This window comes from Drosophila bipectinata, chromosome 2L (genome assembly GCF_030179905.1).
Source record: "Drosophila bipectinata strain 14024-0381.07 chromosome 2L, DbipHiC1v2, whole genome shotgun sequence".
Taxonomy (NCBI): Eukaryota; Metazoa; Arthropoda; class Insecta; order Diptera; family Drosophilidae; genus Drosophila; species Drosophila bipectinata.
Genome location: NC_091736.1, coordinates 16557530 through 16696545, shown reverse-complemented (window position 1 = coordinate 16696545; position 139016 = coordinate 16557530). Strand labels below are relative to the sequence as shown.

Sequence of the window (139016 nt, the reverse complement as noted above, 5' to 3'; positions counted from 1 at the left end):
GACAATTTATGGCAACCAGCAACATGCATCATACTCGTAACCGAGTTGCACACCTGAGCACGTTCACTGGACCACACAGACACCTTGCCACACCCCACCTGCTGCCCCTCCCACCCAGCATTCCGGCATATCCAAGCATACCGGATCTGACCCCTTTCGTGTCCAGCGGGCAAATTGAATGGCAAATTCGTCTGCACGCAGCAGCAGAAGCAGCAGAAGCAGCAGAAGCAGCAGAAACATAAACTTTTTAATTGAAAAACAATTTTTTCTCTGGCACTTTTTTTCCCTGATTTTCTTTTTGGGAATTTCTCTTTTTCGGCCAGGCAGCACACGAGGGATGGCAAGTGTCCAGGACGAGGCAGAGAAGTTCGCTCAAGTTTCATAAATGTTATTGAGTTTTTCAAGCAATTTGTGTAACTAGTTTTTTAGCTTCGGAGCGGGGTGGAAAATCGGGTGGGATTGTTGGATAGCAAGCCATGCCATTTATTGACTTGACTTCCGTGCGTATGTCGCAATTTCCGGTTTAGGGCAAACGAAATAAAAAAGTAATTTAATGTCACACGGAATTGTGATGGGCTTTGACCTCTGTACACTACCCATATACGCCCCACTACGCCCACACTTCCCCAATCGAACATTAATTGGAATCGTAAGATTTGCCACTTTATGCAGGATGTGGCAGGGGGGGCTGTCAGGCAATTAGGAAAAATGGAATGCCATCACACGGAGACAACTTTATTGAATTCAATTATAATTTTCACACCCAAGTGTGAGATTTGCGATTGAATTTCCAGTCCGAGACGTATAATTTCGTTACGAAGTGGATGGAGCGAGAGATCTGTGAGCAAATGCAAATGCATTTGGTCATATTGGTTGATTTTATGGAGCTCTTTGATAAAGCCAGGACTGGTCTCTGGTCGGCCAAAGATGAGTAGTTTAAGTTGCTTGAAGTTATAAGTAAACAAACTGGAAAGGTGAGTGAAAAGTTATAATAATTAATGACAAATCCAGCCTTAATTTAAATGTTTTTTTAAGCCATTAGACTGAGAAGAACAAATTTTTCTAAGAAAGTTTATTCCATATATTGTTATAAACTTTATAAGCTCCCCTCGCTATTTCCATTACACTTTAGTTATGCCTTTTTAGCCAGTCATATCACGAAAATCCACTCTCGAGATGCGACTTAAATCCGCACAATAACCATAACTCATCGATCGCACCGCGCTCAACTTATCGCACTCGTGTGTGCATTTAGTGGGCCATCTCACCTGTCCTGCGACCTGCTCCACTCGGCCCCCTCCGCAGGACACCCCACTGGGAAGGTGACTACCAACTATCAACTGGCGGCTGGCAACTGCAAAGTGCCAACTGTTCGAGCCAGTAAAGTCACCTTGTTTATGGCGCCCTGGAACTGCGGGTGCTCTTCTTAATCGAAGTCGAGTCGAGTGGAGAGGCCATAGCCTGCAGTTCGGATGCGGGCTGGATTAACATTAAGGCGGATCGGATCAATCGCCGCAGATTCCAGCGATTCCACTGACTCAGAGTTCAACAAACTAAACCAAACAATGCCAGTCAGCCCGGCCCAGTCCGTCCATCCGGACCAGCCACTGGGCGTCGATTTAATTGAATTACCATTGGGCGACCGCACTCGCGGATTCGATTCGAATCCAATCGACTTCCATGCCAAGGTCTATGGCGCCCAGGGGGGAACTCATGTGAAAAGTCATGGGTTCTCATGTGTGCGAGCTGACACATTAGTGCATAATTTTGGTACGCCCCCTCCGATGCTGACGCCTCTGTCTGGTGGCTTAATTAACCGCCTCGCTTAGAACAGAAATTAACTCGATTGCGCCTTAATTAGCCGCTCGGCGTTTAATGAACTCCAATGCAGCCGAAGAGCATTGCGTGGGAGTTGTGAAAGATTTTCCCCTGGAGGGGCCATAGCAATATCAAAGTCACATAGAAGCAGAGAGCCGCAAGGGTCAGGGTCAAAGTGGTGCATTACAAGAGGTCAGACAATCAAGCAAGAAAAGTCATTAAGTCATCTTACAAGTAAAGAAATGTATAGTTCCTAGACAGTGATTTTGAGTTTTATTTTTAGCTTGAAATTTACAAAGAACTACTTTATTGAAAACAGAAATTATAAAAGCATTAATCTTTTAATTAAGAAGCTCTTCATTGAACTTGACTTTCAGTGACTTTTCAGTTAGCTTCTCGACTTCTAATCAATAGCCAGTTAGCATCAATAACCGCATAATTGATGCACCTATAGATGGTCGAAACGACACGCGCTCTTCCAGAGCCCCAGTGCCCTGCCCATCCTTCCGGCCCACTTCACCGCACGGCCCATTGAGTGTGCAAATAAATGCGCTTAATTAATTGCATTTTTGCACTTTCAAGTGGCGGCCCGACCCTCGGAGTGGCCGCCTACAATCGAACCGAATGCGAAATCGAAATCGAATGGCTGGTAGTAAGGAGGCTGGCTGTAGCTGGGGGAGCTCGAGGAGAGGGCCAACTTCAAATATGCATCAATAAACTCAATTAAACGTAAACGAGAGAGTGTGCTTCAAGCCAAATGCGCAACCTGAGCAGATGGCAGTTGGGATGTTGCAGCCGGGAAACCGAAAATGCTCCCCTTCTCGTGGGTGTAATGATGGGCATGATATTTTACTTTATTTTCTATATTGTTGGCTTTATCTTCACATCTGCAGACTTGTAGGATGCTGGGGATTTGCCAAAGTGCGAAGAGGCTCAAGTTGCTCAGTTCTTCTGTATTTATTTCTTCTGGCTCCACGCTACTGCAGAAGTTTTCTGGGTAACCGTTCCGATGGATGATGGTGTTTGGCCTGAGCTGGCACTTCCTGTCATAGGGAGCACCTTGGCTCATGCCGACATCTTTCAGCGGCCACGAAACTCCATTTGTTATAGAAATAGACTAAAACAACATTTGGACACTGAATCAATCTCAATCATGGGGCCTGCTGATTGAAAGGCGCCCTCAAGAAGGAGCTTTTTCCCAAACTAGCCATAAAACAAACAATCAAAAACTTTGAATAAATAAATCTACATGAGGGAGAAGTGCATTAAACATTTCTACCAGAAAAGTATAGGCTTTTAGGGTGAAAATTGCAGTAGAAACTTTAAAATAATATATTTTGTTTCAAGTTCGCACGTTTCCGTCCTCAAGACCCCAAATAGTTCTCATTTTTCCAAGTATTTCATTTACTTGAATTTCACTTTGAAATGCTAACCAGACAAAAGCGTGGCACACAACGCATCCGCTAATTACGCACCACCAGACGCTCAACCACCCACCCACACCCACACCCACATCCAGCACCACACCCCCTTCTATTTTACACACCCATGGAAAGTGTAAACAAATTTTGGAAATATTTTCCCAAACAGAAACTTAGGCAGCAAGTTGGCAACCCTTTCCGAGGTGGAAAGTTTTCCCCCGTCGACGGATGCACCACCCAGTGGTGCAGGGGGATGGCAACGGCTGGCGAGAGTGGGTGGGGACTGGTGGAGGAGCTTTACAGATCAAAGTGATATTTTTTTGTGGCTGCAACAGAGCTCCGGTTCTGGCTGCTTTGACGGAACCAACAAACATGCCCGCCACTTTATTTACATTGGCTTCCGGTTGAGTTCGGTTTTCCTCGTTGTTTTTGACCCCCTTATGTTTTATTTTGGTTTTCCCAATTCAATCGGTATTTTCAGCATCTATTTGTTGTTCTAGCGAAATAAAAAGCAAAAAATATGCTTTAGCTTTCGTTTGTAAACAAAACTTGGGAACATTTAAATTTGGACAAAAACGAAAAAGTTCGTGGGTAAAGAAAACATCAAAGGGCGAAAAAAGGGGAAAAATGTAAATAATAGTTGACCCATCGCATTAAATAGATAATCGCTGATATGGCCTAAAAGCTTTTGGCCTTAAAGATTATCTCGAGATTTCAGGCAGTGGGTCAGGCAGAAAGAAATAACCTCATTGGCTTTGCCGGGCACGTCTCCAGCTGCTTATTAGCGGACTTGGAGACACAAAATATTATCTGCAGCGTTTATCGGAAAGCCATAAAGTTTTCATTATTACACGGCAGTCCCCAACCCCCCTCTCCATTTACCGTTGGCCCTTGTTTAATTACGTTTTATATTAAAACCGAAAAAGGGCCAGAGCCCAAATGAAAACAAAGCCAAAAGACAATCACGTGCCAAGCGCAACGTTCTAAATTTCAATTGAATTCAATTTAATTATCCGAACGCGCTAGAAAGAACTGTACTCTGTCGTGTCGCGAGGTTCGGTAATTGTTAATTTGTATGCCGGGAAAGTAGAGCCCTGTCATTGATGAGACTGCTGACATAATTTGCATTTAATAGTTCTTCTTTTTTCCGGCTAAAAATGTTTGTTCTTGGTCGTGATTCATAGGAAGTGACATGAATACATTTTGTGGGTGGCGACTGAGTTTGTTTTGAACTTCCAGACTTTTGAGTCTAGGGAGTATTATAACAAGAACATGCATTGAGCTTGTATTCTAGATACTCCTACGAATCAAATCGATTCACAGCCAACCCCATTTGTTTACTCTGAGCTGAGCCCCAAAAGAAACCGAAGAAGTCAGTTTTATAATCTGCAATAGTGCCAAACAAGACATTCGAAAAGTTTCAATTAAATTCCAACAAATTGGAAAATAATTCAAATTGTAGCTTAGGGGGGAAGCCTATCGATTACTTCATTACTGACCCAACTGAATAGAAATATATTCGAATGCCTATTTAATGTTCAACCATAATTTGCAATACTGGCCCACACCGATGCAAATGAGTTTTCGGTTCGGTCTTTTGCGGTCTTCTATGGAAATTCAATCAGTGACCAGGACCTGGTCGAGTGGGCAACTGCTAAACTGGGAAACTGAGGGCTTATCAATGGTATACGCATTTCAAAGCAAACATTTTAGGCAGATTTGTGCACACAGACCCACAAACCAGAAGGGGGCACTCGCATGTCCCAGCTCCATCAGATCAGACACAGGCCAGACGACGACGCCAAACACAAAACCCAAAACCGAGTGGGTAAGTTTATCTTTTGGCATGTTCAAGGACAACACTGGCGTCCTGGCTGACTGCATTCCATTTGCATTTCCCCCCTCCCAACACGCACATACATATTTATTAATTTGTTTATTTGTATTTACACGCTGCTAACATATTCATAGACAATTGGCAAATGTAATTAAATACGTTTACAAAAGCTCTGTTGCCTCGAATTTTGGTTTCTGGTTTTGGGTTTTCTGGCTCTGGTATTGGTTGTATTTTCATATTTCGGTTGGAGTTGCTTTATTTTGGTTTGGTATGACAATATGACAATCATTGTTAACTGGGAGACACATTTCCTCTGCGGCATGAATAATGGCTAACAAGTCACAAATCAGGCTAAGAGGTGCTCTCCCCTTCTGGAATTCAAAAGATACTATTCGTAATTAGCTAATTACGATTGCAGGATAGGCTTGTGTGTTTAGATTTGATTTCTGTTTACAATTTAAGCACATTAATATTTTTGCATTACTTTGCCACCCTCTGAGATACCCATCTGTGCCATCAACTGTCAAGAATATCTATCCGAGAGTCGGTCTAAACAATTGCCGAGTGTAAAAGTTTTGACTCGATTCGAAAGTAAAACTTTCCTCTTGTTGACAATTCTTTGTTGGCGCAGCTGAGCCTCCTGGCTCCTGGTCCTTTATCCGCCAACACACTAAGTCCAAATCAAATGGCGCAAAACTTTTCCGCTCCAACGGGGTTGACACAATCGGAATCGGGCTCTTCCCAGGACCCAGGATGCAAGGCGGGTCTTTGGCAGGATTAACAACGACAAAAAAACAAAGTACGTGCAAAGAAATGGGGATTCTAAATTTATAAATGGGCATCAAATGTTGGATTAACCGTTTTCCCCAGTCTGACTTACATTTGTCAAGATGCTAAGATGCTAGCCAGCTAGCTCGCAGCCTTCTTGGCAATTAGTTAGTGTCATTTGATAAGCAACAACTTAATCAGCAGACACCGGCCGGCGGCGAGGGGAAGGTCAAGTATTTGTAACTTCTGCTAATTTGTTGGTCCCTGGGAAAACGTGTGTGTCAAGTGTTGTGACTTTGTCACGTAGCGAAAACTTGTCTGTGCCGTAACCCCGATCCCAGAAACATTTTTCCCCCTATTTCCCTCGGCTTCGGCTGAGTCGGCTAATGAGACCAACAGCCTCGGGCCTCGGGGTTCCAGAGAGACTCGAGACTACAAGGTTTCGGAGTTCCCCCAGCCAGAAAATTGACGGCAGCTGCAAAGACACACAGATAGAGCTCCGGCAAGAGATACTGGCGAGTGCGATACTGCCGGGGGAGAGCGGGGCCTGGACCAAAAAGGGGAAAGACAGGGGGCGGATATGGCAATTTTTGTGCCTTGAAATCGATATGGCATCAAAGGCACAGCCACATTATGCCATTATCCAGGGACGCGGACCGAGGAAAGGCCGCCAGCCACAGAAAACAAAAACATTTTGCAGATATATTTTTATTATGCTAAAATAATCGCACATAGGCCAATGGCAGTGGCATGAGAGTACACAAGTTGGTAAAGAACATTGTAAATGGTTTAAACTTATCTATAAGGATTTTATTTAAAAGGATGCTTCGGAAAAACATAGTTACATTGAGCTTATTCTGTATTTAATTCTGTAAAATAATAGATGGTTTCAATGTTTTTTTATTTTTAATTCAGGTATCCTTAGGAGAGATTTATATTCCCATCACAAATCCCCATCCATCGATAGCAAGGCATCAATCTTACATTTTATTACATCCTACATTTTTTATTTAAAAATCTACAAAAAAAAAAATTACCCTTTTTAGTTAACCCATTACACTGTGCCACTGGGTGGGTGGTGGAGTATGCCACGGATATGGTTGTAGGGGAACGATTTCGAACGCGAAACCGAAGCCAAGTTACCTTTTTGGTTAGCAAAGCAACAAATTATCTGCAAGATGCATCTGAATATTGCAAACAAAAGATAAAAGCCGAAATGCAACGACAACCGACTCATAGTTGGCTGCCACGGCCGCAACATGCCACGGATGCTGTCCGCCCCCTTCTCCTAGCTTCCCATACACTGCCCTTTCCACCCACCGTGTCCCAGTCCCCAATCCCCATCGCCATCTCCATCTTCACGTCCATGTCCATGTCCGTAGCGGTTCGCCTTTCGCTTGCAGCCACGCAAAAGGTGATTTATTTGAACATGGTTATCAACTTAGTAGAATAACAGGAGCAGCCAAAGCGCCGCACCGCCAACAACAGCCGCAGTGGTTATAGCGGATCCCCCCAAAAAATGATACGATTGGGAATATTTTGGAGTGATGTTGCAACTAAGCGATATCTATTTTGTGATTTCTCAAGATTTGGATACTAAAATATATCCTTAAAACCATACTAGGGATATTTTCCTTCACTTTAATTAGAAAACATGTAACCCTCACCTGAAACATTATTCAAATTCAAAGCAAACAATACTCCCTTTCCCAGTTTTGGAACCCTGGGTAGCAAAACAACAATGAAGAGCAAACAATGCCAGATGGAGAGCAGCAACGTGCAACGTGCAACTTGAACTTGTGCTCTGACTTTGGGATCTGGCTCCGGGTATGGCTTTGGCTTTGGAGCTGGCTAGAAAGTGCACAGCCGTAAGATACGATTGCATTTACATGCATCCCATATCAGCGCCTGCATCGGGGCGTGTGTCTCTACCTCTCCGTCTCACCTGCCCCATACCCCATCCTTTACTATCTGGATCTGTCTGTCTCTATCGCTCCGTCTGTCTCAGTGCGCACCCAAGACACACACCCACAGCTGCAACGGAAGGCACGAAGCCGGGCACCCAAAACCCAGGCCCAAATGCACTTGAAGAAATTGGTTTAAAACACTACAAATTATATTTATTTTTTTTGTTATGCTTGGATTGAGTTTCTAAAAGGTAAAAAATTTTTAAACAATTTTTAATATAATTTTTTCAAGTGCCCCACACCCATGAACCGACCATCTATCCCGAAAAGAGCAACCGGCATACAATTTGGCCGGCAGCGAAATTTATTTGAAATCAATGCTTCTTGTTGCATTCTTCAGTTGCAGCAGCATCGACGGCAGCAGCCACAACTTTTTGACTCTGGTTACAGCCGCTGCCGTTGCCACTGCCGCCGGTAGTAGAAAAAGGTTCTACAGTTCCACTGACAGAGCATATGGGTTTCACTAAGATGGATCTGCCGCAACTGGGGCAGGGGCTGGGACTCTTCTACAATAGCATTATAAAATCACAATAGAGGGAGAATGCGTTACATGCTTTAAAATATCCTAATTTTCAATAGATAAGATTGATTACGATTGTTGAGACATCAAAAGAATAAAGCTAAATGAAATATAAGATACCTTTTGTTTATTAGATCCCAGTCATAGCTCATCATCTGAGTTGCCAAGACCGGAATGTTCCAAAAAAATGTTGCCAACTTTCGTTGCACTTGCCATTGAGCCCCCAACACTCCCCAGACAGACACTCGATGAGCAAACAGACAGAAAGACAATAATTGAATATATATAAAGGAATTGGAATTGTAAGAACCGATATGCAACCGTACAAATATATGTATATTGTATGATGATTTCAGGCAGCCCCAGCATCTGGCCAAAACTCTCCGCCTTTTCCACCGTTTGCTGGTCACGAGTTTGGGGCGATGTTAACACCGCCTATACCAAAGATTTCAGATTCAAGCCGAGACTGCCGATTGTCGATTGCCGAATCCTGAATGCCAACTGCCAACTACAATATTATTCGGCCATTAGGAGGCCGTTTTCCACTGCCAACTCCAAGAATGATAATGAAGTCTAGAACGGTAAACATGGCTCTCGGTCAGAATAATTCCAAGTGCAGTTTTAACGGAAAACCCCAACTGCATAATATCGTGAACTATTTTCATATATTAAAGGAAAAATATTATAAAGGAATAGTTGAAGATCGGGTATGAATATATGAATGACAAAGCTCAGGGATCCTACTTCCATTTAGATGATTTCCCACTTTAATAAAGATGTGCTTGAGTTTTAATTTTCAAAGAAAAGTTTACGCTTTCCCAGAAATCAAAATACACAAAAAAACGAAACGCTCCTTCCCCCCCAGAAACTAAAGAAAAAAACAACTGAATAAAGATTGTTTAAATCAATAGGCGCTGACTGGGCGGTCGACTGGCTGCCTTTCGGCTGTAAAAGTGTGAAATGCCAAATGCCTTTTTGCCTTTCTGTTTGCCAATGCATTTAGACGGTCTGTCCCTCTGTCCGTTTGTCCGTAACTCTGTTCGGCGGTCAGCAGCTCTGGGGCTTATTTCATTTTCTTATATTTGGTCATTACGAGATGGCGACTCTGTCTGTCGGCGAATGCGCTTTGATTAATGCCACAAACTGCACACACACAATATTCAATGCACCATTGATTGTGGAAAAAGGGGATTTTTGGTCGAAAGGGGAGAGGGGGCGTTGGTGCAGGGAAATCAGAGGCTTTTGGCCAAGAGATCTTTTGGTAGATCTGCACAGGTTTTCGGCCCGCGATTCACACACATTATTCATGTTCATTGTTCGGGGCAAAATAAACACAAAATCTAGACGCAAGAATCTGCAACCATTCTTTAGTCAGCCGGCCCGGCCTGGCCCGGCCGCCCCACTGCCACCACCACCCCTCCTCGTCGGTGGTGCAAATTCAATGGCTCTTTGCATACATTTGCGTTTAGGCAGCCATGCGTAGCCCGCTCATTCGCCGCCAACCGAATCACAATCAAAGCAAGAAAACGGTGGACATTATTAAGAGTATCCTGGTCGAATAGGATATTCCCTTCTTGAAATTCCTTAAGGAAAATTTAATATTCTCTCTTAATAAGGGAGTTTTAAATAGAAACATTACTCTTAAACTACTATATGGTACAAGATTTATTTATAGAACCTTGTCTCTAAATGTCCTTAGACCCCTGGATACCCTAGAATCTATCAGAAGCCAAAGCTAGTCTCCGGTAAAGTCTTTGTAAAGTCGCCAGCGGCGTCGGCGCATTACCAACAACAAAAACAACTAAAACAGAAACAGAATCGAGGACGGCAAGCTGCAACAATGGCCATTGAGCTGCTGCCGCTGCTGCAAGTCTGGCCAAAAAAATATATATAAAAAACAACAAAGGCCAAAATAACAACAATGCAAAAAAAGAGAACGAACCAAAAAAACGAAGAGAAATATGTATATCAGATTTAAAATAAATGTAACTGCGCGGCTCATTATGCCGCGCTTACACAGAGTCCAGGTGGACAGGGGGGACTGGGGCCCCTGGGGGGAGGGCAACCCCACAGCTGGAGCAAATGGAGCGAAGGCTGCGCATGCTCAGCAGTTTGGTTGCACTTAATGGCCTGGGCAATCAGGCTGGAAGTGGATGAGGCATTTTGGCCGGATGGCTGGCTGGCTGGTTGGCTGGCAGCGACTTTTTGAGGTTCGGTGGGTCCAACATGTTGGCTAGTTAGGCGGCAGGTAAACACACAGTGAGTCCTCCCGGATAGGGGAATATTTTTTTCAGATACTTACGATTCAGAGATTTATGAGCTTCATTTAAATAAGTAACTTCAGGCAGGATCTAATTTAAATGTCAAAACTATGTTAATAGCTTTGTAAACCTCACTTAATGGGGTATATAATTGTGATTCATTATATATCAAAAGGGAAACTATATTGTTTAATTCTTACCGACTTTGTAGATCACGGGGTCATCCAGAATTTAATATGATATTCTAGCTCTGAAAAGGAAAACCTCAAGTGGTTTTCTTTCAGATTTTTTCCGAATGGTTCTCTGTTGAAGATTATAGTTATACCTTGGACCTAGTCCCCCTATCGAGTACCCACTGTTTATCTAGTTGGGGATCCACAACGCATTTTGCGCATTTAAATAAACATTTCTCAGTTGAATACAGGCGCTGGTGGTGGTGGGGGGCCGAGGTTGGGGCCATTGTTTGCTGGAAAAGTTGCAAATAGAAGGAAGATCCACGGTCGCAGACAGCCAACTTGGACTTGGTTCGGGCGGGAAGAGCGGGAAACGGGACTGGGAAACTAAGGAGCTGGCGGTACTCGTACTTTCACTCCAAAAGAACAAAGCTAATGTGTTGTCTTTCAGCACGTGCATGCTAACCTGGCACAGGCCCTGCCCGTCTACTAGCTCCCCCAGCACCCCTCCTCTAATATTTGCATGATCATTTCATATTTCTGTCAGTCTTTCTCTTTCTGGAAAGAGAGGGCGAACAGAGCAAACAACTTAATCGATTTGCGTTCATTTGCAATTTGTAATCGAAATGCACTCGAGCTCCGCGCCGCGTCAGAGGCTTCTTTCCTCGTTCGTGCAACGTGTGCTGCACACATGCTGCAATTTGTTGCAGCGATTAGTGGAAAAAATTGCATTGGCATGGCTTATTAATTACCCACGATAGCAGCCACCGAGTGCAGCATATTTGCAATGAATTTGTTTTCCAATGCCAGCCACGGAAGAGCTTCTTTGAAGGAATTTCCTAGCAGGGGACACTCCTGAGATATTTCGTTATATGGAAATAATGAAAGGATATTTATTTAATGATTCTAAAGCTCTCAATCTCTAACTTCAATTTTTTAAAGATAAAACCATCTAAAAATATTAAAGGACATTGTCCCTTGAGCAATAACCGGGTGTTTAGCAGTTTTAACGCCTTTTTAACCCAATGCGGCGATAAGCGAGGCAGACACGCAATGGCAATGACCAAATCCCCGACACCGACACCAACACCGACACCGACACTGGAGTGTTGCATGTGGGGAATCCCCATGCCCCGCCTCCTGCTTGTCCTTTAAACTGTCACGCCACCGGACTGACGGGGGAGCCTAAAGGATGCTTTGGGTGTCAACAGTGCCAGGTCGTATCATTATCACGCACACACAGGCCGCAGGAGGGGAAAGCCAGCCCAGGGGCTGAGGTGGCACACACACACAGATCGTATGAAGAGCTGAAGCATCCGAGTATCTGCTGTGTGTCATTAGGCGCGTCTTGCTGTTTGTCACCTCGTTTCAAGTGTCCAGTAATGAAGTCAACTGAGCCACCCGCACCTGGACTTTTGCCGGCTCTCTCACGGTTCTTTCATCTCTCCAGCACACCTGACCACCCACCACCACCCCTCGTATTCACTTTAGCTCCCCCCACAAATGTATCTTAACTTGGACAACATTCTTGTGGATTTCGTTTCATTTTCCAATTGTTCCCGCCACGTGTAGTCTCAGCAACATGTTGCTGGTCGAGCTAGCAACATACTGCACTGCAGCAACAGGTTTTTTTGCAACATCGCCAGCTGACTGAATTTTTGGTTAATTATTATTATTATTATTATTTAATGATTTTACTATAAAAAAAAAATTCTATAAAAATATCTTTTTTAAAGCTGGTCCCCTTCATTATTCAAATTTTTGCAAAAAAAGCAATTTCAACTTGTCAGTTCTACTCCGCCAGCAAATCCATTCCCACTCCATACAAAATCTCATTATGTTCAACCCAATTCCGTTCTTAAGAAGGTCTTTGATTACTTTATTAAATGCGAACAAGATCTGATCCGAAAAGAATAATAATTATGGAAATTCCGCGGCAGAGCCTGTTGTTTTCAGTTCTTACCCAGACTTTCTGCCAAGTCACTGGGAATGCCACCCACGGCCTAAAAACACACAGTCCAATATGCGATCTCTTGCTTCGTACGGATATTGTTTGCTATATGATCGAAAGCCAAACAACTCACGATATTCTAATTAAAACACATACGGACTTGGCTCTGGATCATGATAATGAATATTATGGTGGTGTGGCTGTGTGTTCTGGTCGTCATTATCGTCTAAAAATGTGCTGCCCTTTCTCAGTGTTGATGAAATTACATGGAAGTGTGATTCAGCAAATTTTGGAGTAGCGCTCAAAGCTAATGTTGGATTGTTGATTTCTATGCCCCCAAAGTCTGATCCAGTCAATGGGTTTCGAACTTGATAGGTACATACATACATTCTATGTACATATGTGGGTAAGTAAGTCTTTGTGCTCCGCTGACATTTTCCATTAAGAAGGCAGACAGGCAGATGGATTCCAGGGGTACCTGATGTGACAGCCAATGTGGGTTCGGCACGACGCATTCACATTTGGATCGAAACAAGAGCAGCCGTTGCGCATGCTCCGTGGATCGAGAACCAGAACGGGAATGCGACACTCCCGACATGCCCCGCACATGTGGCACTAACTCAACCAAAATTGAATAACCTAAACTCGGGCGTAATAAATTGAAAAAGGCTATAAATATCTTAGATTAGAGATGGGAACGTGAAACGATGGTTAAAGGATAATGGAAATTTTTGAAGATCGCGTGATACTTACACTACTTTTATAAACTTACTTAAATTTTGTAGTATTTAATATAATTTATATCATATTTGTAATCATTACACAGGTATTCCCTTCACGAAACCATCTTTTATTCAAGATCCTTAGTGCGTGCCCCGCTGCATGTGTGGTTGCATATTGTACCCCCACTCCATATGTGGAAAGTACTTTTCTCTATAAACACATTTGAGACTAAGGTTGCATGCCACAGAAGAAAGAACGGAGAAATTAACACAACACAAGCCATAACTCAAGGGCAATGAGCTGCATAATTGCGCTGAGTAATTCTCACATTATTTCGAGGGAGATTCCTAATGGAGGAACATATTTTGGACATCCGTTCTAGATTAAATAAAATATATATAAGTGTATGTACTTTAAATAAAAATATATTCATAAATAGAGGAATTCATTTACTTTTTTTAATTGATAAAAGAGTTTTAAAAACCAGTTGATTGGGTCAGGAAGATGTCAATTCTCATACAATGATTTGTATTGTACAAAAAAAACTTGTATTTGAAAGAACGCGAAATGTATTTTATTTGCTGTTTTCCAAATACAAACAGAACAATAGTTTCCATTTAGTCTAGTAGAAGCTGTCATGTTGGACTATTGAATTAAATTTCCTCTAATATATTTTTTCGTTTCGGCTTCAATTTAATCAAATTAATTCAACACATATCCCTATCTAATATTTTAATCACATTCGCTGTCATTCAACTTCAATTCGCTCTGCACATTGCCAAAAAATAAAAGAAAAAGATAAATTCCGAATGAAAACCGTCGAAACTATTATACCTGTAAGGAGCAGATGAAATAAAAACGTACAAATAAATACAGGAAATTTCCGAACTCATTTCTGCTTTTATATATATCTCTATGTCGAATTTTTTGTGGGCTCCTTTCAGGTCCTTGTACGTTTATTATCGCATATCAAATAAATGCGGGATTATGTGAATATTTCGTTTAATGAGAACTTCTTGGACCACACAAAGTAAAAAAAAAAAGGAAGAAGGACGAAACAAGTAAGTCCTGACATTGACCGGAGACAGAGCTGGGGAAAATAAAGAGAAGCGAACCTGTAAAGTTGTTGCTTTGTCTTTGCCGGCGCTCTCCGAGGGCATTAAGAGATGCCTATCGGTGACACCTGAAGGAGAAGAAGGTGAAATGCGATCCGATACGATCCATGGCCGAAAAAAAAAAATTATTACTCTCAAAGGCAGTAGCTGAGGCCCAATTTCTTCATCTCCACGTTCAGCTGGTATTGAATTTCTGTCTCTGTTTCGGCTGCTGCCTGATACTTACCTGTGTTCTTGGCCCTTTCCTCTTCCTACTTAGTATATTTATTTTGTTTTTTTTTTTTATTTTATTTTATTTGTTGTCGCTTCGACATTTATCTTTTCTTTTATTGGGCTTAGGGTTTTGTTTCGTCCGTCTGCGGCTGTGGATGTGTCGTTGTCGTCGTCGGCATCCATATCTCTATATCTCTATCTGGCTTATTTTGTTAACTTCCTTTTTCCGTTGCTGTCTCGGTTTACGCTCTATATAGATGGCATTGCGGCGATATGCCAGTGTAATTTATGCTCGCTTCTATTCAAATAAATTGAAATAAAATATTCCCAAGCGATCCCAAGCGGTTTTTGTTGTGAAAGTTTTGACATTGAGACGGAGATGGAGACCTCACTAATTGCTCAGCCCCAGACAGCACTGTGTACTCTCCCATATCCATTGCAATTTCTTCATCTTCGTCATCGACACGTTGCAGCCAGACAAAAGTTGTCAAATTAGCGCAATCATATACGCCGGAGTTTGGCATACAACAAAGTATGCAACATCTCAACCACAGCCGAACGTGATGCGGTTTCTATTTTCTACACTTATTTTTCCGAACTTTCCGTTGAACGATTTTACGGAGTATGGGGGGTTTGGCACCTTAAAGGTGCTTTTTGAGGCGCAGCTGGTTACGAAATCCCATCAAGAAAAACATGTTTAACTTTTCATTTCATTTAGTATTCACTTTGTATGTTTAGCTGCTTAAATCCTCCATTTAATCACCGTGGGAGACTGAATTAGCGCCATAATCAATCTGTATTACAAGTATCGTAAAACCACGAATATATTTCATGAGCCTCAAATACTAAATACTTCCGCCTTGGGTTAACACAACTTGCCAACGATGATTGATGGCTTGGGCAAGGGGCCAGTTTCTGCACAGATTCTAACCAAGATCTCCGCGATGTAAACGAAAATAAATATATGTGTGTACATTGTGGGCTGAACATGTAATCCGCTGAGCCAGGCTCTAAGCCCGTAACTGTCAACCAACGTTCGCAATGATATGGCATTTATTGGAGAAGTACAGTGCGTGTCGCAACGAAAGATATTAGTTTGAGACTTTTACATCTCATTGTAATTTTATAAAAAACAATTAAAATATATTACAGGAAAGTTATACAAGTACTGGGTATAGGTTTTATTGGTACTGGTAATAAGCATACGCCATGTAGAACCGATGCTCTGTATTCATGTGGAATGTTAAAAATAGCTCCTGTAAAAATTAATAAAAAATTTCCTTCTCCTCTGCAAAATTATGAATATGAAACTTATTTTTTATGGTATGTTTTTTACAACAATTCCATAAAACAATTAACAGGAGAAACAGAAGGTTTTCCTTTCTCATAGGGAGCACCAGACTCATAGAGGCTATAAAATCTCGTTATTTGTTATTGCTGGTTGCCAAGGCTGCCCTGGATGCTACCCGGATCGGCCGATATTGACTTGGCCTCTGGAAGTACCACACTTACCTCCAAGGGCTTCGGCTGCCAATGCTTCAGTTGCGACTTTGGCATCGCAGATTTACTTTTGTTTCCCGGCCTAAGCCGCTTACACGGAAATCTTTGCGTGTTTCATTTTTGGTTTGTTTAACGTTGAGATTAACATGGAATCTGATTTGTCATAGGGGTTGCTGGCATTGGTTCAACATTTAATTACACTCCCAAGGGTGAGTGGGTGTACCGTGGGAGGGTTCACCCAACTTGGGGCTTCCAACTTTGATGTCTTCGGTTATTTGATGCCAATTAACTGATGAAAGCTTAGCATCGGTCAGTGAGAAGCGATTGCATCGGGAATTGTGTCATTTTAAGTAATAATTCCCTTGATTAAAAGTTTCATTTAGTCAAAATTAATCTGTTTTGGGAATTGATTTGTTGACTGGCTTTTGGGTTTATAGATGGGCATCATTTAATAAGGGAATAGTCATAGTTTTTGTAAACGGAATACAAACCAAATACTTAATTACCCAAATACCCGCCATTTACAATCCCCTTTCAACAGTTTGTTTAAAATTCATGTAATTTTCCGCTCGTGACAGTTTCCAAATAATTTCGGTTATTCGATGCCAATTAACTAATGAAAATCGAACTCCACTATTTCGAGTGTGCGGTGAGCAGACCAAGCCAGACCAAACGACCGGCCATCGATGCTCCTGGCTCCTGGGGTATTGTTATCATTTTACAGAGCGACAGTTGGTGTATAGGTTCGGATATGGAAAGCGGAGGAGGGCCGTATAGACAAAAGGCTGGCTCAAACAGACGGCCATCAATCAGAGTGAGAGGCAGTGGGGTGGGGGTTCGGTTCAGAGATGGTTCCAAACCGGAGGATTGGAGGAAAATGATTTACATGTGAGAGCGCGTGTCTTTTGTTTAATTGTTGCCTGCCCACACATCATTACAGCGCACACACTGGCACAGCCACACACATCCCTCTATTGGTTTCAAAGATATAATTGATTAATGTCCGTGGTTGGGCAAACGGTTTTCGGTTTTAATTATACCTTAGCAGCCATCGCCAATGGCCCATAAATCATAATCCATCAAAGATTTTGCAGCTCAAGCTCAGAAAATTCAAATCGCGATTGAAATAAGCCCCTGGTCCCCACCCCACCTCTTCCGAGGAACGGAAGTAAGTACTCTATAAGCCGGAGAAGCCAGAGAAAGAAAAAAAAACTTCAATTTATAATAAGAAATTTCGCTGATGCTGAAAAGGTTGGCTCGTAAACTTCCAAGTGCCGGCCTAAGAGACTCACCCCATTGACATGTGGGTATGAAAAATGCCAGAATGCACTCACATCCTGGCCCGGAAAAGAGGGCTGCGTGGGGCGTGGCCGGTGGACCGCCCGCTGTTGTGGGCTGACTTGAAAATCCTAGCCCTCGGTTCCTGTTTACCGTTGATTACAATCACTTCAGTAGCGACCAGCATTGGGGGTGTGGAATGGCGAATGTTAACCCTTAGAGGGGCATTCGGAGTTTTATAAAATAAGGTTTTTCAAAATCAAAGAAAAGGTTCAAAAAATCTCAAGAAAAAGATTCAAAGAATAAGATTCAAAGCCTTTCTATTCAAAGAAAGGCTCTTAGACAAAAAATCAAATATGTTGGAAAAATCTAAAAAATGTTTCAGGTTTCCAAACCTTAACCCCTGCTATACACCCAAGGGTTAATGTACATTTGTCTCAAAACATTGTTTTATGTGCACTTTTGTGAGCCTGTGTGGGTTAACATTTACGCACTCATCGAATTGAACTGTGTTTACAATTTTTGTATTGATGTTGCTGCCGTTGCCGTTGCTGATGTCGATGTTGCAGTTGCTGTTGTTACCGTTAGCAGTCAGTATTGAATGTTGCTGGCTTTACGACTACAGGAAAAAGGCCGGCCCGTTAATTCGATTCAATTTTGAAAATGTTTGGCTAAACAACAACAATGGAAACGGTGGCGAATGGGGGAACAAATGGGAACATGCAGCAGTTGGGAAATGCAAAGCTAGATTGAAGTCAGGAGCAGCTCATTTGTCAGACTCTTCGAAGGCATTTGTCTTATTTGCCGCCGAGTGATCCACGCAGCAATATCCGCATGAGCAACAGCAGCAACATCGTGTGTAGCAGCAGCAACATCGTCAGCAAATCGCATTAAGGACTCTTAATGAAAGTTGCCGCATCCTTGCAATAGCAGACACATCGTTTGTACGATGATTGATTTCACGCCAAAACGATTTCAATCAGCATTTCCGTTCCAACATTTTCTGTACTTTATTTTTTTTTTTGTCGCTTTCTTCCTCCCCTGAACTGAACTAAACAATTTATTGCATTATCGGGATGGGGGCATGCAGGGCGTAAAGGGATTGGATTGGATTCGATTTTGGAAGAGGTTCAATGAGTGTGTCTTGAATAAGTTCGAGCAATCGCATCAGAGTTTGATTTTTTTTGACAGTTTCCATCAAACTGGGTCAGGACTTCATAGGGGTTGTCTGGTGAAGATGCACACAATGATGGTACATCATGAAGGATGGGAAATTTGAAGGACTTCCAAACCAATATACAAGGTGAAAATACTGCCACATTGGGTGTCTAATTCTACGATCTTTTTATCATCAATCTTTATAGAAACCACCTCATTCAAAAATGTTTAATCAAAAAAACCATTTCCCGAATTACGTAATCTTTATGATCCAAAGAATTAATTGAAATTTAATTTTAGTGATCGCTTAATTGAAGGGTTCCGCTTTTCCGAAGAGCTCCCTTTTTCCCCTCTTGAGTTCTACACGATGCGGGTAAAAATTTCCGGAGTTCAAGCTCACTCTGTATTAACCCTTTGCATATTAACCCTCTCAATCTGGCTCACATGTCTAGACAGACCGAAGTCCCCAAGCTCCCCCCGTTTGATGAAAAGTGAAATCTGTCCTTAGCCGCCAGTCAACAACAAATTTATTACCTATTTAGCCTTTAATGGTCCTGGAAATATTTTCATCCTGGATAAATGTTGATATACGCACTCCCCCACCTCCACCCCACTCGGTGTGTGTAAGGACGACAGTTTAATTTGTGATTAATTGACGTTAAAAGGGTTCAACAATCACGGATCCACTCCATCCCACTTCACTTTCACTCTCTGGCAGTCGGAGCCGGTCGACTCCTTAACTCAATTTGTTTGGAACGTTTTATGGAGCGGAAATGATTTCATAACTTGGCGGATGTTTAATACGAAATTCAATTCATTTAAATCTAGTAAAAGTTCCCAAGGAAAAACAAAATTTAAATTGAGTTGGTAATGAAAACGTCTACATGGGGTTAGATTAACATTTAACACTTTTGGGGAAGAATTTATATCCGTCAGCTGCCGCAAACGTGACACCACAACTGCCAAAGCTTCCGTTTCATGTCTTCAGTTGTTTTCCTTTGTTTTTAGACATTTTTTTTTTGGTGGCACAACAATGGTTATTAACAGTCAAAGGACGTGCAACTTTCAGCCAGCAAAGTAAATGGAGAAATACAAAAAATCTCCCACGCCGCAGGCAACTAAAAGTCGAGTGTTCTCTATTCCGCACTGACCGCTTGATTAACATTTTCTTAACATGTTCCGCAGAGGAAAAGGACAGCCTCAGAGGTCTGGAGAGAGACGGGGAGATACGGAGGCGTAAGGTGGGATTCTTCTATTAATATGCCCGCCGTGGTCGTAAGCAATATGTCAAACATGAATTCCTAAGCGGAACACGTACGCGTCCAACACTCGAAATTCGTGAAATGTTTTTCTTTTATTTTCTCCTTCTGTTTTTTGTGGATCTATTTTCACCCAAAGGACACAAGTTTGGCGGCAGAGGAAGTAAAGTTTTAATGCCTTCAGCCTTTGCTTAAAAAGGTGAAGAGTTAATGCGATAGCCGGTTGCAAGTTGCCCGTATTCCCAGAGCACCTTGTTCCGCCCATGGAAATCACTTTCACAAAGTGCATGGAAACCCTTTGCACTCGGTGTTTATCCCCTGGGCCTCAGGGAAGGTTGGGGGCTCTCATAAGTTTATCTCCCAGCTGGGGGAACAAGACTAACAAATTTCAGACAAATTCCACACACAAAGGACTTGCCCCATTCTCAGGTTAGTCCTATATTCTAATTGAATAGAATGCAAAAATTTCAAACGACACAAGAAAGTGTATCCAAGCTGGTGGCTAGATGTGATTCTTTGCTCTGTGCACTGAAAGAAAATTAAAATTAATTAATTGCTAAATTATGCAACATATTTTCAGTTGTAGATAGTGCTTTTTCCTCTGTGCAGTCTGTTGTAAGCTCAGTATATAAACGATGTATAAGCGAGTACATTTCATCAGTTACCATTGCTGCCCCGCACTCCTGCCTGATTGCATCCTTTTGTGGAGTCAAATCTGATCCAGCCAGGACCAGTGTCCTTGCCTGGCCCTGGTCCTCGTGTCTGGCTTTGAGCCTGCTTGCCATTCGCATGTAGTCATGTGCACATATCAGTTGTCTGGCAGCTGTCTGCGGCCTTGAGTCTACTACCCAGAACCATAAACTGAAAGCCGCAACTTAATCGCTCCTCCCCGGGGGGATGAAGAGCATGAACTGAAACGAATATTAACAGAACCCGGAGAGAAACAAAAACATTTCATTTTATCACTTAATTTTCCATGTCCTAAAGGTAGGCACTAATGAAAACAAACAGACGCTTACAAATTGAATAAAGTCATAAAGTGAAGATTGCAAGGAGTTTATTATCCTTTGATTTCTAGAAAGTACTGGTACTCGTACTCCTACTCGAACTATAAGTTCATTTCGACTAACATTCATTCAGACATGTCTCCCTTAAAAAGTATGCGTTTTAATCTAAAACTTCTCCAATTAGGAACGTTTTACGAAGCAAATACACAACCCCTACGGAATATTCATAGATTTGTGGTCACCAAGTTAAAAGGGCCGACAACTGGCATGGCTAATGCTCTTTATTTATTTATAACTTTTTTTGATCGGGTGCAGGAGCGTAACATTTGAACTTACCCTTCAAGAGAACCCCCATTAAGTAAAGCGATTTTTTAGGACTCGATAGAGGACAGTGATGTCGCAAACCAAAATATAAGGGAGCTAATAAATGAACTAAATATGTATTTTTTATAAAAATTGACTGAAAAAACAGCTAAAACAACAACTCTATCGGGTTTAGCATGGCTTGGGCTGTATTCGAGGAGCCGCCACCGAGTCACTTGGCTGCCTTCTCGCTTTGTTCCTGTGGGGCACGCGCACGCTCTGGCACTTCCTTGCGCCTTTTTGGCCACAGAAGTGGAACAAATGGTCGCAGGACGAGAAAATGCCTCGCACAGCTGCCTGCTTTGCATAACTTTGCCACTTTAAATCGCCCTATTCCCACCGACATCGCCGTATCGCCATATCGCCTTAGTATCGTTGTCGTCGTCGGCGGCATTTTCAATTTCATGGTTAATTGTTTTGCACGCGGCATTTGGTCCGAGTTCAACATGGGCACCAACATCTCGTCTGCGTTGCCTGGATGCCACATTAAGTTTCATAATTAGCACGCCGAAATGATTGGAAACTTTTTGCGTGGCGAAAATAAAAATACAAAACCAAAAGCCTCGCATTGCAAACGTGTCTCTTCTGTTTGCACAAATAAGCAACATATGGATGAGATCGTATTGGCAATACACAACAATAAAATAAAAATAAAAAATTATAAAAAATTCAGCCAAGGAATGGAATTAATTATTTACAAGTTTAATAGATTCTTAACCTTTAAGTGATTTTTGGGAGTAAGTCATCTCAATGAACCTACATTTCCTCTTAGTGTAGGGAGGCTGGCAAGTGCATTCCACACCATACGATTCCATTCCATTCTGCAGACAAGAGTCGCCAGTTGTTTCACTTTCTCAACAATTTTTACATCGCCCAGGCAGCTGCAGACCGAGGAGCACTTTTATCTTTGACATTTACTAATGACAAATTTATTCACGCTGTCACTTGGTCGCCTGCTCCTCCAGCTCACTGTCACGAACTGTTCCTGTGTTTTTTTTTTGTTTCAGAGTTTTCCTTGAATTTTGAGGCCGCTCCTTTGGACGGGAAACTGGAGCAGGACATGTCACAAAAGCCGCAATCCAAGATTTTTTTCCAACACTCTAATTAGAAGCAGGCTCTCGTCCTCCACACCTCACTCCAAATGGGGCCCTTTGATCTCTTCAGGGCTGGGATTGATTGATTGATCGACTGATGGATGGGTTGGTCGCTCCGGAACAGTAGCCGAGTCTCCAAGTAATTAATCAAGATGGCTAGCATAAAAATAAATGACATTAATTACTGCAGAAGATGTGAAAATCTATTTTGGGTCAACAAATGCTCCACATTTGAAGAATCATAAACCAGAGACGACTTGTCTCAAAAAAATATGGCCCAACTACAGCCATTGGAGTCTTAATTTCGATTTCTAACCCTTAATTATTTTTCAGCGAATAAAAGGGAATTTGTTGAAAAGCACACTTCCGGCTCCCTTCCAAAATCCTAAATAGATCAACTCCCTGGAGGCTCTCGAAACGACGTTGATTGGTTTGGAATCCATAGAGTGGTCCAATTATTTTTTGCGTAGGCCACTCGGTGGTAGACAACAAAATCAGAATTCTTTCTGGTCCGCGAAGACAAAAGCCATAATATTGAAGGCGCCGCCAATGCCTTTTCCCAGAGCCTTCTGATGTGGCATTGTTATTGGAATAGCGACGTTCCCCAAACTCCTTCGGCGATAACAAGCCATCCTTCAAAATGAAATTGCGCGGAAGCATTTGCCGGCAGTTTATTGGCTTCATTGTGAACCCTTTTATCCATCTACATATATTTATATATCATTTTTTCCATGATTAGCATGGGGCGTGTTCGGAGAGCAGCCATTCAAGCGGCAATAATTCGCCTCGCTTTGCATTGTTTAAATTTTAAAAATTTATTGCCCATCCAGAAATCGAGAATAAGCACGCGGATGTATATGTTTTCATTCGCAAGCCAAATCGTTGCCTTTTCATGTTTCGTGTCTGGCGAACATTAAAGTGCAAAACGAAATGAATTGCAAATTGGTCGAGTTCCACTGCCTTTTTTTTCGTATTTTTAAGGGCAAACTGTAGAGCCAGACCATCCAAGCCATCAAGATCGTTTCGGTTTCGGTTCTGGTTTTGGTTTCGTTGGCCGCCAAACGACAACACAATTTTGCGAGTGCGAGAAGTTTAATGATCGCCCAGAGTTGATGATTTTCCAGAAAAGATAAATGACAACGACCACCGAAATTGCCAGGAGGCTTATGCATAAATGCATAATGAATACAAACACAAGATCATCATATAACATCATACCCAACAAAAGGGTTTCCAGAGAAGTCAATGACATGATGGGAAACGGATGAGCAATTTTTTTTAATAATTTGTACGATTTTTTAAAATATAGACAGTAAAATCTTAAATTTCCTAATAAAGAAAAATATAGAAAACTTCTTACTTCTAATGGGTCTTTAAAAAGATGTTTTTGACAGAAAAAGGTGTCTAAACCACCTTGGCTCATTGCAAAATAGGCCTTCTGTTTATGCATCCTAGAGTACCTACCCCTTAGCTTCCATTCAAGATTAAATTCCTTTCATATGGGAATTTCAATGGCAGACCTTCTATCCTCCTTATCTGCCACTTCCCCCAAAACCAATTAAATATGTATGAACCCAATTTGCAAAGTATCCGGGCTCTGTCCTTGGCCTAGGCCTCAACGTCTTTCAAGATATTTTTTAATCAAGCCCAAGACACTGGCGAACACCTTTCGCTTTCATTGCGCTTTTATATCGCCAACATAACGAGCAGATTGTGCCCGGCACGTTTCATCATTAGTCGGTGCAAATATTTGCATAATGTCCGGGCAATATTTGCCATTAGGAGCAGCCGCCCAAGTGCCGGCAAGAAAAGAAATATATATCCAGGAGCTTAGGAAACAGAGCCTGACAAACGGCCGACCATTCAGCGGGATAATCGCAGCTGCCAGGCTGACCATAAACAGCATTAGGACCGCTCCGAGGTGCAGGCTTTAGAGGGGAGTGGAAGTGTAAAACCCCCACCCCCGTAGCCCTATGCTAATCATAGTAATTCGAGTCGAGAAATGTGTGACAGTTGGTGGTTCTAATCCCCGCACAAATGTCACGAATTGGTCCCTGCCCGCGATCTCGTTTGTCTTCCTGCCCGGAACTCGAGGCAAAAAGGTGTCAGCAAGCCAAATGTAATAATTTTAATGATTTTTCATAAGTTGAAAAAACAGGGAAGGGGGACACACACGCCACAGTGGAACTACGGGCTCAGCAGGATAGCAGCCACAAGGGGTTAAGGGTCGACTAGGGGATACCTGGGATATCTTCTAAGGGAAGAGTCTCCAATAAAACTATACCAATAATTTAATAAAAGTTTGGTACAACCAATATACCCCGATTTTAAAAACCAAAAAGGGTATCAAGAAAAACACTTAAGGGTAGAACACCCCCACTACCTCTACCCCTGGATTCTTGCCACCTCCTTTGCCTGCTGTTGTGACATCGATGTTGCTGTTGGTGGCGATGTTGCTGCTGCTGCACCCCTTTTCGGCTTATTTAACATGAAGACTTACACACCACTGAATGCATTGTTGGGATGTTATAATTGCGCATATTTTAAAATACAAATTAGCAACGCTGTAGCTGAATTTCAATAGCATCGCTTGGCTCTTGAAAAGTGCCCGCCGGCGTCTTCGGTGCACACATTTTTTGGGAGTGTGCCTGACTTTAGGGTTCAGGTCTCATACCTCATATTTTAGTGTATGTGTGTGTTTGTCTCAGTCTCGGTCTCAATTCCAGTCCCTCGACAATGTTCCTGTCGCTGACATTGCCTTGAACCATGCATCAAGGCGTCAACAGTCAGTCCGTCCATCCCGGAGACTGCCGGTGCGGCATTCGTTTTAGCATTTCATGCATAAAACACCAAAACCAAACCAGACTCCACATAGCAGCCGAGTAGTTTGTCAAGCTATGCAGGGAGAAAAAAAGATTATAAACCTTCCAAAAAATATGTATTAAAATAAGAACAAAGTGAGATAAAAGAATATCAATATCCAAACATAAATGAAACTCAATAAACATTTTTATTTTAAAACCCACTTTGTATCTTGCAGTGCAGAATTGAAAGTTTTTCTTTATTGTTTTCTTGTTTTGGGCTACCTGTGCATAAATAGCCCGAACTCTTTTTGGGATTTTCCAGCTGCCACCTCGTTTACGGCTGGGGGGTTCAACATTTATCACTGCCAAATTCGTCATGACATTCCCACTCGCATTCCCTTCCCTGCCCCTTCTAACCAGAACAAAGCTCTCGAGTGTAAATGGAATTCCTTGGAAAATGAAATTGCCAAGCCAACAGCAAAGAAACTACAACAAAAATAAATAAAAACGATGAAACTGCAGTCCACATATGATGGCTGGATTTTTGTTTTTGAGATATTGGTTTTGAATTGATGATGTTGTGGGATGAGTTCAATGGAGCTCAAGCTGGCTGGTACCTCTTCAATCTAAGCTTAAATTGGAAATAGTGGAGTGTGGATCAGGGACTGTTTAGATTAAAACGTATAATTTTTTAAATCAGTCTTTTGACTTTTTACTGCACTTTCAGTTCTCTTATAAAGCCTTAGTCACATAGGACAGCAGACACATGTAAAAGGACTTTCAACAATGAAACAACTTGCCGCAGTTGTTACATGGTCAGAAAGTTGTGAATTGAAATTGAACAATCCTTGTGGCGACAGAGCTCTCTGCAAAAAGGATTCTAAAAAGTTTGAGGAGCAGAGTGGCAAAAGTACTTAAAGCTAGGCTGCCATTTGTCGCCAGGACAAAATAATATAATGCACTTGCAAAAATAATATGTTTCAGAATCTTGCCAGATAAATATTAAATTATTTTATATCCTTTTGTGTTTTATTTATTTTCCTTGGCGTATTGAGAACTTCCTGCCTTGAAGTTCCGTTGAATAAATGTAAATCGAGGGTTGGATGGAGTGGAGGCCCTTGTGTGCATTTTAGCTTTGAAATTCCGAACTCCCTCCGACTTCGCCGATAAGTTATCTGAAGGCAGCCGCGTTGTCTGTTACAAATGTTGCAATATTTATGCCCACACACATGGGAAAAGTGGAGTTTTTTGGGGGGAGGAGGAGGAGGAAACTCGTATTATGATTTGCACATTATGCAAATTGCTGTTATCGTGAATATTATGTTTCGTTTTTCTTGCCGAGAGAACAAAAGAGGCCGCCGTGTGCTCATGATAAATGTGATAAGCCATATTAGTTCGAGGGAAAAACAATGCACGGAAAGCACATAAATAAAGGTACGCTTGTTGAGATTTATGTGTTTAATAAACAACTTTATTTGGGCTTGTGGAACTCAGCTAATGGTCATACATTGGCCCTGACGTAAAAATAGAAATCCGGAATAACCATTAACATATCGCCTGTCAGTAATTGAAGCCCATCAAGTCAAAAGTAAAACCAAAGCTAATCAAATCTTTACCACCGGTGATGAGGATGATGACTTCATTTCGTTTTAACCACCAATCGAGACTGTCAAAGTTGGGACTGGGAATGAAATTGATTTATCTGCGATATGTATACCCGGCTCAAAATCGCTGTTAACATATGATGTATGCAAATTGCCGACTTGCCAGCAATTTGATTTGCCATTCCTTGGCAAGATAAGTATTTCGTCAAGTGCCAAGTGCCAATATGCAAATGGCAGTGGAACGGTGGATCTTAACTCTGAAATAAGAATGGGAATCTGTGAGGGTGCTCCAAACTGACAATGACACTCACAATGGGTCTCCGGCTCCGGACTCCGTCTCCAACACATCATGTGGCCATTCATTGAATGCAAATGAAGAAATCGGTAAACAGCCAGATATGCATATATTGTTTATACAAAAACGCTCTTTGTTCAGCTCAAAAGTATAGTACCAAAAATATGACTCACCATCTGGAGGGAGGGCTACAGGAGGGGCATCTTTCGCTAAAATGCACAAAGTATGAAATATTTATAAACGCATAAATGCATGACATAAGGTGAAATTTGAAGGATGCATTGGGAATGCCAGCAGCTGCAAGATCATCCAGAACTTCAAACGAAAACGAAACGTGTTGCCACTTTAACTGCCATTTAAATACACAATAAGCACAGAATCACATGAAAGCCAACATCCCTCCCAGTGCCAGCCACAGCCAACTTGGCCTGGCCCAGAGCTCATTGCATTGACATTTATTGGCCGCATTATTTCAGCGCCGGCAGCAACGCCGTCAGTCAACACTCGACACTCGAGGGATCTCAATCGAAAGGAGGAGCTCTCTGCTTATTTTTCACTTTTTTTTTCCATTCATTTTTTTTCTTCTTCTTTAGAAGAGTGTCTTTCCCAATGGGCAAACTTTTCATACTCAGGTAGGACATTGTTTACTGAAGAGAGTTCTATGGTTTTTAGACTCGATAATAAACTTTTTTATAAATTTAATATTAAATAAGGCCAATAGTTAGTTATCTTTAATTATGCAATACTTCCTTATGAAGACTCTCTAAGAGATCTTCTTGTAAAGATCTTCCATAGTGCATCTTCGTAGTCGACTTTATTACTTACCACCTTAACTCTACCTTTTTGGAAAATGATTTTTGCATAAAATCCGACAGCGTCAGGGCGCGGGTTAAAGCCAAGGCAATTTATCAACATGCTGCCTACTACTTGTCTGAAAGTTTTTGGTTCCTCGGTTTGCACCTTTGTTCCCGCTCAGTTGTAAAACTTTTGCCTTGGCACCGCAGGCGGTACGAGAACACTGGGTGGGTGGAACTGGAAAGGTGGACGGGTAAGGACGGAACACGATGCGGCGCTAACGAGGACAAGCGTTTATGTCAAAATCCAATACGTGATGCATTTAGCGCAGTCGAGGTTGACTCTGCCTCCTGGCACTCTCTAGTTGCGGATTTTATTGCACTGAAGGGCGCTGTTTGAAAATGCATTTGAAACGGGCCGGGGGGGCGAAAGGCGGGAGAGGGAAGTGGAGGCCACGGAGAACAGGATTTGGGGCCGATACGCCATTCTTGGCCTAATTGGATGGGCAAATGTTAAGCGTCCCGTTTGAATGGCAATCTTAAGTGCTTAAAGATCGAAGGACTAGTCAAGTTAGAAGATTGACGATGAAATAGTTTTCCCAGAATGGTAATACCTTTCAGATGAAATAGTATACTAAACTGTTCAATGTACTTTAATACATTTAAGATCTTAGTAAATATATTTATTTTAAAATTTTTAAACTTTCAAAAATACATTCTCCCTCTGAGAACCCTTTGTAATCCCATTATTATAATTGGTGCTCGGATTGTCCTTTCCGAAACAGGGCAAACAAATAAGGAAGGACAACCCGTGCTCACCTGAACCTCACACAACCGAACTTTGGGTCCTTTGCCCACTCTCCTTGGAGTCCTTCGTTTGGTCACATGTCCTAGCGCCATTTATCTTGATTTGTACAAACCTAACGACGTTTAAATGCCTGTTTCAAGCATTTTCCACCATTTGCAGCATTTGGCCAGGCATCACGTTTCCAGCCTTTCTTTTGGGGCCCTCCCTCTTTCCATTTTAACCCCCCATTTTCAGCCCTTAGGGCCACAACGCTTGCGTTCGTCATCGCATTGGTTTGGGCCATGTTTATGCTTGAATAATGTTGACAAAATCGGACAGCGGAAGTGGAAAGGAAGCGAGAAACGAAGAGAAATAGCTGCAAAAAGATACAAACCAGTTACACGCCATCATGGACATGCAACCGAAGCTAAACTCTCCCAGGCTTCGACTGCCCTGCCACGCCCACCCAACCTCACAGCCTCACAGGCCTTCCAACGTGCCACCTCGCGAATTCGCAGACAAATTGTCGCTGCCTTCGTCCAGTTGCCACACAGCCTTTCGCCTTTTGGCCAGGTCCATCGCTATCCTCTGTCTTGGGTGTGAAAATGTTAGCAAAGTGCCAACAACAATGCCCCAGCCTCTGTGTGTGACTCTACTGCTTCCAAAAGGGGTTGGGTGGGGCAATGGCAATAGAGATGGGAGGGAAATTCGAAATGGCTAGAAGGCTAAACACTCCATTTTCCTGGAATTTAATATTATTACATATTATAAAAAATATTTTAAAATCTAAAAGTATTACCTATTTTATTAAGTCCCCCCAAATAAATTCCATCTCTAGGAAAATGTTGCAACTAGTTTTCCTTCCGTGTTGTCTTTTTTTTCTGGGTTGCCGGTGGCATGGGTAAATGTTTTAGCAAAACGGTAACGGTAACGGTAACTCACCGCCATGTTATGACAAGTGGCTGCACTGTGTGGCAGCCATTCCGGGCCATAAAGCAAATTGATGATGAAAAAGCTGCCGCCGTGTCATGGCCTGTTAAATGTTGGCAATAAAAGTGAAAATTCTTGTCAGCTTGCGGCTTGCGGTCACCGTTAGTTGCCCAGAATATTGGCCTTAAAGTGTTTGCCATGGCTTAGATCTGTATTTATTTATGCTTATTTATGTTTATTCATTTCCATCTTATTGCCTTCATATTGCTTTGTATCAAACGCACCTGCGACTCGGTCATAACCATAAAAGGAGACTTCGATTTATTGGCCCGAAGTGTGTGGTTTTCAGGGACATAAAATCCGTATAAACAAATACATAAAATGCTTGGTTATTAAAACGGCTCATAAGATGTCATATTTGCCTTAAATGTTTACTGTGGCTCGCCAAACCAACCTAAAGTGAATTTTAAATGTTTGTTTATAATCGTTTTTGGATAAATATTAACAAAAATTGGGTGATGCCTGATTTAACAAATCAAGGAACAAATTTTGAACTCATAAAAAATAGAGATGGTGCAAAAACTGATTTTAAAGAAGATTGATTTAGATTTGAAATACAAAACTTTTAAAATATTCCGCTTTGGAATCGGATGAAAGCTGGCAGAGATATAAATAGATATGACTTGCGATATGATATGACTGTATGTAAAAAATTTTATATCAAAAAAATTTGAAAAAAAATTGATAAAAAAAACGTGTTGTCAGGTATTATTGCAGATTGAAAGAAAATTATAATAGAAAGCTTTTAAGGTTTTCCGCTTGAGAATCGGATGAAAAGTGACAAAGATATAGACATAGCCACAGACATAGCTTGGAGCCACATATGAATAACCTTGACTTTTCTAGGGGTACCATCAGAGAAATTTGAAAAATTTCGGTCGAAAATTTTCTCCTGATGTTTTGATGCCGATAAATTTAAAATTTAAATACAAAGCCCTGAAGGTATTTCGCTCAAAAATCGGATGAGTCTTCACTTAAATATTGACGTTTAATTTCCCAAATAATGGTTAGATATCATAAAAAATATTTATACTTATAAATCCCGTTGCCACTTCGTTTGCATATTCTTTCGCACAACTCCTATTATTTATTTATCAACCGACGCTTTCATTAATTTCGTTTTACAATTGCACTTTAGCCATCTAATGAATGATAAATTGCCACTACGTCGGCAACAAGAAAATAAAATCAAGTTTCCGTTTCCCCACTGCCAATAATCAAAATCAAGTGCTCCCAGGCCACGCGTCGCTTTCGCAAATTGCGCTGCTGATTGAAAAAAGTTGTAAATTCTGTAATGGCAAATAAAAAATAATAAAGGCAGCGGCAAGCCACAAAAGGTGGCTGCCAGGGAGGAAGGTGGTCCGTCAAAACAGAGGAAATAAAATCCGGAGCAGCTCGAGTGAGTTGGGCAATTGATAAATTTAATGGCGTTACGCGTGTCAGACCCAGCAAATCCTTAAAAGTGTCAAATTGCTTTGCCCAAATAAACAGCAAACAACAAGAAAAATGGAAAAATCCCGCCTGGCTAATGAACACAACAAAATCTTGAGGCTACTAATGGATACTCGCACCGTACCCCGGCACACTCACATAAAAGTATGCAAAGTCCCAGGTGACGTAAATAAATGGCTACAAAAAGTTGTAAAAAAATACCACTTTGATAGATGCGAAAATAGAAACAGGAATTGAATGAAAATGTACCCAAAAGTTGATCCCAACTCTTCCACAATAATCTTGGAGCACAACTTTTGGTGCGGATATCATTAATTTTTTGTTTACAAAAAATAAAATTAATTGATTTTGAAGTTTGAAATGGGATGGCAGGTGAAAATGTAAGGATTTGTCAAGGGATTTACAAACCATTTATTATATCAAGCAAAAATAGCCAATCGGCAGGAATAAATTATTGTCATAGAATCTGGAACTCCTTCGACTTCTGGTTTCAGCTAACACAACTAAGCTTGTGTAAACTTTATTAGAGAAATTATCTGAAAGCCCTGTTGCATTTCAAGCATAAAATTAATCTTTGTATTTACATACTGCAAACATGAAACTTGACTCGTTAAATAATCTTCGGTCTCCCATCGACTTGGTCCATAAACTTGGCCCAAAGTTGATAAGGCGCTTTGGCCAACATACTCCACTCTCTCAAGTGATAAGAATGCTTGACATTCACTTTCCTCTGGCCCCCAATACTGCCAAATGACGAACATATGCCTAGTTAAATATTTAGCATTTAAGACCCAATCTGCCTAGCGACTGTCTGGCTGTCGGAGGAACTTAAAGTTGGCAAGCCGTAAACAAAGTTTATAGCTAAACAATTTCCGGCCACATGAGTTTACATTATTAGCATATTGACGAGCCAGAAGGAGACTAAATCACTGAAGGCCAATGGGGGCGTGGGGATGGAGGGAACTCCCCAAAAAACTGTCTAGTCATAAAACTTTTTGGCCAGGCTTATGCTGGTGGCTAGGGGGAAGTTTGAAAGTTTGTGCCAAAGCACATTATCATCGCCCGAGAGTCCTTGACAGACATCATTTCAGATTTCAGACGTCAGCGGCATTAATCCCTTGGAGAGCAGGGTATGGAGGCTAAATGCAAAATGAAATTACGTCACAGCTGAGTAAACACACGTCCCAGGAATTGACTCTAAAAAACGAAAATAATTTAGGGGAGCTGCATCGAGTCCAGATTGATAAGCCTGAAAGACTTTCGCCAGGCAAACACAACTCATTTAAGTTTGCCCCGGGCAAACATCAAACGGCGGTCTAGTCCGGGCCTCATTTGCAGCATAAAATGCACAATTTACTCCGCATTTATTAGAAAAAACATTTCAAGAAGTCATACCGCCATCAACATTGTCGGTCCACTTGACAGAGTGCATCAATCCCAGGCGGAAGAACTAACTGCAACAGCGAACGCGAATGCAAATGCAAACATAATCAGATTCGGATTCGGATTCACATTCAGATTTAGAAGATGCCACAGCCCCAGAGGCAGACACTCGAGAGTTCAAAATGCAGTCGTTACGCCAGCAAATGCAAATATTTGGTTATCAACGCAATTAAGGCAATTATTAGCATTTTACAAAACATCTGCCGCACTCAACTTCAAAACGCAGGAATAATCCCACACAACCGGGGATATATCTCTTGGCAATTGAAAGATTATGCAGATATTAAGCGGAAATTTGAATTTAAAATCTTTTAACGCACCCAAGAGCTGGTTAATGCAGAATTTATTGCCAATGCGGATTTTTAGTCGTTGATGCGTTGAATTATTATTCCGTTTATGATTTAATGGATTTTTTACAAAACTTCTTCTTGGCTTAAGAGTCTGTGTACCTTTTACAGATTTCATTTTGGAATTAAACAGAAAGTAAATTAAAATTTTGATAAATCACTTCCCTTTCCGTGAATATTTGAACGCCATCCGTAATGAAAATAACAAGACTGCTTTGTGGCAACAGTTCCATCCTCTTAGGCATGCTCAAGTGAAGTTTAAGACAATGAGACGCTAATACGCCAATCGATGGGAAATTAATTAATATAATCGCATTGGTCGAGGGGCCATTATAATGCCATCGGACTGCCACAGCCCCACAGACTGTTGTTGGGTCTGGGACTGGGATTGCATACAATTTCATGCTCGCCGGACCAGAATGGCAACCGCTAATATTTTGCTTAAAATCCTTTGGCAATTAAATGCCAATAAATTAGTATTGTTGCGTCTATGCCGACTATCGCAAGGATTACAAGGATTAATTCATTGCGAATTGTGTTTGTTTACTGAGTTTTTCAAAAAGAAAACGACTAAGTCTTAAATAAGATAAAGTAAAATGTAATTTAAAGTCAGGTCTTTACTTTAAGTTTCAATTCTCATTTAAACAGATATTTGCAAAGGTTTTCATAAAACCAATTTTAAAGGAAATGCAGTCAGTGGTTCGAATCCGGAATAAAATCCGCTTTGGTCACCCAACATGAAATGCATTTGATAGGAAATTTCTCATAAAATATTTTTGGCCAAATCAAAAGCCAATGGCTTGGTGTATATTAATTGGGAAAAACTCTTTGCCAATCATCATTTACCTGACAGACACACAAATATCCATGCGAGCACTTTTGAATGGTTTTGGGGTTCGGTGTCAGAAACACAATTCCCGCCCACTCTCAATCACACACTCGGATTCAAAATCGGACTCTGGACGAGCTCTCGATGACGGTTAGGTAAATGGCTCAAATTGATTGAATTTTGCACTTTGGCATTCATGATGGCCAAAATGAAATTTGCATTGCTGGCCAAACGCTGGACCGGCAATTGTGTAAATGTCGAAATGGGAAATTAATGGGCCAAGGAAATGGTAGCAGTATTCAAACGCAGCTGAAATGGTAAATGGAAATAACTTGAGCCGCGAAACTTTTTTCATTTTGATTCATTAATGAAAAGTTCACAACTAAAGCTAAAGAGACTTTTTTTCTTGGAAAGAAAGAGAGTAAGAAATTCATTTAATGGATTTTAATTATGCATCAAGGCGTGGCAAGTCGAGAAGTTGGCCACCACCGCCTTGAATATTTGATTGCACTCATTGAGTGCCACTTGCCGGCGAAAGTTGTTGCATACTTGGGGGCGCGTTAAACGAAGCAAAAGGACACCGAAATAGACCACGAATTCAGCTGTCCGCCCTGAAGGCAGTTCTCAATTCAATTTATCCGCATTTCAATTTCCTTTCATTTTACGCTTGAATCTGTCCCGTCCAGGCCAATTGGATCATCAAAGCTCAACCACAAACAGCAACACATACTAGCCTTTTTATTTATGTATTTGCCTTGGAGAATATTCACATATTTTTGGCGATTCTATTTGCCATTTGGAGTTCATTGTACTTGGCTGGTCCTGACAAATGAGCTTCGCCTCCGGAGTTAGTTATGATAAATTATGGCCGGCTATTTGAGTGTGAGCCAAGTCCTTCGCCAAGACAAATATCGTTTCAGCTCTGCCATTTATTTTTGTAGATTTATTTGTGGAGATTATGTTTAATCTTAAGATAGTTCTGATTATAAAACATTTCAATACTATATTAAAAGTCTGAGAAAACTATTCTAATTAAGTGTAGGGCTTGAAATCGCCTACCTTTCATCATCATTTCATTAATCTACTTCAAAGTTTTCGCTCTCGGCTTTCCGCATGTATTCATCTACATTAACATTTCAGCTTGGCATTTTAGCATTCCGTTCTTTTTGGCCCTTTCTGCGCTGACTTGGCTATTTTTAAAATGAGATTTTGGCGAAACAAATTGCAGCTACTTGGCCTGGCGGGAAAAAATCCCAGTAATTAGACAAGTAATTAGTGAGGATTTTTCAAACGAGCTGCAAAGAACGGAGAACGTCCAAATGGGTAAGATAAATTCGCTTAGTGCAGTTACTTGCCGAAAAAAAAATTCTAAAAAAAATAAATGGGAATGATGGAAACATATGTTACCAGACAGTCACATGCATATATTGCCCAAAAAAAGTGGAAAATTCTTGCCATAATACTCGACACTTCTGCACCTTTCGTGGGGCGCATATAATGCTAAAATATTATACCGATATTATGCAAATTTTTATTGTTTTCCAGGGGAATCAGACGGGCGAGGGGGTAGCTGAAACGCCAACGAAGGACACAGAACGAAGGATGAAGGTTGAAGGCTCATGGCTAAAGGGATTTGGTGCGTGATGAAATTAGGATAATTTAATAGATTACGCCTGGCGTTGATTTTTCACGGCACTCTCTCGGTACTCCAGCCCTCGCTGCAGAGCCAGAAAGGGCACCTCATGCATTATACATAATATATAATGTATAATACATAATACCTGCTATGTGCCGTCTGAGCGTATTGATTGCATTTACCTTGTGCCGCCTGGGCATTGTTGTCTGGCTTTCTGGCCCCAAAATGACACCTTCCCCCCAGCCGGGATGGCCCTTAATGTGCCACCCCCTGTGTACTTTTTAGATTTTCGGATTTTCGTTTTTTTGGGGGTTTCATTTTTTCTAACCTTCACGTCTCAGTGATGGCTTTTGGCAGGCAACTCACGTAGTTTTGAGACGCATTTCGTCACCTGAACAAAAGCCTCAACGACTGCAGCTCAGATTTCCCGTTGCCAAGGACGAAGGGAGGTCCTTCAAGTAGCCATTTATGTGCTGGTCCGGTAATACTTGTTAAATTGTTATTCTATGCTAAGTACATCCAATTGTTCATACTTCGGTGTTGAAAGACGGGGTTTTGTTGGGGTTTCTTTTTTTATTGGTTTAATGCTAAGAGATGGATGAAGGGATTTATCGGATTTATTGGCTTTGGGAGCCAATATTTAAACAAGATTTAAGCAAAGGGTTATTCGTGATTTCAACATTGACTGGGATTTTCCAAATAAATCCATATTTATTATCATTATTTTTTCGGAGGCGAAATAAATAAACAAATCCCAAGCAATCATGGGCGAATGTAAACATACAATTTAAAATAAATACATATTTTATGGATTCATTTATCGTCTCCTCCAGCAGCAACTAGTCCTGTCTTTTTCCTATAGTAGTATTTTTAATCCGCTTTACCTGTTGACTTTTTGTTCATTTCGAGCTTTCGGCATCGTGTTTACCTTTTTTTTTGTTGCACATTTCATTTTGGCAGTAAATTGCTGCCATTTCATTTTCATACTCGTTGGCTGTTGTTTGTTAATATTGTGCCTAGTGCGGCCCGATATAAAGTCAATTTATGCAATATAATGAACTGTAAACCGGTAAACTGTCATCACTGTCTCTGCCGTCCTTACATATTGCCATTTAAACGTGGCCGGGTCTCGGCAGGACGCAAGGAGTGGATTCCCACATGCAGACATTTTTGTATTTATTGATTTAATATCGGGCTGCTGGTTGCCTGCGGCCAATTTAATCATCATTTGTAGGAAATAATTAAAATTTACAATGCAGACAGAGACCAGAGACCGGGGACAGAGGCGGAGTTTTCGATCTCTGGTGGGTTATATTTTAATAACCAGCAATAACAGAGGAGTCTATAGAGTAAGAATGATGGCCAGTAGGACAGAAACCGGCGACTTAATGAGAAGGATACTTACTGCGTATAAGAATATGTCTGTTATTTTTCCATTTATAATTTTTATGAAATTTTAATGCATTTCCCATAAACCTGTCACTAATCCAGCCCGATTTGCAATTGTTGCATTTTGGATTTGGCCACTTTAATTTGAATTAGTGCTTTACATTTTCACACTTGCCGTCGCTCATAAATAATGCAACTCCCCCTTTTCGGGTTGGATTGGATTGGGATATAAAGTGTATTTATGCGACGATTTTCTCCCCTTTGTTTGTTTTTGGCCTTTATGGTGCATTCAAATATCTAAATACGCATACACTCTCGGATGTTAGTGTTGTTTCTGTGGCTGTTTCTGGTAAGTGCCATTTCAAGCTCATTAGTGGCCATAATTAGCCAGCAGAGTTTATGGCCCACAGACACTGGGCGAAATGCAGACACATTGAAGGCACAGACCAAACTACTTACAGTCCCCACTAAAAATACTCGGCATGTGCATTGCTCAGGTCTCGGCCTGCCTGACTTTTGAGTCCACTATACAGATACAGTTTTTTTTTATTCTATATCCCTAATCCCTGAAATAGCACCTAAATCCAAAAACATTCGCGGCAAACACAATCGAGAAATCGATTTCCATTGTGACACTGACACAGTTCAATTTCACACGGCTTACCTATTGCCATTATCCTCGATGAAGGAGGGAGGCACTCAGGAGCCCTATGAGTACCACATGTTCCCCATTGTCAGATGTAATCCCCTCCTGGAAAAAAGAAGGAAAACAAAAGGGGCAGGAGCCGGGGGAAGCTGCAAAACTTTCGCACACACACTCGAAACATAAAATAAAAAGGGCATGTGTTCGCACACATATAAACAACAACAAAAAACACTCGCAAAAATAACAAACAGACAAACAAACCGAACTGTGAAGATACTTTTCGGCTACCCTCGCATTAAATCTTGCTTCTTTTGGCATTACCCTTAACACAAGAAATTGGGTTTTACCAAAAAATAATTTTTTAAATTTGAAAAATGAAAAATTCTATGAAATTACTGATAAGCAGTTCAAAAGAAACATATTTTGAATTTCTGAAATAAAATTGATAAGAATAATCAGTCATTACTCAGAATTTGAATTAAAAAAATGGAAATATTAAAACTTATATACGATTAAAAAGAGTATAAAAATGTTTTAATGGTTTTTTTTTTGCATTGCCAAAAGGTATCCAAGAGGGGAGAGTGTAGATGCTGGAAGGGACTCGCCAACTTTACAGCCCCGCGTATTACAAACTGAAACATGTGTTTATTGTCCGACAGTCTTGTGGGCTCCCTGAGTTTCTGCAAACAAAATACAAAATAATAAAAAAAAAAGTGCCAGCAAATTTTTATTTTCGTTGTCAGAGTGGCGACTGCAACACTTCAAGTGACACTGCAGACACTCGTTTTTCCTTTCCCCTTCCTTAAGTTTTTTTTTAGCAAGTGTGTAAAATGCTTTTAGTTTGTTATTTTTTTTACTTAGCCATGGCTGCTGTTTCTGTTAGTTTTTAGCTGGCTTTGTCATTAACAAATGGCAAATTAAATTGTGCTTAAATTTTCTTTCCAAAACGGAAAAGACAGAAAAGGTAAGGAGCCAGACAAAAGAAAGTTAATTTTTGAAATAAAATTTTATTAGTTAGCAAATAGACTTTTAGACTGAGCTACCAGACTTAAAATCAACATATCCTGTGTCACTTTTAAACAATAAAAGGCCTTCTTTAGTCCCATAAGTCCGCTAATAGGACTTAAGCTTTCTTAATCCCAGACACCAGTCAAAAGCAAAAGTTAAACGAAGAAAATATTCCATCCATCCCAGTCCAATCTCTATTTGCTTTAATCCTCAGAAATCTGAATCAAACATTTAACTTCGATTTCATTCATAACCGCCAGGTTTCTTGGGGAAATCTCTCTGGTGAAAAACCCTTGTCAAAAATATTTGTGACAGGCCAAAAACTTTGCGCTTAAAAATAAATCAAAACTTTTCATTCCACCATCAAGTTCCCTACTTTCCTTCGGGGTTGCCGTTTAGATAAAAAATTCTGATAATTTGTATATACGTTTTTAGCCATCACTTTTTCTTTATTTTTGCATATGTCAACTTTTGCCAATGGGCCCAAAGACTTTTGCTGGCCTCAACTTTATGTCGAGCCGAGGCATGGCATTACTCAGAACCTTCTCCTGATAAGAATTTTTTTTTCATTTCTTATGTTCGGTGTTAAGATTTAAATGTGTTGGGCGGTGGGTGGGCACATGTTTTTTTTATACATTCTAAATCTTAAAATAAAAAAGAAACAACAATCAAAAAAATTATGAAATACAAATTATTATCACAAAAGACTCACAAAATGTTATGTATTGTTCACCAACGCCATCGTGACATGTTGAGTATTGTGCGCATATAATTTGCTTACAATATTATTTTCAGGGCTAGAAAATATTTTAAATGTGTTCTCTTAAAACTCACTCCCAATATAAACATACTTACTTTTTCATACAATTCTGAGGGTACCACCAACCAATTTTAAATCGTTGCGCACATTTTATTTCTTCGTTAGTTGGACCTGCCAGCAAAGTAGAAAATTTTCGGCCCTTTAAATTTTTCATGAGATCGCCAGCCGTTCCCAGAATTCGTCCTAGTGATATTATTTGATAGCGACTTTCGAATCTACGGATCTTGAAGTTGTTATAAATTGAATATTTAATGCCACTTGTTGTTTTAAGTTCAATGTAAAGACTGTAGTTCCCATTAGTCGTTATCCTGTGAATATTGTCAAGGCCTATGAAAAAGGACGAATCCCTTTTTTGACAGTGGGGTATATAAGAGGAATTTTGGGAAAGCTGGTATGTGTCGCTGCCGAATCCCTTTTTGAAATCTTCCATATCTTTGTTGAAACTATTGTTACATTTCTGTAAGTCCCAGTTCAATACTAAAATTTGGTTTGAGTTTTGAATTGCTTCATACTCTAAGGCTGTAGCTACATTTTTGAGTTCACGGTTCAACTTGCGAACAACTAATTTATTGGTTAAGTTTTCAGTTGAAACTGTAATATTCTTCCTGAACCGGGATATATTTCTAGACCACTTTCTCATGAAGGCACTTTCATTCTGAACTTTCTCCCTAAGATAAATCTCCTTTTCCATAATATCTAAAGTAGCTCTAATAAAAGTATTATCGGCCCGAGTGATCTCAGCTTGGCATTTAAGTAGTGCATCCTCGTAAGTTTCGTTTTTCGAATTTGTATTTTTGTTTTCCTTCACATTTTGATGTTGAGATTGATTTTTTAATCTGTTATTTATCGAAGTAAGAAGGTTTTTAATATCCAGGTGCCATTTACTCAGAATTTCGGGTGGATTCCTGTTTCTTCCTTTCGATTTCCAGTTCATCATTTTTAGTTGGCAATCGTCTTTTTCTTCACGGATTTTTTCACACTCCTCTCTTTCTATATCCCATAAACTTGAATGTTCACTTTTATTTCCGAGGTCCCCTAAATTCTTTATATCAAGATCGAACTCTTGAAGCTCTTCGTCCTTTTTTTTTATATCCGAATCAATGCTTTCAAGTTGGTTTAGTAATTTCTCACGTGATATACTTGTTCGATTTTCTGATTGTTCCACTGTAAGCCGTTGTATTTCTTTTTCCTCTATTTTTTCTATAAGGGTTTCAATTTGGTCTTGTTTTATTTTAATATCAAGGTTTAAATTATAGATTTCGGACTCCAAATCGTTAATTTGCATTTCGAGGTTTTTCAACTTGCTCTTTTGTTGTTCCCAATCATTGGGAAGATTCGATATTTCTTTATCTAAATTTTCTAATTCTTCATCGCGTTTCGCAATTGATTGGTCATAACTTTTCAGTTGCCTAAGGAATTCCTCTCGGCTAAGTCTGGTTTCTTCCTCGAAGCACAAAACTTCAGTGAAAATAAGTCCAAGAAGGCAACAAATAAAAAAATTGTTAAACATTTTAAGCGAAGCTCGACAACATTATCGCACGATGTTAAAAAGTCAACTGAAACTTGTTCAACGATTGACGTTATAAATATTGAGAGAGTCTTCGTTCTTTCTGAAAAAAAATATTTTATAAAGTGGGACTCTGTCAAAAGATTTGAGCGCCAAACTTTATTACTCCCTTGCAGAGGGGATAAACAATGGATTCGGTTTCAGTTACTTTAATCTCCGCGCTTGACACTGCGTATTGTATCGCAAAAAACTTGTTTATCACGCAATTAGAGTTTTCGAGATTTGTAGATAAATGGAAGCAATGTAAACGACCTTACCCATTGGACTAGATCTTGTCTAGCGATTTCACTTAAGCTGAGCGAGAAAAATGTCAGGCAGACATGCTGACTTTTGAATCAAGGAGAACAAAAGCCAGAACATGAAATCGCGATTAACCCACACATACATACAATTAAAAAATTAATTGCCATAAATTTCAAGAGAAAAAACATTATTTTTCAACATTATTATATAAAAAAATACATATTTTAAAATAATTCCTAATGACGGAATCATAATAAAAAAAGTTTCCAATCGTTCGCTACTTTTGTACTTAAAAAATGGCAATTAGATTGTGCATAAATTGGCTTATTTAAAAGGAGAAAACAAGGTAAAAAAGTTAAAAATACTTAATAAAAAATACAATTTTATTATTAATTTTACACTTTTGGTTATAGGACTTTACCCCAGAATATCTTGTGTTGGATTAATAAAGATTTACTCTGCGTTTGCTTCTGGCACATGGTTTTTTTGTTGATAATATATAGCTACAAATAAAACTGAAAAAAATATAAAACAATTCATAGCTTATTATTCATACTCACAATTTTTTAAAAGTTTAATTTTGAACTGACGACATTCTAATAAGTTGATTATTATACGCATTCAATTTGAAGGGCTAGAAAATGACACAAGTGGGTTATTTCAAAAATCACTCCTTTTATAAAGTTACTTACTTTTTTACAGAACTTGGAGGGAAGTATAAATAAATATTTATAAAAATCGAAAAAAAACTTTAATTTAATCTTACTTTAATCCATCTTACGGATTATAAATCGAATGTGTAATTTTATGTTGCAAGATCAATAACAGATTGGAGTGGCAAAGGTGAGTGGAATTCGGAGATAGCTGGTATATGTCACATCCGATTTTTTTTTTTTGGTAAACGTAACTTTCTTGAAATTCTTTTTACATGTACTTAAATTCCAACTTAACAATAAAATTCGTTTTTAATTTGGAACTGCTTTAGTTATCAGTAGTTTTAAATGTATAGTTTATCTTTCCAATTTTACGTCCGCTTTTACTGATGTCTGTAATATTTTGCCTATACCGTATTATTTTTATGGACCAATTTCCTTTAGAAGTACTTTCATTCCGAACTGTACTAAGCTGTTTTTTAATCAACTGCAAAGCAGTTGTAATAATAGAATTATTGGAATGAATCTTAGCTTGGCATTTAAATACCGTTCCATTTACAAAATTTGTATTTTGATATATCGTCGCATTTTTCATCGTCGGAATGCCGTTACCTTTAAATTCAGTTTCTAGACTGTCTTTTATTGTAGTTAGAAGGTTTTTTATATCCAGCTGCCATTTACTTATATTTTGGAGGGGATTTCCGTATTTTTCTTTCAAATCGTTGTTCAACAATTTTAGTTTGCAATCTTCATTTTCAACTCGAATTTTTTCACACGTATCCCTTTCTACTTCCCATATATTTTGTTCCATCTTATTTCTGCGGGCCTCTAATTCATGGTCTATCTTTTTTAACTCTTCTTGCTTTTTTTTTTTAACCGACTCAATGTTTTCAAGTTGGCTTAGTAATTTCTCTTGAGAGGTTTCTTTTTCATTCGACGATTGTTCCACTTGTAATCGTTGAATTTCTTGTTCCTCTATTTTTTTTTTGAAGCTATCAACTTCTTCTTGTCTTATTTTTATATCACGTATTATATCATTTTTATCGGACTCCAAACTATTGATTATCGTTTGTAGGGCTTTCAACTTATTCTTGTCTTCTTCCCCATTTTTGAAAAGACCCGACATTTCTTCATCTAACTTTTGTAATATTTCGTCTTGTATCGCGATTTCTTTGTCATAATCATTCAATTGCTTTAAAAATTCCTCTCGGCTTAGTCTAGATTCCTCCTTGATGCATAAAACATCAGTGGAAATAAATCCAAGAAGGCCCCAAATCAAAAAATATTTAAACATTTTATGCAAAGCTCGAACGACAATCTGCGCGCGAGTTTCAAGAGGCAACTGAATCGACGATATCTCTAAATTCGTTTTTCAGTCTAAAAAATTGTTATAATTCTATTTATAATAAGTATCAAATGTTTATTTTTATTTACTTTGCTGCCTAATCATATGGCGCTGTTATCACTTAGAAGGAAACTAAGAGAACTGAACTATACATTTGAAGAATTTTATGACATAATAATTTATGTTTGTGTTTATTTATTTTCAAATTTGCCATAAAATACACACATTCTTACACAATCATTCATCAATCTCGACTGACTTTTGAAAGTCAACAAACTGCACGAAATTGATGAAGTCTGAAATGCTTTTAAGCTGCCAGGGGCAAACTTTTTTGACAACACATGCAAAAACTTTTAAACCCTTCAAATCGTTATGTATATGTTAACAAATCAATTGCATAAATATGTCAGAAGTATACAATTTTCGTCACCCAAAAAAATAACTTTTATTTTTGGGACAAGGAAAGAAATAATTTCAAACAATTTGATTCAATCAGGGTCGTAACGATATCGAAACGGAAAAGGCCTTTGTCACCTTTTAGAAGAATAGAAGTTTGCCAAAAAACGTTATTTTAACTTGTTCCTTTTTTTTCCTACCCACCGCCATTTTCTACTCCCGAGTTTTCTTCATTGTTTGCTCTTGAAGAAAAATGCGTTTTTCATGCTAATGTCAAACCTTAATAGATGGCTCCAGTCCCACGTTTATTCCACTTATTCAGCCCCCAAATCCATGCACCCCGCCAAACATGTGTTCCCGGATTTTCCTGTGGCATTTCCATTTTGGGGACAAGCTTAAGATTGGGGCCGGAATTGCCTGAGTTATTTCACTCTAGAGGGTTTTTCAGTCAGACCTATTTTATCGAGGAGGCGTGGTTTCTCAAATGGCCCAAGTCATTTAAGGCAATTGCGTTCAACTTCTAGCAATAAAGTGACCCAAACGAAGAGATCTTTAAATAAGTCAGAGTTAGTCATTACCTTGAAACGTATTTTTGTTTGGCCAACTTTTGTTACCAAAACCTAATTAGCTTCATCCAATAGAAGCCATTGCTTACCAATTGATTTGGGATTTCCATACCTTGCACTGTTTGTTTATCCCCAGTATTGACCAATGCTGAGGCCTCTCATAATGAAAACAATAAACATAACTCGGCTCTGAAAATGTGGCCAAGGCAGAATGCCACAAACAAGCAAATAAACTCAAGAAAATACCTTAGACAAGCCAAGAGAAATGCAACAGCTGCGAAACCTATATATAGTAGGATACTGCCAAACAAAGATCATTTTGAAATATATTTCCATATATTGTGATGACGTCTTTTTTACGGCATATTTACTTTTGTTTGTTGATGTGGCACAAAAAATATTTATTAACTAGCCAGCAACAGCAACAGAAACCGAAATGTTGACTTGTTCCGACCGCAGAGGGTAGAGGTCGGAGTGCCAGGACAGGCATTGGGATTTCAGCATACTTGCACTGGATTCGGGCTTCGGGAACAGTTTGGACAGGACAATTGATGGACAAACATATTAGATATGTATATCTATATGTATATGTATATAAACGGGAAAGTGTGTGTATTTGCGTGCGACCAAACACAGACATAGTTCAGTTAACTGAAACACACACACGACAGTTATTTGCTTTTATGGCAGACTGAGCCTGTCCGCCCCCAGTCTCCTGTCTGAAATCTGGACATGTTGTGTACGTCAGTTGGTTGAACAGTTTATCCTGCATATAAACTTCAACAGCAAACACAACATGCTCCCCGGTTTAGGCCATAGTCGGAGCTCCACACCCCATACCAGCCACCATTCCACTAGCCTACAACTATTTCCGCTTACTGCTAAACAAATCCCAGCCAGCAAAACAAAGGAAGTACAACACTACGTATACGCAATATTGGCAGTTTGCATATTATTGGAGATTCGTCATTGAATTGACGGGTTGAAGGGGACGTATTGAAGGATGGAGTGTGTTTGGGGCCAGGACCCACATAAGCTAATGTCTTTAGTCGAGTCTCATTTAATATGTTGACAAGTTGATAAATTGTTTGCTTGACTACAGAAATCGCCATTGGGTAAGCCTTTGATTGAACAGGGAATTAAATGGCTAGTGGATAATATAACTATAACTTTTGGCAAATAATTTTTTTCTGGCCAAAAATCATTTTTTCAAGAGGGTGCCAAGCGATAAAATTGATTGAAAAAATCCCATAAGAGGCATAAAAACGAAGATGTCACCAGCTGTCGTACGAAATCTTAATATTTGATGTCGAAACACGCAGTGTGGCAGCAGCTGTGACCCCAATAGGATGCCAAGGATACCACATTCTCACCCACTGAACCCACTCCATGACTTTTTTCCTACAAAATGGCAAACATTAGCAATTTAATGCATTGGCCAAAATAAAATGCATAAATTTGATATGCTAAATTAAACCTGCAAAAAGGTTTCGGGCTGAAGTGGACGAGGTCCTGCATACAAAATCAGTTGGGTTTTGTTGATTATAACGATGCTGATGATGGACTCGCCTTGATTTCCATGTGATTTAGTTGGGCCTGAGATGAGTGGTGGGCTGAAAAACCTTTGTTGGTGGGCTGTAAAGCGCCAAAAACAATTTAATGCTTCATTGAGAACCGCATATATATATGTACATGCCTATATAGTGGCTAAAGCGATCCCTGTGACTGACAGCACAGACATATCTTGGTTTTCCTTTCCTTTGGATTCACTTTTTTTTGTGGTCCCTAAAACATGTCAAACGGAATCGAAATGAAAGAAAGTACGATAAAATACAACGCCACTGTGCGATAAACATATGAAAAATGCACATGCGGTGAGCCAAGTTCAATTCCAGAGGCCAAAAGTTTACGCCACTTAATAGAACTTGACGCAAATTCAATTACAACATTTCGACCTCTCACCACACATCCTTTCACATACACTCACCCACCCACACAGCAACTCCCCGGAAAAACTTGCAAAGAAATTTGCGGAAAAACGCCGGCAGTCAACTTTTACTCCAGGCGGGGCTTGATATTTTTTCCTTATACCCTTACTTGGGGGTGGATGTTTTTAGTAAATAAGCGTTAGAAATTAATAAACGGAGTGTTTTGATATATAAAAAAGCTAGTAAGCTAGTTAAAACCAAAAACTTTAAAAAATTTAGTTTGTTTCTTAAAGAGTACTCCCAGTTCTTAATAAAAATACTACTTTCCGATTGTCTTCCACTGATTTTTGTAAACGTTGTCGCGCCAAAAGAGGGTGTTCCCCTTGAAATAGAAATCCAGGGAGTTTGGTTAACCGAAGAAACTCCATTTGGAATTGAAGTTTTTCTTGGCCTGCGGAGGTCCTGCGGATAGGCCGCTCACACTTTGGCTTTATTTCACTGCAATTAGCAAATAAAACTTGGCATATTTTCGGAGGCTAAATGAGGCGTGGTCGGTTTGGTCGGGCGGTTGACTTGAAAAACTTTTGCAATCACTTTCGTTTGCATTCATTATTGGCCAAAGGGAAAAAGGATTCCAATACCAGCTCGGGTCAACTTGAAAGTCAACAAAAAAGGATTCGGGAAATCTCTTCCTAAACACTTGGAAAACTTTTCGTTTTCTATTGATGAATTGTAAGTGTGAGTGTCAATGCCTAGGAGGAAATGCATAAAATTAATTAAAAGAAGTTATGCTTCAAAGTTTTCTGGAAATAGCGGAACACTTAAAAGTAAAATTAAAACAGAAATTAAATTTGTATTTGGGGTTAATTCCAGATAGACCGCCACCTGGTGGGAGTTCTACACACTATTCAGTATCTTACTTGATGATTTTGGTATTTTACATGATGTCTAGCTGCCGTCGTTAGCTGTGTAGATGGCGCTTGTTAATAATACTTTTATTTTCAACTATTTTTATTTAAGATTTTTTATTCTTTTTAAATTTATAGTATATATGAATTTTTTTAATTTTGACTTTATATTAATTAATAATGTGTTTTTTAATACTTCACTTATTTTAAATAAATTTCCTTCAGTTGGCTTTAGAGTATTTAAATAATGAAAGTAAAAAGTTACTTTTCTGTACTCTGTACTTTCTTTTCTAAATATTTCCACCTACTCTTGATGTTAAGTACACTATAAAAAAATGGCCCATTTCCGGCCACGTGACGATCTTATCCTGTTACCCATTCAAAGCCACCAAATTCCCCTCAAACTCGGCCGATAATTCTGGAATTTCTGGACCAGTTCAATTCTTCCACGAGTATAAATACGTGACCTCGCGAGACATTTAGAGCCAAAGTAACTGACGCCAACAATGCAGTCGGTTGGCAATTTCGGAGTGGCACTGACCTTTGTGCTGGTCTTGTGTCTACTAGCCAGCAATGTGGAATCGAAAAAGAAACCCCGTCGAGTGGTAATCCGCATCAACAGGGAAACGAATCACACGAAAATACTCAACAGCCTGCAGAACCAGCAACTAGTGATCGAAAGCAAATTGGAATTGACTTCCTCTTCGGAGGGCACTAGTTCCGCGGGCACAGAAAGTCTGATAAACTCTTATAATACGGAGTTCTACGGCGACATTCAGATAGGCTGTCAGTCCTTCAAAATACTCTTCGATACGGCATCTGCTAATCTCTGGGTTCCCTCATCGAAATGCGAAGAGGCAGTGTGCCAGCAGCACAATCAATACAATTCCAGCGAATGCAGTTCCTACATAGCCAATGGTACATCCTTTCAAATACAATATGCCACACGGGTCACCGAGGACGTTATCCTCAAGGGATTCCTTTCCACGGATACCTTAGAAATAGCAGGACTCACCGTCAAGAATCAGACCTTTGCCGAAATAGTTACGTTGCCGGAAAGTGTCTTCAATCGCTCCCATTTTGATGGAATTCTTGGACTGGGCCTGGAGCAGATTGCCATCGGAGGGGTGACTCCTCCGTTTTATAATATGATCGCCCAAGGACTCGTCGATCAGCCAATTGTATCGCTGAGTCTCACCCGAAATGCCTCGGATCCGAGCAACGGTGGAAAAGTGCTACTGGGAGGCTCGGATCCCACTCTCTACAGTGGATGCCTGACCTATGTGCCCCTGTCGGTTGTCGGGTACTGGCAGATCACGGTGGGCAGCTTCAGCTTGGGGTGCAGCAAGGAGATCTGCTCCAAATTCGAGGCCATTATCGATGCCGGAACTTCGCTGATTGTGGTGCCAGCATGTGCCCTCAAGAAGATCAACAAAATTCTGGGAATTAAGTCCTCTGACAAACGCGACGGAGTTTACACTATTAACTGCAACAAGATCACAAGTCTGCCAGATATTACCATCAATATTGGAAGGAAGGACTTTACTCTGAAGCCCTCCGACTATATTCTCAACTACAGCGGGACCTGCGTGTCTGGATTCACCAGCTTGGCCGGAGGAGCTCAAGACATTAATATTGGAAGCGAGGACAATTGCTGCAGTCCCTGGGTGCTGGGAGATATATTCCTAAGCACTTTTTACATACAACTCGATTATGAGTATAAACGCATTGCTATAGGATCTAGGGTGACTAACTATTCCACCTCCAGTTGCTCTTAAGTCTTAAAAGCTACCTTTCATAATTAATTGTATTTTCTTATTAGAGGGATTTGGTATATAGGCTTATTTACAAACTATTATTAAACTATTAAATTAAAATAAAATATCAAAATCATTTGTTTGGAAAAAACTTATCATTCTTATCAATTGATTACCACATTTTCATTCGAATTTTCAATGGTAACTTTTGCAGACTTTTAATCATAAAGCTCATTCTATTGTTTACAGTTTTTATATTTTGGCAAGATCGATAAGCTCAATCGATCAAAGTTGGTATCTAGTCTGGCATGCCTAATCGATTTTTTGATGATTCAAACTGGTCTTTACGCCAATCTTATAAAAGGCTGTCGCCAAATGGGGTTCTTTAGTCTAGTCCCAGACACAAAAGGGGACCAATCTTTTTTACCAAAAAAAACCAAAAGTTTTTAACCAAAATGTTCAAGTGGCTGGTTCTGCTGGTCGTCTTGGCCGTGGTCAGTGCCGAGATCCATCGCATCAAAATCCACAAGACACAGCCCAAAAAGAGCCATCATGTGGCCCGTCACATCGCCAAGAAGGTGGCCATCCACGTCCTGAAGCACGAACTGCGCCACTGGGTGGGTGAAGCCTTCAACTACGATGACAGCTATGACTACAGCAACGAAGAGCAGGACTCTGACTACACCAACGAGGAGCTGGGCAACTCGATGAACATGTACTACTATGGAGAGATTAGTATCGGCACGCCGCCCCAGTACTTCAATGTGGTGTTCGATACTGGCTCTGCCAACCTGTGGATTCCCTCGGTCCAGTGTCTGTCCACCAACGTGGCCTGCCAGGAGCATAATCAGTACAACTCCAGTGCCTCATCCACCTTTGTTGCCGTGGCCGAGAACTTCACTATCGAGTACGGAACTGGCAGTGTCAAGGGCTATCTGGCCACCGACACAGTCACCATCAACGGCCTGGCCATTACCGGTCAGACTTTCGGAGAAGCCATATCGGAGCCGGGCAACAGCTTCACTGGCGTGGAGTTCGATGGCATTCTGGGCATGGGCTTCCAGCAGATCGCCATCGACTATGTGGTGCCTCCGTTCTACAACCTCTACGAGCAGGGGCTGATCGACCAGCCAGTTTTCGGTTTCTACCTGGCCAGAAACGGCTCCTCCGACGAAGGAGGTCAGTTGACCCTGGGCGGTACCGATTACAACCTTGTCGACGGTGATCTCACCTACGTGCCCGTCACCAAGCAGGGCTACTGGCAGTTCGCCGTCAACCAGATCACCTGGAACGGCACTGTAGTGTCCGGACCAGTTCAGGCTATTGCCGACACTGGCACCTCCCTGATTGTTGTCCCCGCCGACGCGTACACCAAGATAAATGAGCTGATTGGCGCCATCTACATCCAGGGCGAGTGGTACGTGCCTTGCTCCACCGTGGACACTCTGCCGGTGATCACCTTCAACTTCGGCGGCACCAATTTCGACCTTCCATCTTCGGTCTACATCCAGACCTACAACGAGGGCGAATACGACAGCTGTGTCTCCACCTTCACCTACCTTGGCACCGACTTCTGGATCCTGGGCGACGTTTTCCTGGGTCAGTTCTACACCGAGTTTGACTTTGGTCAAAACCGCGTTGGTTTCGGCAATCTGGCTTAAACGAAAAGTAACCAAAATGCAATAAATATATATATAAAATAAGCAATTAAACGACAAACGATAAATAAATACTTTAAAATGTTTCATTTCAATAACTGAATGGGCGTGAGATTTATTCTTATAAAATAAAATTAAATTTCGGAGGAGGTAGTTTGGTAGTGGAAGGTATCCATTTTCAATTGGTTAATTTACTCAAATTGCTTTCAGTTCAAGATAAGATATAACATTTTTTTCAATATTGGCTTAAATGTTTGCAAAATATGGTGTTTGTTATCTTTTGATTTCTTTTTTTCTGCCTTTTGCATTAATAATAACAATAAACAAATGATTTAATGATTTGCCAACGTGCGTATGATAATTACGGCCATAATTAGGAATATTTTTGATAATTTATTTTATAAATTGCATGAACCAACCATATTAGATTATTTTTAAACCTATCAAGTTTATATTAAAAGTAGATAGATATTAAGAACCTTAAGTCCTTAAGTTCTTGATAAGATAAAAAGTTAGTAATTTCCCACACGAATGAGTGATAGCTTTGTTTACTACAAACTTTCACTTCATTAATAAAATTATAAATTTACTTTGACCCCTAAATGACATTAATAATTGCACATCTTATCTTAAACCTAAATCAATTAAAAGTATTTACATAAACCTTTTCCATAAAACTGGCTCCTTCGTGCGCCGTGTGGCAAACTGATAAGGAACATCGATCACATCTGATACCTCCGTCCGGCACTTTTAATGGATCACTTCGTGGTGATCACTTTTGGCACTGAACTCCAGCCGTATATAAGGGTGCGCCAAACTATTTTCTTCAGTCCAATTTCAGGCTAAGCAAAAAACATACCTCAATAAACATGAAGTGGTTGGTTCTTTTCACCATCTTGGGTTTGGTCCTGGCTGCCCAGGCCGGCAGGAAGATGCGCATTGCCCGCCATGTGGCCAAGAAGGTCGCCATCCATGTCATCAAGCACGAACTCAAGCACTGGGTGGGCGATGTCGTCAACTACAAGGATGCTTCTCCCGTCTACCAACTGCCCGCCTTTGGTGATGACTCTTCCGACGAAGACAGTGAGCTGAAGGAACTGAACGTGAACCAAATCTCCATCGATGGAACCGTTGTGTCTGGCTCCGTCAAGGCCATCTCCTCCGCCGATTCTGCCACCCTCCTGGTCGCTCCCGCCGCTGCCTATGCCCAGATCAACCAGCTCATTGGCGCCGTCTTCGTCGATGGCCAGTACTACGTCCAGTGCTCCTCCGTGAAGTCCCTGCCTGTGATCACCTTCAACATCGGAGGCACCAACTACGAGGTTCCCTCCTCCGTGTACATTGAGACCACCACCGAGGGCAAGGTCACCAGCTGCACCTCTACCTTCACCTACATTGGCACCGACTTCTGGATCTTGGGCGGTGATGTCTTCCAGGCTTAGATCTCTCCTGAATTGGATTCGACCTATCAGGTTTTGCTAGTTCGGAAAACGAACTTTCAAAACCATTAAAAAACGATTAAAAAAAATTTAAAAATAAAAAAAAAAAATAATGCTTGAAAATATTTAAGGAATTATCTTTTATTTTATTTAAATTTATTGGGTTTTAAATTCCTTAATTTAAAGGAATCGGGATGCTATTGCCCAGGAATACCTTATGGAGTGTATCATTCAGGTGTTCCCCGATGAGTTTCATCTCCAGACACTAGACCCCTTCCTCAAGTCTTGTGCCCAACTGGAAACTGGAGTGAATGTCAAAAACATTATTATATCACTGATTGAACGACTAGCGGCCTATAATCAGCGGAGCGGCAAGACCAGCGGTAATGCAATTGATGCCATCATACCCGCTGAGGTTGAGCTGTTCGAGGTCTTTAGCGTCCAGGTGGCCAATATTGTGCAGGCACGCACGGATATGCCCTTGGAAGACACTATTTCATTGCAGGTTGCTTTGCTAAGCTTGGCTCAGAAAGTGTATCCTGATCGTGTGGATTATGTGGACAAAGTGCTGGGCACTACCGCACAAATCCTGCAGCGCATGAACATGAACAACATTTCACATCTGTTGTCCGTGAATCAGGAGTTGTCCAGGCTGCTCCGGATCTGCATCGACTTTTACAACAACGCACTAACTATTATCCAACTGAACAACTTCTGCCCCCTTCTGGAAAAGTTCGACTACACCTCCCGAAAATCTCTGGCCTTGTATTTGGTGATGAACATCTTAGACAACGAGACTCTTGTAACCACGGCCGACCAGGCGGACAGCTTACTGACCATTATCACACCTCTTATCAAGGACGATGATACGAACAAGGACAACCCAGCGGCCGCAGGGGTCAACAGTGCAGACGCAGAGGAGTTTGCCGAGGAACAGGGCGTTGTGGCAAGGTTCATCCATCTTATGCGTTCTGATGAGCCCGATATGCAGTACAAAATGCTGCAGACTGCCCGCAAACATCTTGGCAACGGTGGCGGCCCACGTCTGAAGCATGTCTTACCGCCCCTGGTCTTTGCTGCCTACCAGCTGGCGTTCAAGTACAAGGCCATTTCTGAGCAGGACGAAAACTGGGACAAAAAGTGCCAAAAGATTGTGCAGTATTGCCACAGTACCATCAGTGCTTTGGCCAAGGCTGATCTGGCCGATCTGGCGTTGCGCTTGTATCTGCAGGGAGCTCTGGTCATCGGCGAGATTGGCTACACGAACCACGAGACAGTGGCCTATGAGTTTATGACGCAGGCGTTTTCGTTGTACGAGGACGAGATCTCCGACTCGAAGGCCCAACTGGCAGCCATAACGCTGATTATGTCCACCTTCGAGCAGATGTCATGCTTCGGAGAGGAGAATGCCGAGCCCCTGCGGACGAACTGCGCGCTGGCCGCCTCCAAGTTGCTGAAAAAACCGGACCAGTGTCGTGGTGTGGTGGCCTGTGCAGCTCTCTTCTGGAGTGGCAAGCAAAACGGTGAGGAGATGCGTGATGAGAAGAGAACCCTGGACTGCCTGAAGAAGGGTGCTCGCATTGCCTCGCAGTGCTTGGACACTGGAGTGCAGGTCCAGTTGTATGTGGAGTTGCTGAACCATTATTTGTTTTACTTTGAGCGCGGAAACTCGCTTATCACGGTGGCCATGCTTAACCAGCTTATTGCCAAGGTTAACGAAGAGCTGCCCAACCTGGAGCCAAGCGAGGAGACCAAGCAGATCGAGAGCCACTATAAAAACACACTGGCACACATACGCAGTCGCATGGATTCCAACGATTCAACGTTGGAGGTCTCCTTTGCGGGCATCACCCTCAACTAGACCCGCCCACCCACCTTGGACACATCCAGCACTAAACGGAAAGCTGAACGCCAGGAGGGCGTACTGTTAGTTATCCAAATGGCCGCAGGTCGTTATGGCATCAAAATTGCATGTGTGAAAAATGAAATTCCATGGTTAGGAAAGTTGTGGGCCTTCGACCAAACAGCAGAGTGCTTACTGACTTTTGTTTTGTCAATTTAATTTCGATCGCGTATTTGTAAGTGCAAAGTAAGAAAACATTCTTGATTATTTTTCCTGATTTAATTAGTACGATAGCTATGTATGCGTAAATAACCCCAAGCAGAAGATTTGAACTTCACTATCCCCAAATATATCCCCCCCCCTAATGTCCTACTCTCAGCAAGAATATTGTGAAGATATTGTTAAACAAAAATGATTATACAATATTACATACGATTATCGATTATTGCCCGACACGTTATAATTATGTATTAAAAAAAAAAAAAAAATAAATTAACTTGAAGTTATATCTTCTATCGAATATAAAATAACATTTAAAATTAAAAAACGCAGTGAAGGAGCTGAACGTATAAAATTTATATATTCTTGATCAGGGTCACCTTCTGAGTTGATATAAGCATGTCCGTCTATCAGTCTGTTTGTTGTCTCTAAGTTTTAAAGCTATATAAACTCTTGCACATACCTTTCTTTCCTTTGCACGCTGACTTTCCCTATAAGTCGGAACGACCAAGACCGGCGAACTATATCCTATAGCTGCCATATTATTAAATGATCGAAAATGACTTAACTTTTGTTATGCGTCTTTTTAGCTTTAGAGAAGTGGGATTTTCTATGAACTCTATCTTCGGCAAGTTAATAAGACTTTTAAAGCAAGACTTACCAAATTGTATAATCAGCCGGCTATATACTATAGCGCCCATATAACTGAACCATCGGAAGAAACCCACCGTTCGGGTTTTTTATGTTAGAAACTTGGGACTTTCTTTACCCCAAAAAATTCTATTCCAATAATGTTGTATGCTGTATTTCAAAGTGGTATTACAATGAAATTCTCATTAGAATCGTCCAGCTATATCCGATTTTTGCGATATGTTTTCGATCCGACCCAAGATTTCTTTTTCTTTCATGCTAAAAGTTAATTTAGTATTGAATCAAATAATTCTAACTTCTAAAGAATTTCAAATCTAATAACTTGAAAATCAACCTATTCCATACTGATGGGTAATAAATAAAGATGAAGTATGTTACAACCAGACAACCGAATAACATTTTAGTATTAATATTAATATTTGTAAGTCCTAATACTATCGTTATTAAAAGATCTTCAAATTATCTCAAAAAAAGATCAAGTATAAAAACCACTAAGATATAAGATATAGATACAATTGCTTAGTCATTGAAGACACATAATAATTAGATAAAGTAAACAAACAAATGTTACCGACAAAGGAATTCGGCGAGTTGGTGTCCAGTATATCTATCTAATCCTAAGAATTTATGAATTGCAACTTTCTAGCCCGCTTTTGAACCATATAAAAGACCCTTTCCCAGTGCAATTCTCAGTCCAGTTTCTGACTACTTTTTGAGAGCACCTCAAGCAAAGATGTCCAAGTTCGTGATCCTGTTAGCAGTCCTGTGCGTGGTTGTCCTCAGTGTTGAGGCCCGCCATCGCCACCACGAGGAGAAGCACAAGGCCCAGCTAACTCCTGCTGAGGAAGCTGCCAAGAAGGCCAGGCACGAGGCTCGCAAGAAGTTGATCCGCCACATTGTCAAGAAGGTTGCCCTGCACATCCTTCGTGCCATTTTCATGGAAGAGAGCAACATCGCCGATCTGGACCTGGACTTCAGCTCTGAGGAACTTGGTGACTGGACGAGCGATTCCGAAATCGATAACAATTTCTCTTTCGTGAACAAGGTTAATGAGATTTACGCCCACTAATTCGCTCGTGAAGTGGATCAAAGGCATGAACCCCAAACTCGGTTAAACAAAAACAAAAACACAAAAAAAAAATAAATGTTTCAAATTTTGCAAAAAAAAAATTTTTGTTTTCAAGTTTGTAATAAAAAAGAGAAACATTATTCTCTTCCCACTAGGTTATGCAACACAATCAAAAAAAATAAAAGTCATCATTATAAAAAGCCTGAAAATTTGAAAAATAGAAAACTGCGTAGTTATTTTCTCTTAATCTTTTAAGTTCACATTCACTTTTTGTTATCAATGAACTGGAAAATTTGCACCTCAATTTGTTAATGAAGTAGTGGAAATCGGAGCGAGAATTGAAATTGAGAATCGGCGCGTGTTCCCCCGGCTATCGATCAAATGTGATTATTTTATCCGGACATTTTTATAAATTGGCTTTTTAATCTATTTGGTGTTAATTTCCAACTAGCATTTCTATATAAATAGGCGTCGCTCCAGTGTTTCTTCAGTCCAATTTCAGACTAAGCTACAAACATAACTCAATAATCATGAAGTGGTTGGTTCTTTTCACCATCTTGGGTTTGGTCCTGGCTGCCCAGGCCGGCAGGAAGTGGCGCATTGCTCGCCATGTGGCCAAGAAGGTCGCCATCCACGTTATCAAGAACGAGGTCAGACACTGGGTGGGCGATGTCGTCAACTACAAGGATGCTTCTCCCGTCTACCAACTGCCCGCTTTTGATGATAACTCTTCTGACGAGGACAGTGACCTGAAGGAACTGAGCGTGAACCAAATCTCTATCGATGGAACCGTTGTGTCTGGCCCCGTCAAGGCCATCTCCTCCGCTGACTCTGACACCCTCCTGGTTGCTCCCGCCGCTGCCTATGCCCAGATCAACCAGCTGATTGGCGCCGTCTTCGTCGATGGCCAGAACTACGTACAGTGCTCCTCCGTGAAGTCCCTGCCCGTGATCACCTTCAACATTGGAGGCACCAACTACGAGGTTCCCTCCTCCGTGTACATTGAGACCACCACCGAGGGCAAGGTCACCAGCTGCACCTCCACCTTCGCCTACATTGGCACCGACTTCTGGATCTTGGGCGGTGATGTCTTCCAGGCTTAGATCTCTCCTGAATTTGATTCGACCTATTTGGTTTTGCTAGTTCGGAAAATGAACTTTCAATACCATTAAAGAAACATAAAAAAAAACTATAAACAATTAAAAATAAAAATAAAAAAAATGCTTGAAAATATTTAAAAACAAAAATCAGAAACTATTATTCGATTTCTTAATTTACAAATTAAAAATGCAAATTTTGTTTGTTTAATTTTAAAATAAGAAAACTTTAGGTATTGAACGAGTACAAGAGAGCCAAAACAAAAATTTGGTTCTATGTAATAATATGATACACTTCTACTTCTTCTACTTGATATGATTCTATTTCTAATTGATACACAGAGAAACCCTTCCTTTTTATTATACCCTTGCATAGGGTATTATAATTTTGTCCAAAAGTGTGCAACGCAGTTAAGGAGACATCTCCGACCCTATAAAGTATATATATATATATCCTGATCCTTGATCAGGATCACCTCCTGAGTTGATATGAGCATGTCCGTCTGTCCGTCTGTCTGTCTGTCTGTTTCTACGCGAACTAGTCTCTCAGTTTTAAAGCTATCGACTTGAAACTTTGCACACACTCTTCTTTCCTTTGCACGCAGTATATAAGTCGGAACGACCGGGATCGGTCGACTATATCCTATAGCTGCCATATAACTGATTGATCGGAAATGGTATAACTTCGGTGTTTTTAGAGTTAGAGAGTTCAAATATTACACGAGCGATATTTTTGGCAAAATAATACGACATGCCAAATTTCGTAAGGATCGGCCGACTATATCCTATAGCCTTCGTGTTTTTGAAGATAGAAAGCTGAAACTTAGTACATATTCTATTTTTGGTCGACTATGAACGATCGGAAATGGTTTTTGGTAGAAATACCAACTTTCGTATTTTTTAAGATAGAAGTTTTGGACTTTTTTTAGATTTTGTATTGTAATAAATTGGATTATATATTCCTATTCCCATAAGAATCGGCCAACTATATCCGATGTTTGCGATATATATCCGGTTTTAACTGCAAGGGTATATAAACTTCGGCTCCGCCCGAAGTTAGCTTTCCTTTCTTGTTTAATTACATATTCCAAAAAACTAATAAAATGTTGTTGCATTTTCTATGACGACCTCATTTTGGCCTCATTCTCTATAGAATATTTTAAATTTAATCACACTAAGGGTAATAAACTTCAAACCTCCGAACATGAAAATAAAATTTAATAGAAACTGATTCGTAATAATATGTATATCTTTCGCATTCAGGCAGGGCCGTAATTGTTATAATTTTTAAAATAAAAATTATAAAATAAAAATTATTTGTTGATTTTTATGACAAAAATTGAAATATAACTCTTATTTTCAATTTTTATAATAATAATTAAAAATAACTCTTATTTTCAATTTTTATAATAATAATTAAAAATAAGAATTATTTTCAATTTTTATAAAAAAAATAAAAATAAAAATTATGATTCAATTTTTATTAAAAAAATTGAAAATAAGTGTTACGGTTCAATTTTTATTATAAAAATTGAAAATAAAAATTGAATGCGAATAACTTCTGAACCGAGTGGACTATTAAAAAACCGCTTACATTTTTATGATCAGTGGCCTTTATGACCTTTATTTTTATGACCTTTCAAATGATGTATCGAATGTCCTTAAAGGACATAATCAAGGATTCCTTAATAATTCCATAAATAACAGTGTTCGTTACAAAAGGAAGACTCGATTATGTGAATTATGTGAAGAAAAATTTTTTAATAATGGCATCTGCAATGACAATATTACTCTTTATTAAAAAAACAGGTCCTAAAAATGTTTTAATCATGGAATCCTCAATTATTCAATTTATTTAGTTATATTTCTACTAGAAATTTTTAAGTGTGGGCCAACCATGTAAAAGTACACACCGAGTTTCTTAAAATTATGTCGATTATATTGAAATATTTGTTGTATTAAATTCGTTTCAAGCCAAAGCTTATAAAAATCGCCGAAATATAATTGTTCGCTTTGCCATTTTTGAGTGGCTATAAAAATAGGTTCTAGTGCCGCCAACAGCAAGTTAATTTCCTCCCAATTTGATTCCGTTAACTGCAATGTTTCACTTAGATTTTCTTTTCCTATATATACTCCCTATATACGCATACGTTTTTCAACATAGTGTACGTTGAGATCCACCTTGTTGGCACATCTAGTAGAGGTTGGGGATGTATCCATAATTTTAAAATAGTATTGTAATTTTTAAGTGTAATGTTATGCATTTAATTTGTTTACCTATAAGTCGGAGGTCGCAAAGTTTTTATTATGGATCGTGCGCTATCGACAAGGAATCTCCGACTCCTCTCTTTTAGCAGGTCATGAACAGCTAATTGCATGGAATAGGCGGCACATCTAATCGAATGTATAGAGTGAACGCGAATATCTTTCATAAGGTCGTCATCGTCAAACTCGTCACAAAATTCAGAATTCAATTCTTTGTTCATGAAGTCGATCGCTTTAATGACATTCTTACCATTGTCTGAAGTGACAGTATAGACTTGCTCCTTTTTTATTAAAAACTCGTTCAGCACTTTTTCAATTTTCATGCTTCATGGAGCGCAATCACGCCAAGCGTCTTTACTTCAATTCCGTAATCAAGTATTGGACATTGATTATAATCGTTATAACTTCACAAATTTTCATAATTTCCTAATAAAATTGGTCTTGTTTTATTCAGAATTAACGGGACAATATTGATATGTGTCAAAAATGATACCATTTCTTGGAAGTTTGAAGATTGAAGGAATGGTTCATTAGGTCGAGTATAGTATAAAATCGCGTTTGAAATTTTTCTAACACCCTCAAAATCTTGATTTATTTAGAAAAAACGGTTTTTCGGAACTGGCAGCTATAAGGTATAGTAGGCCGATCCTTATGAAATTTGGCATGTCGTATTATTTTGCCAAAAATAGCTCTCCTGTAAAGTTTGAACTGTCTAACTCTAAAAACACTAAAGTTGTACCATTTCCGATCAATCAGTTATATGGCAGCTATGGGATATAGTCGGCCGATCTCGGCCGTTTCGACTTATATACTGCGTTCAAAAGAAAGAAGGGTGTGTGCAAAGTTTTAAGACGATAGCTTTAAAACTGAGAGACTAGGTTTCGTAGAAACAGACAGACGGACAGACAGACGGACAGACGGACATGCTCATTTCAACTCAGGAGGTGATCCTGATCAAGAATATATATACTTTATAGGGTCGGGTATAAAAATGAGTTTAAAATCTACTACGGTATAAGATATATATATAGTTGCTAAGTCATAGAATTTACATAATACTTAGATTTAAGGTACAAAGAAATATTACCGACGAGGGACTTTGGCGAACCAGTGTCCAGTATATCTATATAATCCTAAGTATTTATTCACTTTGAATTTTCACCCGTTTTAGCCATATAAAAGACCTTTTTCCAGTGCAACCCGCAGTCCATTTCCTGACTACTTTTTGAGAGCACCTCAAGCAAAGATGTCCAAGTTCGTTATCCTGTTAGCAGTCCTGTGCGTGGTTGTCCTCAGTATTGAGGCCCGTCACCACCACCACGAGGAGAAGCACAAGGCCCAGCTGACTCCTGCTGAGGAAGCTGCCAAGAAGGCCAGGCACGAGGCTCGCAAGAAGTTGATCCGCCACATTGTCAAGAAGGTTGCCCTGCACATCCTTCGTGCCATTTTCATGGAAGAGAGCAACATCGCCGATCAGGACCTGGACTTCAGCCCCGATGAACTTAATGACTGGACGAGCGATTCCGAAATCGATAACAACTTCTCCTTCGTGAACAAGGTTAATGAGATTTACGCCCACTAATTCGCTCGTAGATTGGTTGAAAGGCATGCTTCCCATACTCGGTTAAACAAAATCAACAAAAAAATAAAAAAAAATTAATGTTTCAAATTCTCTAAAAATTAAAAACATCTTACTTTTCGCTGGGTGGTTGTGATAACGTCATAATTCTCTTCGGACTTGTATATTAAATTAAAACGAAAGTGCGTATGGAAAAAACGATATTAAAAGTCATTTATCAAAATTATTCCTAAAAGCCTGCAACATTTAAAAAATAAACAAAAAACTACCTTCTTATTTTCTTTTAATTTTTTAAGTCACTAAGATAGATTTACGGATTCATTATTTTGTAATCAATGAACTGGAAAATTTGCACTTCAACTTGTGAATGAAGTAGTGGAAAGTGATATCGAAAATCGGCGCGTGTTCTTCGGGCTATCGATCAAATGTGATTAATTCATCCGGAAATATTTTTATTAATTGCCTTTTTAATCTATTTGGGGTCAATTTCCAACTAGCATTTCTATATAAATAGGCGTCGCTCGTCGCTTTTCCTCAGTACATTTTCAGACTAAGCTAAAAACATAACTCAATAATCATGAAGTGGTTGGTTCTTTTCACCATCTTGGGTTTGGTCCTGGCTGCTCAGGCCGGCAGGAAGTGGCGCATTGCTCGCCATGTGGCCAAGAAGGTCGCCATCCACGTTATCAAGAACGAGCTTAGGCACTGGGCGGGCGATGTCGTCAACTACAAGAATGGTTCTCCCGTCTACCAACTGCCCGCTTTTGGTGATGACTCCTACGACTCCGACGAGGACAGTGAGCTGAAGGAACTGAACGTAAACCAAATCTCCATTGATGGAGCCATTGTGTCTGGCTCCGTCAAGGCCATCTCCTCCGCTGACTCTGACACCCTCCTGGTTGCTCCCGCTGCTGCCTATGCCCAGATCAACCAGCTCATTGGCGCCGTCTTCGTCGATGGCCAGTACTACGTCCAGTGCTCCTCCGTGAAGTCCCTGCCCGTGATCACCTTCAACATCGGAGGCACCAACTACGAGGTTCCCTCCTCCGTGTACATTGAGACCACCACCGAGGGCAAGGTCACCAGCTGCACTTCCATGTTCACCTACATTGGCACCGATTTCTGGATCTTGGGCGGTGATGTCTTCCAGGCTTAGATCTCAACCAAACTCAACAAAAAAAAGTAAAATCAATAAAATTGAAAAAATAAAAATAAAAAACATGCATATATGAAAATAAAAGTTTAATAATCGGTTAAGATATGGAACTTTTTATGCATTTATTTGGCTTACATTTTTGATAATATTGTTAAAGTTTTTATAAACTTAAAGATGGGGAATAAACCGGGTTGTTAGTGTTTTTTTGTGATATTTTTAATATTGATTATATTTTAAATCTTAAGCTGAAATTGAGACCTGCTATTTTTAAATAAAGTTCGTAATCACACTTTACTAAGCCCGTTAAATCTTTATTAACAAATAAAAATAACATGCATAACATGCACATCATCCTTTAAATACTTTTTTACGATAAGGTTCAAATATTTTGGTAAATAAATAAATAAAATTTGGTAATAATTAAAATAAATTAGAATTTCTCTTCTTTTGGGATTCATGCAAAAATCTGCTGCCAAGCCCCAATTTAAGTTCGCTCAGCCAAGGGCTCTGCATGTCCTGAAAAAAACGACTAAAAGTTTGACTGTGTATATGATTTATTATTTTTAATATTACTTAACATATAATCTTTTGTGGTTCATAGTTTATTTGGAATAAAAATATTTAATTATGACTAAAACAGGCATTTTAAATTTTAAAAAATATCACTTTAACATATTCTATATTCAAAATTATTCACCCTAAACTGTATTTAAACTTTAAAGCAACAATTTTGCGTTTTAATTTTCAAATTTGTGTACCGCCAAAGCTCGTAACAAAAATATAGTGTTGTGAAATTTAGACTGATCATTAACAGAGTGCTGTTGTGCGCATGGTAATATTATATATCCGAAAATATGGCATAAGGTTAATTTAAGATGTATGTATTAAAAATCAATTAACAATAATATAATAATCTTCCCATTATGATATAGGCATTAGGCGTTTATTGGGGTAAAAAAAGTACCAAGAAATATTGTGCAATGTCATTTATCTAACTTTAATATTAGGAATTAAATTTTAGATTATACATAATTTTGAGAAAATTACTTTAATATCGGTTATTAAAAATCAATTAACATTTTTTAGCTGAATGATTTTTCAATTTAATTAATTCTTCGAAAACTTTATAATAAAAGATAAGATACGAGAACATTTTTTAATAAGCGTGGGGATTATTTTGGACTTGGATGGTACATTGTAATAATTACCTTTTAGAATTCTGACCATTTTGTTGGTAAATGAGGGTTGTTCTCAATTTATTTAAATAGTAGCGAACAAAGTTTATTCATTAGTTCAGTCCTCGACTAAGTTTTGGCAAGTTCTACTGGAAATATGTCCAAGTTCGTGATCCTGTTGGCCGTTTTGTGCGCTGTGGTGCTCGCTGCTGAAGCCCACCATCACCATCATCACCACCATCACCACGAGGAACAGGCCACCACCACCACTACTCCAGCCCCCACCACAACCGTTTCCTCAGCAGCTGCCAAGAAGGCCGCTCGCAAGAAGGTGGTGCACCATGCTGCCAAGAAAGTCGCCTTGCACGTCCTGAAGAAGATATTCCACTTCATTTTCGAAGTTAAGGATTTCCCCGACCAGGACTTGGACTTCAGCTTCGAGGAGTTTGCTGACTCAATGAACCTCGCCGATTTCGATGATGACTCTTCCATGGACAGCGACTCCTTCGAGAACATTGACGAAATCTATGCCCATTAAGTTCTCCGTGTGTAGGAAAATTTTGTTTGAAAATGTATAAAAAATAAAATCTGCTTTTAAAGCTATAAAAACGTTTATGTTTACTGGCAAAACTATTTAAGCTTGGTTCGCAAAGCGTAAAGTTGTGGGTTTATGCGGGGGGTCTTAGACATCTTATATTTTGTACAAAAAAGCTTTGTTATATATTTTTTCTTAAATGGATTTAAATATGCGAAGCATATGCTTAAAATAGTATTTCGCCGAAGCTTTTAATGCGCAGAATGGTTTAAAGTCCAAACTGGTTTTCCCCAGTGTTCAATTAAAACTTCGTTGGCCATAAAATCCTTATATTTCAATGATATATTTTAAACATTTAATCGTGAAACTTTTAAAAAAGTCTGCTAAATAGATTAAGTCTAAATCGTGGATATTAAATGTAGATAAAAATGCTAAGAAGATACATGATAATTAGATAAAGTGTACAACGATATTTTATCGCTAAAGGAATGTTGCGAACCAGAGTCCAGTATATCTATTTAATCCTTTGTTTTTATGAGTTGCACTTTATTTTGTAGCCCGTTTTTTTACCATATAAAAGACCATTTCCCAGTGCAATTCTCAGTCCCATTCCTGACTACTTTTTGAGAACTCCTCAAGCAAAGATGTCCAAGTTCGTGATCCTTTTAGCCGTCCTGTGCGTGGTTGTCCTCAGTGTTGAGGCCCGTCACCGCCACCACGAGGAGAAGCACAAGGCCCAGCTAACTCCTGCTGAGGAAGCTGCCAAGAAGGCCAGGCACGAGGCTCGCAAGAAGTTGATCCGCCACATTGTCAAGAAGGTTGCCCTGCACATCCTTCGTGCCATTTTCATGGAAGAGAGCAACATCGCCGATCAGGACCTGGACTTCAGCCCCGAGGAACTTGGTGACTGGACGAGCGATTCCGAAATCGATGACAACTTCTCTTTCGTGAACAAGGTTAATGAGATTTACGCCCATTAATTTTCTCGTGAATTGTATCAAAGACATGCTTCCCATACTCGGTTAAACAAAAATAACAAAAGAAAAAAATGTTTCAAATATTTGTAAAGAATAAATAATGGTTTTCATAGCAATAAGCAATTTTAATAACATCATATTTCTGAAAAAAAAAGAAAGTGCGTTTAAAAACAACGATATTAAAAGTCGTTCGTCAAAATTTCTAAAAACCTGCAACAAAAATAAAAAAAACAACTGCGCAGTTGTTTTCATCAAATCTTTTAAGTCCATAGGATAGATAATTTCAGTTCGCATTCACTACTTTGTTATCAATGAACTGGAAAATTTGCACTTCAATTTGTTAATGAAGTAGTGGAAAATGTTATCGAGAATCGGCGCGTGCTCCTCCGGCTATCGATCAAATGTGATTAATTCATCCGGACGTTTTTATAAATTGCCTTTTTAATCTACTTGGGGTCAGTTTCAAACTGGCGGCATTTCTATATAAATAGGCGTCGCTCCAGTGTTTCTTCAGTCCAATTTCAGACTAAGCTACAAACATAACTCAATAATCATGAAGTGGTTGGTTCTTTTCACCATCTTGGGTTTGGTCCTGGCTGCCCAGGCCGGCAGGAAGTGGCGCATTGCTCGCCATGTGGCCAAGAAGGTCGCCATCCACGTTATCAAGAACGAGCTTAGGCACTGGGCGGGCGATGTCGTCAACTACAAGAATGGTTCTCCCGTCTACCAACTGCCCGCTTTTGGTGATGACTCCTACGACTCCGACGAGGACAGTGAGCTGAAGGAACTGAACGTAAACCAAATCTCCATTGATGGAGCCATTGTGTCTGGCTCCGTCAAGGCCATCTCCTCCGCTGACTCTGACACCCTCCTGGTTGCTCCCGCTGCTGCCTATGCCCAGATCAACCAGCTCATTGGCGCCGTCTTCGTCGATGGCCAGTACTACGTCCAGTGCTCCTCCGTGAAGTCTCTGCCCGTGATCACCTTCAACATCGGAGGCACCAACTACGAGGTTCCCTCCTCCGTGTACATTGAGACCACCACCGAGGGCAAGGTCACCAGCTGCACCTCTACCTTCACCTACATTGGCACCGACTTCTGGATCTTGGGCGGTGATGTCTTCCAGGCTTAGATCTCGAAAGGAAACCGAAATTAAACCAAAAACAATACAATAATAATATCTAAAATAAAAACATAAAAAAAATTATTCAAACAAAAATTTAACAATATGCCTATCAATATTAAGTTTTTATACTTTTGCAGAAGGTATTATAATTTTGGTGAAAAGTGTGTAAGGCAGTGAAGTAGAAATCCGACCCCATAAACCACATATACATATTATTATCAGCATCTTTTCCTGAGTCAATATAAGAATGTCTTGAACTTCTATTAACTTCAACCTTTGACGACACTTTATAAATCGGAACGGCCAGGATCGGTCCACTTTATCCTGTAGCTGTCATATAACTAATTGATCGTAAATGCAAAAATGTTGATATTTTTCATTTACGAGTATTTGAGTATTTGATGCAGAGTATTTGATGATTTTTAAGATAGAAAGTTGAAACTTTTTACAGATCTTCTTTTAGCACACGGATTTACTAAATTTCAAGCCAATTCACTGTGGTTCCGCCCATAGGCCAAAAGTCAAAAAATCTGATTTGAAAATATTTAAACTTCATTTACACAGTTTTATTCTAAAATGACCAATCTTCAAATTTGCAAACCGGTTTTCGCTGGAAACCTAATGGTACATTCTAGAAAAACCAATAAAAGCAAGAAAACGTGTTCATTTCTGCAGCGCATCGGAGCTCTTGAAAAATATTTCGATTCAAACGCTCACTTCAAATCGGTGTGGCAACTGTTCAAATGCGTATATTAAAATAATTAAAAATGAATTTTGAAGCTCAAAGTATTTATTTTAAATTATGATATTAATAAAAACAAACTAGATTTGTGTATTTTGTGAAATAAATGTTTTGTGAAACCTATTTCTTTGGACCTTTTTTGTGTGTCTTAAATTTGTTTACCTAAAGTTTTAATTATGTTCCCCCACGATTCCCCCATTGAATTATTGAGTTTTTTATCTTTGTCAGAGTTTTTAGAATCTTAAATTGTTAAAGTTAGGTGCGGAAAGTTGCGGATGTGTTTGTGATCGTTAATATACTAACACGACTTCTTATTTTTTTCAAGGCCAAATTATTGCAATTAATTGCAATTAGCCAACTATATCCTTTAGCTACCATGTAGGCAACTTCTTCGATTTTATATTGTTAGAAATTATTTTAATAATAAAATTCTCATAAAGATGAGTCCAACTATATCCGATTCTATATATATTTGATTTTTACTGGATGAGTATATCTCTTATTATAACAGTTAGTATATCAAATTTATTATTTAAGCTATTAATGAATAACAATATTAAGAAACGGAATAATCAAATTCCTTCTTTAAAAACACATTATTCGAAATACGACACTTTTTATTCAAAATTTGTTGTAATGTTTATGCAAATAAATCTAATGGAAAAGAAAAAAGCTCATTTTTTGCTTACACATAATTAATTTTTTAAATAGTAGCTTAAGCCTCAATTAAACCTTGCATACATAGTACAGATAGTTCTAAGATATCAAGCTACGATAACGATAACAATAATTTTTTCTTTAACCATAATATCCATAACCAAACAAAAGAAAAACCCCCACGTAGTCTCACCATATTCAGTAATTCTATTGATAAGATAGGTACTAATGCACTAAAGCATACTCGTATTTATATTAATTCCAATAATTAAATGTCTTTGTTGAAAGCAATGGCTTTGGAAAAAAAAAACATTGGACCACCTACATGAAAGAAATTCCTTGGGTTCAATTCGATTACTGAAAGAGAATATCATTACCCGATATCCTAATTAATGGGTTCGATAATACACTTACTGGCCGTATAAAACTTGACCATTTGTCAGTGGTATCCTCAGTCCAGTTTCAGACTAAGTTTTGAGAACTCCTCAAGCAAAGATGTCCAAGTTCGTGATCTTGTTAGCCGTCCTCTGCGTGGTTGTCCTCAGTGTTGAGGCCCGTCACCACCGCCACCACGAGGCGAAGCACAGGGCTCAGCCAACTCCTGCTGAGGAAGCTGCCAAGAAGGCCAGGCACGAGGCCCGCAAGAAGTTGATCCGCCACATTGCCAAGAAGGTTGCCCTGCACGTCCTGAAGGCAGGACTCCGTGCTATCTTCCTGGACGTGAACGATTTCCCCGACCAGGATCTGGACTTCAGCTCCGAGGAACTTGGTGACTGGATGAACAGCTCCGAAATTGATGATGACCTTACTTTCGAGCACGAGCCCATCGTGAACAAGGTGCCTACTAACGAAATCTATGTCTATTAAATCACAACAATGAACTTAAAAAAAAAATAAACATTTAAATGCAGCAACAGGTTACCGTATTTTTTTTAAATATTCTTTATTCTCACCATTAGCAGTTGGTTAACACAAACATCACAAGGGATAATATAATGACTTAACATTTTCAAATGACTATTCCACGCCATAAAGCTAACCTATCACAAGAAATCCTTGATAATTTTCTATGCGAACTTAAAATAAAAAACCAGCTGCCAATTTCTCGTAGGGCAATTATAATTATGGGATACAACTTATATATTAAAAATAAAATAATAATGCTATGCATTATATAAAGGTACACAGTTGTAGTTGGTCATTCAAGAGAGCTGGAATAAAATCGCATAAGTTGTTTAATATGACGCTTAAGGAGAACGTGAAGAACCTGCTGGGGATATTTATTGAAGCATCGATAGTTTTGAAGGACCCACAGAGGACTCCCTCGCACACCGTCGCCTACTTCGATCGAGCTCAAATGAAGTTTGTTTATCATTACTCTGGAGAATGCATCAAAGTGAAAGTTTAACTTTTAAAGGGCATTTGGATTCTACATGAACTCGGAGGAACGTTGCAAGCCTTTTCTGCTGGCCTGGAATTACTTCTTCATGTTTCAGATGATGATGAATATGGCCTCTTTTACTTATGGACTTTTTGAGTCGCTGAATGACATAGTGCTCTTTGGCCGGGACCTCGCTTTTATAATAGCAGTGCGATAAATTACAGAACTAAAAGAAATAATTTTTAAATTTTCCTTTAAATTTTAGATATTTTTTGAAATATTTAAAATGATCCACTTCTCCATTCACGTCGAGGAAATCGATAAGTTGATCAATGGCCTAGAAAGGTGCTTTAGTTGGGAAACAAAAGGACCTGTGCGGAATGAAGTTCTTTCCATTAAACGATGGCACTTGCTGCTACCCGCTGGGGTAATGGGATCCTGGTTGTTTTTGGTCATAACTTTCACCCTTATAATGCTTTCAACACCTTTTTGGGTAGAGTCCCAGAAACTGCCCTTTCACGTGGCCTATCCATTCGATTTGCACAATCCATCGAAGCACCCAATTGCTCATGCGCTTATTTTCGCATCCCAAGGATGCATTACATTTTATAGCCTTATCTGGATAGTTTTTGCTGACGTTCTAGCTGGTTCCATTTTTTTCGAGCTGACATCCGACTTAAAGATCCTGTGTCTCCAGCTGCGGTTCATGAATCGATACTGTGATTCTGATGATCTCATGCTGGACAAAGAAATAAATCGGCTAGCTTTGTTTCATCAGCAGATTATTCGGTGAGACCAAAACTTCGTATAAATAATTATAAAAGAATAAATGTTACAAGATTTTATTGTAGCCTTGTTGACAGATCCAATGAAATTTTTAATGGCGCTTTTACAATGCAACTGATGGTGATTTTCCTACTGATTTCCCTGTCGGGATTTGAAGCAATGGTTTCGAGGCACGATCACGAAGTGGTTGCCGAGTACTTGGTCTTGATGGTTATGGCCCTAAGCCACCTCTCTTGCTGGTCCAAGTTCGGGGATCTTCTGACCCAAGAGTCCTTGGAAGTGGCAGTAGCTGCCTACGACGCCTATGAGCCAACAAGGGGCAACAAGAGTGTCCACCAAAGGCTGGGACTGATAATTCTAAGGGCCCAGAAACCGCTGTCGATCAAGAGCAAAATCTTGCCACCTTTTACCTTGGTCAACAACTTGGCTGTAAATATTCGTTGATTTATATATTATTTACGCTTTATATCAATATTTTATTTGTAGGTCCTAAATCAGTGCTATAGAATATTTACCTTTTTGATGCAAACGATGGAATAAATAAACGCAGAGTTTTAGTCCACATCTTTGTAAAAAAGTTATTTTAAATTATTTAAAAAAAGACTACATAATATAAAAAGACTACATAATGTTAATAATACAATTATATCTTTTACATATTTAAAAAGACAAAACTTAAGAATATTAGTAATAATAAGAACCTGCTCATAGTCGTCTATGATTGCAAATGAAGCTATTACAAAATTATTACAAAGCCTATGAGAATTTTTAATGAGGAGCAGCTGCTAATTTCTCGTAGTCCAGTCGCAATAATGAGTTATAATGTTCTTTTTTTGTTAGGAAATAAATGCATTATAAAAATTCACGCAGTTACTTTTTGTATTTCATGAAAACTAGAATAAAGTCGGACAAGTTGCTGGCAATGATGTTTAAAGATAATTTAAAGTGCCTTACGAGCGTACTTATCGAAGCATGGATAGTTTTTAAAGACCCCCAGAGGAGTCCCTCGCACACCTTCGCCTATTTAGACCGCGACCAAATGAAGTTTGTTTCTCATGATTTCTTAAGTAAAGGTATTCAAGTAAGAATTTTACTTTTAAAGAGCATTCGGATTCTACATGAACTCTGAGGAACGAAGTAAACGTCTTCTACTGGCTTGGAATTATTGTTTCATTGGCCTTATGATGGTGACCATGGCATCTCTTTGGTACGGTCTACTAGAGTCCCTCGATGACATTGTGCTCCTCGGACGCGACCTCGCTTTTATCATAGCTGTAAGATATTAGGCAAAACCATTATATTTATCATATATGTAAGTAACCCTCATCAATTTCCGTATTTTTTTTTAATTTTTAAAATGATCCATTTTTCGAATAATGCCGATGAAATTGATAAAATTATTGCTGACCTGGAAGAGTTCTATAGATGGGAAACAAAAGGTCCAGTTCAGAAGGATATTCTCGCGATAAAACGATGGCACTTTTTAATTCCTGCAGCCCTAATGGGAACCTGGTTGTTCTTGGTCATCTTATTCACCCTTATAATGGTTTCAACGCCATTTTGGGTGGAGTCTCAGGAACTGCCCTACCACGTAGCCTTTCCTTTCGAATTGCACAATCCATCCAAGCACCCAATCGCTCATGCCCTTATATTTGTATCGCACGGTTATATCACTCTGTACAGCTTGATCTGGATAGTTTTTGCGGAATTTCTGGCCGGTTCAATTTATAATGAGCTAACATCTGCCCTTAATGTCCTGTGTCTTGAGCTGCGGTATATACTTACATATTGCGGACGTGATAACGTCCTGCTTGACAAAGAAGTCAATCGATTAGCTTTGTTCCATCAGCAGATAATTTGGTTAGACTAACTACTGATAATACCAGAAGAGAATAAAATGACATTAAGTGTATTTCAGTGCTGTGGACCGATCCAACGAAATTTTTAATGGCGCTCTGACTATGCAGCTAGTAGTGAATTTCCTACTAATTTCGTTGGCAGGATTTGAGGCTATGGTTTTCAGGCACGACCGTGAAGTGGTTGCCGAGTACATGGTCCTGATAGCCATGGCTCTGGGACACCTCTCGTGCTGGTCCAAATTCGGCGATTTTCTTTCCCAACAGTCCATGGAAGTGGCAGTGGCTGCCTACGAGGCCTATGACCCAACCAGGGGCAACAAAAGTGTCCACCAACGGTTGGGGCTTATAATCCTTAGGTCCCAAAAACCGTTGGCCATCACAAGCAGACTCTTGCCTCCATTTAACTTGGTCAATAATTTGGCTGTAACTTAATATGATTATATATATTAGTTCTTTAATGAAGTTTTCTATTTTACAGGTCCTAAATCAGTGCTACAGAATCTTTACCTTTTTGATGCAAACAATGGAGTAGGATAATTATTGTTGAAGAAAATTTGAAAAAATAAAAATAAAATTTTGGCAAGATTCACTAGATAAACGACACATACTCATAAAGATGTTTTTAAAGCTTCTCCCAACAATTTTCTTAAAACCTGAGAATATATTATTATTTTTATTATATTATTATTTAATAAGAATCTATTAAATATATTAATACTTATCCACGCGGTATTGAAAAATTCTGACCAGAAAGTAATTACTAATGATTAAAGTTACTAATGATAAAATTATTTGCACCTGCGAATTATTAATAAGGAGCAGCTGCCATTTTTCCGTAAAGGAACTACTCTAATAAGGAGAAAGAATATATAAAGGTTTATTCTATTAAATCGTAACAGTTATAGTTCGTATGTGCAACAGATTTTATTGGAAATGGAAGTGAAAGTCAATGAATACTGCAAAAATCTTTTGGGACCATTTTATGAAGTATGGAAAATTCTTGGGAACCCACTGGAAAAACCTTTGCACACTTTTGCATATTTTTGTCGGGAGCATATGAAGTATGTGGAAAATATGAAAACAATTTTTAAACCTACTTAAATATTTTTCTTCAAGAGCCATTGGATTCTACATGAACACTGATAAGGGTCGTCAGCCCTTACTGGTGGCCTGGCATTATTTTTTCATGCTCCAGATGGCAATTAGTTTAGCATCCTTGGGCTACGGAATATTGGAGTCGCTTGACGACATTGTGCTCTTGGGGCAGGATCTGGCCTATACCATAGGAGTGCGAAAAATCAAAGTTTATTAAAATGATTTAACTACTATATAAAAAACTTAACTTCGTTTCAGACTTTTTACATATTCTTTAAAATGGTGCACTTTTCCATTCATGCGGATGATATCGACGAGATAATCGATGGCCTAGAGGAGTGTTATCAATGTGATAGTCAGGGTCGTGGTCTGGAGGAGTCCCGATGCATGAAACGAAGGATCTTTTTTTGGCTTACTGGCCTTAATGCAGCGTGGTTATTTATGGTTATTTCTTTTGTTCTGATAATAATCTCGACACCTTTTTGGCTGGAGGCGCAGGAACTCCCATTCCACGTGGCCTATCCATTCCATTTACATGATCCATCCCAGCACCCACTATGTCATGCCACTATTTTTGTTTCCCAAAGTTGCATTTTGATGTACGCCATGATTTGGACATTATGTTGCGAACACATTTCAGTTACCATCTTTTCCGAATTGACTTCTGCGCTGAAGGTCCTTTGCACGGAGCTACGTGTTGTCCACGAACGTTGTGATGGAAATTCCAGTCTGTTCGCCCACGAAGTATATGATTTGGCCAAGTTTCACCAGCGGATTATCTGGTTGGCAGAATTATATGGCACACTAAAAATAATTTATTGTTCTTAACCATTTTTTACAGCCTCACTGACCGTTCAAATGAGATCTTCAATGGAGCCTTTACTATGCAACTGATTGTCAATTTCTTACTAATTTCGCTGTCGGTCTTTGAAGCCATGGTTTCCAGACACGACCCTAAAGTGGCAGCCGAGTACTTGGTACTGATGGTAATGGCCTTAGGCCACCTATCGTATTGGTCGAAATTCGGAGACATGTTGACCCAGGAGTCTCTGAATGTTGCCGTGGCTGCTTACGAAGCTTACGACCCTACTTATGGCTTCAGGAGCACCCACACGATCATCTGGCTGATTATTCAAAGAGCCCAAACACCTTTATCCGTTAAAAGCAGACTCTTTCCGCCTTTCAATTTGGAAAACAACTTGGCTGTAAATTAATATTCATATAGTATTCATATTAAATTTTAATTAACATTTTACTAGACAGGTTTTGAAACAGTGCTATGGCATCTTTAACTTTTTGCTAAAAACTATGAAGTAGTTCAATCGCATATAATTTTTGTGTAATAATCAAAGTATAACTATTCTCTTATCTATTTACGGGAATATTACGAGATTTAAATCCTTAAAAATATCAAATACCAAACTTATAATAAAGGTTTTAAATACAAAGCTTATAGCGTTCTTAAATATTTATCAGAAATGAAATCAAAGATATAAATTCATAACCTTCTAATTAAATCTCTGTTTCCTTTCATTTTCAAAAACATTTTTAAATACCCGATAAGATTATATAAATGTAAAAGATATGTTATCAATGGAAAAAAATTTTCCGAAATCTCCGTAGACTATCGATCAATTATATACCTTTATCCGAAACTTTTTATCAAAGTGCTTTGTAATCATGTTAGGGTCAGTTTTTAACCTGCCGGCTTTGTATAAAAGGGTGTGCCGGCTCACTTTTCTTCAGTCCAATTTTCGACTAAGCTAAACACATACCTCAAAAAACATGAAGTTTTTGGTTCTTTTCACCATCTTGAGTTTGGTCCTGGCTGCCCAGGCCGGCAGGAAGTGGCGCATTGCCCGCCATGTGGCCAAGAAGGTCGCCATCCACATTATCAAGAACGAAGTCAGACACTGGGTGGGCGATGTTGTGAACTACCAGAATGGAAGCGCTGTGTACCACTTCGCTGACTCAGATGACTCCTCCGTCGAGGATGGTGAACTCAAGGAACTGAGCGTTAGCCAAATCAGCCTGGACAACACCGTGGTGTCCGGCCCCGTGAAGGCTATCTCCTTCGCCGACTCCTCCTCCCTGCTGGTGGCTCCCGCCGAAGCCTATGCCCAGATCAACAAGCTGATTGGCGCCGTCTTTGTCGATGGAGAGTACTACGTCCAGTGCCCCTCCGTGAAGTCCCTGCCCGTGATCACCTTCAACATCGGAGGCACCAACTACGAGGTTCCCTCTTCCGTGTACATTGAGACTTCCACCGAGGGCAAGGTCACCAGCTGCACTTCCATGTTCACCTACATTGGCACCGACTTCTGGATCCTGGGTGGCGATGTCTTCCAGGCTTAGATCTCTTCGGAGTTGGATTCGACCTATCATTTCCATTGTTTTATTAATCTAACTGAAAGGTTGGGTTTTTAAAACAATCTTTTAAAACGCATTCAAAATTAAAAAAATAAAAAATAAATATTTTATACTGCTTACTGAAAATAAAGTTTGTGTCATTCATTTTTAAGTCAATATACAAGCAAATATTTTATAATTAGGTGAACCATCGCTCAATAACATTTTAAATGAGCCGATTTAGCAGGCTTTTTTATATTCGAATTTTTTGTTACCTAGTCTCCGAAGTGGGGATCTAAATAAAGATCCTCTTAGGTTCTGGATTTTTATACACGGTACTCGTAGAGAACAAGGGTAAATTGTAGATGTGTGAATTTCATCTAATTCAAATATACACATAGAGAATGTATGTATGTAACATAGAGAAGAAATCATCTTCGAACCCATTAGGTATATATACTTTATATTATGTATTGTATATATATTAAGTATCCGTCTGTCCTGTTCGTCCGTCCGTCCGTATGAACGGGTGGGTGGATCTCAGAGATTATTGGAGATAGCCCACGCAGTTCAAGTTTGTTTCAATTTTTGCCACGCTAACTCCCGCCACAAAAACTGAAATCTCGTTGTAGCGCCAGTTTGATATTTTTGTTTAATGTTTTGTCGATCTGTTATAATAGGTAATCTTCACCTACTTTAGTAGTGGGCGAGAATCGGGTATAATATAGTCGGAAAACTCGACTTTAGCCGTCTTTTCTGGAAGCTATGTTATATATTGAAACTGATATACGCAATACATTTTGAATATTATGGAAATGATAAAGCCCTAAAACTTTTTGTATAAGCCAGGCATTATCAAAAATCACCTTACTTAATCCTGAATTTATTTAAACAAAACTTATCGACATAACGACTTATTTTCATAATTTTATTGACCGGACCTTGCGGCTTTGCATTACTTAGAAAATTTATATCTACATATGTCCGGCCATTTTAATCCAGGCGTCTTATAATTAATACGAGATAACTGGAAAAGTCGTATAAATATCGTGGGGACGAAGGTATTCTTCAGTTGATTTCCAGGTCTAGCCCAGAAACATCTAAATCAAAATGTTCAAGTTCCTAGTTCTGTTGGCCATCTTCGCCGTCTTCAGTGTGGAGGCTCGTCGTGACGACCACCACGAAGTCCGCCATGCTGTGGAACGCCATGTGGCCCGCCGGGTTGCCATGGGTGTCCTCCGCCGCCTCCCCTTCATGTTCTTGGACTCCGAGAACGCTCCCGCCGAGGACTCTGAGCTGTCCCCTGTTGATGATTCCGATGTTGAGGACCTGAGCCTTCGCCGCAGAATCGCCTGGCACATCATCCGTCACTACGTCCTCGCTGAGGAGTCCTCCGCCGACGACTCTGAGCTGTCCCCCGCCGTTGAGAACCTGAGCCTTCGCAGGAGGATCGCCTGGCACATCATCCGCCACTACGTCCTCGCTGAGGACTCTTCCGCCGACGACTCCGAGCTGTCCCCCGACCACGACTCCTCCGTTGAGAACCTGAGCCTTCGCAGGAGGATTGCCTGGCACATCATCCGCCACTACGTCCTCGCTGAGGAATCCTCCGCCGACGACTCCGAGCTGTCCCCCGACCACGACTCCTCCGTTGAGAACCTGAGCCTTCGCAGGAGGATCGCCTGGCACATCATCCGTCACTACGTCCTTGCCGCTGAAGACGCCGAGCAGCTGCCCGCTGAGGACTCCGCTATTGAGAACCTGAGCCTGCGCCGTAGGATCATCTGGCACATCATCCGCCACCACGTCTTGTAAGATTCCAAGCTTTCCTCCTAAAGCGAGACCGAAGGCAACGAAGCCGCCTTCTGCAGCTGAATTGATATTCGTAACACCGCTTAGAAGGTGATGAGCAAACCTTACAAAATTTTAATGCAAAAATAAAGAGTTGTTTTTATATTCGGATTTGTTTTTAAAAAAGGGTGATAAACAGGGTTTCTTGGAGCAAATGCTTACAATATTTTGTCTAAACAAAATGGACAAAAACTCTAAGATGCAGAATGGTGGGAAATCTGCAGGATTGGGGAAGATATAGCCATCACTGTGCGCCATGTAGGGAAAAACCACCTTTTTCATGGGACCAAAAAATGGACAAAAAATCTACAAAATATTTAGTTTCTAGATTTTGATGCAGATTCGTGGAGAATCGATGTACAAATCGTTTAAGGTATTCCGCTTGAGAATCGGATGATTTTTGGGCAAGATATGCCTTTCGATGGGGGTCCGATTGGTTCCTCAAGTTTTTTTCAGGATTTTGAAGGGGGTCCATCAGAAAATTTGACAAAAAATCTAAAAAATATTTTGTTTCTAGATTTTGATGAAAATACATGGAGAATCGATGCACAAATCGTTTAAGGTATTCCGCTTGAGAATCGGATGAGTTTTGGGAAAGATATGCCTTTCGATGGGGGTCCAATTGGTTCCTAAAGTTTTTTTCAGAATTTTGAAGGGGGTCCATCAGAAAATTTGACAAAAAATCTAAAAAATATTTTGTTTCTAGATTTTGATGCAGATTCGTGGAGAATCAATGTGCAAATCGTTTAAGGTATTCCGCTTGAGAATCGGATGATTTTTGGGAAAGATATGCCTTTCGATGGGGGTCCGATTGGTTCCTCAAGTTTTTTTCAGGATTTTGAAGGGGGTCCATCAGAAAATTTGACAAAAAATCTAAAAAATATTTTGTTTCTAGATTTTGATGAAAATACATGGAGAATCGATGCACAAATCGTTTAAGGTATTCCGCTTGAGAATCGGATGATTTTTGGGAAAGATATGCCTTTCGATGGGGGTCCAATTGGTTCCTAAAGTTTGTTTCAGAATTTTGAAGGGGGTCCATCAGAAAATTTGACAAAAAATCTAAGAAATATTTTGTTTCTAGATTTTGATGCAGATTCGTGGAGAACCGATGTACAAATCGTTTAAGGTATTCCGCTTGAGAATCGGATGATTTTTGGGAAAGATATGCCTTTCGATGAGGGTCCGATTGGTTCCTCAAGTTTTTTTCAGGATTCTGAAATCAGAAAATTTGACAAAAAATTTAAAAAAATATTTTGTTTCTAGATTTTGATGCAGATTCGTGGAGAATCGATGTACAAATCGTTTAAGGTATTCCGCTTGAGAATCGGATGATTTTTGGGAAAGATATGCCTTTCGATGGGGGTCCGATTGGATCCTCAAGTTTTTTTCAGGATTCTGAAATCAGAAAATTTGACAAAAAATCTATAAAATATTTTGTTTCTAGATTTTGATGCAGATTCGTGGAGAATCGATGTGCAAATCGTTTAAGGTATTCCGCTTGAGAATCGGATGATTTTTGGGAAAGATATGCCTTTCGATGGGGGTCCGATTGGTTCCTCAAGTTTTTTTCAGGATTTTGAAGGGGGTCCATCAGAAAATTTGACAAAAAATCTAAAAAATATTTTGTTTTTGCTCGAAGTTTGCATTGCTTTCTTGTTTTTGTTTTTAATTTTAAGTGTCTACAAGTGTAAATTTATTGAAGTCAGGAATGAAGCCAAGTTAGGGGGTGCTATAAAAATTTCATAGACATGATAAGGCCCAATGAATATTTTACTATTAGACAGGCATTATCAAAAATTACCTTACTTAATCCTGAATTTATGTAAACAAAACTTATCGACATAACGATTTATTTTCATAATTCCATTGACCGGACCTCGCTTCTTTGAACTACTAACAAATATTATATCTATGTCCGGCACATTTAATCCAGTTGTATGATAATTAATATGACTAACCTGGAAAAGTCGTATAAATATCGCGGGGACGAAGGTATTCTTCAGTTGATTTCCAGGTCTAGCCCAGAAACATCTAAATCAAAATGTTCAAGTTCCTAGTTCTGTTGGCCATCTTCGCCGTCTTCAGTGTGGAGGCTCGTCGTGACGACCACCACGAAGTCCGCCATGCTGTGGAACGCCATGTGGCCCGCCGGGTTGCCATGGGTGTCCTCCGCCGCCTCCCCTTCATGTTCTTGGACTCCGAGAACGCTCCCGCCGAGGACTCTGAGCTGTCCCCTGTTGATGATTCCGATGTTGAGGACCTGAGCCTTCGCCGCAGAATCGCCTGGCACATCATCCGTCACTACGTCCTCGCTGAGGAGTCCTCCGCCGACGACTCTGAGCTGTCCCCCGCCGTTGAGAACCTGAGCCTTCGCAGGAGGATCGCCTGGCACATCATCCGCCACTACGTCCTCGCTGAGGACTCTTCCGCCGACGACTCCGAGCTGTCCCCCGACCACGACTCCTCCGTTGAGAACCTGAGCCTTCGCAGGAGGATTGCCTGGCACATCATCCGCCACTACGTCCTCGCTGAGGAATCCTCCGCCGACGACTCCGAGCTGTCCCCCGACCACGACTCCTCCGTTGAGAACCTGAGCCTTCGCAGGAGGATCGCCTGGCACATCATCCGTCACTACGTCCTTGCCGCTGAAGACGCCGAGCAGCTGCCCGCTGAGGACTCCGCTATTGAGAACCTGAGCCTGCGCCGTAGGATCATCTGGCACATCATCCGCCACCACGTCTTGTAAGATTCCAAGCTTTCCTCCTAAAGCGAGACCGAAGGCAACGAAGCCGCCTTCTGCAGCTGAATTGATATTCGTAACACCGCTTAGAAGGTGATGAGCAAACCTTACAAAATTTTAATGCAAAAATAAAGAGTTGTTTTTATATTCGGATTTGTTTTTAAAAAAGGGTGATAAACAGGGTTTCTTGGAGCAAATGCTTACAATATTTTGTCTAAACAAAATGGACAAAAACTCTAAGATGCAGAATGGTGGGAAATCTGCAGGATTGGGGAAGATATAGCCATCACTGTGCGCCATGTAGGGAAAAACCACCTTTTTCATGGGACCAAAAAATGGACACAAAATCTACAAAATATTTAGTTTCTAGATTTTGATGCAGTTTCGTGGAGAATCGATGTACAAATCGTTTAAGGTATTCCGCTTGAGAATCGGATGATTTTTGGGCAAGATATGCCTTTCGATGGGGGTCCGATTGGTTCCTCAAGTTTTTTTCAGGATTTTGAAGGGGGTCCATCAGAAAATTTGACAAAAAATCTAAAAAATATTTTGTTTCTAGATTTTGATGCAGATTCGTGGAGAATCGATGTGCAAATCGTTTAAGGTATTCCGCTTGAGAATCGGATGATTTTTGGGAAAGATATGCCTTTCGATGGGGGTCCAATTGGTTCCTAAAGTTTTTTTCAGAATTTTGAAGGGGGTCCATCAGAAAATTTGACAAAAAATCTAAAAAATATTTTGTTTCTATATTTTGATGCAGATTCGTGGAGAATCGATGTACAAATCGTTTAAGGTATTCGGCTTGAGAATCGGATGATTTTGGGAAAGATATGGCTTTCGATGGGGGTCCGATTGGTTCCTCCATTTTTTTTCAGGATTTTGAAGGGGGTCCAGAAAATTTGACAAAAAATCTAAAAAATATTTTGTTTCTAGATTTTGATGCAGATTCGTGGAGAATCGATGTGCAAATCGTTTAAGGTATTCCGCTTGAGAATCGGATGATTTTTGGGAAAGATATGCCTTTCGATGGGGGTCCGATTGGTTCCTCAAGTTTTTTTCAGGATTTTGAAGGGGGTCCATCAGAAAATTTGACAAAAAATCTAAAAAATATTTTGTTTCTAGATTTTGATGAAAATAAGAAATATTTTGTTTCTAGATTTTGATGCAGATTCGTGGAGAATCGATGTACAAATCGTTTAAGGTATTCCGCTTGAGAATCGGATGATTTTTGGGAAAGATATGCCTTTCGATGGGGGTCCGATTGGTTCCTCAAGTTTTTTTCAGGATTCTGAAATCAGAAAATTTGACAAAAAATCTATAAAATATTTTGTTTCTAGATTTTGATGCAGATTCGTGGAGAATCGATGTGCAAATCGATTAAGGTATTCCGCTTGAGAATCGGATGATTTTTGGGAAAGATATGCCTTTCGATGGGGGTCCGATTGGTTCCTCAAGTTTTTTTCAGGATTTTGAAGGGGGTCCATCAGAAAATTTGACAAAGAATCTAAAAAATATTTTGTTTTTGCTCGAAGTTTGCATTGCTTTCTTGTTTTTTTTTTTAATTTTAAGTGTCTACAAGTGTAAATTTATTGAAGTCAGGAATGAAGCCAAGTTAGGGGGTGCTATAAAAATTTCATAGACATGATAAGGCCCAATGAATATTTTACTATTAGACAGGCATTATCAAAAATTACCTTACTTAATCCTGAATTTATGTAAACAAAACTTATCGACATAACGATTTATTTTCATAATTCCATTGACCGGACCTCGCTTCTTTGAACTACTAACAAATATTATATCTATGTCCGGCACATTTAATCCAGTTGTATGATAATTAATATGACTAACCTGGAAAAGTCGTATAAATATCGCGGGGACGAAGGTATTCTTCAGTTGATTTCCAGGTCTAGCCCAGAAACATCTAAATCAAAATGTTCAAGTTCCTAGTTCTGTTGGCCATCTTCGCCGTCTTCAGTGTGGAGGCTCGTCGTGACGACCACCACGAAGTCCGCCATGCTGTGGAACGCCATGTGGCCCGCCGGGTTGCCATGGGTGTCCTCCGCCGCCTCCCCTTCATGTTCTTGGACTCCGAGAACGCTCCCGCCGAGGACTCTGAGCTGTCCCCTGTTGATGATTCCGATGTTGAGGACCTGAGCCTTCGCCGCAGAATCGCCTGGCACATCATCCGTCACTACGTCCTCGCTGAGGAGTCCTCCGCCGACGACTCTGAGCTGTCCCCCGCCGTTGAGAACCTGAGCCTTCGCAGGAGGATCGCCTGGCACATCATCCGCCACTACGTCCTCGCTGAGGACTCTTCCGCCGACGACTCCGAGCTGTCCCCCGACCACGACTCCTCCGTTGAGAACCTGAGCCTTCGCAGGAGGATTGCCTGGCACATCATCCGCCACTACGTCCTCGCTGAGGAATCCTCCGCCGACGACTCCGAGCTGTCCCCCGACCACGACTCCTCCGTTGAGAACCTGAGCCTTCGCAGGAGGATCGCCTGGCACATCATCCGTCACTACGTCCTTGCCGCTGAAGACGCCGAGCAGCTGCCCGCTGAGGACTCCGCTATTGAGAACCTGAGCCTGCGCCGTAGGATCATCTGGCACATCATCCGCCACCACGTCTTGTAAGATTCCAAGCTTTCCTCCTAAAGCGAGACCGAAGGCAACGAAGCCGCCTTCTGCAGCTGAATTGATATTCGTAACACCGCTTAGAAGGTGATGAGCAAACCTTACAAAATTTTAATGCAAAAATAAAGAGTTGTTTTTATATTCGGATTTGTTTTTAAAAAAGGGTGATAAACAGGGTTTCTTGGAGCAAATGCTTACAATATTTTGTCTAAACAAAATGGACAAAAACTCTAAGATGCAGAATGGTGGGAAATCTGCAGGATTGGGGAAGATATAGCCATCACTGTGCGCCATGTAGGGAAAAACCACCTTTTTCATGGGACCAAAAAATGGACACAAAATCTACAAAATATTTAGTTTCTAGATTTTGATGCAGTTTCGTGGAGAATCGATGTACAAATCGTTTAAGGTATTCCGCTTGAGAATCGGATGATTTTTGGGCAAGATATGCCTTTCGATGGGGGTCCGATTGGTTCCTCAAGTTTTTTTCAGGATTTTGAAGGGGGTCCATCAGAAAATTTGACAAAAAATCTAAAAAATATTTTGTTTCTAGATTTTGATGAAAATACATGGAGAATCGATGCACAAATCGTTTAAGGTATTCCGCTTGAGAATCGGATGAGTTTTGGGAAAGATATGCCTTTCGATGGGGGTCCAATTGGTTCCTAAAGTTTTTTTCAGAATTTTGAAGGGGGTCCATCAGAAAATTTGACAAAAAATCTAAAAAATATTTTGTTTCTAGATTTTGATGCAGATTCGTGGAGAATCGATGTGCAAATCGTTTAAGGTATTCCGCTTGAGAATCGGATGATTTTTGGGAAAGATATGCCTTTCGATGGGGGTCCAATTGGTTCCTAAAGTTTTTTTCAGAATTTTGAAGGGGGTCCATCAGAAAATTTGACAAAAAATCTAAAAAATATTTTGTTTCTATATTTTGATGCAGATTCGTGGAGAATCGATGTACAAATCGTTTAAGGTATTCGGCTTGAGAATCGGATGATTTTGGGAAAGATATGGCTTTCGATGGGGGTCCGATTGGTTCCTCCATTTTTTTTCAGGATTTTGAAGGGGGTCCAGAAAATTTGACAAAAAATCTAAAAAATATTTTGTTTCTAGATTTTGATGCAGATTCGTGGAGAATCGATGTGCAAATCGTTTAAGGTATTCCGCTTGAGAATCGGATGATTTTTGGGAAAGATATGCCTTTCGATGGGGGTCCGATTGGTTCCTCAAGTTTTTTTCAGGATTTTGAAGGGGGTCCATCAGAAAATTTGACAAAAAATCTAAAAAATATTTTGTTTCTAGATTTTGATGAAAATAAGAAATATTTTGTTTCTAGATTTTGATGCAGATTCGTGGAGAATCGATGTACAAATCGTTTAAGGTATTCCGCTTGAGAATCGGATGATTTTTGGGAAAGATATGCCTTTCGATGGGGGTCCGATTGGTTCCTCAAGTTTTTTTCAGGATTCTGAAATCAGAAAATTTGACAAAAAATCTATAAAATATTTTGTTTCTAGATTTTGATGCAGATTCGTGGAGAATCGATGTGCAAATCGATTAAGGTATTCCGCTTGAGAATCGGATGATTTTTGGGAAAGATATGCCTTTCGATGGGGGTCCAATTGGTTCCTAAAGTTTTTTTCAGAATTTTGAAGGGGGTCCATCAGAAAATTTGACAAAAAATCTAAAAAATATTTTGTTTCTAGATTTTGATGCAGATTCGTGGAGAATCGATGTACAAATCGTTTAAGGTATTCCGCTTGAGAATCGGATGATTTTTGGGAAAGTTATGTCTTTCGATGGGGGTCCGATTGGTTCCTCAAGTTTTTTTCAGGATTCTGAAATCAGAAAATTTGACAAAAAATCTAAAAAATATTTTTTTTCTAGATTTTGATGCAGATTCGTGGAGAATCGATGTACAAATCGTTTAAGGTATTCCGCTTGAGAATCGGATGATTTTTGGGAAAGATATGCCTTTCGATGGGGGTCCGATTGGTTCCTAAAGTTTTTTTCAGAATTTTGAAGGGGGTCCATCAGAAAATTTGACAAAAAATCTAAAAAATATTTTGTTTCTATATTTTGATGCAGATTCGTGGAGAATCGATGTACAAATCGTTTAAGGTATTCGGCTTGAGAATCGGATGATTTTGGGAAAGATATGGCTTTCGATGGGGGTCCGATTGGTTCCTCCATTTTTTTTCAGGATTTTGAAGGGGGTCCAGAAAATTTGACAAAAAATCTAAAAAATATTTTGTTTCTAGATTTTGATGCAGATTCGTGGAGAATCGATGTGCAAATCGTTTAAGGTATTCCGCTTGAGAATCGGATGATTTTTGGGAAAGATATGCCTTTCGATGGGGGTCCGATTGGTTCCTCAAGTTTTTTTCAGGATTTTGAAGGGGGTCCATCAGAAAATTTGACAAAAAATCTAAAAAATATTTTGTTTCTAGATTTTGATGAAAATAAGAAATATTTTGTTTCTAGATTTTGATGCAGATTCGTGGAGAATCGATGTACAAATCGTTTAAGGTATTCCGCTTGAGAATCGGATGATTTTTGGGAAAGATATGCCTTTCGATGGGGGTCCGATTGGTTCCTCAAGTTTTTTTCAGGATTCTGAAATCAGAAAATTTGACAAAAAATCTATAAAATATTTTGTTTCTAGATTTTGATGCAGATTCGTGGAGAATCGATGTGCAAATCGATTAAGGTATTCCGCTTGAGAATCGGATGATTTTTGGGAAAGATATGCCTTTCGATGGGGGTCCGATTGGTTCCTCAAGTTTTTTTCAGGATTTTGAAGGGGGTCCATCAGAAAATTTGACAAAGAATCTAAAAAATATTTTGTTTTTGCTCGAAGTTTGCATTGCTTTCTTGTTTTTTTTTTTAATTTTAAGTGTCTACAAGTGTAAATTTATTGAAGTCAGGAATGAAGCCAAGTTAGGGGGTGCTATAAAAATTTCATAGACATGATAAGGCCCAATGAATATTTTACTATTAGACAGGCATTATCAAAAATTACCTTACTTAATCCTGAATTTATGTAAACAAAACTTATCGACATAACGATTTATTTTCATAATTCCATTGACCGGACCTCGCTTCTTTGAACTACTAACAAATATTATATCTATGTCCGGCACATTTAATCCAGTTGTATGATAATTAATATGACTAACCTGGAAAAGTCGTATAAATATCGCGGGGACGAAGGTATTCTTCAGTTGATTTCCAGGTCTAGCCCAGAAACATCTAAATCAAAATGTTCAAGTTCCTAGTTCTGTTGGCCATCTTCGCCGTCTTCAGTGTGGAGGCTCGTCGTGACGACCACCACGAAGTCCGCCATGCTGTGGAACGCCATGTGGCCCGCCGGGTTGCCATGGGTGTCCTCCGCCGCCTCCCCTTCATGTTCTTGGACTCCGAGAACGCTCCCGCCGAGGACTCTGAGCTGTCCCCTGTTGATGATTCCGATGTTGAGGACCTGAGCCTTCGCCGCAGAATCGCCTGGCACATCATCCGTCACTACGTCCTCGCTGAGGAGTCCTCCGCCGACGACTCTGAGCTGTCCCCCGCCGTTGAGAACCTGAGCCTTCGCAGGAGGATCGCCTGGCACATCATCCGCCACTACGTCCTCGCTGAGGACTCTTCCGCCGACGACTCCGAGCTGTCCCCCGACCACGACTCCTCCGTTGAGAACCTGAGCCTTCGCAGGAGGATTGCCTGGCACATCATCCGCCACTACGTCCTCGCTGAGGAATCCTCCGCCGACGACTCCGAGCTGTCCCCCGACCACGACTCCTCCGTTGAGAACCTGAGCCTTCGCAGGAGGATCGCCTGGCACATCATCCGTCACTACGTCCTTGCCGCTGAAGACGCCGAGCAGCTGCCCGCTGAGGACTCCGCTATTGAGAACCTGAGCCTGCGCCGTAGGATCATCTGGCACATCATCCGCCACCACGTCTTGTAAGATTCCAAGCTTTCCTCCTAAAGCGAGACCGAAGGCAACGAAGCCGCCTTCTGCAGCTGAATTGATATTCGTAACACCGCTTAGAAGGTGATGAGCAAACCTTACAAAATTTTAATGCAAAAATAAAGAGTTGTTTTTATATTCGGATTTGTTTTTAAAAAAAGGGTGATAAACGGGGTTTCTTGGAGCAAATGCTAACAATATTTCGTAAACAGATAGATATTTTTAAATGCTCATCTCTGCCCTCTTACCACAGCCGATGCCTCCTTCTAGGTTCGTGCTCATTGGATGATCACCTTACAGAGTTAAATTCAAGGGTTTCACATATTAATTGAGGGCTTTTAATATCATAGGGCAATTACCTTTTAAGTTTATAATTAATTTTAATTTAATAATCCCGTCTTTATTGCTTTTGGGAACACCCCCCGAAACTAAGAATAGTTGGGTTTATCGCGTGTGAAATTCTTGGATGGTGTGAGACGATTGAGGCACTCAGCTGCAGAGCTCCATTTATCTGAATGAAGCAAGACGAGGTGTTGAGCTATAAATACGTGACCGAATAGGCCTTAGGTCATAAACGAAAAGTCCGACCATGAGGGTCAAGTCAAAGTGTTGTAAGCTGGTGTTAATGCTGTTTTGGATAGCATTGTTAGTTCTCCTGGTCTTTAAAGTGGAGGCCCGCAAGCGCCTCAAGGTTGGCATCCACAAAAACCCTGAATCTAGTCATCAAAATGTGGAACACGAACTCAAGTCCTTGTCGGTCAAACATAACTTGAAGAACACGAAAGTACTCTCCACGACACAAGCTCCTTTGAAATCGAAGACCCAGGATGCAGGATCGAGTGCTGCCAGCCTGAGCAATTATTATAATACGGCTTACTCTGTAGCTGTGGAGATTGGCAATCCTCCCCAGAAGTTTACCTTGCTGATAGATACGGGATCTGCGAATCTGTGGGTGCCTTCCATCAAGTGTCCAGCCACTGACAAGTCCTGTGCAAATCATAACAAATACAATTCCTCGGCCTCCAACACATTTGTAGCAAACAATACGGACTTTAACATTGACTATGGATCCAATTCGGGAGGTACAGTGGCTCTGTCCGGCTTCCTGTCCCAGGACACAGTGACCATAGCGGGCTTGCCCATAAAAAACCAAATATTTGCCGAGATCACTGATGAACCCGAGAACCCCTTCCTCAACGCACCCTACGATGGCCTTCTGGGCCTGGCCTACTCCCAGATATCCATTGGCGGAGTAACCCCGCCGCTTTATAACTTGATCGAACAAGGCCTCATCAAAAAGCCAGTCTTCTCCATTTACCTCAACAGAAACGGCACTAGTGCCATTACCGGGGGTGAGCTTGTGTTAGGAGGCACCGATTCGGCTCTTTATAGAGGATGTTTGACCTTCGTACCGGTCTCTATCCAGGGCTATTGGCAGTTCACAATGACCAGTGCTGACATAGATGGCACCAACTTTTGCAACAAATGTGAGGCCATACTCGATGTGGGCACCTCTCTGATGGTGGTCCCACAAAATGCTCTAATCAAAATCAACAAGATATTGGGGGTACTGAACCCTAACGAAGCCAATGGCGTATTCTTAGTGGACTGCGCCAAAATCTCCAACTTCCCGGACATAGTCTTTAACATTGGACGAAAGGATTTTCCCCTAAAGTCTAGTGATTATGTGCTGCGATATGGAAACAAATGTGTTTCGAGCTTTACCAGCTTAGAGGGCCTTGATTTCATTATTCTTGGCGAACCTTTTATGGGAGCTTACTACACAGTCTACGATTTGGGCTACAATATGCTTGGACTTGCTCCAGCTTTGCATTGATATATTAAATCTGAACTTTTGTAAATATACTAGTGTTTCTTGAAGATTCTAACAATAAGAATAATTATTAAACCAATTTAATGAATTTGTAAAATATGTAATCAAAAATTTAAACAACTTTGAAGTGTCTGTATAAACACCTTTTATATATGTGAACATTTAAACCTTTTGTATTAATAAATTCCTGAATGAGGGTTTGATTGAATTAATATTAGCCATATATCACATATTTCCAGTCGCATGTTTCAGGGGCCGACTTTACGTGTGAATGCCAATAAATAAGAGTGGAAATGATAAAGCCTCAGAACTATAAATACTGACACTTCCAACGGCAGCAAAACCAGTAACTGACCATGGATTTACGTGTGATTATCCTACTTGTCTGTCTAATTGCAGTAGTTTCCGCCAAAATACACAGGTTTAGTTTGAAAAAGCGTAGTCGTAAAACCCAAAAGTTTCCACATCTAAAACAACTCCGGATCGATCGCAATGAGTTGAGGAGTAAGTTCGGGTTTACCCCACTTCGTACAGTTAATGCTGTGGAGGAACCTAGTGACAATAGTGGTGGTTCTGTGGTGGCGGAGGCCCTTGTAAACTCCTACGACACAAACATCTACGGGGTTATCAACATCGATGGCCAGGAGTTCACGGTGCAGTTTGACACGGGCTCCTCGGACTGCTGGGTGCCCAGCCGACATTGTACATTTTGCAAAAAGACCTGCGGCAGCACCGTGTTCCAGGAATCAAAGTCCAAACATTTCCGTCGGATGAGCCGTCCATTTAGCATAACCTATGGCAGTGGATCGGTGGAGGGAATGGTTCACTCGGATGTGCTCACCATAGGGGACCTGAAGATCGAAAATCAGGGATTGGGATTCGTCAATAGCTCTACAACCTGCTCGGTTTTCGACGGGATATGTGGAATGGCATTTCCGGCACTGTCCCGCACCAAGTCGACGCCCATTGTCCAGAACATGATTGCCCAAAAGTTGCTCAAGCAACCGATATTCTCGTTCTACATGAAAAGTGGCTCGAGCGACGGTGGCTCACTGATACTTGGTGGCACCAACTCAAGCCTCTACTACGGACCACTGACCTACACAAATGTAACCGAGGCCAAGTACTGGACCTTCCACATGGACTTTATCGGAATCCATGACTCTGGCACGAAACGCTGCCCCTCAGGATGCAAGGCCATCCTGGACTCTGGCACTTCCCTGATCGCGGGTCCTGCCGCAGACATAGTCCATCTCAACGAGGCCATCGGGGCCCAATACGATTCGACCTACGACCTTTGGACGGTTAATTGCTCAGAAATTGGAAATCTCCCCAATGCTGAGATAGGCATCGAGGATAAAGTGTTCTACATAAAGCCCCAAACCTATGTGATTGTCTACGAGGACATTTGCCTGTCGGGCTTCATGGATATGCGGGGACTAACCTATTGGATTCTTGGCGATGTTTTCATGCGCGATAATTATTCAGTGTTCGATGTGGAAAATAAAAGAATTGGCATAGCGCCGGCTATTTAAAACATACATTTTAGTATAATATTCGATTTAATAAATTTTAAATTCCACTCAAATAAAATAAATTTTATAAATTGTAGAGTAGATTACATAATAAATTTTAAAATAATTACAAATAATTTGATTGTTAAATTTCGAGTCATTATTCTCTTTCTTAATTATAATTTAGAAGTTCCAAATTTGCGAATATAATTTTATATATAATTTTTAAAATTCATTCTTAAGACCAAAAATTTAAAAAAATGAAGAGACTTAAGTTATGGTTTGGATTTTCCTTCTTATTGGTTTGATTAATTCCTATTTTGATTATTTTTGGGAGACAGCCAGACCTTATTTGCCAACTGGAGGTTCCTTGCCGCCAGTGGGGGTAGCAGCTCCTCCGGATCCATGCCCGTTGTTGCCTCCGTAAATGGCCCGGGGCAAGCGAGCCTGTTGCTGATGCAGTTGCTGTTGCTGTTGCTGGTGCTGGTGTTGTTGCTGCATTTGCAACTGACGAAGTTGCATCTGCTGCTGAAGCTCCAGATTGGCGTAGATCATGGCAGCTGCCGCCGCATTCGAATTGGTCTGCTGCTGCTGATGGTGTTGGTGTTGGTGCCGGTGACCGGGACGTAGGTTGCGAGCCATCAGTTGTTGATACAACTGGGACAAGTTTATTTCATTGGATGGGGGATAGCCGCTAAGGGGGTCGCTGTGGTAGCCACTCGCCGTACCCCCACCCCTTTGTGGCTGATAGTGCTGCTGCGACGCCGAATGTGATGGGCCGAACGGCTGAAGAGTACGCGAGTGGGTTTGAGGTTTCGGATTCGAGCGAGAAGGTTGAGGAGAGCTGATAAATTGCGGACAGATCTGCGGAATTGGGAACTCATTGATGCCTCCAGACTGACCGGAGTTTCTGGTTTGGGTGTTATGGTTATTTCTATTGTAGTCGGTGGCTGACTGTCGTTGTTGTTGTTGGCTTGACTGCTGGGGATGTTGTGGATGATGATGCTGCAAAGGGTATTGGGTTTCAACTAAAACACATTAATATTTTACCAGCCACGCGATTAGACAATATTTTTAAAGAAAAATATAGCAACTAATACAAAAATATCACAAATGTCCAATAAATGCTCATTTGCTAGATTAAATTTTCGTCTTACCCCTGAAAGAGTTGCTGGAGTAGGACCCTGGGATGGTGCCTGTTTCCGTTCGTACAAGGCCGATAATCGAGCGGATCGTTCGAATCCAGGCGGCGCATTGGAGACCGATCCACCAGTCGATCCTAGACCCGCGAAACAGGTGGATGTGTCTTTTGGAAAGTCGAGAAAATTGTCGCCATAAATCGCATAATTCTCGGCAGCCTTGAAGTAGTTCTTGCTGCCATTCTTCGGATATCCAGTACTGTTGCCGTACAGAGCCCGTTCCACCTCACTTATAAAGGCGTTTGCCGAGTCATTCGCGGAATTCTTGCTCGATGCTCCCCCTGATCCCCATTCGACACCTCCGATGCACGGGTAAGCTGAGTTTGCGAGTGCTGGAATATTCTGGGCCAGATCATTGGGAGTCACTCGCCAGATTTTGTGGGCCAGTTCCTTGGATACGCTTCCTGCGTTTTCTCAAGAATTATTTCCACAAACAACAACAAAATTTTCAGTAATGCATACCTTGACTGGAAGTTGAATTTCTCTCATTGGAGTCGGAGTCCTCCGGAGGCGAAGGGGTCGTGCTACTGTCAGACATCTTTTTCCTAAATTTCTTTCAAGGCAAGTCTAAAATCTAGTTAGAATTAGAATTTTTATTCGGATAGACCTGCTACTGGCTGCAATCACGGCTCACTACTGGCCGGTGACGAATCGAAAACATCCCAGCATGTGGGAATGGGAAGTAACCAGATACCAACCCAAACAATGGTCACTCCTCACTGCTCGATTTGTTTACAAAAGATATTTAAGACTTTGAATTACGCGTGAACCATAAACACTTGATTTTCTTTTTAAAATTTTTTTGCTGGAAGCTTTCTGCCGAAAACCAGAGTCAAAATGTGCACGTGTTTGAAATTTTCTGACACTTCAATTACTGGCCAACAAAACTGGCCACACTGGCCGATTTTAGTTTCGGGAAAATAACCATTTGTTTACTTTATTTTTATACCCTTTTGCATAGTTTTTCCGGCATAGTTCTTCTTCTTTTAACAAAAAAACAATAATCACTTTATTTAAATAATGTTTACAAAGGTTATTACAATTATTTTAACAATGGCGGACAAAGTAAAAGCGCAAGCGTAGCGAAAAAAAAATGATGGCGGAAGTCAGTTAACAGAATCCGCCTCTGTTATGGCGTAACAGAATCCAGCTCCAGCTCCGGCCAACTTCGCGGCGCCAGGCAGCTCAACAAGTGTTGGGTTGCATCTAAAAAAATAATCGAATATTTATCGAATATAAATATAAGATATTTAAAATTTGTAAATTCGGGTCTATTATGGGTGCTTACACATTTTCGGTGCTGTTATTTCCGCAATTTCCATGCTCGTTCCATCCCCAAGTGTAAACCTCTCCGGTGGTGGTCCTCAGCAATCCGTGCTCTGCTCCCATATGAATTCTGACTGGAGAAGAATCCTCAGGAAATGTAAGGCGAATTGGGGAGGGTATGGCCTGTTGGTCACTAAAGCCACCTATTCCCAACTGACCATAGCAATTGCGACCCCATAGTAGAATCTCATTGTTTCTCAGAACTGCGGCATTGTGGGTCCATCCGACGGCTAATTGACGGACATCCTCCTCAAATTGAAACGCGTTGGATTGACCAAATTTGTTGTCCCCAAGGGTTAGGATTCTCTTTGTGCTGCCCTTTCCGGATTCACTGAGATCTACACACTTTAGAAGCATGTGGTTCTGGCCACTGGAAAGGGAGACGATCTTAAGCTCGTTCGGGTTGTGGGCCTGGATCTTCATGGTGTTGCAGCGGTGCAGGCAGGTGGCCGTGATATCAAGTTCGATGGGCGGTGGATCCATAATCCTAAGCCTCCCAAAGACATATATCTTATTGTCTTGTGTAAGAACAGCACAGTGTCTCAGTCCAAAGCTAATCCGATGGACTAGCTCTTCCCTGGGTAGCTTTACTGGCATGGGTCTCCGGACGGCCATGAAACCCCGCTGACAAATGCCCAGTTGCTGAAAGGCATTCGAACCCCAAACGTAAAGCCTTTTGGTCAAAGTAATGGCCCCCGATATGTCCCAGCCACAGCTGATGATATCCACAGGTACTTCCTGATAGTGGAAAAAAATGGATCATCTTAAAAAATTGACTTGCCTTATGCTAACTATGATTTACTTACTCCAAAGTACTCTGTAGGTATCATCTTGAACTCGCTATGACACTCCTCAGTGGAGTCCAGACCCAATTGGCCGCGATTGTTCCAGCCGCAGGCATGTACTCTTCCATTGGAGTCGAGGATGAGGACGTGACCACCGCCGCCGCGAATGCACCGAACCAGGGGGGCGGAGAAGGAGCACCTGGCCACCCGCTGTGGTGTCATGCACAATTCGGACTCAAAGCCAAGGCCAAGCTGGCCGTGAGAATTGGCACCCTGGGACAGGACGAAAAACGAAAGGCAACCAAAGGAAATCACTCATTAATTTGCAATTCAAATGTCTAGCGGCGATGTCTCTGTTTTTACACACTTTCGGAGGGTAAACGATTTACAAAATAGCTCTAAACCTTTACTAAACTAGGATACAACTATCAACTATAATGGGAATAATGGGAAAACTATAACATTTTTAAATATAAACATTTTTATAATTTCTCTCGTAAGTAATCACCTATTAACTTTACAAATAATACTTTCTTTTTGACTTTTTTTTCAATTAATTATCACAAAGGGTATCTTGCACTTCGGTTTTCGAAATCTTCCTAAAGATGGACAAGCTGTTTTTTGTGGGGGCACACTGGCTTCCTACCCAGGCATAAACCTCCATTGCTGTGGCCACCAGTTGCTCCTTTCGCGCTGCACTTCCGGTTGTTGTTCGTCGCTGCGATTTCGCCGCTGACTCCGGTGATTTAATGCGCTGCAGTCACGCCAAGAATGTGTCTGCAAACTCCCGATTTCTGCTACAAATTTTCGATGGCCTCCACTTGCACTTCTTGGGCCTCCGGACGCGTGGCTGTGCCCCGGGCAGCTCATGTAAAACTGTGGCTGGGTCTGCTGGTTGAATTACTTTTATATTAACTTTTTGTTTGCATGCGGCGGCCGCAAAAATTGTAAACAAGACTAGGGTTGTCAGGCCGTCTACAGAGGTTTGTTTACATCTTGTGCGTAGAGATGGTATTTATTTGAGGGATGACATATTTAACATGACTGTTAAGTAACAGTAATCTGTTATGAGATCTGTTCCCGCCAACTTAATTACTTGAATAGAAATATTTCTATATTTATTTTGTAAAAAAGAAACCAGCCTAAAGTAGGGCGGCTATACTGTCAATTGAGCTCCAACCTGTAATTATCACATCCCGAAGATGTCCTCCAAAACCAACTAATAACACTTTGCCAGCTTTTAATGTCTCATTCGGTTATGACCAAAACGATTATACAATCCCGACGAATGGGCGTGAAAGTCATGCCAAGCGCATATAAATATATTGTAATTAAAAGCAATGAAAGTTCATGGGGAAGGTTAAAGTGCATGCAATTTTAATTAAGTTTTAATTGTCAAGCAGGGCAAAGAAAGCCAACTCTAAGCTAGTCACAATGTTTTCCATATGAAAACAAAAAAGTTCTCTTCCTCCACCAGAGTAATGAATTAAGCGGCAGGTAGACGGGCTCTTAATTACCAAGAAATTATGGAGCTTGAAATGGTGAACTGCACAAAAGCGCAAGGAGCGCTAACAGCAGGACATTTAAAAAGCTCCAATGCTCGACTGGCATGCAATGGCCAAGCCCCAGTCCAAGCAAAAATCCCCAGAACCACCTCGGACACCCGTGCACATGTGAGGAATGAACTGGGGGAGTCGCCAATTTGCAATTCAAAAATTTAACGCACACACATTCGAATAAGGCTGACCACCAGCCCTAAACGCTAGAAATGAAATCTGATTTTCACTTGATACCCACAGCGCAGAAAATTCATGCAAGAAAAGACGACTGTTCCACATGCAATCGGAGTCAGTCAAAGGCAGTGGAAATTCAAATTGCAATTTCGATCAATTAAATGCAAAGGGAATTAAAATGTCTGCACAGATATCTGAATAGGGGAGAATAATTGCAAACTAAATACTTTTTCTACTCCTCATAGAATTCTATTTTACAGGGCAAGCTATAGTCGCTTCCTTGGAATTTGATTTAAACCCTTTTTTGTGTAATTCCAGCATGATTAAGTATCCTTAGTTTTTGGCGCGAATATGACGGTTTCATATGAGGAGTTTCCGCTTCGCCAGCAACTAAAGGAGCAAGAAATCTAAATGATTAATGAACTTGGAGACATGTACCTGAATGTTTTTTAAACCCAATAAGTAAACTTTGGCTTTTTTTTAAGATTTACTTGAGTTTAAAAGTCTCAAGTTTTATCAACATTTTCATTAAATGGTAAAAGTTGTCTGTTATGGACATGTAAACTAACAGGTCTGTATTTAAAATATTAACAGTGCTGAAAAAGGCGCCAAGAATTCAAAAATATTTCTTTTATTTCGGGTTGAATTTAAAAAAAAAAAAAAGGCGAATTACTGCAGAGATTGAATGATTATAAAAAAGATATATTTGTTTTAGGGCAATTTATATAGTTCATCTTTAGTCCACTGGCCATATTGAAAGCCATCAAAGTTGGCCGGAGGACCGTAGGCTTCGACTTCATTTGTTTGCAGATTTCTTCGAAAGAAACTGATTTGTGGACACTGCTGGCTCAAATCCCACACATTAAGGTCCCACAGAGTAGTGAGGTGGACGAGTGTTAAAGATGGCATCCTGTCCAATATCTGAGGCTCCAATAAAGATTCCAAGTCCAAGTGAAACAGGGCGAGGGCCTGCAACTTATCTGCCGATTCCAAGAGTTCCGTTATCTGGTCATCGTTCACCTGACCTTGACGCAAGTCCAGAAAGGACAGAGATGGAATCACCTTTCTCACAGCTGCCACTATGTTGTGCGACCAATGGACATGGTCCAGCTTCAAAGCCCTCAGGCGGCGGGTCTCGGATGCTCCTTGGCAGAGGGGATTCAGATATTTAAGCACCTTCTTTTCCTGCGTGGAGTACCCCACATTGATGTGTAGGCTCCTTAACTGGCGGCCCAGTAATATCATAAGATTTTCATTGAACACTGGGGGCTCTCGCATGCTGAACATCAGGTCTCGGAATCGGTGTAGCTGCCTCTCAATGGCTTCATCAAATCGAATGTCTATCTCGGTATAGAGTGGCAGCAGATCTTCCATCTTAAGATTGGCAAAAATGAGATCCAGACAATCATCGTTCAGCTGCAGTAAATGCATTTTGTGGCCTAAAATTATACAAAATTTAAGAAATATTTAATAAAAACTAAAAGTTGGTAAGGTGCCTCACGAATGTTTCCAAAATACTAGCACTATTTTGCATGATTTTAACTTAACTTAAGATCCACAGTCTTAACTGCCTACCATGAATATTATTAGATAAGATTTTTATACAGATTTTAAGAAATCAAAACACAGTTTAATAGATCTCTTGTTTTTTTCAATTTAATTTCAGTTTATTCAAGTATTATAATAAGTATTTTATATATATGAGTAACAAGAATCAACATTTGGGAAAATCGGATTTGAGATTAGGGTATATTTTTTATTTATTTAATAAAGATATTACTTTATACTAGAGAAGAAAAATTAAGTACCAACACCCTTACAAATAAAGTGAAATAACCATACAAAGTAGAGGATTTTTTGGCAAGTGTATAGAGAACTAAAAATCTCAAATTATTCTTATAATTTTAAACTAATTCCTAAACTGACAAATCGATCACTTACAAAGATTTTATAAACTTTAAGAATTTAGAAAACCTTAAAAAAGTATTTTTTTATTAATTCTTTAGCATATTTTATTTATATTTTAAGTAAATGAACGCTTTGTTTCCAGAGCTTAATCCCTGAACTTCATTTTGGCAAGATGACTCCAATATTTTGAGGCACTACGATTTTTGATTCTGAGACAAATCCTATTCATCTACAAAGGCGTTAGCTCCGCCAAAGTCTCGGCTATGGAGCTGTCCCGGAATCTGCCGATTCGCAGGGCGTAGGATATAGCATGCGCCACGTAGCTCTGCTCGTGAACTCCGTGGAACAGGTAGGACATGGCTCCCTCGGCATGGATGGTGACATCCGAGCCGCCGTGGAGATTCTCGTCCGTATTGATGGCTGCCTGCTGGGTGTATTCCCAATCGGTGATGTCCTCCTCCGTTGGATTCTTTCGCTTCTGGGTTTCCGGGTCCACCTGAAAGCCCTGATAGCTGGTGCCGTAGGTGAGGGTGGTGTATGGGGTGTTCTCCGTCTTGGATTTACCAGCGAGACCCAGAATGCTGGCTCCTCTTTCAGGGTGTCCATTTATGGTTAGACTGTGCGAATGATCGGCCGTCACTATAACCAATGTCTCATCCAATCGGTCCGTGGACTTCAGAAAGTTCAGGGTGGACTCCACTGCCACATTGAGTTCCAGGACTTCGTGCAGCGCTTTCCGGGCTTTTCCTCTGTGGTGGGCCTGGTCAATCAATCCAGCCTCAACCACAAGCAGAAATCCCTTGTCACTATTGCCCAGGACCTCCATGGCTTTCAGGGTCATGTTGGATAAAGATGGCATTCCGGATTCACTGCGATCCCGCTCATGGTCGTACATGAGGTGTCCGTTCGCGAAAATCCCCAGTACGTAGTCGGTGTTTTCGCCATTGAGATTCCACAACTCCCGATTATTCTGCACCACGGCATGGGACACCCCTTCTGCCTCCTTGAGCTGCCGCCAATCCCGGATGAGATCGCGTCCGTCTGCGGATTTGCTAGCCCAGGTGTCCAGTGGATCGGCGGCGGAATCGGTGACGTTTGACACCAACATTTGCCGACCTCCCCCCATGATGACATTAATCCCCTGCCCCGTGGGCTTCTCTATCAGCTGACGAGCTATATCCATGCACCCCTGAGCCCGATCCTCCGGTTTCATTCCCGTCTCGCACTCCCATCGGCGATCGGGAACATGGGCGTAGAGTGCCGCCGGAGTGGCATGGGTGACCCGTGTGGTGGTTACAAATCCCGTTCGCATTCCGTCCACCTGGGCCCACTTTAGGATGGTCTGGACATGATGATCTTCGTCCTGGGAGGCTGTGCAGTTTCCCAGCGGAACATTGGCGTCGACTCCGCCCGTCTCGTAGTTGACTTTGACGCCGCCGAAGAGAGCCGTGGCCGTGGAGAAGGAATCCGGAACTTGCTTGTCGGCACAGTAGGTCTTCAGCAGTCCCATGTGCGGGAAGTTCTCCCAGGATAGGAGTCCTTCTTCCTTGAAGCCGTAGATTCGGGCAGCGGTCACTGTATTCGGACCCATGCCGTCACCCACAAAAAGAATCACATTCTTGGCACGACGTCGATTGAATTCCCGAGACACGGCCTTCTTTAGCTCGTTAATCCCCCGATCGTACCACTCCTGCTGTTCCTGGGGCAGCTTGACGGGCCAATAGCTAACGGTGTCCATGTCCCCCACATCGCCACTCTTGGCATAATGGACCACGAATCCGATGCACATGGCGGTGATCAGGAGGCACGAGAATATCACGGAGAAGATGAAAAATTTCGATGTGAACCATCTCTGAGGCTGCTCCGGAGCACCATGAAATCTGGAGTTCTCCGTGCTGTGGGCACTTCCAATTTCAATCTCATCCTTAGCACTGGAGTCCAGATTATTGAGCTGCACTTCGGCTATATCCGTGTCGCTTAGTTTTCTAAATTTGGAGCTGTTACCGGCCACATCACTTCTTTTCTCCATCTTGGAACGACTAGACTTGGACGGCCTTAGCCTTAACCAGACTGAAAATGCGAGATATATAGCAGATTGTTAACTAATCATTGTTTACTGCAGATAAAAGGCAATTTATGGACAGATAACGTAACTGGTTTATAATTTCAGACGTTTCAGATATTTTTTAAAAGAGGAGCCAGTTTTCTATAGTTTTCTATAATGTATGATCCATACATTTCTAAAAACAACAGTCTTCATTATAGATTTTAAAATATAATAAAGATTTAAATATAAACTAAAATTGCAAAGAAACAGAAAGCCCTTTTTGAAATTTTTGAAAAGCCCGCCAAATTTGAAATCTTAAAATGCAAGTTTCTTTTCTTGGGGATTAAAAATTAGTATTAATATTCAAATTTATATAAAAATACTTTCAAACCAGCTGCCACTATTTAAACTGATAATTCTATAATAATTTTAATTTAAAATAAAATAATTTTAAAAGGCTCATTTAATGTTGTTACTGCATTTGCGAACTAGTTCATCTACCGATAGCCCCATTTGACTAATATTTATCGATAACGAAACAGCTGTTTTAGGCTTCGTGTTTTGAAAGCTCTCCATATATATAAGCTTTTTTAGCGAATATTTAACACCAACCTTTTTTTTCTCTGTATTTGTTTATGGCCACCGCTCAGCTCCAAAATTAAAGTGATTCATATAAAACTCGTCTCCGGCTCTCGCCACACAAAAGCGAACGTCCCCAACAACTCGGCGATTCGTGGCCCCAACTCCGCGACAGAAAACTGTTTGCGTGGATTATGAAGATTTCGTTTTCAATTCGACGCCAATTGAACTAATCTACGCGTGTGCCCAGTGCCGAATAAAGAGAAAACTAAACTATCGGCCAGCGATTCGGTTGCGACTTGCTCTTCTTGGCAAAAGTTCTCATCACACATCCGCGTTCACATCCGCAGGCCAGCCGAAAAAAAACAAATACAACACCCGGAGCCGGAGCATGGACGACCTAGGTGAGTGGCCAGCTTTTCCGAACCGGAAAAACTTCCTCAAAACATTCCAGTACACACACTGGGTGGTGTGACGTAGGCAAACTTATGCTCCCCCTTCAAGGTCAGCCGCTAATTGGAGTTAATTAGTGTCTGGCAATGTCCGCTAGGTGGCGTTACTCAGTCAAGTCAGTCAGTTATTTGGCCACAGTGAACACTGGCATAACGACCTGTTTAGGACATTAATCATGGATCAGCGTAATGCCTCATGAATCCCAAGTACGCATCTTATCGCTACTTGAGAGTGTATTGTTATTTATTAATTGGGGAGGTGGCCTCACACTCCATTAAGTGCGATTTGCATTCCTTGCGTTTTTATGATTTATTTTCGAAATTCCGGGAAATCGAAGTCCATACTTCCTCTGTGAGATCATTCAGCAGTAGTGAGGGTGTGGCTACCGAGCTTCAAGCTCCAAGCTCCGCGCTCCCGAACCCTTGGATCTTTATTTTAGTCATCAGTCAGCGAAATAAAAGTGTATCTTGGTTTATTTTCTTTATGACACAATTCTTTGCTGTTTACAGTCTCTTTGCGTGTTCTTCTGAAATATCGTCTGATAAAGCCACCAATACTAATACGACACACGAGTATCTATGTGGCAGTCTTGTTTTCCTTTTTCTTTTTTTTCTGGTCAGACATTCTTCAGAAGTGACTAAAAAGGCCAGGTCACTCACACTCTCGAACCACTCCAGCTGACTTTTGCTCCACCTACGCACAGTGGGCAAAAGTGCACAAAATATGGCTAAACTGCAAGGTCACTTGCACTCATAAAATGTATCTCACAGATGCATCTATCTTTCGAGTTTATGAATGAAAGACCCAAACAGGAAGTGGGTACTCCAGTGGGGAGCTCTCTTAAATTGCTTCAATTTTATCCCCATTAGTGAGTGCGCCCACTGGACACGCAATGCCGATTGTGGTTCGTGTTGCGTGTGCGCACTGTAACAGCCGTTGACTGGCGATCTGTTGGGGATGAGCTTATGTTGAGATCGGCCATGTCGGGAGATAACGATTTTGTCGCGGAAAGAGTCTTAACAGTGGAACAAAGTTCATTTTTAAGAAGTTTAAAGATTACCTTTAGACTGCAACTTTTTAGAAGACTCCCACACACTGTATACACTTTCAAAACACAACACGAAACGCACGACAATCTGTATCTGCGCCTGGGCTTCCTTTTCCTTGTGCCTCCCACTTGCGGTTGAGATACTTTAGCCGCAGGCCGCAAACTCAAAATGAAAAGACACTCCAAAGACAGCCGAAAAGAAATCTGCTTTTACTTTGAATCTTTCTCTCGAGGCACTGAAACAAAAAAGGGGAAAGAATTAAAAATTAAAATAAATATTTATAAGAAAATAATAAAAAAGCTTTTGTTAAATATAAATCTAGAAACTTTATAATTTAATTTATATGATTAAAAATATACTCTTTTTTTTGAGTGTACTTTGTTTACTTGCTCTCCCTAAACTTAGAGCCTTGCTCTCTCTTATTCTCAGAGAGCACCTTCCAAAGAGACAGAGAGAGAGCTGGGCAGCAAACGCTCTTCTAGTGGAGCCCATGCTTTGGGTTCCCCTTTGGATTTCAGTCGTTGGCGACGCTTTTGATGAGACGCGGGCGCAGCTCGCGTGTAGTATCTCTTCGGTTCGGTGCTCCACTCTCCTGCGCCTCAGCGCCTGTGGAACAATAACAAAAATATGTGACAACAAGCTGCCAAAGTGCATGGAAAAGTGTCTAAAAAAAAAAATAGAAAATAGAAACAAAAAAAAAACGCAAAAGCTCTAAACTAACTTGGTGGAAAAATCGGTAGAACGGTGTTGGAGCGTGGGAAATTGTTTACTTCGTCTCTAGGAAAACTCAAAGAAAAAACTGGACAGACTGCAGATAGCACCAACGTTGGCAGATAACTGGAGATAAGCGGCAGAATGGAATGCGTTAAGATTAATGGATCCCAGGATTCCACTAATTCTTGGCAAATCTTTTCAGCAGCTTGTCTTAGAAAGACATTTTAATTTCCACTAATTATGGAACTAATTATCGGCCGACAAGACATCCCAGATAGATGAGGTATTTGCCCCGATCTGGCGGAGCTACGAAATTTTGGTTAGCCCCATTAATTTTTTCGTTTTTGGATTAAAGTCGTGGGCGGCACGATGAAAATTTGTTTTCTGTTTTTTTTCTGTTTTTATTTTGGAGGGGAAATGCTCGAAATATAACATACAACAATAACAACAAAGAAAAACAATTAAATTGTGCCCACTTAATCTATTAAAATTATGACATTTTTCACATATTTCAAGCACTCGAAACCGAATGCATTTCCATGAGTGCCAGGAGGGGGAGGGGGAAAGTATCTCGAGTTACGACAGCAAATGGGGGAAAAGCTGGAAAATGATGTAAACGGGTCTGTTGTTGTTTGTTGTTGGTTCTGACTTTGTCCAATTTACGAGAATGCACTTATGAGAATCGCTTTCGTTTTCCAATAAGTATCTCTCGGATACCAGCCGCGCATCTAACAGATACCACTCAGTGGCTTTCATTTGTTTACGACCCAACAGCTGTTGTCTTTTTCTATTATTTCCGTTTTGGGATGAGATCTCAAACCTCATGTTAGTCTCAGATACTTAGCACCTCGCTGGTTTTGCAGTGCAATGAGTTCATCGCTGAGTTTGAGCTTGAAATTCGACTGTTTAGCAGGTTTCTCTTCCTATGGGTAGCTTGTAGTGTTCTACAAACAGATTCTTATCTCCTCAGAAGTCATAAAATTTCAATTAGTGTGTTGTTCGATCTCAAGAGAGGGAGGTATGAGGCAATATTTCAAAACGAAGCTCGAACTTTTATTTTCTTTAAACTTCAAACATATATCAGTATAATTGAATCTAGTATTATTTTAACTACTTACCAATAGAGGCCCTCTATCTTATCTTGCCTACCCCTACTAGACAGTTTCTTAAAGGCATAAACTGGCCAAGTTTATGGCTGGCCTGGCTAAAGGCCACTCTATGAATCTTCTTAGCCACGCACTGCGTTTTCACCTTAGCAAGGTCAACAACACTCACTAATTCACACACATTTTATCTACTTTATAATAAAATATTTATATTGAGATCGTGGCGATCGGCCGACGCTCCGATAGCTTGGAATTTCCTTCGTGCCTCGGCGATGAAAATGCTTTTCAACCAAAATCGTGCCTTTGACTTTTAAATATACTATTAGGATGGGGTCTGTGGGGCCCCGACGTCATCCTATATGTGGACTGAGTAATGCCTCAGGTGTAGAGCTAAAATAATTTGCTTAAAATGAGAAGAGGGTCTGGAACGAAAGTGAGTTTTCTTTTCTTGTTTTGGCAACGATCTGCGGAAATCTTTCTTTTCCCCTATTTTCCGTATTTTCAATTAATTTCCCTCCATTTTCCTTAGACTGGGTCTCTCTCCCTTCATTAGACGACCGAAACGTCGCCTTTGATTTGTTAGAAAAGTTTTTCTTTTTTGTTTTTTTCTCATTTGGAGGTGTATTTTTAGTTGGCGATCATGGGTGTTGACGTAATTTGGCAACCTTGATTCCCCTTTCCTCCCCTCAGTATTCAGTATCAGTGTATGGTTCGTTTGGTTTTCGAGTTTTTAGTTTTTTTCAAAATTTATGTTTATTATTTTTTACCTTTTTTTTTGGACCAATGTGTCGTTATTTGTTTGAAACGTATGTTCATTTTGGTATTTTTATGAATCCATAAATCTGTCTTTATAGATCGTTTGGATCAACTTGATCTGGGCTAGTATATCTAAAGGCAATCGTAAATTTTGTTAGTTCCATAGATCATCCATTGGGTGAAGCCCACACGATCTGGACTCTGAGGGGAAGTCGAAGTAAATAATGTGGATGCTATGGATCTTTGGATCTAATTTATTAATCAGGTGTCTTAGCTTTTGATCTTCAGAGATCACTCCTAAAACTAGTCCATTTGATTAGTGATTTAATTAAAATGTATATACCTCATATTTAAATATATATACCTCCTTTAATCTCATAATACCCTATTTTGTCAGAGCCATTTAATATCGAATTCGAAATGCACTAAGCACTCCCCAGACAACATCAAGTCACTTGGACTTCCACTGGGGGGCAGGGAACATGTTTTTTTTTTGTTTTTTCTATGACGGAGGACTGGGGCAAACCCCTGATAGACAACCACAACATCGACAAACGAAAACATCTACTCTGACAGGCAAACAAAAAAACGACAAATCCGTCGTCGAGCCCCGAAAGGCCAAAAATAAAAATGCGCTTATAAATAATTCGAAATTCAAATGAAACTGTGTTCACCAGTAGCAGTGCAGCCATAACAACCAAATCAGAGGATTATTTATAAAAAATAAAATATTAATAGTTCAGTAACATTTTAATTAAATCGAAAAGTGGAAAAGTGAATCTCAGACTGAAAAAATGGATAGAACAATGTATGGAAAGATAGATCCAGGTGCCCGTCAGCCCTATCGCACGGTACGGAGTAAGGGTATCCAGCCAGGTTGTAAGTATTTTTGGATAATTATATTTTATTAAATCAGATATTAAGATATCTATAGATTTATTTCCAAACCACTATGGAAATGGTCTCCATTTTGGGGGCCTCGCAAATGTACTTGAAGAGGCTTTGGTTGTGGTTCGAACAAGGACGATCATTGAGCTCGTACTTCTGGGAATCAGGATATATAAAGCCCATGTGGATGCAGTGCTCTCGTTGGCCAGCATTGTCTGGCTGGTTGCGGGCCCATCGCAGGCTGTTCATATGCTTGCCACTCGAGAACCACCTGTGGCTTCCCGTTTGGGCCAAGTCGTTGCCCGAGGTCCAAAAGTTATCGTGGGCGGCATTGGACATCAGATAGCTGGACACGGCATCGAACTCGCCATCGGTTTCGAAAGTGACCAGCTCGGAGTCGAATTGTCGGCACTTTTCGTAGGCTTCGTACCAGTTGAGGGACTCTCTTCCAAAGTAGTAATAGCCACTGTTTATTTTTATAAAAGGTTCCGATTTAAGCTCCGCAGCAACAGCGTTGCCTGAGAATGGAGATTTTATTAATTTATATTGTTTATTTTGTATTATTTTTTATTTTTAAAATACCTTCATTGATTTGAATGGTGAACTTTTCATGGGCCCATCCTATCTTAGCACTTGCTAGTAAGAAAGTGAATAGAACCGTAGCTTTCAGCATTTTATTGAAGACTGATCGTGAAAACCAAGCTTCTGGGCAATATAAGTAATGGAATACTATACTCGGAGCTTATTATAAATGCTAATTTCTTTGCAAAAACAAGGCAGGTACTACTTTATTTAATTTAAATTACAATCGAGCTTAAAGGGCTGGCAAAACAATTAATTTAGACCTTAAATTTTAATATAAAAATAATGAAATAATAAATTTATAAAGAAAGGAAATAATAAAGACAGTTTTTTAAGGTTTTAAGTAGAATATTATGCATTAAATGTATTAAATTTATTTAATACAAATTTTACAAAAAATTGTAGCATACCTTTCAGCGTTAACTGAAAACCACTCATTGTTGCTTGGAATACAGCTCTCTTTTTGGCTTCTCTCTTAAATACATTACAAATATTTCAAATTCTTGCATAAAAATCGAGAAACTACATATCTAAGACTATAAAACTACATAAGAAACAGTCATTAAAGTTAACAGCAGCAACTGCAAAAGTAAACAATTGGGATCCGAGGAACTGAAAATGACGCAATCACCCACACTCGGATACAGTATCTGTGTGTTGATGTGCAAGGCATGTAAAGATACAAGATGTTTGGCTTTCTTTGCCAACTTTTACGTCTTCAAGAGGCTCGCCTGAAAGAAATTCTATAGATGTTTTAATACTTAGAGGTTTTATTAATTTTAAGAAATATTTTCTTATAAAATAAAAAAAGATTTGTAACTCTTTTTTTTTTAATTAAATTATTATATTTTAAATTACTATATTATAGCTTTTTACATAATTTTTTAAGTGTATTGGCTTTTGTTTACATCTGTCTTGGGGAGTACTGTTAATTGCACACACACCCAAAGAAACACCTTCGATTGCACCAGCCCCTGCAGCAGTGGAATCTCCAGTCAGTTTACGATTTGAATAATTTCGATTTCGATTCAGTTTACATTGCGCCGTTGAGCGGTCGTCATCGCATCTAACAAGTTATTTGAAATTAAACATGAAAATCGGTAAGCTTGAATCTGAGGAGCTCTGTGGGATTATCTGTCAGACGAATAGTCGCTGACCTTACTACGCGGTTCATTCATACGCGGATCATTAGATCATACGTAGTGGCCCATTGAGAGACGACTATCGCTTGTGGGCGTCAGTGGTTTTCATTCGATTCGAATCGTGTTCTATTTATTGCCAGACACGACACTTTGGCAACCAATACAGGCTAAGATCCGGCCATAATCCGTGTGGATAAAGTGCGTTTCGAAATGATAAAATAAACTATCCAAAAGATACTAAATCTAAAGATACTAGAGATAGAGAATAGACTAGAAAAAGATAGGGTTTTAAATACATCAGATTAAATCATATTCCTCATAGATTATGTTTTTTCATCTTATACTTATGGTAAGCAGTGTTCAGAGTTCAGATATACACCTGTCTAGATCTAGGCATTATGCAAGATATTCTAATTGCCGAGGTGAGCTCGGATCCCCTCAGGGAATCTCATATCCGATAGATTGATTACATTGGCGGTTGATCTCATAAGTGGGCTTGAAGAAACCCCAAGGAAGTGGAGGCTAGTGGGGGTCTGAAAGTGGAGGCTAGTGAGGGCCTGGAAGTGGAGTCTCGTGGGGCTAACCTTCCAATAAAAATCATACTTTATCTGCAAAGCATAACCCGTTTCCATGGCACTTGGCGTTGACACAGGTCGTGGCCATCTGGCCGATAGAACTGCTCACCTTTGAGTCTGAATAATTACTCGAACAAGAACGAATAAAACAATACACTTAATTCAACAAAAGCCATAACAATCTGTATCCATTTGTTGTTTTTATTGTACTGCCACTAATTTTAGTTTTTCTTTTCAAAGTCAAGTGATTCATTCATCTACCAAAAACAACAAAAAAAAGAAAACAACAAATAATTCATGAATAACATTCACACTCAAAATAGAGTGAAAAAGCCTATTGCCAGGTGGCGCCGCTATCTATGGGACGTGTTGGACGTATCTATGGACGTATCTATCTATCTATCTATGTTGTAAGTGTTTTGTAATTGAGCGGAAAGTGAGTGAGAGCATGAGTGGATATGATGTGAGTGTAAAAACAATGGTAGGCTTAGGTAATTTTTAAAAGTTAAAAACCTAGTTCTTATTAAAAGTTAAATATAATGTTTAAAAATGTTAGGTAAAGGTTTATAAAAAATATTTAATAATATATCAAAATAAATACTTTAAATATTTTAATATATTAGATAAATTATATACAAAAATGTAGAGTTTAAAAATATAAGTAAAAAAATATATACATAACTAGTACAGATTTTGTTTGATAAATGACCCACACCAACCACTGTGACAATGTTTGAGTGAAACGAAGGCGCCCAGCTTCAGCGACGTTTGTTGTCGGGCGTCTTGTTCAGTTGATTTTAAGATTTTGCCGAGCCAAAATAATATCTGCGGCCGCTGCTGTTCGTCTCTGAACATATTTGTTGATTCGCGGGTGTCGGTGTCTCTCTCAGTGTGTGTGTGTAGTGTGTTTGTAGTGTGCTTGTGAAGAATTTAATTAAGGCAGCCCCCAATCGATCAGCAATATCAACAACCAACAACAACAACCAACAACCAACAAACAAGACGCTGAAATGAAAATCGAAAGTGCTCCCAAAATGAGCTAAAAACCAAAAAATATGTAACAATGTCAACAACAACAACAAAGAAGAAGAAAAAGAGAGAAGGAGGGAGATCTGGCGAATTGCCTTTACCAGCTCTCACCCACGCTCTCCACCCACCCCTCCTCCAGTGGTTACCTTTCCCTCGCAGGCATTGCAGTTGTTGTCATTGCCATTGCAACAGCCTCTCTGGCCTCTCAGACCCACTGACTCTTTGTGGAACTCAGTTCAGGCCTCGAGTTCGACCCAGAGACACTCTTGATTAAGTGCAACTCCATCTGAATGGCCTGACAAACTGACAACTTTTATGGTGGCTCTTAATTGATTTTAATTGCATTTTAATCAAGCCAGATGCTTCTGCCATTGCATTCTATGAAACTAATGTCTTTTAAATGAATATTCCACAAGTATTCATCAAGCTAGGGGTATCTCAATAGAGAAAATATATATATTTCTATACAAGACAGGAATAGAAACCTCCTAAATACCTCAGAAATATTGTTAAAGCCAGAAAATATATATATTCCTATTCAAAACAGGAATAGAAACTTCCTAAACACCTCAGAAATATTGTTAAAGCCCTTAACTAACTCCCTTGATCCAAACCCCTATAAAAATAGATCCCAAATGATTTATAATATGTTTCCTTTTAATAATCCCTTGCCCCTTTTGGAAGATCATAAATATATCTCACTCCTCTATGAATTTCTTCTTCTTCTCCCGATGTTGACCCACTGAAGCGTGACGTTCTGATAACCCTGCCCTGTCCTATATATAGACTTCCCCAGACTTTCATGGAAATGGGAGTACAGACAGTACTACCCACATATGGTGGCAGTCTGAATGATGATTTTGCTCGTCAACCACATGTTCGATCTTTCAGTTTAGGACTATTTTTAAAAATATTGCGAAATAATTTGCCTGATTTTCATTCCCAATAATGCAGAATGTTCTCAAAACCTCTATATGTTATGAATTGGCTTGCCAAGTTGAATAAATCGCGTCACACCTTATTTTCCTTTATATAACTTAAAATTTTTGATTTTTCACTCAACGTGATGATGAGTGCTTTTCCCGGTTTTCCTCTCATTCTCTCTTTTTTGGCATTGGCCCAGTTACAGGTGTGCCTTTTCCTCGATTTTCCTCCCCAAAAAAAACACTACTTTATGATTTATTTCGAGCCTGATGGCTTAATCGCCTGCTGTCATGTCTTTTCCGTGTTTTAGTGATTGTTGTTGTTGTTTCAGTGGGTGGGTGGGTCACAGTGATGGCCTCAAGTGCTAGGGGGTGACAGGCCAAGATACACCACGGCATTAAAGATACTTTCGGCACACCTCAAAGTAACCTGGAAGGGTACTCCTCCTCCTCATATTTGATCATTTATATCCACTATTATTGTATTTTTTAACTTGTTTTGCTTTCAAAACGCCAAGAATGCAAACAAGAAATAATCTTAAAGCAAAAATGTACACTGAAAACAATTTTTAATAGATTAGATATTGATATAATAATTTATTTTTAAAGAAAAACCATCTCAGAAGCTTATAGTTATATTAAAGCTTAGACTATAATTATTTAATTAAAAATTAAAGTTAATTTCTCTCAGTGTATTGACTGGCAAATATTATGCCATCGCTCAGATGCTATATTTCATGACTTGGTGCGACTTTTAGCCCGTTCGACAAGTTCGTCCCACCTAAAACTGAATCAAAAATTGTCTATAGATGTTAGTGCCCCCCTGCCCACTATATCTCCCTCTGTGTTTGGCTAGTTTTGGACTGCAGTGTGGGTGTCGTTTTGGCCACGAATTGATTGAGTTTTCAGTGCTTTAATTTGGTCAGTTGGCAACTAAACTTTCGTATCGGAACTCTTTCTACTTGGATATCTCATAGTTGTTGTTGGTGGATGGTGTATTGCTGGTGGTTTTGGTCCAAAAAATATTTAACTAAACTGCCGTTTATAGAGGTCCAAACGAAACATTTCGATACCTTCGATTCTGGCCAAATAAGTGCGTGAAATGTCTTCGAAACTGATATCATCGTCGTTCCACAGTTCACCCCTCAACGACTGCTTTAAGGTGGGCGAGTTTGAGAGACGTTTGGGTAAGTTTTGAATGAAACAAGTGGCTGGCTATAGTGGGTGTTTATAGGGTTATTTTGTGTAGGAATAGTGTCAAGTTCAAGTGTAAATTGGCTGCAACATTAGCAGTTAGCAGTTAAGATTTGGATAGCCCCCCACAAGCTTTTAATATCAACCACTAGCCCCCCACTAGCCGAGACTTCAACCACAACCAAGATCATTGGGCCAAGAAGAGAGAAAACAAACAAAACGTTATCAGAACTTTTGTGCCACCAAGATATGTGTGTCACTGGCTACGGAATGGGTTCTCTGTTCAGTTATCAAAAGGCTATGCGTCAGAGGTGCAGTGACAAGTGCCTGAAGTTAGGAATTTGAAAAGAAAATACCTAAGGAAGTCCGGAAGAAGAATGGCCAACTATGGGGACTACGACAATTTGGGTAGAGAAGGCCTACTAGTGGAATCACCTAAAACTATCTTAATAATATTATTAATATATGAATTATTCTTCCCTTACAGATGCTCTCCTAGCTGATCTGCAGAACAGTGTGCCAGGCCATCCACAGCCACCTCAGCCACAATATGGCACCGTCCAGCCCAAGTCACAACCCTTGCAGCAGCAATATGTGGACAACACCCCCGGATATGGAAGCTTGAGGGGCAAGGCACAGCCTCAGTTGGTAAGTGAACCCCAAACCCTTAACCTTAATCATTATATTAACTAAACTGTATTATTCTTAGTATCAGGAGCACTACAACGTGGAGACTCGATCACCTACGGCGGGAGATTACAATGGCTCCTCGGCTATTCCCAGTTACGCCAATCAGGGATCCCTGCCACGCCAGACTGCCGGTAACTCGGGACTCTCGGAGTTGGACTCTCTGTTGCAGGACTTGCAAAATGCTCGTTACAATGGATCAGACAAAAAGGGTAAGCCAGAGGAGGTTTATCTTAAAGATTACAGAATAAATATTCAATTCTTTATAGAAGTCGATGTGCCCGTCAACTACAGCACTCCAGTCTCTAAGTACAACACCTACAACAGCTATGCCACCGTGGAGGAGCGTCCCACCGTGGACAGCCTGCTGAATGAGCTAGACAATGCCCACATCTATGCCGTGCCCAATGGGTAAGCTAATAAATAAATCCTCCGACTTGTCCGAAGATTAATCTGGAATCTGTGTATTCAACAGATCGGCACACAAATCACCGACGCCGGGACGCCATGTCACCATCACGGTGCGTGAAACCAAGACGGAGAAGCTAACAGGTCCCGATGGTCCAGGTACATATTTACTGATCAGACATCCAATCCTCCCGAGGAATGTTTACTCACTTGTGTTTGTTTTGTGGTTTTCCAGTTGGCACGGTGGAGGAGCAGATAGTGCAGCAGAAGGACTCGTACACTCCGAATCATGCTGTTCCGGGTCAACAGGTTCACCAGGCATACACGTCCCAGGCCACCAAGGAGTTGGATGACCTGATGGCATCCCTATCCGATTTTAAGGTGAGTTTTTGGAGAGAAGAGGGTAGTAGGTCCTAATAAAAAGAGGGGCATTTAAAAGATAATTTTGATGAATATATGTACTTGAACATAAGACTCTGATATGCCTCTCAGACTCTGTTCTCTTAGAAACCCTAAGATATGGAATTCCGATCTAAAAATTGTATAAAGGTCTTCACAACTGTGATAAGAGATGTAGTCACTGGAAGAATTTCTTAAGATAAACTAAATAAATAGTTTAAGAATGCCCTTGGCTTCAAGTTTGATTAGCTTGTGAGATAATAATACAGACATAATCTTTAGTTTCCCTACTTCCCTACTAAAACAATGGGAGCATTCTTCTTAATTAATTAGTATTAGGTGCCAGAATCAGACTCAGATGGGGTCCATGTTTAATCAACCTCTGTTCTTTTATTTTCTTGATAAATATTTAAACATCCCATAGATTTTTATTCCCTTGAATGAATGACTTAGTTTTCTTTCCTGAGATTATTTCCCATTTAAACTATCAGAGTTGTTGGTTTAAGTTTAATCTATTATTATACCTCATTTGTTAATAATTTGGTTGCAAATGCTAGAAATGTTTTCACTTTTTCACCTGTCGGAGCGTCACGCTCACTTTGAACAGCATCCGATCGACTTGGATGAGGTCGTAGGCTTTGTACCTTTACACCTGCCACAGCCCCTGGTCGGCACTTTCCGGCACTTTTCTATTATCCGCCTGGGTATTTTTAGCAGCCGACACCTCAACGCTCGGCAGTTGGTAATAAAAACCATAAAATGAACAGATTTATCATCGCAAATCGTGTGACGCATGTCAACCGAGCGAATCTAATGACAGTCTCGATCTCCCCTCGGTCCATGCCCAGGTCCATGTCCCTGTCCCTTCGATGGTCCGGATGAGGTCTTGACTTTGACATCCGCCAGCGTGCTGCGAAGGTGAACCGTGCTGGGTATATTTTTATGGGCCACATAAATCGGTCGGGCTAATGAAGTCCGATTATGGGAGCATTTCGGCGATTTATTGCACACGGCGCCAAAGCTTCCCACTTACATATCCAAGGTCTACAAAGCCTACAAAATCTATAATCCGGCTATAACTTTCTCATTAAGTCATCAATCAAATTGGATGGCAATCGAGTAAACAAAATACTCATTTTATTGTCCGTACATACAAAATAATATTGTTTCCGCTCATCTGGATTAGCCTGGTTTCCTCTCACATGGCTGACATTTGTTTTTAGAACTTTCTGACATCTTGAACGGTACGCCTATGGGGATGATGTATTTCAGCAGATGTCTTTTGCATCTTATTCGGTCTATATTGTATCTTATTTTGCTTTTTATGAGCTGCAGTCCAACTGCTCCTTTCCCTCATTTCGATGGATCTGGGTCAAGGCTGGAGGGAAGTTTCCTGTCTCGCTGGTGGCCCGGGTTAATGGAAAACATCAATCATGTGAAGTGAAATAAAGGGATTTTGTTTAAAAAATATATTCCTTAAAATTAAAATAAAAATAAATCTTAATCTAGACAGTTGGCTAAGCAAAAGCATTTAAATGATATTTTACTGCCTTAGAGGCGGTGATTTACTGGCCATATACATATATCATTATAGTGACACTTAGTATCTTTGTATCTGAGAGAGAAACTATTCTGTAGCCCTGCAGAATCTCCTCGACTTGTCATCAAAGAATGCAGCCAATTGGCAGTTTGTCACTTTGCTATTCCACTCGCATTAATTAATTAATAATTATCAAGTGGAAAATATTTGTATTATTTTCTTTTTCTTGGCAATCGATGCGATGGTCGTGCAATCTGGCAGACACTCGAGTGCCGGATTTTTGAGTAAATTGCAATTCAATGTCATTGACGAATGGCAGGCATGCACATAAGAAACTCATGTATATGAGAGGTCGGGCCTGTTAATTATTTAATATCATTTTCAATTTTCTGCCACTCGTAGAGCGGACAGGGGGGGACCGTGTCCGTGACTTTTGTTGATATGATAAATATGAAAATTAAATAGGAAAGCCTCTCAGGCCATCTCCTTCTAAATGCTTCGGTGTGTGTCTGCGCAAAAAAAAAAAATAATATTATATTCGGATATAAACAATATTGCACACGGCACGTAGGATTTTCCCAGCGCTTTTCCAACCCACATACAGTCGGCCGCCCCCCACTTCCGCCCTCTGGCCTCTATCCTTAACCCCCACCCCCTTCAACCCCCCCCCACCCTGTCGTGTCTTGCTATAGTTTTTCATTGCAAATCATTTGCATGGCTATTTTTGAAAGCGTTTTTTATTTTTTATTTTATTTTCTTTCATTTCTACAACCATATAGTAGCCCCAACGATCTCTATATGGGATGGTGTATGGGGTATATTCTTGTTTGGCCTTTCATTGCCATCATCTGCTGTTCAAAACCGCATTCAAATTTAAATCTTCCCGCCACTGATCGAGATTTCCTCCATGGAGGCAGCTTCCTGTTCCCCCCCAAGCTCCACATCCTTGTTTATTGGCCACAACTGGAAGCGTGTGCCAAACACGCTCATGCACTTTTTATGGGGAAATCCTGTCCGCCGGCCGCTCGACGTCGATTTTTATACTCCACGCCAGGCGACCATCTTCACGGTTCCATTCTGTGCTCTGGGTTTGGGTCTTAAAATAGCCAAAAAGATAATATTGAATAGGAGGAACACGCTGAACGCTAACGCTGAAGCCAATGGCAATCGGCGTGGCGTTAGGAGGCAGGAGCGGAGTTCCTGGTGACGGCAGTTGGGCGGCCCAGGAGGGGGAACCGAAAAAAATACCCCTGACTCATTTTATAAGAAAACCTCTAGCAAACATGAAAATTTGTATTAAAAATTTAAGAATTCTTTGCCAATTAAAAGGTCTTTAAATCAACATAATCACGAGATAGGGTATAATTCCTATATATGCAATTATTAAGTACTTAAAAAAATATATGATACCATTAACTGAAGTATATAAAAAATTAATTAATTTTATTTTTTATTAAAAATGGATAAATTTGTCACTCTGAGTATAAACATAGATTTTATGATCAGAGATCTATAAAGAATTTGGCAAAAATGTAAATATTATATAAAATACATAAATTATATATATAATTTATAGAAATATTTTGGAATATCAAAAAAAATTATTTGACAAGGACTTATTATTAATTTATCATGCTTTTGAATGAAGCTTACAAATTTAAGAAAGATTTAAAAGAAAAACTTTTTAAAAATTAGAATACAAAATTTCCAGGATCAGAAAATTATATAAAATAAATCAAATAAAGATCAGATAGATTATGTGGATAAACTAAAACATGTATAAGAGTAAGGCACTTTTTAACATGCAATATCAAAAAAATTGAACAATCTTAGAAATATTCACTTGAATTAGGGGGCTCCTAATTTCCCACCCTAATGTGGGCTGAACCTGCCCCTGCCAAAATGTTAGGACGCTCAATTAGGCTTCTACTTAGTAGAGCCGAAGCAGGCAGAACAGAACGCAATGGGCCCAATGAAAAAGCAAAGTTTATGAAAGAAAATTGAATATTGAAATGGAGACTCGACAGACAAGATCGACGCACACACAGACAGACAGAGCCGTGAATCTGCCGACCGAGGCGGTGGCCGGAGGAGAATCCCCAACCCCTGGCCACCGCCCACCGCCCACTCGCCTCCCTGCGCCCCCTCGCTGGCCAGTATTTTTGGCAATGAACGAAAACTACGTCAACGTTAAAGAAAATTCTGTGGCTATGAGGAGAGCGTCGTGCGCAACGAGGCCCACACAGAGACAGAGACAGAGACGGGGCACACATAGATACAAACGCACACAGTGGCGTATGTATGGGGCAGGAGAATCTGTGCAAAGAGGAAGAAAAACATTATTTTTGATATTTTGGTATTTTTTTTTTTTTTTGTGGCGGCGGCTAAAAGCAAAAGTTTTTGTACTGGCGCTGGCACAACTTTTGATTCAGTCGCGGCAGGCACATCGACGTAAGATCACAGAACGCAGAACTGTACAGAGATTTCAGGATCGAAGGAACTAATTGGAGAATTACTCTTAACCATTCGCAGGTCAGCAACGGAAGCAACGGTATCGGCAACGGAAACGGAACCGGACCAGGAACAGGAACAGGCAACCACCACTCCCAGCAACACTCATCGACGCTGCAACACCAAACGGTGACCGACTACGCCAGACCGAACAAGGGCAGCCAACAGGCACATCTCACCCAGACGATCGAGGAGACGACCATCGTCGAGGACAGTCGCGAGGATCAGTTGGATTCTATGCTAGGAAACCTACAGGCCAATATGAGTCGCCAAGGAGTCAACACTGTACAGAAGGGCTGCTGCAATGCCTGCGAGAAGCCGATCGTCGGCCAGGTGATCACCGCCCTGGGCAAGACCTGGCATCCGGAGCACTTTACGTGCAACCACTGCAGCCAGGAGCTGGGCACCCGCAACTTCTTTGAACGCGACGGCTTCCCCTACTGCGAGCCCGACTACCACAATCTGTTTAGCCCACGGTGTGCCTACTGCAACGGCGCCATCCTGGACAAGTGCGTCACGGCGCTGGACAAGACCTGGCACACGGAGCACTTCTTCTGCGCCCAGTGCGGCCAGCAGTTCGGCGAGGAGGGCTTCCATGAGCGCGACGGCAAGCCCTACTGCCGCAACGACTACTTTGAGATGTTTGCCCCGAAGTGCAATGGCTGCAACCGGGCCATCATGGAGAACTACATCTCGGCGCTGAACTCGCAGTGGCATCCCGACTGCTTTGTCTGCAGGGTAGGTTTATGATCTTACTAGGTTTATGATCTCTCTAGAATACTTTATTCATTTTATATATATTTGGTTTCTTTGACCTCAACCTTAACCTTTCTGGTGTGACCTTTTTGTTACTTTAGGACTGCAAGAAGGCCGTGCGCGGCAAATCCTTCTATGCCATGGAGGGCAAGCCCGTCTGTCCACAGTGCGTGGGCGTCGATGAGGAGGAATAAGGCGAGAGACAGCATCCTCACTGGCATCAGCAGCAGCATCACCAAAAACTTGTTGCTGAAGTTCAGCAGCCAAACGAAAATAGACCCGGGTGGTGGTGGCAGCTTTAGATACATTTTTGTATCTAGCTGCGTGCCACTTTTTATTTTTTTATAATCAGCATCATGAGAGGAGACTAGCGGGCAAAAAAACCAAAAAAAATTAACTAAACAGCTGCCCGCCGTCCGTCTTGGTCTATTTTCGTTGCGGGTCTAGGAGCAACAGGCACAACAGCAACAGCAACACACAGCAGCAACAGCAACACCAACAGCAGCCACCCCCAGTCCCAGTTAGAACCCCCCAGCTGGCCCACCCCCTTTTTCTTTGGAAAGGGGGGCAGGCGCCGCTGGAGAAATGATTTTGAAACCCTCTATGATGGTCTTTGCCCCTATAAAGCCCCTGACCCGGCCCCCAAAAAACTGACTTGTTGAACTTTTCTATGCAATTTTGTAGGCTTAAGTTAATAGGTACTTTTTAAATTTTAATTCATTTATAAAAATGAGCAACAATATTGTAATTTGTTTTTGTAAATAAAATTTTAATAATTACATATTAAAAAAAAAAACACAAAAAAAAATAAACAAAAAAAAACAAGAAAGAAAAAAGGGGAAAGAAAAGTTGTAAGAGCTTATAACTTTTCAAGGTGACGGTGACCCTCAGACACCGCCCACCACCCGCCACCCACGATGCTGGCAGGCAGACCTCGTGTCAAGGTCAGTGTCAGTGCGCTGGCCTTGACATACGATTCAGCTCCTGTCACACCCCCGCTATTTCTTTCTTGTTGTCATTGTTGTTGCTAAACAAATTACAATATTGTGGAATAGATTTCGATTAGCGCGAGCAATTAATTTACTAGTTGAGACTATTTTCGTTGCTGACGTTCTAGTCGGCATTATAGACTACATATAGTATGCTCTGCTCGACCATATATCTGTCTATATTAGACGTAGGATTCGCACTGTTTATTGCCTAGACTTAATGGGAATCCCAGGGTGTTAATTGGATTGATTAGCTAAACTAGATTCTTCAGAAGATTAATGACTGCAAGTATTTCCAAAATATATTATCCAAAAATAGAGCACAAATTGCACTAAATATATATACTTCTATATAGAATAGAATTCCTCCGATTGATTGAAGAAAGTTCGTGCCACATACTCGAGTTGTATTTTTAGTTCGCACCGATATTGATTATTTGATTTTTCGTTATTGTTGCCATGCTCCACTTATGGGGGCAAGAGCACTCTCACAATAATCAAAGAGGAAAATTTTGTTAAAATTTTTAAGGGAAATACATGCACCTGTTGTTTATGGAATGATTGATTTGTTATGAGGAGGTGAAAACCGAAAATAGTTCTTTCCCCCGTATGCACATATCAAGTTCTCAATGGTCCTTCTCTCCATGGCCCGATTTTTGTTTGCCGCCTCGATGATATCCTCCTCCGTCACCACCCCTTTCTTTATCACTGCCCCCGCCCCTGGGCATGCCCTGGCCATTCCCAATTGGAACTTGGCCAAAAGCGTGCGCAAAATGTTATTGTCTTAAGACAATTGTTGCTGTTGCTGTTGAAATGTTTTTCCAAAAAACCAGAAAATAAAATGGGATTAAAACAAATGTCTTTGGCCGGATCTCTCCTCCGTATATTTATCATATTTAAATTTCTGCGTTTCTAGTGTTTTTCAAATGTTAAAATTTTTTCGTTGTCAATTAGCCCGAAAAACAGAGCCCAAGCACAGTGGGCCCAGGGTACCGGCCAGGTCCATCCGACACTTTTGAGTTTGTCAAAATTCTAATTAGGTTTTTCAGGTCAGGCGTAAAATTTCTCACAACAAATATGATGTTGACGACTCTTGATCGGTTTGCTGGCCGGTCATGCTATATGGCAACTAATTTATGGTCGTAATTAGCCTCAGACGGCGACTGCAGAAACCATTTGGCCCACAATACATCATCCTCATACCTCTAATATGTTTTCATATCCCATAAACACATATTTGCACGAATGTCAAGTGCCAAGATATTGTTTGTAGTTTTCATCTAATGGCGCAGTAACCGATTTATTCTGTCATACTCTGTATTTAAATAGTATTTTATTGGAAATTTCACAAAAAGTGAAAGCTTAGGGGTCAGAATGAGAATTGGGGAAGATATAGCCATCACTGTGGGCCATATAGGGAAAAACCCCATTTTCTAGGGATCCCATCACGAAAAATGGACAAAAAATCTAAAAAATATTTTAGGATTAGGATTTTGATGCAGAACGGTGGGGAATCCATCTAGAAATCGTTTAAGGTACTCCGCTTAAGAATCGGATGAGAATTGGGGAAGATATAGCCATCACAGTGGGCCATATAGGGGAAAGAACCAATATCCTTTAGCTGCCATATAACTGAACTATTGGAAATAACATACTGTCGTTTTTTTGAAGATAAAAAGTTGGAAGTTGCTACAGATTCTTCCTTTCTAGTTTTTTAAATGTTATATTAAATTAAATTATATTAAAATATGAAATCTGAAATATAATAGAAGGTTAATATAATTTTATTTCCTTTTATTTACAGGACTGTCGGCAGCCATTCCAGGGTGGCTCTTTCTTTGACCACGAGGGACTGCCCTATTGCGAGACCCACTACCACGCGAAGCGCGGCTCCTTGTGCGCCGGATGCTCCAAACCGATCACCGGACGCTGCATTACGGCCATGTTCAAGAAATTCCATCCGGAACACTTCGTCTGCGCCTTCTGCTTGAAGCAACTGAACAAGGGAACGTTCAAGGAGCAAAAGGACAAGCCATACTGCCACACCTGTTTCGACAAGATATTCGGTTGAATTCGCAGCTGCCAAAACTCTAGTTACGGATATAATACTGTTTTTTATACGATCTACGACTCCCCTTTGTACCAACACGCCGCCAATGCCCCCATACACACATACTTACCGTGCATCTGTGCTTTTTATAACCAAGTCAAATTAGTAATTTAATTAACGTCGATCGAACAGGCTACGATGAAAATAATAAAATGGCAATCGTAACCAATTAGCGGACACTAATCCTAATCAAATTACATTACATATGTTGGTCACTTTGATATTGCTTCTCGTTTGAAAAGAAAAAGACCGCAAAATGATAAATAAATCAAATATGAGAAAGCCTCGTGTTGTTTTATATTTTTGAGGGTGGGGCTCTTTTTGATTTATTATTTCAGCACAAGGTCGTTATTGTTGACAGTTTAAATATCAAAAAATATGAGGTCTACAATTTTTTGAAGAATATTTCAAAATAAATGGCCTAGAGGAAAAAAATATTCTGGAAATTGTCCTTTTTTGGGCCAAAAGATGCGAGGTGAAAATTTCATAGCATACGCACAGGCGCAAGCAGGATGCGTTCTCTTTAGCTTGAATATCTAAATTAGAAAAGAATTAAAAATTATGGAAAAATATTAATTAATAAATTTAAATATTAATTTGATATTTAAAATTTATTAAGTTTTTATTTTCAATATTTTAAACCCTAACAAAAGCCTAATAAACATTGAAATCAAGTAAAACATTGTCTTGACTCCCCTGTTAAGTTAACAGAGCTCTGTTAGCCGCAGCTCTCTTAGCCATACCTCCAGTATCTTGTATCTGTATCTTGTTTGCACAAAAACATCCCACAGCCCGCTCATGGCCGGTCTCTCTCACTCTTTTTTTCGTATCTTTCGGATGCGGTGAGTCTGGCAGCAATGAGAACCGATGCCGGCCGGTTGGCACAGCCACTTGACATTGAACATCATGGGGGCCAGAGGAAGAGCTAACCAGCGTGCTGGCCAGCATGCTCTCATCGACCTGTTCCGCCCCCCACCCACAGACACCCGCTACATCCCTCCATCCCTCTGAGCGAGAGTGCGAGGTTAGCCCCTATGAAACACGGTAGGGTTCCATTTTACACTGAAGAAAATAATTAGAATTCTCAGGAGAAGAATTAGGGACTTAAGGGAAGGTATGGATTTACGAAAAATTATAAACAGGAATTACAAATACGAATATTAAAATATTAAATATATTAAATATTTGTTCAATACCGGACATATTGCCTATATTAAGTAATAAAATCATTAAAATAAATATAGAAGCTTATTCATTTTTTTTATTACCCTTATCCCTATCTCTTGTATCTTTTTCTCTGTGTAATTTGAATTATTCGACGTTTTTCTCGCTCAGTTCGCATTCATTCGCTTCCCATCCGTTGGCCGTGTCGGTTCGTGTCTCCGATTCTCCGGTTCGGTTCGTGTGCCGGTTGTTGTTTTTGTTCTGCTGCTTTTGAATTCCGCGTGTGGGTGTGTATCTAGATACATATATACTTTTAATTGTTTTCTTTTATGAGCTCAGTCGGTCGGGCTAACAGTTTTCAATTTTTGAAACTAACCAGAACAGAAGACATTCCAGCGGGAGAACGATTAGGGCGGGTCGGAGAAGAGGCTCTACAGGTTGTACACACACACACACACACACACACAAAACAAGTCTCACGTGGCCCAGAGACCCTGACTCCGATTCTGACTTTCTTCTCTCTCCCGCCTTTTGGGCCAAAACCCAGTGCGTTAGCGGGCTTACCTACTTGTTGGTGATGTAATATGAGACCAGGCACTGGCCCGAGTCCTGCCATACAGGGTGTGCCCTTCGGTACAGTGGAGAGTCCCCGGAGGGTCTGTGTCAGGGTGTTATTAAGTGTTCGAGAGAGTTCGAGAACTCCATAAAAATTAGTTATAGTGCTACTTTATTGCACCTTGTATTGATTAAAGTGATTACTAATTTTCTCAAAAATTAAAGTCATTTTTGGTGATTTATTTCCAACACGCTAGATGATAATCAAGTTTTGTAATCAACAGATTATGGTGATTGGAGTCCTAAATTGATAGATTCGATTAAATAGAACTCTGGTTCTATTAAAAACTCTTTAAATAAAGCTTAGGAAGGATGTAATTCCTTTAATATTTATGACTAATTTCATAACTTAAAATATGTAATTTTATTCAGTGAATAATAGTACTATTATTAATATTTAATCCCACATACGCGACCCTTTACTGTACCATGATATCAGTTTCAATTGGGCGTATTGTGGTCATAATTCAGGGGCCCTCTGTGCTGGAGTGTTGATTGTTCTCTAATTTGTCAAAGCCCGACTGCAGGCTGAATGAATAAAAGTGAAATTAGTTGCGCCAAATTGCATTATAAATCATTTTAAAAAAAAAAGACTCGCCAGTTTCCAGCACCATTTTATCGAAAGGGAAGAGTGTATTAATAAATGCCCCGGCTATTTTCATGTTCAAGGTTGACACAAAAACAGATCCCACACTCCACCGGGTGGCTGGCCAACAAATTGTGACAACAACTTCCACGGCACGCAACGTTAATAGCTTTTGGCCATTACAAGCACACCTGGCCAACTCACGTAAGCCTGCCCCCTTTGGGGAGCCCAGTGCTCCTAAAACTTTCCGGCAAAGGCTTATCAGTTTCTGGGGTTTTTCTGCATTTTTTTGTATGTTTGGATTTCAGTTTGTTTGGATTTCTGCCGTTTTATAAACATATTTGCTCTTTCCGGCTGCGGCTGACACACTCAGCAACAAAAAAACATACGCCCCTCGAAGTGAAGCTTTGAAATTCTAATTTTTATTTCAAATCTTCTACATTGTTCCCCTATTTTTTTCGCTTGAAAACAAAAAAGACTGTCACTGTCGAGGGTAAGCAAACAAAGTGGAGTGGAGCGTGTTTCTTGGTGATTACGCAAAAAAAATTCAGATTGTCCCGGGGACTCTTGGGTGCAAGTACGTAATACTTGTATATTGTACATATCTCAGATTGTGAATCGAGTCGTGCTAATTAAGTGAGGCAGTAAACTTTCTGAGAAGTCCATAAAACCAGTTTTATGGTCGGTTCCTCGACGTTTCGGAATACCCGAACCTAGACAATATAAACTTATCGCTGTGATTGTGGGCTCACTGTTATAATTATTGCTAATTGTCATAATTAGTCGATAATTGTCACCGATCCGGCAAATTTGTTGTAATTTGTATCTGAGTAATCAAATGAGAGTATTACTGCTATAGGTGTCACGACAATATATTTAAAAATGGTCACGTTTAATGGGAGATATTTAAGATACATAAAATAAATAAAAATAGAAAATGATTCCCCTATCGATTTCTTACAAGTCTCGGAAACTTCAAATGACAGTTTCTCATGTAATTCTAGAAAGTCTATATCCACTTCTTACAAAAACTCTATGAATCATTCTTTATTCTTTAAGAGTTCTTTAATGAATCCATGATCCATTGTTATTTAATTACCAGCATGATGGCCTCATGCTCTGAACTTCTGGACACTTTGAAGAGCCAGGGGGTCTGGCAGTTCACATGGGGTTTATTTTTATTCTCGAGATTGACTTGGAATGCGAGTGCGTGATCGAATAGCTTAGATATTGGAGTCCAATAAATTCATGCGGTACTTTGACTCATGCATATTGTCGCCCGATTTGATAATCTTCGATATATGCAGCATTTGGAATTTATGAGACCACTTCAGTAGTGAAACCCCCAAAACCAGACACGTGCCAGACATTTGCTGGGGACGTGCCACAATCCAACTATCAAGTGATAATGATAATAAAAATACTTTAAGCCATTAGATCATTAGATTATCTAATATGCTATGAAAAAATCGATTGTAAAAAGTAATTACTTGCCAAACAAATTTAATGAGCAATAACAAATATAATTTTTACAATTGAGAATATAACTCGAATCAGAGGGATTAAATGTCACCCTCCTCTAGCTTATAGGTTTTCAGTTCGATATCGTCTATATCACGGACCTGGAAAAAGGGAAAAAGATCAAGAGTTTGGTCTAAAACTATAAAGTCTATCCTTACAATATCCTCCTTTTCCTCGTCGAGCAGACAGTAGATACTATCCCGCTCCTGTTTGATGATCTCATCGCCAAGATGATGCCAGAAGGGACGGCAGCGGTTCTTCCACTGGCGGAGATTGAAGAAGGCACAGTACCTCGAAGTGGAGGCCTTCAACATGGCCATGTACAGAGGAGTGATCTCGTCGGCCATCAGCTTGGCCTTCAGGTAGTTGGCCATTTTGCGACTGTGCTGGTCATTGAAGTCCACGTAAATGCGCTTGGCATGTTCGTAGCACTTTTTGGCAATACTCGTCATTTGGGTATCCTTGGCGAAGATTTTTCCCAAATACAGAAGGATCTGCGCCTCCAGGTCCTTGTGCGAGTAGATGCGCGAAAGGCGCAGGGCTCTCTTGTAGCTCGAAATGGCTTTGTCCACGACCTCAAAGCTAACCAAAGATATTTGTAAATATTTTGAAGCCTTAACTATAAAAGCCAACTTACACCTCATAGCACTGTCCTTGGAACAGATAATACTTAATGTTCAACTTGATAAACCGATATTCGGTGCAGGCCAGGATCTGGGTGCGGATCTGGTCCAGACACTGCTGGGCCGAGTTGTAGTTGCCAATCTCCATCAGAAAGTTGGCCCTCTCCAAGAAGGTGTCGATGAATATCTCCAAGTTCTTCTCCCTGCCAACTATTTTAAGGATTTGTAGTCAGGACTCATTATCCTTCAAAGGACACTTACTCTCGGCTATGAGGACGGTTGCCCGTCGGGCCATGGCCACGGCATCCTCCGGCTGCTGGCGCACAACGGCCTTGCCTTGGATGAGCAGCAGGCGGGCGAGGTCCTGGGCAACCAGTTCGTGGAGAGTGAGGCTGCCCGCGGGCATTCCCAGCTCGGCGGTCCAGACATGACCCCGGACCAGATTCATGGCGATCTGGAGATAGTCAATGGCATTCACCCGCTGACCCGTGTTTGCCAGATATGTGGCATAAGCGTAGTAGATCCTTGAGATGGGCTCGTTTGCATCTCGCTCCTGCCCCTGAATGTTGTGGCACAGCGAGATGATGTGCTCGTTCAGGGCATTCAGGGCGTATCCGTACTTCTGGCGGTATGGCTCCAGAATCTGCATGGTGTCATAGAATCCGGAGAAGCACGCTTTCAGTCCTCGATGCTTATTCACAATCACGGACAACTCAGCGTCGGCCAGGATGTTGACGATCTTGTAGAGCAGCGGCAGGTCATCGGATAGGCGCTCTCGAATATTCAGACTCTCGAAGAGGGCCTGCTCCTTGGAGGCCAGGCAGTGAAGGAATTCCGGCAGCATGGTGCATCCTCCCCGGCGCAACTCGTCCTCCAGGGCCTCGAATACAGGGCCCCGGAGTCGGCAGGCTTCGTCATAAGACAGGGGCAAGATATCCTTCCGGATAGCCTCCCGGTCGAAACTGATTTCACGGAAGTTGCGATGCGGGAAGTTCTTCTTCACCTGCCGGGCGATGCGATAGGCATCGTTTTGAGCCTTTGAGGTCATTTTCGCAGTTTTTCTATTGGGGTTTTAAAAGCCAGCCCCTCACAGTCTATTTGGATTAGGGAATTAGGGATAGAAGTTGGTAAACTGAAGGGTTTTTCCTAAAAATGACAGTTTAAAAGTTAGTTGCTTTTGTGGGAGAAGTTTGGGGAATAAAATATTAAACTTTTAGAAATGATTGTCTATGGAATTTAGTTTCTAAACTTCTACCGACTTTGTTGCCAACCCATTTAAAATATTATAATTTTTAAAGTACCCTCGAAGCCATATCATTTTTACTATCACTTACTATCATTTTTCTGTCTGAGGACATGTAACACTCAATACGTAACTAATCCAAATTTCATTGATAAATCTAACATTGTATAGTGCTAATGATAAGATAGTTTTGTATTTAAAATTAGTTAATTATTAATTTTTTATGTATTTTAAATGGAAAGAACCTTTAAGGAAAGAAGTGTTCTCCCTTTGGTTTTTGAACCAACTAAACCGTTCCTAGTCTCTTATCAGTGTCACAAACCATCCCCTAGCTTTGAAACTGTACATCAGATTTATATTGCTCTAAAACCCATTACCTTAGCGACTTTAGTTTTATATGGCTTCAGACTTTCAGATAATGATGTTCGAGTGCTCCACTTGTGGGTTTTATATCTGGCCATTTAAAGGCACTTGCAGGCCAACTAGGGAGCTCATTCGTTCTGGGGCCTGCAAACTGTTAACAGCTCCACTGACTGGTTACTTTCGTTTTTTTTTTTACCAAAATAGTTAACCAATCGCACAATGGCCAATGAGGACACCAGTTTTATTCCCGATCTTCCCAGTGGTGGACCATTGGCGGCGTACCGGAAGAGAGCCAATTTCGACTGGAAAAGACTTCGATTAATTTTCGAAAAGGAACAGGGATTGCGCATCAAGGTGAGATGGAATTCTAAACCAAAAACAAAAAGATTTTTATTAAAAGTAACGAATTAATAAGAGTATTCTTATATTTTAAAAAATAAAATTAAAGCTTACCCCTATTTCTTTCAGTACAAAGTGTGGCGCCGCTTGGAGAATGACCCCCTTTTCGCCCATCCCTCCCGCACCCTACCCATGGACGAGCAGAAGCGACTCTGTGCCATGCAGGTCAACCGGATGAAGCACCTGGATCTGGTGCCCAAGGAGATCGAGAAGCTGAGCTTCTCGGCCAAGACCAAGTACCTCATGTACATCAACGAGGCCCTGGCCTGCTACTCGCCCAGTCTCTCGGTGAAGATCGCCTTGGGCGTGGGACTCTTCAACAACGCCATCCGGGCGATGGGCACCGAGAAGCACACTAAGTACATTGAGGCGGCCTGGAACCGGGAGGTGATCACCTGTCTGGCCATCACGGAGCTATCCCATGGCAGCAATACCAAGAGCATCCGGACAACGGCCACGTATGACCCGGCTACGCAGGAGTTTGTGATCAACACCCCGGACTTCGAGGCGGCCAAGTGCTGGGTCGGAAATCTGGGCAAAACGGCCACCGTGGCCATGACCTTCGCCAACCTGTACACGGCCGATGGGGAGAACCATGGACTGCACGGCTTCCTGATTCCCATTCGCGATCCCAAGACCCTGCTCTCCTATCCGGGTGTCCTGGTGGGGGACATCGGCGAGAAGTGTGGCCTGAATGGCATCGACAATGGATTCGTGGTCTTCACCAATTATCGCATTCCGCGGGACAATCTCCTCAATCGCACCAGTGACGTGACACCCGAGGGAGCCTACGAGAGTGTCTTCACCGAGCCGGGCAAGGTGCTTGGAGCGGCCCTGGAGAGTTTCTCCGCCGGCAGGATTGGCATCATGCAGGAGTCGGCCAACACGCTCTGCAGTGCCGCCGTGATCGCCGTTCGATATGCGGCGGTACGGAAGCAGTTTGGTCCGGAGCGCCAAGGCGACGAGATGGCCATCCTGGAGTACCAGCTGCATGTGAGTATATAATGGTTCCTATTATGTGTCCTTTTTTAATGCAAAGTAATGTCCTTAGCAATACCGCATCTTCCCTTACTTGGCGGCAGCCTGCGTGCAAAAAATAGCCGTGGAGGAACTGACATTCACGTATCTGGAGATCATAGCCCGTTCCCAGGCGGATTCCAATGGCTTTGATATTCTGGTGAGTTTTTTTAAATACCTTTCTATATAATTAATTATAAATTAATCTTCTTATAGACCCAAAATGCCGCTGAGATACATGCTTTGATCTCGGCCTCCAAGCCACGGATAACTTGGGCAGCTCGGGATGCCATCCAGGAGGCCCGGGAAGCCTGTGGTGGACACGGTTACCTCGCTGCCGCCAAACTTGGTCAGATGCGTACCGACCACGATCCCCTCTGCACCTACGAGGGCGACAACAATGTCCTGGGCCAACAGGCCTCCAACTGGCTGCTCCGCCAGTGGAGCTCCAAGGAGCTGGAGACACCCATTGGCAGTGTAAAGTTTCTGGAGCGACGTGGCGAACTCCTGGCCCTTAAATACGCCTCCTTGGCCCAGAAGACGCCCATCTCCAGTTGGGAGTGTAGGTTTTTGTGGAGTAGATGTATATTTGAGAACTAATATCCTTTTCTTTCTTTCAGTCTCCCTCAGGTGCTACGAGTGGCTCCTCTGCCACCTGATGGCCCACACCACGGCCCACATCGAGGCCCAATTGGCTGCCGGAGCCAGTAAGTTTGACGCCCGGAACAACTCGCAGGTGGCCGGAGCCCGGGAACTGTCCCTGGCCTATGCCGAGTACTACGCCCTAAGCCGCTACGTCGACCATGTCCGGAAACTGCAAGTGGAGGACAGTTACGCCTCGGTGCTCCGCCTCCTCTTCGATGTCTATGCCATGTGGCTGTTGGAGAAGCACATGACCACCTTCTATGTGGGAGGATTCGCCACGGGCCAGGACTTTGCGGCGGCAGTGCGACAGCTCCTGCTGGACAGTTGCCTGAAGCTGAAGGACGTGGCCGTGAGCATTGCGGATGCCATCGCCCCACCCGACTTTGCCCTCAACTCGGTGATCGCCCGAGCTGATGGACTACTCTACGAGAATCTGCAGAATGAATTTATGACCAACGAGGGAGCCTTCCAGCGACCCACTTGGTGGCGAGACGTTATCCTACCGCAGGCTCAGTCGAAACTCTGAAGGAGCTACATCACCCGGCCCACCGATATTCCTATATATTATATGTAGCTAGAAAAGTGCCTTGGGCTTTGGAGTAGAGTCCAGTATATAGATGTCCTATAAAGAAAGCAAGTTGTAATCGTTGTTGTTGCCTCATTTGTAACCAGGTATTATGGCCAACTGCATTCGCATCGATCCTAGTAAACGTTTGATATCATAAACTATACATTCGAGTATTTTAAGATCAAATCTGTTATTAGTTTACGGTTTAAAAAGTTTAATAAACATTTAATGATTAAAAACTAATTATTGGTTCTTTTAAAAGCTTGTATTAAGGAGTGAATCATTTATTTTGAACTTTGGAGTTAGTACCTTTGGTACCAACAAGGAACTAAAGTAGTTAAATTATACCGAATAATTGGCATTCGTTGCGTTTCCAATTTCTATGAAAACAGTTGACATAATAACAACAATTATTCATTTAAAAAATATTTTCTACTTGATAAGTTTGTTTCTCTTGGTTATAGATCATTTAAATATTATTTGGAGCGAATCAGATTAAGTATTTTTAAATTATTGTTTTGTGGAGACTTTTTCTAAATGCAACTTATTTTTGAAGGCAATAGACCCTTCTAGAAATTACCATCCTCTAAAATCCTTTAAAACTGAAAACTTTGGATTACTTTTTAGGGTATATCTTGGCTATTTTGCTACTGACTTTCAAACGGAATATTGTTTTATATACATATGTCAAATCAGGGTCTCCATCCTCCTTTAATCTCTGTCAAAATATGAGGATACGAAATTATGACCAACACTCCTTATTTGAACAAAAGAAAACATTGATGGAAATATGCCACATTGATAATTTTTTAGGTATTTTTGAGGACATATCTCAGTCATTTTTGATCCGATTAAGAAAAAGAGTACAACATATTTTTGAATCAAGGCTTTAATCCTCTATAACCTATATTATAATTTTAGAAATAAAAAGTTTGTAAATTCTTGAAAGAAATCCTGTACCCCTTAAGGAAAAGCGTACACTTTGGTGAACCAGGTTTTTATTAAGAATGATTCCACTTTAAAATCTAGATTGGGATTGGGAAGGTATGCCATTATTGAATTTGATCATTATTGACAGAGCCATGAACAATAATAATTATTATTCGCGGATTTTAAATCTGTGCCAACCAGAAGCAAGTACCTTTTAATTCTTTTTATACAAATTTCTTAAAGTCATGGGAAGTCTGAAATATTCCATTAATTAACAAGGAAACCACATTTTGGGGTATTGTAGTACCAAGAGAAGTGAAAAAATTCGGAAACTCCAAAAGTCAAAGAGCAAAATAAACCCATTTAGAGACGTGGAGAGCTTTCATCAAAATGTTACCTACGAAAAGACAAGAATATACTGTATTTTATTAAAATTAGTCAGCCATCGAGCCTCTCTCCCTCTTACATGGGAGCATCCGACCCCAAGCGAGCGTGTCGAGTGCCGTCATCGCTCCCGGCCAAAAAGCAAAACAAAGGTGCTGCGGCGTTTATAAGAGGATCTGCACTCACCTGATCGAACTCAGAAGTTGTCCAGTCGCCGTCCAACGAAGAAGATCGATCGGAGTGCGCGAGAATAGATCTGAAATCTGAAGATCTGAATCCAAGTTGGAGCTCAAATATTAAATATTAGAAGAACTGGTTAAAAACGCGAAATATAAACAGATCAAGTGAGTCCGTGCTATATCTCAGATCGTCTCAGTTCGCTGGTTCTCAGTCTCTGTCAATATATATACAGAGAATTCTCGATTCCAGAATCAAGAGTCGGCTCTCAATATTTATACGTATATATTTGATAGTTTTGCCAATTTGTGGCGCAGTTTTGGTTCCGTATTTGGCCGTGTATGTGGTGTGGCAGAGTCGGGCCTTATCATAAAATGTGATTATTTTAGTTTTCGGAATGAGAGAGACAATTGGCACTGAAACAATACCATGGCATTGTAAAAAAATAAGCAAAAACAAACCCAACCAGTTAAACGGGAGTGCTCTTCAGTGGAGTTGCTTTGTTTAAAAAATTATTGTTAATTATTAATGTTTCATCTTGAGCCGACCGGTTGTCCAAATCAAAAGTCATCCTCAATTAGAACATCCAGAGTGCCCCTGAGAGTAAAATACAAAAAAATCCCCGTCTTAATAAACTTTTGTAAAAAAATGAGAAACAAAAGCGTAAACAAATTGGAATATAAATGGCGCATCCAAAAATATATGCAGTCAGTCAGTCGTGTGTTGAAGCCAAAAAGGGAAAAAATCAAAATAAAATAATCGACCAAAACATTCAATATCAATTTCTAAACGCTGAACAAATTAGTAGGAACCGGTTTTTTGGAGCCTCCTCCACCCTGGCACAAGCCTAGAAAACAATAATATACAGAGTCATATGGAGATCCATTAATTTACATTTTGGGGATTTCCGATTGGGCCGCACCGCCTGCTCTCTCCAGTTAATTTTTTTTGTCCAGTTCTGGCTGTGATTTCTTTATGCCAATTCATTATTGAAAAGTCGTGTAGTAGCAATTAGTTGGCCCGGGGTTGCACAATTTATGAAAAGGCTTGTAATTGCAAGTTATGAATAAACATCGTGCCGGGCCCAGAGGGCCAACGGGGGAGTGCATGGATGCCAATGACCCGGGAATCGATTAAATATGTACATCCCCCAGTACATCCCCCTGCCTAGATTAAGGGCTTATACAAGCGGATTTGTGGATTCTGCCTCAGGGTCTATACTAAATAGTGACTAATGGATGTTGGTGAGAAAGTCACCACCGGAGAACAATGAGACAACAGAAGCTTGGACTCTAAAGTCTGATCTTGCATAAGCCGGGCCCCTTTAGATATATATTTGGATGAGGCTATCCATTTCCGCTTATTTGATTTGTTGTTTACATTTTTAAAATCTATGATATCTTGATTATGCATCAGTGCCTTGAAACCAGTTATATTTACACCAATTTTTAACCAGTTCTTAATGATTGTTTTATGTTTTCTTTTTATCAGCTCTTAACTCCCAGCGAGTTGAATAAAATGTGGAAGCTTCTTTTGATCTGTGTGGTGATGAGTGCTCTGAATGGCGAATCATCTGGGGGTAAGAGAACCCATCAAACTTTTGGTTTCCTGTTTTTGAATCAATTAACACATTTTTAATAAATTCCTATAGCGAACCGTCCGTCCCGTAGACGTCGTGCTTACGCCGGAGGATATGCAGGTGGCTTTGCTAGCAGCGGCGGTGGAACCGGAGGATACACTGGAACTTACAACAGCGGTGGTGGTGGCGGTGTCCACACCAGCTTCGTGGGAAACGGCGGCGGCGGCGGTGGATACTACGATTACGATGACTTCGATGGCTCGTCGCCCAACTTTGGCATCATCGATCCCTATCTCTTCCACCAGCAGCTGACCAACCACATCCTGGCCCAGAACTACGCCAACCAACAGTGAGCACTGCACCGGCTTTTATCTTTTTGGTTTTAAATGGTAGTTTTTAAGACGGGCTAAGGACTAACGCTTCCCATTCTGTTAAATCTGTTCTTGTAGAGCTATAACTGGTCTGGCCACGGCTGGCAATGCTTATGCATCTGCGGATGCTTCACTGGTTGATGACAATGATCTGTAATTACACTAGGCTTATCCTATCCCTTCTTTATTAGTCCTCGATTTAATAGAATTATATTCTACCTTTGACAGTCGCATCCAGCAGCAAATCGCCGCTCAACAGGCCTACCATGATAATCTAATACGCCAGACAAGCTACAGAGGTGGCTCAGGATATGCTTCTGGATCGGCTTCGGGATCGGCTTCGGGATCTGGTGGATCTTATAACTCGCACCGCTATGCTCCCAGCTATGCTGCTGCCTCGGGCTCCATCGGACCTAATGGATACAGGCAGACGGCTTACATCAATCCTGCAAACCCGGTAAGTTGGATAAGTATAATATTTTAGGACATCCACAGTTGGCTATTATTTATCAAGCTTTGTTTTTCATATAAAAATGGCTTTTATGATTTATATATTAAAATGCTTAATCCTCTCTTTGGTTTTGGATTCAATATGGCTTAAAGAACTTACCTGAAAATTTCTCAGCTTTTAACAAAAAGGTCCATTGGTTCTTATAGTAATACTAATTCTTACAGAAAATATATAAATGAAATAACATATTTTAAAATTTTTCAATGTTTGTTTATTATATTTTTTAAAATTACAAAAGTCCATCAAATTGAAAACCAAAACACTTAATAAGGTATTTGTATTTTTAAGTAAAGCTTATAATTCAAAACTAATTTCCATCTTTATGTACAGGCCTCTCCCAATATTGTGAACCGCTTTGGTGGCGGCAGCGGTGGTGGCTCTTCGTACTCCAGCTCCAGCAGCTCCAGTGGCGGTGGAGGAGGCGGTGGTTACAAGGGCGTCTCGGTGTCATCCTTCAGCCAGAGCAATGGAGATGGAACCAGCCGTCGCGGAGCCCAGACCACCGTGAATGACAATGGAAAGATTACCTCCTATTCGGTCCACTCTTAGGGGAGATCGTCGACCGGAGGCCCTTTCTCCAACCACATTGGGGGGCTTGGCTATTATTCAATACAAAAGCTAATCGATTCCAATTAATTTTTATGAAAATATATATAACTATATGTTTATTTTATTGTATATTCGGGGACTTTCTTATCGGTGGGATTTTCAGAGCGACGCTTTCTTTTATTAGAAAGTTTACTCTCCGAATCAGACACTAAAAATATTCAAATTTTTTGCTCAGATAACCTTGATTTTGTCTCTGTTTAGTGAAGATAATGATGTAGAATATATATTTTTATATTAGAGTATATATTTGGTATATAAATAAAAAATACACGCATACATAACCATTTGCTTTAATCATTAAAATGATAATTTATATTTACGTTAATGTTTCCTTTTTGTTTTTTAATTGGTGGAAGTGCTTATCAAAGGTGACAGGAAATGATCTAACTGATCGGAATTGAGACTTTATAAAACGACCGAATTATCAAAGTCGGTCTTTTTCAGACTTGTTAGAATTATTTGTGTTTTTCACAAAAAAATCATAAAATTACTTGAAAAGCGAATGAAAAATGGGATTTTTGACCTTCTTTTATAAATTTATTTTTGAAAAAAAAAACCAAAAAACATCAAAAAAGATTTACGGCTTTTTTTAATATGGATCTGTTCCTTTTCCTTTAAAACTTAAATTTTAAATAATTCATAAAACGTGATAATAGTAATAATAATAATAAACGCCCAAATAGAACACTAAAAATGCATCCAAAAGTATTTTTTGACTTAATTTTTAAACAAGCTGAAAGTTTCTCATTAAAAAGAGAAGTGTTATCTAATAGATCATAAAAATCAATTCATCATATAACTATTAGAACCTCCATTAAAATTTCAATCTATAAATCGCAATATTGTTTACAAAATAATCATGCCAAGTTTGGCTCGATTACACTTACGATTCTACAAAACTAAAACAAAAATCGAGAAAGGAAACTAACACTTCCGGAAACCGAGTTCGGGCTCACGGTCTTCTATACATTCCTTCACCTTGGTCATCATATTTCTAAGTTCAAAGTGAGCTCATTACACCTATAAATATAGTCGCGAAAATAAGAAAAAATCGAATGAGATTGCTTGTCATTCTACATGGCAACTGTATATATATATTATGGTCGGTAATTCTAGGTTCTTGCGATTAAAAAAATGAAACCGAAATGAATACAAAACAAATTTAATGTATTTTTGTGTGCCGAGAGACAATGTCACAATTATTTTTTCATCATTCCCCGGCTTTCTGCACCATTTACGAGACCCAAATCGAGGTAATATATAGTCTGGATTATCAGTCCGGAGCGTCATCCTCTCTAGGTCAAGAATTAAGAATCAGTTCAAGTATAAGTTATACTACGTGGACCTTATCGAAGCGAACGACTGAGGCTTTAAAGGGGGGTTTCGAACGACTGGAATCATTAGTACTATTTCGATCGCGGGAAGGAAAGGTGTACAAAATCCTCAAAATGAACAAGTTCTTAATTCTGGCCCTGTGTCTGGGTGTGGTCGCTGCAGGTAGTGCAAGATTTTATATTTTAATATTAACATTGTGTCTCGGGTCCTGACGACTGTCGATCTTTCATCCTGGAAGCGGCTTATCGCTATTTGAGATTATAGATCCCATCCGGGCTTTTCCTTGAATGAAATATTTACACAACACCTTGTGTAATTTTTACAAAACGTGGCGCGTGTGGCGATAAGAGACTAATTAATATTTTCACTTACGATTCTAATGCGTTCTATGTTTCTTACACAATAATCATCCAGAATCTAGAACACAAATATTAATGATGTTTCTTTTCTGTATCTTACAGATTTCCAGGCTAGGTAAGTCTAAAAGTATACGCATTATCTTTAAAATATTTTATTTATCTCATATCTCTTTAAAAATAATATTTGTTCAGACAAAAACGCGATGATTTTTATGGCCGGTAAGTGTCTTGTGGCAATGATGAGCAATTTTCTTTTTTGAATTGGCAAAAATAGAAATATTCCCCATTGGCTGACATGGCACTGTACAATTTTTAATAAAAAATTACAAACAAAATTTTAGGACTAAAATATATTTTAAAATTTATATATCAAGAATAATTTTTTGAAACAAGAGTTGAAGAAAAAACATAAGAGATGAAATAATCAGTGATTATAATTATTAATCATGTGGCTCTATTATAATTCGAAGATGGAATCAATTCTTGATATATGATAGAATACTTTTTTTTTTTTGCGTGATAATATAATTAACTTTAATATAATCACTAATCCCATCTTAGCCACAACGCTGCCCACCAGCAGGCGATAGAGCAGGCCCGCAAGAATGCCGGCTATGGATCGAGTGGCTACTACGGTGGATCCGCTGGTCAATATGACTCCTCCGCCGGAAACTTGGGCAACTTGGAGAGCTCCTACGAGTCTGTGGGAGTGACCGAGTCCGCCGCTGGTGCCGGATCCGGTGGCAGCTCTGTGGACTCCATTGGTGGAGCTGCCGGAACTCAGTTCGGCTCTGTGGACACCATTGGTGGTGCTGCCGGAACTCAGTTCGGCAGTGGAAGCTCTTACGGCGCTAATAGCGGTGCTGCCTTCGGTGCCGGCTTTGGTGCCCAGAACGCCGCTTCCTTTGGCTCCCAGAGTGCCGCCAACTTCGGCTCCTCCTTCTCCAGCAACGCCGCCTTCCAGACCAGCCACGCCGCCAACTTCGGTGCCTCCTCCGCCCACCAGGCCGGCAGCAATGTTGAGTTCTCGGACAACTCGAATGCCGGCACTAAGGTAGACTTCGGCGGTGCCAATACCTTGGATGTGGTGAGCGGTGCTGCCCCCGTTTCCAGTGGAAACGTGGAGTATGTCCGCCAGGAGAAGATCGTGTCTGCTCCAGCCCAGCGCATCGTCTACTCTGCCCCCGCCGCCTCTGAGCAGTATGTGCGCCACGAGGAGCGCATTGTGAAGCAGCAGCCCCAGGTGCAAATTGTGCAGCAGCCCGTGGAGACCGCCCACTACTACCAGCGTAAAGTGACCACCACCGCCTCGGCGCCCCAGCTGGTGCAGCCCGCTTCCTCCCGTCTCGTCGCCAACAGCGCCTCCAACTTCGGCAGCAACTCCGCCTTCAGCTCCCAGTTCGGCAGCTCTTTCGGCCAGAACTCCGCTTTCAACACCGGCTTGAGCCAGAATGCCGCTCTGTCCTCCGGATTCGGCCAGAACTCTGCCCTGACCTCCGGATTCGGCCAGAACTCCGCCCTGTCCTCCGGCTTCGGCCAGAACGCCGGACTCACCGCTGGCTTTGGCCAGAACGCCGCTCTGTCTTCGGGCTTTGGCCAGAACTCCGCTTTCTCCGCAGGCTTTGGCCAGAACGTTGGATTGAACTCCGCCTTCAAAAACTCCCAGGTGTCGCAGCTCATTAGCCAGGCCCAGCAGAATGCCCGCCAGCAGGCCGCCTCCGGATCCTACACCAGCGGCTCTGGACTCGCCTCCGCCAACCAGGTGCAGGGCGGTAGTGGCTTCCAGTCCGGCAGTGGTTACCAAACCGGCTTCAACTCTGGCTTCAACTCGGCCAGCTCCTTGAACTCGGCTAGCTCCTTGAACTCGGCCAGCTCCTTGAACTCCGGCAGCAGCTTGGGCGCTCTCGTCACTGGTGATCAGTCCCTTCTTAGCGGATCTCTGCTCGGCTCTGGATCCAATGTTGGACTGGGTCTTAACGCGGGTCTGACCAGCGGCCAGCAGGCTGGCAGCTTTGGCGCCGGATACGGAGCCGGAGCCGGTAATGCCGGCAGCAACTACCAGACCAAGCAGTGGGAGAAGCAGTCCAAGTGGTCCTCCCAGTCTCAGGTGGGTTTCCCAGGCTCTTTCCCATTAAAAGCATATCACTTAATGAAGTGTCCTTCTTTCTTCCAGTTCGATTCTGATGGCAATGTGAAGAACTACAGGGATCTGGCCACCGGAGAGAGCGAGAACGTGAATCTCAATGGCAAGAAGTTCGGCTACAACGCCGCCACCGCCTCTGTCGATGACAACGGCAAGATCGGCACCTACAGTGTTCACTCGTAAATGGTGGACAGTCACTAATCGAAGCTAGAAACCTTTCGTGTTCTTAGGAGGTGGCTTAGTCCACTTTAAATGTTTTTGTAAATTAATGAGAAATAAAAAATTAAATATAAATAATTATAAACAAGAGTTTTAATTGATTAAGTTTTAAACATTTAAATATTCTATTTAATTTTGAACAAAAATTAGTATTCATATATTTTTTATTTTTAACGACGAAATTATAACTACAATAGAATGGTCAACCTCAGGAGAAGGGCCTCTCCAGCTTACCGTCCACCTGGATGACACCTCCAGTAACCACCCCTTTCGACTGAATCCCCACCTCCCTGTGGTTCTTGCTCTCCCGGCGCCGCCTAAAGTCCAACGAGGACATGCAGTAGCAGGGCTTCCAGCTGGGCCGGCGATAGATCTGACTCTGTTCCTGGGGCGACCGCTCCGTGGTCCACACAGGGACGTAGTGAGTCCAGGTCTCACCATTTCGGTAAATACCTCCTGTATCCGAGCTTCCGCCCGTGTATACGTTCTCAGGATAATACTGCGGGTAGTAGCCACCATTGCGATGGGAGCCCTGGTAGCCTCGCTGTTCACCGGAGAAGTTGGGGTTCCACTGGGACTTGGGGTCATAGGGCTTCCGGGACTTGTGCTTGGAGTCACTGCCACCGCGGCCCTTGTAGATGGGGACACTGGCGTCTTCTGTGAAGAATCAATAAGATTTAATTGCCCCGAGTACTGTATCCTTTCTATTTAGTCCTGTGTTGTGTGCCACAGGATGAGCGAGGAAAAGTGAAATTGAATTGAAAATTGACGGAAAGGACACTCACCCTTGTCCCCGTGCTGCTGAGCTGAGCTCGTCTCATTTCCATCCGCCTCGGAGGTTATTTCGAACGTGATGTCCGTGTGGATGCCCACACGCTTCTTGTGCTTTCCCAAATCCGTAATTTCCACACTCTCCTTGGACTCTTTATTTAAATATATATATATATTTTTTTTTTTGCCAAGGGAATTGGATTCGTTAGTTTTCGTGTTTTGCATTTTAAAGGATGGGGGGAATCGGGGGAAATTTAATTACCTTTCGTTTGCTGCTGACCATCGCCAGTATCGACTGTGACTCGTACGCCGTGGATCTTGGGGCGGTTGCCTCCGCTGCCAGAGCCACTCCCTCCGCCGCCTCCAGAGCTACCTGTTCCGCCCAGGTTGCGGCCCGTGTTCTGGTCGTAGCCCCCTCCGTTCCCCACACCGCCGCCCACCTGCCCCTGCTGGTTCGGCAGTCCTGTCTGATTGTTGCTGCCGTCGCTCTCATCGAAATCCAACTTGGAGGACACTTTATTCGCCTGACCTGGTTGCCATCGGTGGCCCATCATCGTGTTGTTTGTTTTCGGTTTAGCATGGAAATGAGATTTAGCAGAAATTTAATTAAAGTTATGCAAACACCTCCTTCTTCCTCTGTCCCCTGCCCAACTGGGTATCTGGCTATCTGGCTATCCGCGAACCTTAATCGGATGAATTGGAGCGTGGTGGGGTGTCCGTCCGGCATACGGGTACAAGTGATGCAATTAGCACACGCTGACTTATTTATGGATATGCACCGCACCGCTCTCCACCCATTCGGATGGCTGAACTAATCTGGAACTTGAGCCACTACAGGGTGGACTTCAGTTTGCACTTGAATATGCACTGTCCGCTGCCGCAATTATGGGATTAGTTCCAAATTACAAGCGGATTTCCCTGGGCGAGTGACACCCACTCGGGGGCTTCGAAGGGGGTTCCATGTAGCTCTATCTTTCATCTTTTAGGCTGAGATTTAAGTGTTTTGCAATTACTGGATGGTTTTCTCAGTTAATTCGTGGCTAAGCCCCTCAGGGATTATTATTCTTTGCTTTAATTAAAATTGAATATGAAACTATAATTCGTTTAGAAACTTTTCTATTATAAACTTGAGTGTTTTGAATCACTTGATTCTCAGGTACAAACTCCCACCGTTCTTATCAGGTTCATTCCATCTTTTAGTAGTTCCCCAACTCCTGGAATTTCCCCCGAAAACTTGTGAACCGAAAACCCTACTCAATAGTATTCCCCCTGACTCATGGAGGAGCTACTGCCCCCCATCGAGGGTGATGATTGATGGTCGACCAATTACTCAGAACAACCTTGGGCAGTGTGATGAGTGAGCAGCAGGCCGAAGAGTAATAGCACGATGTGGGCGGTGAAAGATCTTGTTGACAGCATCTTGCCGCTAAGAACCGAATTAACTGGCCGGGTAATGGGGCTTTTTTCTGAGGAGACCTCTCTGGACAGAACTTCAGCTCGGAGCGTCTCGTGTGCGCACTTGAAAACCGCCGACAAACAACTAAGCGAAGCAAAACAACCAACTTGATTTCGAATATCTACGAGATTCATTAAAATTAACTGGCGAAGCTGGAGAGCAGAAAAAAGTTGCTTTTGTTTCTAAATCTGTTTCTGTTTCAGATTCAGTCACTGTTGCACAGAAAAAAAATATTAAAAAATATAATAATTGATTAATGACATCAATGAAATATTAATTTAGGCAAGGATCTTAAAATATCATCAAGTTAATTAAATGATTTTTAATTAATTTTATTTGTGGATTTTTAATTGGATTTCCCTCAGTGTGCTTCTATTGTTGACGGCTTGTTAGAGCTTGGCGGATAAGATCTTGACTGGCTGTAAGTGAGTTGTTGGCGATGCATTCGCGGGTGGGGCTGCAACTGCATCTGAGCGTTATGCGTAGGTCAGGAGGCCCCCTCAGCGCCCGCTTAGGTTCTGGCCAGTAATTGCCCCTAATCGGTTGGCTAGTATCTGTAGTGATTGTTTCGATGGAGCTTCCTTTGTATCTTGGAGATTCCATTGTATCGAGCGGGTTGTTTTTGTTCTCCATCCATTCGCGGTGTGCTGGGTTTTGGGCTTTTTCATAATGCTCTCATCGTTAATCATTAGATGCTCTATGGCTATCTGGCAATTATATTCTGCGGCAATTTTGACAGCAGCCGGACGATTATCGTCATTAGCCCCCCCTTGGAATAACAAATGCGAAGTTCAGCGCGTCTCAAGTTCAAGTTGGCTAACAAACTAAATTGCGTTCTATTCGAAGGTTGAGGGGCTGTGGGTTTCTTGGATCCGCATTTTTCGGGCTGCATCCCAGTGGATGGATAGTTTTCTTTATTTTCCGGGTGGTGGTGCACTAATGAAGCATTCTCCCATTTGTCAAGCAACGCCCCTGAATCAACCACTTCCTCGAGAAGATGGGAAATTGCATTAGATTGGTCCAGCATCTAGATCTCCCCAATAACCGCACATGTTGGAATAATAATGTCGGGCCAAACAAATGTATGAGCCATAAATCCCAACCACCCCCCCATCACTGTCAGGAAGCGGCAGGATTGGGGAGTGGTCCTTGGGCAATTAATTAGCAATTGCATTTGGCGCTGTCATTACGTGTG

General features: G+C 40.9%; 17 protein-coding genes, 1 long non-coding RNA gene and 1 pseudogene across 30 annotated transcripts; 12 read left to right on the top strand and 7 right to left on the bottom strand.

Moving 5' to 3' along the window:
- Positions 1-38692: 38692 nt before the first annotated feature.
- LOC108120580 (uncharacterized) lies at positions 38693-40838 on the bottom strand. The gene is made up of 3 exons (XR_011442054.1): positions 39306-40838; positions 39163-39247; positions 38693-39088 (listed from the first exon to the last, which is right to left on the bottom strand). It is a non-coding gene; the product is annotated as an uncharacterized lncRNA (long non-coding RNA).
- Positions 40839-47382: 6544 nt separating this feature from the next.
- On the top strand, positions 47383-48655 carry LOC108120564 (lysosomal aspartic protease). Its single transcript, XM_017234290.3, has one exon. It carries the CDS (start codon positions 47383-47385, stop codon positions 48652-48654), a length of 1272 nt encoding a protein of 423 aa, XP_017089779.2. The 3' UTR covers position 48655.
- Positions 48656-49029: 374 nt separating this feature from the next.
- LOC108120581 (lysosomal aspartic protease) lies at positions 49030-50348 on the top strand. The gene has a single exon (XM_017234311.3). The coding sequence runs from the start codon at positions 49089-49091 to the stop codon at positions 50292-50294; it is 1206 nt and encodes a 401-aa protein (XP_017089800.2). The 5' UTR covers positions 49030-49088; the 3' UTR covers positions 50295-50348.
- A 1577-nt stretch (positions 50349-51925) lies between these two features.
- Positions 51926-54052, top strand: LOC122322235 (vacuolar protein sorting-associated protein 35 pseudogene; annotated as a pseudogene).
- Positions 54053-68061: 14009 nt separating this feature from the next.
- On the top strand, positions 68062-69432 carry LOC108120568 (odorant receptor 65a-like). The gene is made up of 4 exons (XM_070277034.1): positions 68062-68183; positions 68239-68410; positions 68468-68991; positions 69054-69432. The coding sequence occupies exons 1-4, from the start codon at positions 68062-68064 to the stop codon at positions 69430-69432; spliced, it is 1197 nt and encodes a 398-aa protein (XP_070133135.1).
- A 674-nt stretch (positions 69433-70106) lies between these two features.
- On the top strand, positions 70107-71379 carry LOC108120569 (odorant receptor 65a-like). Its single transcript, XM_043213902.1, has 4 exons — positions 70107-70264; positions 70327-70848; positions 70907-71270; positions 71326-71379. Exons 1-4 carry the CDS (start codon positions 70107-70109, stop codon positions 71377-71379), a joined length of 1098 nt encoding a protein of 365 aa, XP_043069837.1.
- Positions 71380-71903: 524 nt separating this feature from the next.
- On the top strand, positions 71904-73156 carry LOC108120570 (odorant receptor 65a-like). The gene is made up of 4 exons (XM_017234295.2): positions 71904-71908; positions 71964-72135; positions 72201-72724; positions 72784-73156. Exons 1-4 carry the CDS (start codon positions 71904-71906, stop codon positions 73154-73156), a joined length of 1074 nt encoding a protein of 357 aa, XP_017089784.2.
- Positions 73157-86086: 12930 nt separating this feature from the next.
- LOC108120593 (lysosomal aspartic protease) lies at positions 86087-87334 on the top strand. Its single transcript, XM_017234319.3, has one exon. It carries the CDS (start codon positions 86087-86089, stop codon positions 87332-87334), a length of 1248 nt encoding a protein of 415 aa, XP_017089808.3.
- Positions 87335-87687: 353 nt separating this feature from the next.
- LOC108120589 (chymosin) lies at positions 87688-88952 on the top strand. The gene has a single exon (XM_017234318.3). It carries the CDS (start codon positions 87688-87690, stop codon positions 88864-88866), a length of 1179 nt encoding a protein of 392 aa, XP_017089807.2. The 3' UTR covers positions 88867-88952.
- On the bottom strand, positions 88952-93238 carry LOC108120597 (secretion-regulating guanine nucleotide exchange factor). Of its 4 annotated transcripts, XM_017234330.3 has the most exons (5): positions 92802-93238; positions 92177-92428; positions 91333-92108; positions 90743-91250; positions 90584-90618 (listed from the first exon to the last, which is right to left on the bottom strand). In XM_017234330.3, exons 1-4 carry the CDS (start codon positions 92817-92819, stop codon positions 91151-91153), a joined length of 1146 nt encoding a protein of 381 aa, XP_017089819.2. In that variant the 5' UTR covers positions 92820-93238; the 3' UTR covers positions 90584-90618; positions 90743-91150. The 4 variants fall into 4 exon arrangements, with proteins under 4 accessions (XP_017089817.3, XP_017089816.3, XP_017089818.2 ...); XM_017234328.3 differs by lacking the exons at positions 91333-92108; positions 92177-92428; positions 92802-93238 and adding exons at positions 88952-89850; positions 90003-90448 and having other exon boundaries at positions 90507-90611; positions 90743-90941; XM_017234327.3 differs by lacking the exons at positions 91333-92108; positions 92177-92428; positions 92802-93238 and adding exons at positions 88952-89850; positions 90003-90448 and having other exon boundaries at positions 90507-90618; positions 90743-90940.
- A 1361-nt stretch (positions 93239-94599) lies between these two features.
- On the bottom strand, positions 94600-102247 carry LOC108120598 (uncharacterized). The gene is made up of 3 exons (XM_070277029.1): positions 101757-102247; positions 99936-100159; positions 94600-95327 (listed from the first exon to the last, which is right to left on the bottom strand). Exon 3 carries the CDS (start codon positions 95317-95319, stop codon positions 94600-94602), a length of 720 nt encoding a protein of 239 aa, XP_070133130.1. The 5' UTR covers positions 95320-95327; positions 99936-100159; positions 101757-102247.
- Positions 95639-98581, bottom strand: Alp12 (Alkaline phosphatase 12). The gene is made up of 2 exons (XM_017234320.3): positions 98456-98581; positions 95639-97866 (listed from the first exon to the last, which is right to left on the bottom strand). The coding sequence occupies exon 2, from the start codon at positions 97823-97825 to the stop codon at positions 96026-96028; it is 1800 nt and encodes a 599-aa protein (XP_017089809.2). The 5' UTR covers positions 97826-97866; positions 98456-98581; the 3' UTR covers positions 95639-96025.
- Pax (paxillin) lies at positions 98506-118516 on the top strand. Of its 6 annotated transcripts, none has more exons than XM_043213913.2 (9): positions 106487-106578; positions 108688-108826; positions 109321-109481; positions 109543-109732; positions 109790-109931; positions 109996-110087; positions 110164-110309; positions 114400-115116; positions 115236-116681. In XM_043213913.2, the coding sequence occupies exons 2-9, from the start codon at positions 108742-108744 to the stop codon at positions 115326-115328; spliced, it is 1626 nt and encodes a 541-aa protein (XP_043069848.1). In that variant the 5' UTR covers positions 106487-106578; positions 108688-108741; the 3' UTR covers positions 115329-116681. The 6 variants fall into 6 exon arrangements, with proteins under 6 accessions (XP_017089813.2, XP_017089811.2, XP_017089814.2 ...); XM_043213912.2 differs by lacking the exon at positions 115236-116681 and adding an exon at positions 117928-118516 and having other exon boundaries at positions 106500-106580; XM_017234324.3 differs by lacking the exons at positions 106487-106578; positions 108688-108826; positions 115236-116681 and adding exons at positions 98506-98826; positions 117928-118516.
- Positions 103385-104089, bottom strand: Lectin-galC1 (Galactose-specific C-type lectin). Its single transcript, XM_017234333.3, has 2 exons — positions 103971-104089; positions 103385-103906 (listed from the first exon to the last, which is right to left on the bottom strand). Exons 1-2 carry the CDS (start codon positions 104059-104061, stop codon positions 103437-103439), a joined length of 561 nt encoding a protein of 186 aa, XP_017089822.2. The 5' UTR covers positions 104062-104089; the 3' UTR covers positions 103385-103436.
- A 1069-nt stretch (positions 118517-119585) lies between the features above and the next one.
- Positions 119586-127220, top strand: LOC108120607 (peroxisomal acyl-coenzyme A oxidase 3). Of its 2 annotated transcripts, XM_017234342.3 has the most exons (6): positions 119586-119684; positions 124553-124702; positions 124817-125740; positions 125799-125924; positions 125981-126326; positions 126385-127220. In XM_017234342.3, the coding sequence occupies exons 2-6, from the start codon at positions 124568-124570 to the stop codon at positions 126933-126935; spliced, it is 2082 nt and encodes a 693-aa protein (XP_017089831.2). In that variant the 5' UTR covers positions 119586-119684; positions 124553-124567; the 3' UTR covers positions 126936-127220. The 2 variants fall into 2 exon arrangements, with proteins under 2 accessions (XP_017089831.2, XP_070132847.1); XM_070276746.1 differs by lacking the exon at positions 119586-119684 and having other exon boundaries at positions 124475-124702.
- Positions 122082-123925, bottom strand: LOC108120608 (uncharacterized). The gene is made up of 4 exons (XM_017234345.3): positions 123004-123925; positions 122757-122952; positions 122278-122701; positions 122082-122220 (listed from the first exon to the last, which is right to left on the bottom strand). Exons 1-4 carry the CDS (start codon positions 123788-123790, stop codon positions 122161-122163), a joined length of 1467 nt encoding a protein of 488 aa, XP_017089834.2. The 5' UTR covers positions 123791-123925; the 3' UTR covers positions 122082-122160.
- Positions 127221-128480: 1260 nt separating the features above from the next.
- On the top strand, positions 128481-131607 carry LOC108120613 (loricrin). Of its 3 annotated transcripts, none has more exons than XM_017234353.3 (6): positions 128481-128635; positions 129960-130047; positions 130120-130396; positions 130497-130571; positions 130647-130875; positions 131260-131607. In XM_017234353.3, exons 2-6 carry the CDS (start codon positions 129987-129989, stop codon positions 131476-131478), a joined length of 861 nt encoding a protein of 286 aa, XP_017089842.2. In that variant the 5' UTR covers positions 128481-128635; positions 129960-129986; the 3' UTR covers positions 131479-131607. The 3 variants fall into 3 exon arrangements, with proteins under 3 accessions (XP_017089842.2, XP_017089844.2, XP_043069803.1); XM_043213868.2 differs by lacking the exon at positions 128481-128635 and adding an exon at positions 128804-128844; XM_017234355.3 differs by lacking the exon at positions 130497-130571 and having other exon boundaries at positions 128484-128635.
- A 1318-nt stretch (positions 131608-132925) lies between these two features.
- Positions 132926-135682, top strand: fon (fondue). 2 transcript variants are annotated; one of them, XM_017234347.3, is made up of 5 exons: positions 132927-133035; positions 133335-133347; positions 133425-133451; positions 133794-135339; positions 135406-135682. In XM_017234347.3, exons 1-5 carry the CDS (start codon positions 132987-132989, stop codon positions 135556-135558), a joined length of 1788 nt encoding a protein of 595 aa, XP_017089836.3. In that variant the 5' UTR covers positions 132927-132986; the 3' UTR covers positions 135559-135682. The 2 variants fall into 2 exon arrangements, with proteins under 2 accessions (XP_017089837.3, XP_017089836.3); XM_017234348.3 differs by lacking the exon at positions 133425-133451 and having other exon boundaries at positions 132926-133035.
- A 71-nt stretch (positions 135683-135753) lies between these two features.
- Positions 135754-137918, bottom strand: LOC108120586 (uncharacterized). The gene is made up of 4 exons (XM_017234316.3): positions 137706-137918; positions 136628-136894; positions 136380-136517; positions 135754-136251 (listed from the first exon to the last, which is right to left on the bottom strand). The coding sequence occupies exons 1-4, from the start codon at positions 137782-137784 to the stop codon at positions 135803-135805; spliced, it is 933 nt and encodes a 310-aa protein (XP_017089805.3). The 5' UTR covers positions 137785-137918; the 3' UTR covers positions 135754-135802.
- Between the last annotated feature and the right edge of the window lie 1098 nt (positions 137919-139016).

What these genes read in the sequence shown, in the direction of transcription:
- LOC108120564 (XM_017234290.3), top strand. Translation starts at nt 47,383, where the DNA reads ATGCAGTCGGTTGGCAATTTCGGAGTGGCACTGACCTTTGTGCTGGTC.
- LOC108120581 (XM_017234311.3), top strand. Translation starts at nt 49,089, where the DNA reads ATGTTCAAGTGGCTGGTTCTGCTGGTCGTCTTGGCCGTGGTCAGTGCC.
- LOC108120568 (XM_070277034.1), top strand. Translation starts at nt 68,062, where the DNA reads ATGACGCTTAAGGAGAACGTGAAGAACCTGCTGGGGATATTTATTGAA. An exon ending in TTCGATCGAGCTCAAATGAA is followed by an intron (nt 68,184 to 68,238) that starts GTTTGTTTATCA and finishes TAACTTTTAAAG; the next exon opens with GGCATTTGGATTCTACATGA. An exon ending in TTTCATCAGCAGATTATTCG is followed by an intron (nt 68,992 to 69,053) that starts GTGAGACCAAAA and finishes ATTTTATTGTAG; the next exon opens with CCTTGTTGACAGATCCAATG.
- LOC108120569 (XM_043213902.1), top strand. Translation starts at nt 70,107, where the DNA reads ATGAACTCTGAGGAACGAAGTAAACGTCTTCTACTGGCTTGGAATTAT. An exon ending in TTCCATCAGCAGATAATTTG is followed by an intron (nt 70,849 to 70,906) that starts GTTAGACTAACT and finishes AGTGTATTTCAG; the next exon opens with TGCTGTGGACCGATCCAACG. An exon ending in ACTTGGTCAATAATTTGGCT is followed by an intron (nt 71,271 to 71,325) that starts GTAACTTAATAT and finishes TCTATTTTACAG; the next exon opens with GTCCTAAATCAGTGCTACAG.
- LOC108120570 (XM_017234295.2), top strand. An exon ending in ATCTGGCCTATACCATAGGA is followed by an intron (nt 72,136 to 72,200) that starts GTGCGAAAAATC and finishes ACTTCGTTTCAG; the next exon opens with ACTTTTTACATATTCTTTAA. An exon ending in TTTCACCAGCGGATTATCTG is followed by an intron (nt 72,725 to 72,783) that starts GTTGGCAGAATT and finishes CATTTTTTACAG; the next exon opens with CCTCACTGACCGTTCAAATG.
- LOC108120593 (XM_017234319.3), top strand. Translation starts at nt 86,087, where the DNA reads ATGAGGGTCAAGTCAAAGTGTTGTAAGCTGGTGTTAATGCTGTTTTGG.
- LOC108120589 (XM_017234318.3), top strand. Translation starts at nt 87,688, where the DNA reads ATGGATTTACGTGTGATTATCCTACTTGTCTGTCTAATTGCAGTAGTT.
- LOC108120597 (XM_017234328.3), bottom strand. Translation starts at nt 90,582, where the DNA reads ATGTCTGACAGTAGCACGACCCCTTCGCCTCCGGAGGACTCCGACTCC. An exon ending in AAATTCAACTTCCAGTCAAG is followed by an intron (nt 90,449 to 90,506) that starts GTATGCATTACT and finishes GAGAAAACGCAG; the next exon opens with GAAGCGTATCCAAGGAACTG. An exon ending in CTCCAGCAACTCTTTCAGGG is followed by an intron (nt 89,851 to 90,002) that starts GTAAGACGAAAA and finishes TACCCTTTGCAG; the next exon opens with CATCATCATCCACAACATCC.
- LOC108120598 (XM_070277029.1), bottom strand. Translation starts at nt 95,319, where the DNA reads ATGCATTTACTGCAGCTGAACGATGATTGTCTGGATCTCATTTTTGCC.
- Alp12 (XM_017234320.3), bottom strand. Translation starts at nt 97,825, where the DNA reads ATGGAGAAAAGAAGTGATGTGGCCGGTAACAGCTCCAAATTTAGAAAA.
- Pax (XM_017234322.3), top strand. Translation starts at nt 103,295, where the DNA reads ATGGATAGAACAATGTATGGAAAGATAGATCCAGGTGCCCGTCAGCCC. An exon ending in TAAGGGTATCCAGCCAGGTT is followed by an intron (nt 103,380 to 109,320) that starts GTAAGTATTTTT and finishes CTTCCCTTACAG; the next exon opens with ATGCTCTCCTAGCTGATCTG. An exon ending in GCAAGGCACAGCCTCAGTTG is followed by an intron (nt 109,482 to 109,542) that starts GTAAGTGAACCC and finishes TATTATTCTTAG; the next exon opens with TATCAGGAGCACTACAACGT.
- Lectin-galC1 (XM_017234333.3), bottom strand. Translation starts at nt 104,061, where the DNA reads ATGCTGAAAGCTACGGTTCTATTCACTTTCTTACTAGCAAGTGCTAAG. An exon ending in CACCATTCAAATCAATGAAG is followed by an intron (nt 103,907 to 103,970) that starts GTATTTTAAAAA and finishes CTCCATTCTCAG; the next exon opens with GCAACGCTGTTGCTGCGGAG.
- LOC108120608 (XM_017234345.3), bottom strand. Translation starts at nt 123,790, where the DNA reads ATGACCTCAAAGGCTCAAAACGATGCCTATCGCATCGCCCGGCAGGTG. An exon ending in AACCGTCCTCATAGCCGAGA is followed by an intron (nt 122,953 to 123,003) that starts GTAAGTGTCCTT and finishes TCCTTAAAATAG; the next exon opens with TTGGCAGGGAGAAGAACTTG. An exon ending in CAAGGACAGTGCTATGAGGT is followed by an intron (nt 122,702 to 122,756) that starts GTAAGTTGGCTT and finishes ATCTTTGGTTAG; the next exon opens with CTTTGAGGTCGTGGACAAAG.
- LOC108120607 (XM_017234342.3), top strand. Translation starts at nt 124,568, where the DNA reads ATGGCCAATGAGGACACCAGTTTTATTCCCGATCTTCCCAGTGGTGGA. An exon ending in TCCTGGAGTACCAGCTGCAT is followed by an intron (nt 125,741 to 125,798) that starts GTGAGTATATAA and finishes TAATGTCCTTAG; the next exon opens with CAATACCGCATCTTCCCTTA. An exon ending in CCAATGGCTTTGATATTCTG is followed by an intron (nt 125,925 to 125,980) that starts GTGAGTTTTTTT and finishes ATCTTCTTATAG; the next exon opens with ACCCAAAATGCCGCTGAGAT.
- LOC108120613 (XM_017234353.3), top strand. Translation starts at nt 129,987, where the DNA reads ATGTGGAAGCTTCTTTTGATCTGTGTGGTGATGAGTGCTCTGAATGGC. An exon ending in GAATGGCGAATCATCTGGGG is followed by an intron (nt 130,048 to 130,119) that starts GTAAGAGAACCC and finishes AAATTCCTATAG; the next exon opens with CGAACCGTCCGTCCCGTAGA. An exon ending in CTGGTTGATGACAATGATCT is followed by an intron (nt 130,572 to 130,646) that starts GTAATTACACTA and finishes TACCTTTGACAG; the next exon opens with TCGCATCCAGCAGCAAATCG.
- fon (XM_017234347.3), top strand. Translation starts at nt 132,987, where the DNA reads ATGAACAAGTTCTTAATTCTGGCCCTGTGTCTGGGTGTGGTCGCTGCA. An exon ending in CGCGATGATTTTTATGGCCG is followed by an intron (nt 133,452 to 133,793) that starts GTAAGTGTCTTG and finishes ATCCCATCTTAG; the next exon opens with CCACAACGCTGCCCACCAGC. An exon ending in AGTGGTCCTCCCAGTCTCAG is followed by an intron (nt 135,340 to 135,405) that starts GTGGGTTTCCCA and finishes TCTTTCTTCCAG; the next exon opens with TTCGATTCTGATGGCAATGT.
- LOC108120586 (XM_017234316.3), bottom strand. Translation starts at nt 137,784, where the DNA reads ATGCTGTCAACAAGATCTTTCACCGCCCACATCGTGCTATTACTCTTC. An exon ending in CACTCATCACACTGCCCAAG is followed by an intron (nt 136,895 to 137,705) that starts GTTGTTCTGAGT and finishes GATGGCAACCAG; the next exon opens with GTCAGGCGAATAAAGTGTCC. An exon ending in TCAGCAGCACGGGGACAAGG is followed by an intron (nt 136,252 to 136,379) that starts GTGAGTGTCCTT and finishes GATTCTTCACAG; the next exon opens with AAGACGCCAGTGTCCCCATC.